The 141,913-nt window shown below is 30.4% G+C and overlaps 12 protein-coding genes across 17 annotated transcripts; 4 read left to right on the top strand and 8 right to left on the bottom strand.

Moving 5' to 3' along the window:
• Window positions 1-1,592: 1,592 nt before the first annotated feature.
• Window positions 1,593-2,715, bottom strand: LOC124945790 (AT-hook motif nuclear-localized protein 28-like). Its single transcript, XM_047486286.1, has one exon. It carries the CDS (start codon window positions 2,584-2,586, stop codon window positions 1,732-1,734), a length of 855 nt encoding a protein of 284 aa, XP_047342242.1. The 5' UTR covers window positions 2,587-2,715; the 3' UTR covers window positions 1,593-1,731.
• Window positions 2,716-16,842: 14,127 nt separating this feature from the next.
• On the bottom strand, window positions 16,843-19,390 carry LOC124945821 (dentin sialophosphoprotein-like). The gene is made up of 2 exons (XM_047486322.1): window positions 17,213-19,390; window positions 16,843-17,105 (listed from the first exon to the last, which is right to left on the bottom strand). Coding segments are annotated over exons 1-2 (2,085 nt in total). The 5' UTR covers window positions 19,297-19,390; the 3' UTR covers window positions 16,843-17,104.
• A 2,546-nt stretch (window positions 19,391-21,936) lies between these two features.
• Window positions 21,937-35,966, top strand: LOC124944723 (probable ubiquitin-like-specific protease 2B). 3 transcript variants are annotated; one of them, XM_047485063.1, is made up of 18 exons: window positions 21,937-22,079; window positions 22,168-22,290; window positions 23,282-23,601; window positions 23,692-23,779; window positions 23,885-23,931; window positions 24,362-24,550; window positions 24,636-24,711; window positions 27,546-27,648; window positions 28,398-28,463; window positions 28,568-28,699; window positions 29,086-29,286; window positions 29,379-29,434; window positions 29,520-29,613; window positions 30,489-30,579; window positions 32,114-32,233; window positions 33,215-33,577; window positions 34,413-34,671; window positions 34,774-35,966. In XM_047485063.1, exons 2-18 carry the CDS (start codon window positions 22,197-22,199, stop codon window positions 35,529-35,531), a joined length of 3,057 nt encoding a protein of 1,018 aa, XP_047341019.1. In that variant the 5' UTR covers window positions 21,937-22,079; window positions 22,168-22,196; the 3' UTR covers window positions 35,532-35,966. The 3 variants fall into 3 exon arrangements, with proteins under 3 accessions (XP_047341019.1, XP_047341018.1, XP_047341017.1); XM_047485062.1 differs by having other exon boundaries at window positions 34,416-35,966; XM_047485061.1 differs by having other exon boundaries at window positions 34,413-35,966.
• Window positions 35,967-36,640: 674 nt separating this feature from the next.
• On the top strand, window positions 36,641-38,395 carry LOC124910318 (DNA replication complex GINS protein PSF1-like). 2 transcript variants are annotated; one of them, XM_047450948.1, is made up of 7 exons: window positions 36,641-36,797; window positions 37,068-37,180; window positions 37,267-37,334; window positions 37,424-37,537; window positions 37,626-37,788; window positions 37,892-38,038; window positions 38,130-38,395. In XM_047450948.1, the coding sequence occupies exons 2-7, from the start codon at window positions 37,103-37,105 to the stop codon at window positions 38,154-38,156; spliced, it is 597 nt and encodes a 198-aa protein (XP_047306904.1). In that variant the 5' UTR covers window positions 36,641-36,797; window positions 37,068-37,102; the 3' UTR covers window positions 38,157-38,395. The 2 variants fall into 2 exon arrangements, with proteins under 2 accessions (XP_047306904.1, XP_047306905.1); XM_047450949.1 differs by having other exon boundaries at window positions 36,653-36,797; window positions 37,071-37,180.
• A 5,993-nt stretch (window positions 38,396-44,388) lies between these two features.
• On the bottom strand, window positions 44,389-45,689 carry LOC124910537. 2 transcript variants are annotated; one of them, XM_047451199.1, is made up of 3 exons: window positions 45,491-45,689; window positions 44,623-45,030; window positions 44,389-44,518 (listed from the first exon to the last, which is right to left on the bottom strand). In XM_047451199.1, the coding sequence occupies exons 2-3, from the start codon at window positions 45,023-45,025 to the stop codon at window positions 44,469-44,471; spliced, it is 453 nt and encodes a 150-aa protein (XP_047307155.1). In that variant the 5' UTR covers window positions 45,026-45,030; window positions 45,491-45,689; the 3' UTR covers window positions 44,389-44,468. The 2 variants fall into 2 exon arrangements, with proteins under 2 accessions (XP_047307155.1, XP_047307154.1); XM_047451198.1 differs by having other exon boundaries at window positions 44,623-45,043; window positions 45,491-45,688.
• Window positions 45,690-52,223: 6,534 nt separating this feature from the next.
• On the top strand, window positions 52,224-56,660 carry LOC124944387 (GATA transcription factor 25-like). The gene is made up of 6 exons (XM_047484634.1): window positions 52,224-52,585; window positions 52,794-52,883; window positions 52,963-53,096; window positions 53,471-53,578; window positions 53,781-53,886; window positions 56,149-56,660. Exons 1-6 carry the CDS (start codon window positions 52,325-52,327, stop codon window positions 56,230-56,232), a joined length of 783 nt encoding a protein of 260 aa, XP_047340590.1. The 5' UTR covers window positions 52,224-52,324; the 3' UTR covers window positions 56,233-56,660.
• A 1,529-nt stretch (window positions 56,661-58,189) lies between these two features.
• Window positions 58,190-86,435, bottom strand: LOC124910754 (protein SABRE). The gene is made up of 24 exons (XM_047451433.1): window positions 85,986-86,435; window positions 84,862-84,973; window positions 82,713-82,958; window positions 81,872-82,137; window positions 79,505-79,709; window positions 78,461-78,631; window positions 78,263-78,340; window positions 77,527-77,778; window positions 73,804-75,891; window positions 70,846-72,637; window positions 70,280-70,380; window positions 68,807-69,151; window positions 68,552-68,670; window positions 65,973-66,219; window positions 64,832-65,056; window positions 64,374-64,513; window positions 63,448-63,520; window positions 62,142-62,243; window positions 61,888-62,055; window positions 60,956-61,270; window positions 60,691-60,858; window positions 58,971-59,355; window positions 58,623-58,757; window positions 58,190-58,549 (listed from the first exon to the last, which is right to left on the bottom strand). Exons 1-23 carry the CDS (start codon window positions 86,054-86,056, stop codon window positions 58,645-58,647), a joined length of 7,782 nt encoding a protein of 2,593 aa, XP_047307389.1. The 5' UTR covers window positions 86,057-86,435; the 3' UTR covers window positions 58,190-58,549; window positions 58,623-58,644.
• A 1,677-nt stretch (window positions 86,436-88,112) lies between these two features.
• LOC124945549 (protein CLT2, chloroplastic-like) lies at window positions 88,113-92,179 on the bottom strand. Its single transcript, XM_047486003.1, has 10 exons — window positions 91,541-92,179; window positions 90,064-90,209; window positions 89,951-89,988; window positions 89,666-89,781; window positions 89,117-89,216; window positions 89,006-89,041; window positions 88,870-88,920; window positions 88,659-88,794; window positions 88,451-88,576; window positions 88,113-88,362 (listed from the first exon to the last, which is right to left on the bottom strand). The coding sequence occupies exons 1-10, from the start codon at window positions 91,966-91,968 to the stop codon at window positions 88,211-88,213; spliced, it is 1,329 nt and encodes a 442-aa protein (XP_047341959.1). The 5' UTR covers window positions 91,969-92,179; the 3' UTR covers window positions 88,113-88,210.
• A 1,471-nt stretch (window positions 92,180-93,650) lies between these two features.
• LOC124944417 (E3 ubiquitin-protein ligase UPL2-like) lies at window positions 93,651-108,939 on the bottom strand. Its single transcript, XM_047484665.1, has 17 exons — window positions 108,709-108,939; window positions 108,403-108,526; window positions 106,701-106,796; window positions 106,416-106,622; window positions 99,760-106,258; window positions 98,613-99,655; window positions 98,226-98,525; window positions 97,933-98,137; window positions 97,455-97,723; window positions 97,077-97,375; window positions 95,414-96,515; window positions 95,182-95,328; window positions 94,868-94,948; window positions 94,549-94,774; window positions 94,304-94,443; window positions 94,036-94,142; window positions 93,651-93,942 (listed from the first exon to the last, which is right to left on the bottom strand). The coding sequence occupies exons 2-17, from the start codon at window positions 108,496-108,498 to the stop codon at window positions 93,840-93,842; spliced, it is 10,920 nt and encodes a 3,639-aa protein (XP_047340621.1). The 5' UTR covers window positions 108,499-108,526; window positions 108,709-108,939; the 3' UTR covers window positions 93,651-93,839.
• Window positions 108,940-113,292: 4,353 nt separating this feature from the next.
• On the bottom strand, window positions 113,293-115,737 carry LOC124945192 (transcription initiation factor IIA subunit 2). Of its 2 annotated transcripts, none has more exons than XM_047485582.1 (4): window positions 115,663-115,737; window positions 115,229-115,375; window positions 115,088-115,138; window positions 113,293-113,698 (listed from the first exon to the last, which is right to left on the bottom strand). In XM_047485582.1, the coding sequence occupies exons 2-4, from the start codon at window positions 115,355-115,357 to the stop codon at window positions 113,558-113,560; spliced, it is 321 nt and encodes a 106-aa protein (XP_047341538.1). In that variant the 5' UTR covers window positions 115,358-115,375; window positions 115,663-115,737; the 3' UTR covers window positions 113,293-113,557. The 2 variants fall into 2 exon arrangements, with proteins under 2 accessions (XP_047341538.1, XP_047341539.1); XM_047485583.1 differs by having other exon boundaries at window positions 115,667-115,726.
• A 2,525-nt stretch (window positions 115,738-118,262) lies between these two features.
• LOC124910025 (aldehyde oxidase GLOX-like) lies at window positions 118,263-119,891 on the bottom strand. Its single transcript, XM_047450649.1, has one exon. The coding sequence runs from the start codon at window positions 119,889-119,891 to the stop codon at window positions 118,269-118,271; it is 1,623 nt and encodes a 540-aa protein (XP_047306605.1). The 3' UTR covers window positions 118,263-118,268.
• Window positions 119,892-132,688: 12,797 nt separating this feature from the next.
• LOC124910024 (aspartic proteinase CDR1-like) lies at window positions 132,689-133,768 on the top strand. Its single transcript, XM_047450648.1, has one exon. It carries the CDS (start codon window positions 132,689-132,691, stop codon window positions 133,766-133,768), a length of 1,080 nt encoding a protein of 359 aa, XP_047306604.1.
• The last annotated feature ends 8,145 nt before the right edge of the window (window positions 133,769-141,913 follow it).

Genomic DNA, 141,913 nt, shown 5'->3' with positions numbered 1-141,913 from the left:
TTATTAAACCTATTAATATTTGATACATCAAATACATTATATATAAGTTCCGATATAGAGTATTGATGAAATATAACACTGATTTTTTTTTTTAAATTAATCTAAAAAACCAACTCAATAATATTTACTATCACCTTAGTATATATTAATTGATACTTTTAACAATAACCCACCGTTCAAGTCATAAAAGTTAAAACATCTTCAAGTTTAAAGTTAAGTTATATCAAACTATGAGATTAGTGTTCTAAGATCATCTCCAACCCACCTGCAAACTCATCTCTATAATAGATTTTAGCCTTTCAACCCACTTCCAAACTCAACTGCATTTTGAGTTTTTCTGCAAATTCTCTCTTCTCCAAATCCAAATTTGTAGAGATACTGTTCACATACTCAAAAGTTTCAAAATTTTCTTTTCAGTCCTTTTAGTTTGTTTTTAATTAATTTGCATAATATATTTATATTTTAATTTGTTTACATATTTTATTAATTTATATTTTAATTTATTTATATTTTAATTTATTTATATTGTAATTTATTTATATATTTAATTTATGATAATTTTAATTTATTTATATAATTAACTTATATTTAAATTTGTTTATATTTATAATTTAATTTTATGTGTGGAAAGTATGGTTTAATAAGCTTTGTTTTGTTGTATTTTTGTTTTTTGTTTGTGAAATGTAATTTGTGTTTATTTAATAATATTTAATTTGTTTTATGCATTTATAATTAGAATTTAAAAGTAATTAATAAGTTGTTGTAAAGTTATGTGTTTAATTTGTAATTTTAGATAAATATATAGGTAATATTGAAAAAATTAAAAATTATTATAAAAAGGAATATTCTGAAAATATTCTTTTGAGTTGGAGATGAATTACTTTTTCATGGAATGTTTACGTATTTTGGGTTTGAGAATAGTTATTTGGGTTGAAAATGGCCTAAACCATTTTTTATTTTAAGTATCTACTTGCTTATCGTTCCAATTAACATCATTATTACCACTAAAAAGCACGACCATTTAATGAATCATCATTAATATTGAACATCAACAAAAGACCATTGAGAGCCTCTTTGTCTAAATAACATATTTTGACCGTTTTATGTAAATAAATTATTTAAAATAGATTTCTGTAACGTCAAACAATCTGTAAAAAGGGTTCGAACCAGAACCCAAAACCCCATTCATACTTTGAATCTCTCACGGATAAAGAGCTCTCTCTCTCTCCTCTATCTACTGTCTGTCAGTCAGGCAGGCACGCTGCTTTATCTGATCAAAGAAAGACGTCGTGAATGGAATTCGATGGATGATAGATATACACTCTCTCTCTCTCTCTCTCCTCTATCTACTGCCAGACAAAATAGGGTCAAGCTTTATTATCTGAAGGTAAGAAAGAGTGAGGAAGGCGCCGTGGATCTGTTTCTTTGCAGGACCAATAAAGCAGCCATGCCAGCACCTTCCCATTTCGTCCATACCTTTATCAAAACTAGCTATTTCTCGTCCAAAACCAAACACCCAGTTCTATCTCAACTCAACCACCAGTTCTTGAATGACTATCACAAAATATCCTTAATTACTCAAAAGAAGATGATGATGACCCAAGAACCATTTTTATGTTAATAAAACTCAAAAAGATGTCAAATTTAAGCCATAGTGCTCTGTTCCGAAAACAACTAAACTGAAACAACATTTATATAGAGATAAAAGAAAGAAAAAAGATTTGAAATTTATCAGTAATGGGGCGGAGGAGGAGGAGGCTGTCTGGCGGCGGCGGTTCCCCAAATCACATCCGAACCCATATGCGATCCATAAACAGACAACCCATCTTCTCCACCACCAGAAACCGCCGACTGCGACTGCCCATCATTTCCAGATCCTCCAGAATCTCTAACATCTTGATCCATCGGCAACCTCTGAAAAACCGGATTATTAAACGAAGCAGCAATTAGGTAAACCGTCCCCGCAGCTAAAAGTGGGCCTACAACTATCCCCCCTACAATCTGCCCCTGTGGACCACCCAAAGAGATCGTGAAACATCCATTAGCCGTCGACGTCGGAGGGACCATCGAACCTGCCGTCACCGGCAAAATCGTGGACGAAAGAGAAAGTATGTCGAATCGGCCGTGGAAAGTCACGGTGGCGCCGGGAGTAGTAGAAGGTTGCCGGAGAGTAACATTGATAACTGCCCCTGAACCGGAAAAGATACATAGACCAGTATTCCTTTTCCGACAGAACCGGGTTACTGATTCGACTATGTCGTTTCCTCCTGATAGCTCGAGGATGTATGGACTCATAGACGGTTCGGGTTCCCGGGTTATAATAACGGGTGGTTTTTGTCTGTTCTTTGATCCTGGTGGTCGGCCACGTGGACGTCGGACGACTTCTATGGTGGCGCCGTCGCCTAGTAAGGCTGTAACAGGACTACGGCGACTGTCCTGTTCTTCAGAAGCCTGGTATGGGTTTGGATTTGGATTTGGGTTCGGGTTTGGATGAAATTTGTGTGTTTGATGAAGCTTGGAGAACATGATGCTGTTTGGATGTTGATGATGCTGATGATCTTTGTCTTGTAAATATTCTCCCTTCATAACTAGAAATGAATGAATAATTTTGTGATAAATAGGTAGAATGTTTATTATATATATAATATTTGATTGGTGGTGGTTGATTTGGTTTGGTTTCGATTTGGGAAATATGAACCTTGAGAGAGAAAGAGAGGAAATGTTTTATCTTTCCATATATAGACCAGAAACAGAGAAAGGAGAACACATAAATTGACCTCTTAACTTCACCAGACATTCACTTTGACCGATCGAATTACTCATTTTTAACTTAACCACGACCGATGGTGTCGGTGATTTTTGTTTTTTACTTTTATGTAACCGCAGCTGAAATTTAAAATCATAATAGGTAGCACCTATAATTTGACTATTGGACAATTGGTTGATTTCATTTATGACTTTTTTATGGTGTAATGATGTATTTCTTTTTACCTTGGGCAGTATTATTTGGGAGTTTATTTTTGTTTGAGATGTTAATAATATTTTTTTAATCAATAAATTAAAGTATGGTAATATTTTATCCTAAATATAACCCAACAAAAATAACAAGGCACTAGTTAAAAAGAAATATATTTATGACATTCAAAAATCAAACCAATTGTCCAAATAGTCAAATGATATGGGAAGTTGTGATGTTTTAAAATTTTAATGGGGATTATATTAATTTTTTTAAATAGAAAAATATAGATGAAGATAAGATTGAAACAATAAGAAGATAATATAGTTGAGTTCTAGAAATATAATCCCACTCAAGATTTATTATGAATGTAATATCTATAAAAAAAATAAAGTTGAAGGGTGTAAATGAAGTTTGAGAATGAGTAATTTGAACGGTGGAGAGAAAAGACGGTAGCCGGTGAATGAACTTGGAAAGCAAGTAAGTAAAAGAGTAATCTAGAGAGAGCCAGCCAGCTAGCCAGCTAGCCAGCCAGCCAGTCGGCAGCCGCTGTTTGGGAGGTCCAATGGGTTTGGGGCTCCACCAACCTTGTGGGCTAAGTCAGACAAAGCCGAAAGGCAGGCAGGCAGGTATAGGAGAGAGCAAACTTCTTTTTCTCTTACACTCTTTTTTTTTTTCAAACAAATTTCAACGGTTTGTTGATTCAATATCCCTGAAATCGCTAGAAAAAAATCAAATGTAAAATATATAATGATGAGTAATATTTTATAAGTTGATAACAAATTTAAAGAATATTTGTTAGTAAACTATAAAGATATTAACTATTATTAAAAATAAAAAAAAAATAATTTCAAACTATTTTTATTGTGATGTTGATTAAAAGAAAATCATAGAAGGGTGCAGTTTGCATGTACATTTCGGTCAATAAATCAATCAAATCAAACCGTTTACCCCTACCTCTCTACCGCGGAGTGATTTTTTGTGATAACCGAAGGTTGTTTTATTTATTTCTTTTTTTTTAAGAAGGTTTAAAAATAATAATTTAAAAACAATGGATTTTGTTTTATAATTTTATATTAATTTGAAGTCAGTATAAATATCATAGTTAAAGCAAAAAAATAAAACAGAACATGTGTCACAAAGGAGGACCAAACACCATACAATGAAACAAACAAAATCACATATTAATATTATTATTATTATTATTTTTATTTAGAGGTTCAAATTCACTATCTTGTATGATTGAGTTACCGTGTCTTCTAAGTTCTATATAATATAAGTCATTATTTTGTACTAGTAAAATACCCTACGTTGTACGGGAAAAAATATAAATGAAGTTTTTATATGATATTTAATTCAATAGGTTTATATATAATGAAAGAAAATATATATACATATATGAACGTACAATATTTTAATTTTTTTTATAAACGAACTTATATAACTAAATATTCTTATATAAATATAAACATGAACTTACACTATTTTAATTTCTTTATTAATTTTATAAATTTTGTTTTTTTTAATGTTAAAAACTGAAATTTTTTAATGTAAATTTAGTGGTGTTCTGCAAAATGTGTTCATAACAATCATTAAGAGATACTAAATCGTTGGAATAAGCTAAATTTAACATCTTCAACAAAAACGGTGTTACCCTCATTTACACCAAGTTTAAACAAAGACTTTTATACCCACCTGCTTCTAAGATGTGCTGAAGTCTTCTTTTTAAATCTATGTAATTGTAATGAAAAGTGATCAGTTATGTTTACATGTTGTGTAGATGAAAGTTAAGATTTTATTTCCATTTAGGCCATCTGGTCCATTAGAGTCATTCCATGTCATCTCCATCTGCAAAATGTGTTTTCATAACTCAATCATTAAAAAGATACAAAATCGTTGGAATAAGAAAAACATAAATTTAACCTCTCCAACAAAAACGGTGTCACCTCCTTTACACCAAAATTTAGACAGAGACTTATATACTCTACATACTTTCAATACGTGCTGAAATCTGATACAACTAAAATCATTTCATTACACACTCTTCACAATTAACTACATTATAAATGTCACTTTATTCTCGTCACTATATTTAACCTAATACATTTCTCTCTTGTATCAAAATCTTCTTTCTGAATCGATGCAACTATAATGAAAAGTGGTCAGTTATACAATTATCAATTCAAGTTTAGTAATGAAAAGAGAATCCAACATAAAAAATAAAGGGTTTATGTTTTGTATCATCATCACAACCAAAAATAAGTTTATAGGTACATTCATAAACACTTTTTCATTATACTTCTGAAAAAAATTAATAAATTTATGGATACAAAAAGATGTATTTGACTGAGATATGAAAATAGAAACCTCCCACTCTGAAAGAGAGTAATATTTGAAAACAAATTTGTATCTAAACATTAATATGAATCTTCAAATATTCTAGAGACATTAAGATTTCTTTAAAAAAAAGGTAAGACCTTGATTTATATTGTTTCTCTTTGAGCCAATATGAGTTTATAAGTTGCATATATCACTTCTAAGGTACCATTTCCCGTGACAACACTCATACAAAAACATTTAATACCACATCCTTCAAAATTTCCTCGAATGATACCCATTTTTCATGTGTTTATGGATGATCCATTTTGTTATAAACTACCAAACATGTTTCTGAATCTATGTAACTGAAATGAAAATTTGTCAGTTATATAATTATCAATTCATATTTAGTAATGAAAAGAGAATCTAACATAAAAAAAAATAAAGAATTTATGCTTTGTATCATCATCACAAACAAAAATATGTTTATAGGTTCATTTATAAATACGTCTGCAATATACTTCTGAAAAACTGCTAATAAATTTATAAATACAGAAAGATGTCCCTAGTTGAGATACAATGAAAATTGAGACATTCCACTCTAAAAGAGAGCAATATTTGGAAACAATTTTGTATCTAAACATTAATATAAGATTTTAAATATTCTAGAGATATTAAGATTTCTTTTAAATAAAGGGTAAGAACTTTATTTATACTGTCTTCTCTTTGAGCCAGTATGAGTTCATAAGCTGCAGGTATCACTTTGTGGGTACCCTTTTCAGTGGCAGCACTAATACAAAAAACATATAATGTCACGTCCTTTAATATTTTCCTTGAATGATGCCCATTTCTCATATCTTTTTGGAAGATCAACTTATTTATAATCTACCCAACATGGTTTTTCAGAAAACTCTAGAATAAACAATTATATTTCAAGCCAAACTAAATCATATTCGTATTCTGGCTGTTCAGATGAACCATCAATAACTTGTACCTGGTTTTCATAATGGTTATAAATAAGCAGTAGCACAGTATGATGACATTAATGAATATATAGTTTCATTTTACCAAAACAAAACATCTTTCTGTGTGACTAAGAAATTCACGGATTAAACTAAAACCTTGGTGAGCTCCCTCGAGTAAACCAGACAAATCTGTGACAACCATTGTTATGTCATAATCGAATTAAACAACGCCTAGAGTTGGAAGTAAAGTGGTGAATTTTTATATAATCTCATAATTAACCCTAGATTCAATTATAAAAAAAGTTTAAAATTGGCTCAAACTTTAAGCAATTAGGAAAATAAATTTATTTAGACAACTTTTAAAAATCAAAAGTTGAGAAAATGGTGGAAGGTGCACTCTCCTCTGAATATTATATAAAAGTTTTATTTATTAAAGGAGATGAGAAAGTAAGAACCTCTCTTTGTCATTTCGTCGAACACTTGGTATCCTACAACTATCACATCACTCCTCTGATACTTCTCATCTCTCCTCTTCCTCGTCGTCTTCATCGCCATCGTCGTCTCATCATCTACGATGCCTACAACAGAACAATTTTCTAGTAGGTCGTCTATCAAAAAGTGTAACTGAATAAAAGATCAATCGAAACTCAGAAAAATCAATGTGTACCTTAAGGATACCTGTAGTTACAGCGTGGAATGTTAGTAGAAAACGACGCGATGAACGTCACATCCTCATGTGCATTAATCTCATCTTCTCGCACAATTTGCTTCTGCATTACTTGTTTATCTAAAAAATTATGGATTGAGTTAAACATTAAAAATAATTGTAGCCCCGCGAAATCTATCAAATAATAAAATATAAATTAATTATTAAAGTTATAAAAGAAAAAAAAAATATTAATTAGGAAGAAAAAATTAATATATATAAAAACGGGAAAGAAAGAGAAATTGGTAATTATGAAATAAGTGTTAAATTAGTAATTATTATAAGAGAAAATTTGAGAATTATTATTATTATTAGGTATATTATATATATAAGATAATAGAGAGAAAAAATTAGGAAAGTAAATTAATATATATAAATTTTAGGTGAGAGAAATGTTATTTGTTTTTAAAATACTTAATTTTTAAATAAATTAAAATATATATAATTTTTTTTTTATTAAAAAAATATAAAATTTATTTGTGTGAAAATATAAAAAAAAGTTATATTTATATAAAATTATTGATAAATGAGAATTATTATTATTATTATTATTATGTATATTATAAATATTTTTACATAGAAATAAATAGATATTTAATATTAAATGTAAAATTATTAATAAGGTAATATATATTTTATGTAATTTGTGTGGAAAATAATATATTTATATGAGAGAGAAAATAAAATAAAAATAAAATAAAAAAGATAAATTAATAATTATGGTAAGAGAAATAAATTAGTATTGATATGGGTGCAAACATCAAGCCATTAAGTGCATTTCTAGAATATTCCATAATGCAGTCTATGCAATCTGTGCTCAAGGGACTTGTGCACAGATACGAGGGACCGTGTGGGAATGTTTCATGGAAGAGGTTGAAGAGTATCAGGTCAAGGTCGAACCACCACGACTAAGGTGGGGAAGTATGTCACGGCCCGTTAGAGTCACGACCTAATCCAGGGGATGTCGAGGCTCATTAAAGTCCTGGCCTAATAGTGCGCTAATCTTCTTAGCCCTTAGCCCAAGAGGAGAGGCCCAGTTGCCTACGTATATATATATATGAGAGAGAAAATAAAAAATAATATTAATTAGGAAGAAAAAAAAATATATATATAGTAATTATGAAATAAGAGTTAAATTAGTAATTATTATAAGAGATAATTTGAGAATTATTATTAGTAGGTATATATTTATTCTTAAATTATATGGGAAAAATATAAATAATTTTTTTATAAAATATTTAATTTAATAAAAGAGAATATATTTATATGAAAGAGAAAATATATAATATAAATATATAATTAATTATTAATAATTGTTTCATAATATAAGTAAATTTTATGAAAATAAATAAATATGTAAACGATCAAATTCCTGAAAAAAATATAATAATTATTAATTTATCTCTCGTTTTGTAATTATTAATTTCTTTTTCTATCAATTTTTTTTCATAAGACAATATGAAAAATATATATATAAATGAGAATAGAGAAAGTAAAAAAAAACAATTAATTATTAAAGATACAAACTTAAAGTGTGTCTTTCCCAAATTTATATATATTATTTTTTTTTCCTAATTAATATTTTTATATATATATATATAAATTTAGTAACTCTAATAATTAATTTATATTTTATTTTCGATTTTATTATATATATATATATAATTAATTTTATCATTAATTTTATAATAATTAAAAAAATTATATTGTTTTACAAATAAATTTTATATTTATTTAAAAAATAAAATTAAAAATTATTTAAAAAATAAAATTTTAAAAACCAATATTAAATATCACCTACCTCAGTTCATATATGCTTACACATTTCTACACATTTTATAAGAATTTCTCTCTCTACTATCATAATTACCTATGCATAATTACTAATTTATTTCTTTTACTATAATTATTAATTTAACTTTCCTAATTAAATTTTATTTTATTTTATTAATTTTTCTTTCTTAATTATATTTTTTATTATTTCATCTCTTATATATATTATTTTTATTCATTAATTTTATATAAACTTATATTTAATATTAAATATTTATTTATTTTTTTATATAAATATTTATGATATAATAATAATAATATATATAATAATAATATATATATATATATATATAATAAAGTTTAATATGATTGATTAAACTCACATTAAAATTACAAATTTCTCCATCTTAAATATTAAATATTTAAATATTAAATATTCATCCCTCTTTCATATTAATAATATATCTTTCCTAATTAATTTTCTTTTTATTTTCTTTCTCATCCTATATATATATTTCATAACTTTAATAATTAATTAATTTTTTATTTTCTTCTTATAATAAGCTTATGTGAACTGTGTGTTGAGAAAGTGGATGTCACCCTACATTTATTTTCGTCCTAATATATTATAATATATTATACATATGAAAAGAGAGATAAAATACACAAATTAATTATGAGAGATAAATTATATATATATATACATAATAAATATGAGGAGAAAATAAATATATATATTTTAACTATTTTTTTAAAAATTAGTTTAATAAATATGGAGACTGATAATTAAAAAAAAAAAAAAAAGACTTTTCATTAATTGAAAAAGTGATAAAATAAAAATAAATTAATTATTAGCTATACAAAATTAATTAATTATATATATAAATGAGAGAGAAAATAAAAACTAAAATTAATTAGGAAATATATTATAGATAAATTAGTAATTATAGATAAATTAGTAATTATGGAAATATAATTATGATAGGAGAGAGAAACTCATATAAAATTAGGAAAATAATAATTATATTAAGGAAGAGAAATATATATATATTATGAAATAAATGTATATATATATATTAGGAGAGAGAAAATAATTAAATTAAGAAAGAGAAATGACTTATTTGTGAATAATTGTGAAGAGAGGTGTTGTCCACTTAGTCTAAAGAGGGAGTGAAATCTTCAAATCCATCAGCTCCAGTTCGAAATTGGTAAGAGGTTAGATTTAACACAAAAGGTTAGAAATTGGCAACTGTCAAGGGTTAGATTAGAGCATCTCCAGCGCATGACCTGTGCCCGCATGGGACAGCGTAGAAAAGGGCAGGTCATTGGTTTTTTTCATTTTTTGCATTGTAGATAAAAGCAAAAAGAGGGCAGTGCCCTCTATGCCGGTCATGCCCTCCTCTGACTTTTTCATCATTATATAATATAATATATTATATAATATAGGAATATTAGTTATATATTTAATTATAATATTTTTTCCTACTATTTTTAAGTAACATTATAATAACATTAAATAAATATATATTCTAAAGTTTTACTATAAGATAGGAATATTAATTATATATTAAATTATAATAATATTAATTATATATTTAATTATAAAAATATTATAATATTTTATTATAATATAGAAATATTAATTATATATTCTCAAATTTTCCTATAATATATATTCTCAAATTTATTCCTAATTGCTTTTAATATTATAATATATTTTAAATTATAAAAATATTTTATATTTTATATTATAATTAATATGTTTTAAGGGTGAAATTTTAAATTCTCTTATAATATATATAATACAGGAATATTACTTATATATTTATATTAACACGTGAGTTTAAAATCTCAAATTTTCCTATAATATAGGAATATTAGTTATAATATTCCTATATTATAAATTAGTTATTTATTTAAAATATTATAAATAAAATTTATTATTTAGATAAGAGGGCGGGCGGAAGCATTGGAGTGTTTTGGTCAAGTACAATGTGTGCCCGCTTTCTACTGATGTGGAATATTAATTTCACAAAATAAGAGGGCAGAGGCAGAGGTCTTGTGCGCTGCTGATGCTCTTAAACACAAAAGGCCAATGAGACCATCCTCCATTAACATTGCATCCCCTTTAACAATAAAAGATAAATAGTTTAGGGTTCCTAAAATATATGCTGTTTATTTTTTTAAAAAAAGAGAAGGAATAGAAAGTTTACCACATGTCGAGGAGAGTGAAATTGTCTCAAAATCCTCAACGTTGAAGCTGTCACTTCACTCAGGGTCTGCGGATCAAAGATCACCCATCTAGTACATGATAATGATAGTGTCTCCCCAGTCCAAAATCCAGTCCAAAATCCTAAGTAAAAAATGAATAGATAAGAAACCGAAAAATAAAAAAGGAACATGTGAGAGAAAGAAAAGTTCACAAATATTTATATTGTTTTTCTCTTATTTATGTTTAATTCACATTAATTTATCATTTATTAAATTTAACGTTTTTCTCTTATTTATTTCTAATTTTTTATTTATTAGATTGAACGTTTTTTATATTAATATAAAATAATAAAAATAATAATTAGGAAAGAGAAATTAGTAAAATAAAATAAAATAAAAATGAATTAGTAAAGATAAATTAATAATTATGGTAATTATGATGAGATAGAAACGGTTATAAAATGTTAAAAAAATATAATAAGTGTACCGTGAGTTGTGGTGAGAGCGTGAATGTCACCCTACATTTATTCTCGTCATAATATATTATATATACGAATAAAGATAAAATACACAAATTAATTATGAGACATAAATTATATATATATATATATATATATATAATAAATATGAGGAGAAAATAAATATATATATTTTAACTATTTTTTTTAAATTTAATTTAATAAATATGAAGACTAATAATTTAAAAAAGATTTTTCATTACTATAATAATTTAAACTTAATATATAAATAAAAAAGTGATAAAATAAAAAATAAATTAATTATAAGCTATACAAAATTAATTAATTATATATATATAATGAGAGAGAAAATAAAAACAGAAATTAATTAAAAACCTACATTTATTCTCGTCATAATATATTATATATACGAATAAAGATAAAATACACAAATTAATTATGAGACATAAATTATATATATATATATATAATAAATATGAGGAGAAAATAAATATATATATTTTAACTATTTTTTTTAAATTTAATTTAATAAATATGAAGACTAATAATTTAAAAAAGATTTTTCATTACTATAATAATTTAAACTTAATATATAAATAAAAAAGTGATAAAATAAAAAATAAATTAATTATAAGCTATACAAAATTAATTAATTATATATATATATAATGAGAGAGAAAATAAAAACAGAAATTAATTAAAAAATATATTATAGATAAGTTAATAATTATAGAAATATAATTATGATAGGAGAGAGAAACTTATATAATTATGAAATACATGTATATATATATTAGGAGAGATAAAATAATTAAATTAAGAAAGATAAATAACTTGATTTGTGGATTATTGTGGAGAGAGCGTGTTGTGCACCTCCAACATTTTAAATTAAGCGTCATTAATTATATATATATATATATATATATATATATATATATATATATATATAATAAATATGAGGAGAAAATAAATATATATATTTTAACTATTTTTTTAAATTTAATTTAATAAATATGAAGACTAATAATTTAAAAAAGATTTTTCATTACTATAATAATTTAAACTTAATATATAAATAAAAAAGTGATAAAATAAAAAATAAATTAATTATAAGCTATACAAAATTAATTAATTATATATATATAATGATTGAGAAAAAATAAAAACAGAAATTAATTAAAAACCTACATTTATTCTCGTCATAATATATTATATATACGAATAAAGATAAAATACACAAATTAATTATGAGACATAAATTATATATATATATATATATATATATAATAAATATGAGGAGAAAATAAATATATATATTTTAACTATTTTTTTTAAATTTAATTTAATAAATATGAAGACTAATAATTTAAAAAAGATTTTACATTACTATAATAATTTAAACTTAATATATAAATAAAAAAAAGATAAAATAAAAAATAAATTAATTATAAGCTATACAAAATTAATTAATTATATATATATAATGAGAGAGAAAATAAAAACAGAAATTAATTAAAAAATATATTATAGATAAGTTAGTAATTATAGAAATATAATTATGATAGGAGAGAGAAACTCATATAATTATGAAATACATGTATATATATATTAGGAGAGAGAAAATAATTAAATTAAGAAAGATAAATAACTTGATTTGTGGATTATTGTGGAGAGAGCGTGTTGTGCACCTCCAACATTTTAAATTAAACTTAATATATAAATAAAAAAGTGATAAAATAAAAAATAAATTAATTATAAGCTATACAAAATTAATTAATTATATATATATATAATGAGAGAGAAAATAAAAACAGAAATTAATTAAAAACCTACATTTATTCTCGTCATAATATATTATATATACGAATAAAGATAAAATACACAAATTAATTATGAGACATAAATTATATATATATAATAAATATGAGGAGAAAATAAATATATATATTTTAACTATTTTTTTTAAATTTAATTTAATAAATATGAAGACTAATAATTTAAAAAAGATTTTTTATTACTATAATAATTTAAACTTAATATATAAATAAAAAAGTGATAAAATAAAAAATAAATTAATTATAATCTATACAAAATTAATTAATTATATATATATAATGAGAGAGAAAATAAAAACAGAAATTAATTAAAAAATATATTATAGATAAGTTAATAATTATAGAAATATAATTATGATAGGAGAGAGAAACTCATATAATTATGAAATACATGTATATATATATTAGGAGAGAGAAAATAATTAAATTAAGAAAGATAAATAACTTGATTTGTGGATTATTGTGGAGAGAGCGTGTTGTGCACCTCCAACATTTTAAATTAAGCGTCATTAGTTTTATATATATATATATATATATATATATATATATATATATATATATATATAATAAATATGAGGAGAAAATAAATATATATATTTTAACTATTTTTTTTAAATTTAATTTAATAAATATGAAGACTAATAATTTAAAAAAGATTTTTCATTACTATAATAATTTAAACTTAATATATAAATAAAAAAGTGATAAAATAAAAAATAAATTAATTATAAGCTATACAAAATTAATTAATTATATATATATAATGAGAGAAAATAAAAACAGAAATTAATTAAAAACCTACATTTATTCTCGTCATAATATATTATATATACGAATAAAGATAAAATACACAAATTAATTATGAGACATAAATTATATATATATATATATAATAAATATGAGGAGAAAATAAATATATATATTTTAACTATTTTTTTTAAATTTAATTTAATAAATATGAAGACTAATAATTTAAAAAAGATTTTTCATTACTATAATAATTTAAACTTAATATATAAATAAAAAAGTGATAAAATAAAAATAAATTAATTATAAGCTATACAAAATTAATTAATTATATATATATAATGAGAGAGAAAATAAAAACAGAAATTAATTAAAAAATATATTATAGATAAGTTAGTAATTATAGAAATATAATTATGATAGGAGAGAAAAACTCATATAATTATGAAATACATGTATATATATATTAGGAGAGAGAAAATAATTAAATTAAGAAAGATAAATAACTTGATTTGTGGATTATTGTGGAGAGAGCGTGTTGTGCACCTCCAACATTTTAAATTAAGCGTCATTAGTTATATATAGATTATAACTTCAACTTTTAATTGTAGTTAAGCGATTAACTAACTATTTATAGGAAAGAAATTAGTTGATATCTTAATCAATTGTTATTTTGATATGTTCTATTTTTTTTTTTTAGAATAATTTGAATAGATATTTAATAAACAGAAAATTAAAAAAAAATAAAATAAAATTCTAAAACCACAAAATTACAAATTTTCACACATTTTTCATTACCATACCCTTTTGGCTTTTGATGATTGTCGGGATGCACGGTGGTCCAATTAATATACATAAATGGCCATGTTTGTTTTTATTTGCATGACATGATATTTGGTTAGAGGGTAAATCTATATTCTTTTATTTTATTTTATTTATAAAAAAAATCAATATTATTTTATAATAATAATAACAAGCCACATTCATCTATTTACCTTTGTTTTTTTTGATAACTTCACACCCATGTACATTCCAGAAATTTTGACTAACGGGACAGATTTATGTAGATCTCTGATAGGCTGAAGCTCAATCCCAACAAAATAATAATAATAATTTTTTTATTGTTTAAATTTGATAATATTCCTTAATTTGTTACAAAAGTTCAATATAATTCAAGGTTAGCTTATTTAATTAAAATAAGTGTATAGTTTATTTCAGTCGACTAGTTTATTTGTATACATGAATATATAACCAAATGCAACCATTCTATATTTTGTGAAAATCCGTTCTATTGATTTTGTCGAATTTATTGTTCGCAAAAAATTAAGGTAATTAAATAATAAGAATATAACCAAAACTTATTTATTTATTTTTTATAAAAGTAACACTAATAATAAAAGATCATATATATATATATATATACGAAACAGTAAAACTGTATAAATGATGTAAATAAATAAAATTATCTTATAATTTTATTATTATTATTATTTATTTTTTAACTCATTAAAGTAGTTTAAGTGACAAAAAAAAAAATCTTTCGACTAAAAGTTTAGGGGTTCATGCTATCATCATATATTTAAAAATATATATTATTATTTAATTCTTACATATATTTTTGTAGTTGAACCTCTTAGAGTTACTCTTTTGACACTTATAAATTAATTATAACTTGCAACTTAAATTAGGTATAATTTTAATTGGTTTTAATAAAAATCACAAGGGTTGGTTCAATTTCTTTACACCCATCTTGTTTGATTTGGGATAAAAATTATATTTTTATTATATATTAATACTCTTAAAATGTTTTTACCAAATAACTTAACCTAAATCCAATAAGAATTTTGTTTTAATCAGATTTATATTTCTGTATGAGTAATTTAATATAAAACATGTTAATAATATTGTAAAATGGGTCGGATAAAATATATAATTTCACATAAACTAGACGAGGTCAATGGGATGTAGATCCCCATGGTAATGGTATGAATTTAATAATCCTATCCATGTAAGTTTGTCTTTGTTTTATATTAAAGTCAAATACCTATTGAGATAATAAATATGTGTTATTTATTATGCTATTTTATATTGTTATTATTATGGCTGCGCTGCCTACACATTGGTTTCTTTAAAATATTTGTCAAGTCTATTTTAGTCCTCAAATTCAAATGAAAAAGAAAACTAATAAATTTGTATATAAATAAGTTTAATTTATCAAATATATATAACAAAAAAGTTATAAATAATAATATTTTAAAATGGAACTAGGGTAATGGGACAATAGGACCACAACACATCTCTTCCCATGTAAAAGTTCAGAATGACATAAAAATGAAACAAAATATGTTGTTTATAAATAAATAGCAAAAAAATGTGACCAAAATTGATGTATATTATGATTTAAAAACATAATGGTAATTTGATCCATTTTTAAAAATTTGTAAAGGAAAACTAGCTTTTGATAACAAAAAGAACTTTTATCCTTAAATTGAATAATCAAGTCAAATATTCTTATAAAAGATTTTAGGGGAAAAAAATAATCTCTCTAAATCTTGTTTGGATGAGAATCTAATCTGAATAGAATCTTAAGAAAATAACATGCTCATCCTAACATTACATTTCACATTACTATGTCATTATATATTGAACTTTTGTGTTTACAAACAAAAATAAACATTGAAGCTTAGGGAAGACACCAACAAGACAACAATATTGTTCACTTTATGAAACATATTATAGAGATAAGAGGCATTTGGGTCATGATAGCTACAAAATTGAAAGTTATAATCTGCAAAATTGTCATTTTCCCAAAAAAATTGCATTGAAAAGTGGCTAAAATTACAAGCTTTGTCAATAACCCATCAATATTGATTGATTGATCTCTTCTTCATGAATGCTAAGTAACATTTAAGAATTAGTTCAAATGCAAAACAAATAAACAAAACTTCTATAGCTAGCCTAGCCTTCTTTAATTTTCTCTTATAAAAAATAAATGACATCCATTTCTTTACAATCTTCTACTCAAATTGTGAAAGTGAAAGATCGAATGAATACCTGGTTCTTCTTCTATGTACCGTGTGTCATCAATGGTCGCAGTTTGTTCTTCTTGTTGTTCTTCAGTCATAAGAGAAGAGGAAAGTGAAGTTTCAGTCTCAAAAATGATAACACTTTCCATCAATAATCATATACCAAAGCAATTTAGTGATGAATACCATACTTACCAGTGTTTAACTACAGTAATTGAATCACCATCGTTGTTCTTCTGTCCTTCGTCTGAAGGCTGCATCGCCTTTGATGATGCATCATCCACCTCTAAGCTTCGGTTACCTGAATCAGATTCTCCATTGTCCATTGTGGTTGAGTCGGAAGAATTGGCGAAAAGACTTCGTTGAACTGAATTTGGGCTTGAATCGTAAACAGGCTTTTCCTTATGCTGATTTGCATCTTCATCCCCAGTCCTAATTTCCTCCAATGTTTTTGGTGAATGGTCTCTTTCATCCAACATTTTTTCAGTTTGTTCAGGATGATGATTTCTGTTGTTGTCGTCCTCTGTTTGATAGCGTTCCCCAGCATCCTCGCTCAATGACGATGAAGACGATGATGATGATTCGATATCATGACCAACACTTTGTAAAGGATGGTGTTCTGAATCAGAATTGCAGAGAATGTTAGGCTCCTCTGATAAATCTTCTTCTTCATTGTGTTTCTTATCTTCCTCTTGATCATCATCACTCACAGACGAAGTAGAGTTAGAACTAGCTTTAGATTCGCTCGGCTCACTTGCGTTTCTTGGAATTGAAGAATAACTTGTTGTCCCTTCCAAACCCAACTGATATTGAAAATAGTAAGGTCTGAAAATCGCATCAAACTTCTCTTGTCTGGAAAGTGCAAATACTGATGGCCCCATGTTGAAACTTTCATGTCTTCTGAAAGAGGAGGCAGGAGCAGCAGAAGAAGAAGATGAAGATGACTCCTTTGGTTGAGAAGGCTTGACTGCTTGTTGTTGTTGATGTTGAATGCTTTCGCGTTTCTCTTCGTTTAGGTCAAATTGAATGTCGAAAGGGTTTTGTCTCGGTATCATTAAGGAAGGAGCTGATCCAGGAATGAGAGGCAGACCGAATGATTCGTCAAATGGAAGATCAAATGGGTTAAGTCTCTTTGTGGAGATGTGTGCAACACTAGAGGGAAGATCACTACTTTCTAAATCTATTAGGTTTCTTTCAGAAATCTTCCTGTGCGCCCTTCTTCTAGCAATTAGGTGTTCCAAACGCTGGTTCCTTTCTAGCTCTGAACTTCCTAAATTCAGGAGATTCTTATGATCGTCCTCTGTCCATGTGATTACAGACTTCATTGCATCTTCTTTCCCACTCTCTTCTCCTTCATCTTCGTCGTCATCATCATCATCATCACCACCTTCATCGTCTGATTCCTTTGCACTATCACCGTTGTTCTGAGACGGTTCAGAGGCAGAATCATCATCATCATCATCATCGTCATCAGTTACATGTACAGGTTGAGGAGCATCTTCATCTAAAAGAGGATGTAACTCATCAAGCATTGGCATGATATCTGCCATTGATGGATCTGGTATGGAACTCTCAGCGCTATCAGACTCAGTATCTGAAACCACTTCATCTTCATCAGACTCCTCTCCTTGTGAAGCTGACGAATCAGCAATATCCGCCAATCGCGTATCAATTGATTCCACAGGTGACCTATCTTTACCTGTTTCGTCATCATCTTCATCAACCACTTCCTGTATCAACGAATAATGATTTCCTATACCTTTCTTACTATCGATCTTATCTTCATCAATTCCTCTTTTCACCATAAATCCCGACACTTTCACCTCCTCAATCGGCCGCTTATCCGATTGAATCTCCCTCGCTAAAACGGTTGAAATTCCGTCTTCTTTCTCCATTTCACTTTCCGTATCTACTTCTGAATAATTCGTTTCCTCCATATACTTCCCCGTGAATCTCCCAACTGCAGCTGCAGTTTTCACAGGCTCAACCTTACGCGTTATCGTTTGTTCCATCTTCGCAACATGAGGTACGTTAGGTTGGCCATATATCAAAAGGATTCCGAGCAGAATACCGGTGGAAATGAGAACAGGAGAAGCAGAAAGGAAAAGGAAAAACAAATAAGGAAATGATCTGTACATGTAAAGCATGAAAGTCATCATAACCACCATGAATGGATGATTGCAAACTGATCTGTAACATATTCTCGATGAGAAGACGATGGATTTCCATAGTTTAGGCCTAATGTTCCTCATCGAAACAGATAGGTTTTGAAATTTCATCAATGCAGATCGAATTACAGGAAACCTTCAAATCCAAAACACAGAATTACAGGATATTGAAAATGCAACAAGATGAATGAAAGTCAAGAAAAGATCGGGCTAGGGCAAAAATTGGAAATAAAACTGAAATATTTTATATTTATACTCTTCACAAAAATAAATTAAAATATTATTTTAACAAATAAATTAATTAATATTTATATCCAAAATAAAAATATAATATTCTTCTTCATCTTCTGAATTGTATATATTATTTAAGAGAAATAAATTTTGAGTGTTACAATCTATCTAAAATACCCAATAGTTTAGAGGTAGTTGATGAAACAATAAAATTTTCATTAATTTGATGGTGATAAATTGTTGATATCAATTAGCTTGTATGATAAATAAAAAATACTATAATTAATAAAGTTGGCAATGACATTTAAAAAATAATAAAAATTGAAGGTTAAATGACATTATTGACCTACAACTAACCCTGAGATGATAATTTATTGATAAAAACCCCCCAATTAAAAAAACATTATTACTATGGATAAATATTAATTAAAATAAAACTATGATATCAAGGATTATTAGAAAATATGTTAATAAGTATATTAGAGCACTACATTAGGCATAAAAAGATTATGACTTTGTGTGTTATAAAAATATATATAAAAGAAAAAGAAAGTAATTTTGACCGAAGATTAGGTATGACAATGATGCGGTTCGAGGCGGAGAATGCATTTACCATCTCCGTCCTGTTTGGTTTCGTTCGGTTTTAAAGAATTCCCGCGGAGCACAGATAATAAAATATTTTTAAAAAATAAAAAATTATAAAATAAAATTATATAAACAATTTTTTTAATATAATATATATTTTAATATATTAAAATTTTATATTATTATAAGAAAATAAACTTACCACTCTTATACACTATAATGAATAAATAAATGTATTAGTGATTTAATTTATTTAATTATATTTATAGTGTTAGGGACGGAATCAAGGTATGATCGGGGCGGGGGATACAAATACCATCCCTGTTCGGTTTCAGAGAAAAATTGTCCCGAACGGGACAATTTAGTTCGGTTTTTGCGGGGCGATTTCAATTTGTCATTCTTACCGAATATGACAATGGTTACCTACAGATATTTTCGGGAAAATTAGAATGTGGTCAAAGAGATTAAGCACATATCCTGCAAACACACTTAACCATTTAATCAGACGCAGAATTTGTCGCTTGACAGACTCGAACTCATAACTTTTTAAAGAGACTGTAAATATTCACCTCTTGTTGTCTTAAGGGTCTAGGGATAAGAAGAGGGGAAAGTTATCCGATTGGATTGGAGTCGGGATAAGTGTGACAAATTCAATATCAATAACTAACTAACTATGTTAATATTAAAAAATATATTTATTTAATTTTGTTGTTAATGATATGACTTTTCAAATTTTTAATCATTATAATTATTATAATAAATATATATCATTTATTATATTTTATCTCCACTTCAAATCATTTAAAATATTTATCTTTTATAATATATTTATTTTTACATTTTTTAATAATAAAATGTTGTTTATCTCTTTTTAACTTTTTTTAATCTTTAGTATTATTTTTTTAGTTTTTTTAACTTTTATTCTCTTTAGTTTTTTTTCTTCTAATTTTAATAACAATAAAACATAAATATATAAATAAGTAATGTTTGTTTTTATATTATTAAATTTAAAATTATTTATAATTTAATAAAGTTATATTTAATAATTTCTAACCTCTAAAATTTTATAACTATTTAATTAGGTAATGTGGTGATACACGTTGAATCATTAATGGTAAGATAAAAGAGATACTCATCGAAATCTAGTAGTAAAATAAAGACTATCCGATAGATAGGTCCACTATCATCAATAATTTTGATGCAATATTAAAATTTAGAAAAAAATAATACTTTATTCAATAGTATATAAAATGAATATATTATGTCTAAATTATAGATATTAAATTATGTATAAAAAAAATTAATATAATAATTTATTAAGATAATATAACATTATTAATAATATTATATATTACTGTTAGTAATATGTATTATATACATTTTTTTATAAATATACTTTAACATTTTAATAGAATTAATAAAAATATAGCTAAATGAGATAAAGAGCCTTGGAGAGTAGAGAAAATTAATAAATAATTTTAGCATTGTTATCTTACTTTAATATAATGTGAATCAAATATGAAATATAAGGTAAAAAATCACTTTAAAATAATTTAATTTAAAAGTAACAAGGGGCTTCCCATCGGGGGAGTTACACCCGGGGAATACGAAAGCATTCAAGTATAAAGTGATATTTTGTAGCTACACCAATTCAATTAATTTCAATACTTATAAATTTGATAGTAATTTAATCTATATTTAACATAAAAAATATTTTTAAAATAGATAATTTTTTTTTTGATGAAAATAAATATAAAAATATTTTTTCTCCAATTTTGTATAGAAAACTTTCCCCAAATTTATATACAAAGACAAACAAAAATTATATTATATATATTTTTTTCAATTATATATATTTTATTTTATTTTATTTTACAAAAATAAAAATAAAAATTGGTTCGTCTACTTTTCTTGCTTGAAAAGGGTTTTCCTTGATTCATTAGATAGAACCTCCACCTAAACTACTACTATAAATCAAATTGAATGATCAAGTCTTCCTTTGTCAAAATCGTTGAATTCTGTTCTTCTCTTTCTAATCTAGCTACTCGATCGAAGTTATTCTCTAAGCTGGAATCCAGGTGACAAGATTATCAATGTCTGTAAAACCCTAATTTTGACCTTTTATCCGGTCGTTTGATCTTCTTGTCTCGGCCGATATCTATGTAGAAACTCACAGAAAGGTGTCTGCTACAAACATGGAAGCATTCGAGTTTGCGGAGGAAGATGAAAGGACTGAATGCGTTTCCGCCAATTTGACCCTCAAGTACGATAAAAGCAGTACTCCTAATCGTAAGTTATCCATCTTATCTGCTGATATGTATGACTCTCTTTGATCTCTTTTATTGGAATCATTGTTAATTGTCGTTGAAGATTTGTTATTGGACTTATGCGCAAAAATTTACTTCAGTTTTATAGTTATTATTGTGTGTTCGGATTTTATTTTCCATGTTTCGTGTGATCAATCAATTTTGGATACTGCTTCGTGAACTATATTCATGGTCTTTATACTCTATGAGTTAAGTTTACAGTGATGGTTTTGTGTTATGCACTATCATGATCCATTGCCTGTAATGATGGCCTATGGGTTAAGTTTCTTGGTTTCTACATCGTAGGAATATGATATTAGATCGAGGGTAATAATACAAATTGCAAAACCACAACCTTTGATCCTGTAACTTCATTTAAACGAAAGTATGTTTCTTGTTTCGAAACAAGATGCCACAAGTAGGTCATTGATAATGCATCTAACTTTGCATTGGTTTAATAGGATAAGGTTCTGAAAATTTGTAGTGGTGTAACCTAGGAGATAAATTTGCAGATAGAACCTGTATGTTTTAGGCTTGGGATACTGAAGGATCACATTGATCAGTTGGTTCAGTTTTAGGGTGGTTTAAAAGATGTTTTGCACATTCCAAGGAAAAGCAGATGAAAGAGAAAGGTTGCACCTTGCCAAAGAGCAAGACTATCATGATAGTTGCTAGTTAAGACCTAATAAAACCATCATTTATGAATTTTGCAGCCTCTTTGTGACAGAAGATGATATTATATTTTTCTCTCATTTCTTTCCCGTGCAATTAATACTAATCCATATTCACCATGCATCATTTTATGTTACTCCGAATACAACTTATACTTCATTTAGATTGATGTAATAGCCACGTACAGTTTTCATGAGAATGATATTATGGAATTAAGATTGTCAAAAAAGTGTGAACATCATTCATCTACCCATATTTTAAAAGTCAACTTCTTACCACCCTTATCGTTGCATTCGTTGCAGCTGCCTACGAACCCAATATTCAGTTGAAAGAAATTGGCTGTCCACAGGGTTCTGACAAAGATGATGTAATTCATGATCAACATGATCATAATATCTCTTGTAGTGTTCCTAGCATAGACGACTCTGCTTCCAATGCCATCTACAGATTTGATGACGCCAGTTTGTTCAGTCCAACTTGTGATATACAACAACCTCAGTTCTTTGCAAATAGCCTTATGCAAGGAAATATCTATCAATCTGAAGCAACAACTTTGATCCCTCAAGTAACTTCAGCTAATGAGAGACAATCAAATTGGACCTCTCACCAGTCTTCATCTTGTGTATAATGACCTTCCACTGATTCTTTTATCAACTCATGGATTTCATTATGCATCATTATCATGTAGATGCATAAAATGTTTGATTTGCAGGATGATTCAGTTGATGAAATGTCGGATGATGATATAAACATGGATGAGAATACTAAGTCAGTTGCAGATGTCTCGGAAGATGGTCAAGGTTCCAATCTCAATCTTTGTTTGCCTAATACAGTGTCCCATATGTTATGTTTCTCATACATGAGCAGTACCTTATTCCCATCATAAAATTTATTTTTCATTGCAGTTGTGGATGGTTCAATCTACAATCGTTTCTCCATCAATTGGAAGATGGTATAGATTCTTATTGTGATATCTTGTTTCATGGTCCATTATTTCCAATACTGTTCCCCATTCCATTCTTATTGTGAGATGGGATTTTGGATTAGGTTATTCTTTTTTTAGTGTATATTTTCAATCAGTTCTGTTGACTAGTGAATACTCTGTTTGTTCAAATAAGAAGGCTCACATATTATAAAAAAAGAATTGCTTTTCCATCATTATACTAGAAGCTCAACCTATTTTCAGATTTGCTATGTGATTTATGCTTGCACATCTGACTATTCATTGAGATGATTTGCTGGGAAGTTCATATGTTGTATTATCAACATTAAATGTTGTCTTTTTATTTCTGAAATTAGATCAATCAACTATTTCTACCTTTTGTATTTTTTTCTCATGGAATTTCCTTGGTAGAGCTTTGATGACTGCTTGGTGGTGGTAGGGTGACAGGAATACTGCAGTTGTGCATCCCGATTTTGTTGTTTATCATGGTAGACATCGTGCAGATGCTATGTTAATTTTCTCGGCTACATGCATAGAGTTGAAGACTTCTGCAGCCTATGGACATGAAGAAGCAATTAGATGGGAAATAACTGACATAGTTGATATGAAGATTCATTTTGCTGATAGGGTAAATATTTGCCTTCTATTATTATTTTGATTACTTTGTTTTTTTCTGTTAACCCCACCCATAAACTCTTTCCTTTTGTGTTCAGCTTGAGATAGTGATGATAAAGCTCCATATGATATCTAAAGATGCAAATCAAGCTGATAACGAGCATCAAACCCCAGGTAATATCTACAAATTTCTTTGGGACTCATTTGGTTGTACTACTTTTACTTCCTCAATCTTTCTCCATTAGCTGCATTTGGTTATTACATCCAAAAGGTGGTGTTCCATGTTTCTAGCCACAGTTACTTTTCATGTTTCTTGTTCTTGCTAATATCAGGCCTTCTTTGGCTAATTAAATTTTATATTTAATCAAAAATTACTTATATGAAACACGCTAGCTTAATTTGTAATTTGATTTATTAGAAAGCTATGGTTCAAAATTACCTATTATTTAGGCATATTATTTTTATCTTCAGATTTATTTAATATTTTAACTTCACAAATATTGCTTCAAAATCAACATAATGCAAAATCTTTTCCGAAACAAACAATCCCGTGTTAGAAATGTTGTAATGACAATTAGGAAATTGTCTTTAAGCTGTTTCATGAATCAAGGCCCATGAGCTTATCAGAATATAACTACTTTTTGTTTTTTTTCTTTCTTCACCCTCTCTTGTTTTCTGCAATCTGTTTAGGAACGTTTCTTGCGTTCCACTATTGATTTCAGTAAAAAATTGACATTTTTTTCAAAAAAATGAATCAAGGCCCATCACGGCCATTAACTCTTGCCATCCTGGTCAACGACCTGTGTGACCACTGTTTTGCTGCAGCCATACCTTTCCGGCCCGGGTGGCACGGCCTGTTTGACCACCTCTATATAAAACCTTTGATAAATTTTCATTCAATAAATATTAAGTTGTAACTTTGATATGTTTTTTTACTAGTGAAACTTTAAACTGGACAGGTAACTACTATCTTGTTAATTTGGAGGAAATAAATACTATCATAATAACAAATTAAAATAGATAACTATAATTAAATATCATAACCCTAATACTATTAATTCGTTGATCACATGTCATTTTGTGATTGGACCCTTTAGAACCTTAGTCTCACTTCCGTGTCAATACTCCCTCCTTAGAAGACACTCAACCTCTCTAAGTGTTAAGAAAAACACCATCTTCCTAGATCAAAGACAATTCTAAAAATGTCCTTTGTTTTTGTACATTGTTTTGAATCTCCAAGAATACAAGATGAACTGAAAAAATGGAGCTTTGTCAACAATTTTCTCCAACATATTTGAAATATCAATATATTGCTCCTCAACACAATTACACAAAAGAACTAGGGTGCTCTTTTGACGGCATTCCACGTGAGTTGGTGAGAACTCTTAACATGTTGTACTAGTCAACTAAGATAATTAGAAGTCTCGTGCACAACTGTAACGATTCCAACAAACATCTCAATATATTAATTGGAATAGGGTCTGTTTGTATCCCCAAGTGCTCTCTTGTGGATAATACGGGAATCTGGAGTCAACAAGTCATTTGAGCTTCTTCAACTATGGTGTCCTCTTTTGCCATCTTTTCAAGATTCACTCTCATTTCTTTAGTAACTTGATTTTGTCCAATAGTTGTCGCAAGCTACCAAGAATAATATGTCTAGGTGAAAGATCATCATGATAATAAATAATATTAAGTTGTAGATGTTTTTTTATACTAGTCTAACCCTAAATTGGAAAGGAAACTTATATACTACTAATTTAGAGCAAAAATACTTTCCTAATAAATTAGAAAGATAACTACCATTATAAATTGGAATGATAAATACTATCCTAATATAAATAACATTAATTAAATATAATAACCTTAATACTATTAATTCGCCAGTCACATGCTGTCGCGTGACTGGCCTTTCGAACCATAGTCTCCTTTCCATATCAATACTTCCCTCCTCAAAAAATATTCGATTTTGAAATAAACAACATCTTCCTCTATCGAAGACAATTCTGAAAAGCTCTTCGATTTTGTGCATTGTTGTGCGGAAAAAGTAAGACGAATTAGTTAAAATTTCTAGTCAATCTCCAATAGTACAAACTGAATTTTAAAAAAATGGAGCTTTGTGAACAAATTTCTTCAACATATTAGAAATATCAATATATTGCTGCTGGACACAATTTAGCACCAAAGAATTTGGTTTCTTTTGAATGCTTGCCATGTGAACTGGTGAGAAACTCTTGAAGATGTAGTTGTCAGCAACTATAGTGACTCTAACAAACGTCAATAATAACAATTGGAATAAGGTCTGTTTGTATCTCTAAGTGCTCGTCTTGTGGAATGATACGAGAATCTAGAGCCAACAATTTATTTGATTCAACACATACATCTTCAACTATGGCCTCCTCTTCTGCCATCTTGTCAAGATTGACTCTTATTTCTTTAGTATCAATTATCAAACTTGATTGCGTCCTTGCTCCAAGTTACCAAGAATAGTATGTATATGTGAAAGATGATGATGATAATAAATAATAATAAGTTGTAGATACTTTTTTAGACTAGTCTAACCCTAAATTGGAAAGGTAACTAATTTAGAGCAAAAAAAATACTTTCCTAATAAGTTAGAAATATACCTACCATTATAAATTGGAAAGATAAATACTATCTTAATAACAAATTAAAATAAATGACACTAATTAAATATAATAAACCTAATATTATTAAGTAGCCGACCACATGTCGTCGTGTGATTAGCCATTTGAAACCTTCCTCTTCTTCTAAGAGTTAGTCTTGATATATTTTTCTGAGCATCATATCATCCCTAGACAAAGCAAATTTTTGACATAAATGGTTTCCAAGGTCACAATAGTTTGAATAAATGGTCCATCAAATTTTATTGGGTGTAAATTGGTTCGATTTCATCTTGGATTTTACTTATTTGTGCTCACATGGACTTCATGATTGTGATTTTCTTTAAACGTTAGTCTCTTTCCTTTTGTTATTTTCAACTCCCCCAGGCATCGAGGAGATAATATTTGCTGTAGATGACTCAAAGTGGCATAAGAAGCAGGAAGAGATAGCATCCTTGGATGATAAATACAAAGATCTACTGCATTTTGTGTATGTGCCGGTTTCTGAAAGCTAAATGGTCTACCATTACGTTATTTCCTTCCTTACTATGTATTTATCTATTTTGGTTACGTATGTTTGGGTTTCTATAATTTCTAAAGGAATGTGGTACTGGAAAAATATTTATTTCCTAAGTCCAATGTGGAATTGGAAACCTGGATAGTGCAAATTTCCAGCTCGCCACAAGGACAATCATATAACCTTAAAATCACATAATTAAACAAATGAAATTAAGAATTTTGCAGCACTAACCAAATGCCTATAGTGATACTTTTGTCTTCTGGTATGAGCTGGCTGTGGATGGCAATGCAAAGATCCATCATTATAATTTTTCCATGTCCTATGCATGTCAATTTCACCCAACATCATGTTGTCTCACATGCTTCTTTTTTCACTTGTTGTGAAGAATCCGTTATTAGATAGATGTTCTTCTTGCACCAGCCCTAAGAAAATGAAGTAGGGAAAAGTAAAAGCATCTGCAGCGGGCTTCAAGTGTTTTCATAATCTGGGCATGATACTCATAGACTTGGCAAATTTTTAATTCTGAAAAAAGGGTTATCATGTAAAATAAGCCATGATTCACTTTAGAGAGGATGCACCGCTGATTTATATATATATTTGAACTGACAGTAATAGTAATGTATTTGTTTTATCATCTAATTTTGTTTTTGATAATGCTACAACATATAATGATGTTTTAGCTTTTCAATCATCTAACATAAACTTTTGATTTGTCAAAGAAATGATGGAGAGCCATTAATAGGTGGAAGTTTTGCATATGATCCTAAGAAGAATTATTTTCCTAGGTAAGCAAACACAAATTTCTGTTCTGTTAAAGATATTCAGTGTTGTCCTTTGCTGTTTCCGTGCATCATTCTTCTACTTATGGTATGCTCTGGCTATGTCGCAGTTTTGACTCTCCGTTTCAAGAAGTTATTTATCCAAAGGGAGAACCTGATGCTGTTTCTGTTAGTAAGAGAGATTTTGATCTTCTACAACCAGATATATTTGTAAATGATACAATCATTGACTTCTATATCAAGTACGTAGCTTTTTTCATGTTTATCCATATGGCACATAGTTTTCTTGTCCTGGAGAAAAAAGTAACTCTTGATTGCATAACTAATTGGTAATGCATTTATTTCCTGGATGGTTTCTTTTAACTAATTGGTAATGCATTTCCTGGAAGGTTTCTTTTAACTTATTGTCAGTTGAGTAAGATTGGTTATATTATTTACTTTTTCTTCAACTAAAAAACTTCTCTTCTCTCTTCCCATTTGCATAATCTCACTGTAAGTTGGACTTTATTGGATTTATCTAACTTTAGCTGTGCTTTCTGTTTCAGCAGTTATATGTGAATACACCACTTTTGTTTTGTGAGATCTGAATGTGAATTAATTCTTCATTTCTCATGTTGATTGATGTTAGGTATGTGAAGAATAAGATCCAACCTGGACAGAGACATAGGTTCCACTTTTTCAATAGTTTCTTCTTCCGAAAGTTGATTGACCTAGACAAGGATCCAGCCAGTGCTTTTAAAAGTGCTGCTGCATTTCAGCGTGTTCGCAAATGGACTAGAAAAGTGAATATTTTTGAGAAGGATTATATCTTTATTCCCATAAACTTCAGGTGAGAAATTGGTTAAAGTAACTGTGGAATAATTTATTATTATGTTCTTAGAATTAACAATTACTTGTTTTTTCACATGTTTTTGTTCTTAGTTACCACTGGAGCTTAATTATTATTTGTCATCCTGGTGATGTGGTTAAGTCTCAAGGCAAGTTCTCATTGCAGCGTGAAAAATCTCTTATTTATTTCCATGGAAAATTTGTAGTCACATTGTTGTTTTCCTTGTGTTTCAGAAAAAGATGCCGAAAACTGTCAAAGACTACCATGCATATTGCATATGGATTCAATGAAAGGAACTCATAATGGGCTAAAAAACATTGTTCAAAGGTGCGCCTTTCTGCTGCAAGTCTTTTTTTCTCCCTACATTTATCCTTCTAAGCTCCCTTTTTGGTCCAACATTGTGGGACTAGTATCTAGAAATTTTGCAGAATAGAATATTAATGAATTGACCTTATTTAATTTCCCTTCTTATCCTCCAATTGAGTATGCTACATGAAAAACTACAAATTTCGGAAAAGGAAGGATATGAAGTTGATGTTATAATTGTCTCATTGAGAATAGACCTGATAGCGGAACTATATTATGCACTCTCTTTTTGAACACTTCTCATTGTTCTTCTGCCATAGAGTAGATCTAATCAGATTTTTTCCTTCGAGTTTAGTGGGAATACAGCTGGCAAGTTAGAGTATTGACAGTTGAACAAAACCATATTAGAGAAACTTTTTTATACTGTTCCATAGATGATGATGAACTTCACACCATGCTTCATGTCGATTGGTATCAAACCATGAATTCATCATTGAATTCCCATCTGATACACTTTATGTATGAAAAACATTTTCTTAATCCCAAGCTATAACTTTTTTCGTTTACTTTAAAACTATAAATGTGAACTAAATAGACTTTCATAATTAGGAGATTTTCTATACAAGGTGTTCAATTGCCAAGGAAACTCAATTAAGGGAAAGTCTTAATTATTCAACTCTCTCTCTCTTTTATTTTTGATTTTTGGAAACGATATTTGTTGGAAATTTCTTCCTTAGCCTCCTATATATTAATTACATCTTCTATTTAAAGATGACATGTTTTATTGCTTTTATATGTTTCCGGTAATCTGTAGGAGCCAACAATGATGTATATTTTCCCTTTTCTGTTATGTAATGGCAATGCCACAACTTGGCTTTTTTGATTCTTGGTTGTAGTTATCTGTGGGAGGAATGGAAAGAGAGACAAAAGGAATCATCTGAGGACATTTCTAGTAAATTCTTGAATTTGAGATTTGTCCCACTTGAGGTTAGTAGACATGCTAACATAATTGCTCATTTTTCTTTTAGTTTGTGATGCAACCTAATACTCAGGCATAAATGTTACCTGAACTTGATACGTTTTACTTGGTTTGCTCTTCTTTGGACACAATAGAAGATACATCCCTTTGGCTAACACTTTGGTGACATAAGTTTATTTTATCCTATTATCTCTTCAAGTGCTTCTTGTGTAAAACTACCATTATTTGGCAAATTGCTTCTTCTAATGCTTTTATTTTATTTTTGCATATGAAAACATCTATAGTAATCAACTGGTGTGATGTTCAACTTAAATACTTGTATACATCCATATCTACAACAAACCGGTTTTAGTGGAAACCAACAGCTTTCAAATAGGATACATCTTGCGTTAAAAGTTGTGTCAACTACTGTATTGACTTCATTTTGATCTAGGCCATGTTCTTTAAGATCAGTATTGCAGCTTTTATTCTCTTATGATTTGACAATAGTTTCATTTTAGGTCAATTCAATCTTCAGATGTGATGACTAGATGCTAAAGTTTTTTGTATCTAACTGATGCATATTTTCTTTGGAAAGAAAAGTTAGGAGACGTCAATATAGGTCTCGACAGTTGAGTATCTGCAAGCAATGTAATTATTTTATACAACCTATACTATTATATTAAATGAAGAGGTATTTTGATGTGTTTGCTCTATAAGGGCTTACAATTTTCCTTCCAATTGGTGGTTTTAGGGTGGACTATGTCTACTACTATTACTATAGATAATGAGGACATGCTTTCTTTCTTCCCTGAGAGGAACTAGTTAGTTCAGAAGTCCTAGGAAAAAAACTATATTGATGGGCTTAAAAGCAAAGATCCCTCCCCGTCCACACTTCAACACCACTAAATCTCTGCAAAATGAACATATGAAATGTTCCAGATTTTTGATATGTTGGACTGAGCGATACATTTAACCTATTTGGAAGCAAATAAAATGCTTGATTTGCTACTGATTCTGGTTTTAATTTGACATAAAGCTCTCACATGCATATGTTCAAAAGAAGTGTTAGTTCAATTTTATGATCGCACATATGCACATACTCCATAAAGTAGGAGAGTAACTAGAGACGAATGAACATATTTAAGTACGACTTTTCTCTTGTGATTCATAACTGAAACCATACTTTTGGTATGTGGCTGAGATTTGTTTGGCTGGCATTGCATTTCATTTTAGGTTAACAAGTTATCTTAGAAGTGTTCTATAAATGCAATTGATATATGTTAGACATGCAAATAATCTTATTCCTGGTTCTCTAGTTAAAAATAAAACACAAGTGTATCTACCGGCCATAAAAAAGAATAAATGACTGAACATTTCACTTGTCACATCTATTTGATTATAAAAGTAGTAATGACAACTACAAAATCATACTACCATTAGTATGAAAACAAGCAAATATTTTAGCAATTATTTTATCGATGTCCTTGAATGGTTGAAGTTGGATTGCAAACTTTCTTTCTCTTATCTGATGACTTAGATGTCTTATTTTGTGATATGTAGGTACCACAGCAGCAAAATTCATTTGATTGTGGGTTGTTCTTGCTGCATTATGCTGAGTGCTTTGTGGATGATGCTCCTGATAGCTTTAACCCTTTCAGAATAACAAAACTTTCCAACTTTGTAAGTGAATCATACATCTCAGCTAGTATTGAGTTATCTCTTTCTTGATATGGTCTTTTTTTTTTGTCAACTTTAGGTATTTATTAGACACCCAAGGCCTTGTTTGATGTGGGTTATTTGAGATTAACTTCAAATAATTTACTATCTAATCAACTATGTACTTGACAATTACATCATTCAAATCATCAATCAAAATAACATATATTCTTTTCTTTTTTAAAGTTATTTCTTCATTATATATTTATACCACTAATGTCTTTTTACCTAAATAACTTGATTTTCAATAACCTACATCAAGCAAAGTTATTTGGAAATAACCATTTGGTTATTCAAATAATAACCCTAGGAGCTCGTTTGATCTTGGATTTTATCCAAAAAAACCTTGTTTGATAAAAAAATGGGTTATTTGATTTGTGTAAGATAAATTATTAAAATGTCCTTTTGTATTTAAATTTAATAAAAGTAGAGTAAAAGTCTTTTGATATTTTTATTGATAAATTAAGTGATTTGATGATTAGAAAGATAGTGATGTGATAGAGAGAATTTATAAAACCCTAAAATAACTCAAAATGACTCAAGATCAAACAAGGCCCAAAATTCATCCTAGGTACTTCTGGTGATGGAGAAAAAAATATCACAGTATAAGGGAAGGGCATTGTAGTCAGTTTACTCAAAAGTTAGTTCATTTGATTCAAAAAGCAATAAAGTGGCAGCCATATTGTGTAGAGTCCAACAATAAAAAATGCACATGAAAAAAAATATATATGTGAGGGAGTTATTGATTCCTGCCTAATTTAGCTCTGATATTCTCGTTGTAGTCAGAAAAAAAACATTTATTTAGTTATTTTTAATCACTTGCCATTTGATTGATACTCTCTATCTTGATATTTTATTGTTGGTTATCTGTGATAATGAATAACTTTTTGGCGCTTTGTATGTTAGATTGTTCTTATGTTTCACATCATACTATCATCTTTTCAGCTAAATATGGACTGGTTTCCTCCAGTTGAGGCTTCTCTTAAGCGTGGTTCAATCCAGCGTCTTATTCATGACATGCTTAAGGTGGAAACCTCTGAAACTAATAATGGATCTACAAATGGTGATGCATTTCCCTTAGAGTTGAACTGCCAGGGGAACGTGTCAAGTTGTCCTAAAGATCTGGGGATCGAGATCACTTTATTACCAGAGAGGACGACCCAGTGTGGTATTGGTGATTCAGGTCTTGTTCTAAGGGAGCTTCTTGTGACAGAAAATGCCACAACATCATATGTTAAGGGTAACTCTCCAATTTTTGACCAAGAAGCATCCACTGGTGGGTTTATTAGCCCTGTTCAAATAAATGAGGTATTTTCAACTCCTACGAATGAATATAGTCCTGCACTTTATCTAATGAACATTAGGTGAATACTGAATACTCTGCTAGCATAGCTGACTTGTGTGAGATTGAATCCCCATTTGAAAACACTTATTGTTTTTGTTTGTGTATCTGGATACGTTTCCATATACAGAAAAAATTGGAAACTAAATTTAGTCCGAGACACAATACGGATCCATATACAAAAACAACAAGTGTTTCAAAATGGGGCGATCTCATTTATTTCATGGTCCGGGTATTTTATGTATGGATGTTACTTCAGATAAAACTGCTCACCAAATTTTAGAATAGCTTAAAAGATTCAATTGAATACTCACAAATGTAGTTCTCTAATTTTCACTGTTTAAACCTAATTCTCTACTAACACAAGAGAACACTGACTGCATTCACTATCTATATTTTTTCTGATATGATATAGAAAATCTAAGTTCAGTCACGGTCGGAGTGTTGTAACTCCAATTGCTGCTTCCCAATATGCTTAATACCTTTCCATTATACATGAATTGGACTTTGTTTGATGAAGGGTTATTTGGATTTAACTCCCTTATTTCATCATCAATTAAATCATTCAGATCATAGACTAAAATATCCTTACTATTTTTTATAACATTTTAAAAAATTTAATACAAAAGATATTTGAATCATTTGACCTAAATAACCTCAAATAATCAAACTTTTTTTTATCAAAAAGGGTATTTTTTCAACAACAATTTTCTTTCGTTTTTTTCCTTAAAAGAGAAGTTACAGATCTTGGATATTCCCTAGATAAATTATAACTATTCCTTTGCATGTTTTTTTTCCTAGCAGCCAGATGTTGGAGCCAATGAACATTTTTTCTGTACATCATTAAATGGAAACGACGTTAAGTTATCTATGGTTCTCCCAGAAGAGCCATGCTTCTTGTCCTTCCCTTCAAGACAGTTGGACTCTAATGACTTATTGGTCCAGGCTGAGAGTCATAGTTTGGCATTAGAGCAAATTGATAAACCAAATTCATCAAATCACTCCACCATTCCCAATGATACATTACAAATTGCGGCTCCTAATTATGGGGAACAAATAGGTAATAATAATGTTGTTGGTTGTTTCACCTCTTTCTCAAATGACCCATTTGGATGGTCTTATGGGGTTGGAAAATCCACTTTTGATGATTATTCTATATTAGAACCAGATGGAAACCAAACTGCCAATGGAAGTACAACAACAGCAGAAGAATCACTATATAACTTAGACCATTCTGCTTATTTGGGTTCGAACGAGAAGTTAGCCCACAAAACAAATGTATATGAGCCGATGTTTGAATTAATTACAGTGGATCCCGTTGAGAACAACAACAGTACTATCATCCCGGTTCAGGAAATGAATAAGTTGCAAGATGGGGAGAATTCAACTATCATCCCGGTTCAGGAAATGAATAAGTTGCAAGATGGGGAGAATTCAACTATCATCCCGGTTCAGGAAATGAACAAGTTGCAAGATGGGGAGAATTCAACTATCATCCCGGTTCAGGAAATGAATAAGTTGCAAGATGGGGAGAATTCAACTATCATCCCGGTTCAGGAAATGAACAAGTTGCAAGATGGGGAGAATTCAACTATCATCCCGGTTCAGGAAATGAACAAGTTGCAAGATGGGGAGAATTCAACTATCATCCCGGTTCAGGAAATGAACAAGTTGCAAGATGGGGAGAATTCAACTATCATCCCGGTTCAGGAAATGAACAAGTTGCAAGATGGGGAGAATTCAACTCTACCATCCAAAAGGACTGCCGATGATTCAATGGTGGAACATAGCGAAATTAGTGCTGGTGGAGAAGCGTTGTTGGAATTTATTAGCATCAAACCTGAAGCCAAAAGATTACGTCTTACGCCTCATTTGCATGAGGATAACTGCACAGATGATATTGCAAGTGAACTTGTTTGAATTAGTCCGGGATTTTATTTTTAGTTTTGTGCAGGTTGATTTGTTCAAATGGTTCGGGTTTGCCTGGATTGTGTGATGTGACATGATAGGACAGGTAGGTGAATTGATGATGCGTCGTAGACAACAATTGTAGTCTTTCTTTGATTAGTGGTGCCTGTCTGTCTGTCTATTTGTCTGCCGAGGCACAAAACCTCTCCTTGTTGAAGTTGAATATTTAGGAAAGTGTAGAAGAAGAAGAAGAAGAGAAGAAACCAACAATATTGTTAGATATACTATTATTTACTCTTCAAAAACTGAAGAAATAATCTCAATGGGTTCTTTTGGACTTAGCTTTTTAGTTTTCTATCAGTTTAATGGATGGTGGTTAATTGTAACTGATGATGATCATCTGAATTTATTTTACTGTGTTAATAGATTTGGATCAGTTTTTATTTCTTCTGTTTGTTTAAGTTAAAAGTTTGTATTCCTTTCATAGTTTCATTTTTGTAAGAGTGTGTATTTTGTTTGACATAAGGTAAAATAGGTCAAGTTTGTATTGATATGGTTCTCGACAAAGAACAAGAACAGGTCACCCTTGTTAGTAATGCTAATTGCATGCTAAGTACATTATCTTTCTTAACTTGTTTTGTTCCACGAAATGGGATTCGAACTTCGAATTGGGCCAATGAGACTCGAATCAAGGTTGTTTTTTAAAATTGTAGGACCAATGAGACTCGAATCAAGTTTGTTTTTTAAAATCGTTTTACATATGTAAACTGATAAAATCTAGATTTTAGTAAGAGTTTATTTAAAACTTATTTTAGTTATTAAATAAAAAATTAATAAACTCTAAAAATATTTAACAATTTATAATTCTTCTCTTACAACTAACCTATATAAACTTATCATATACTGAAATCTTTTGCCTAAAATTATATTTAATTTTTTTTTATTAAATTAATTATATATATAAATTAAAATAGAAAAGTTATTTATTAAATTTTAAAAAAATATTATTTTTTTCATATTAAAATAATAAATAACTAATAAAATTCAGAATAATTAATATGTGAACCTGATATTTAAATTTTAAAAACCCTAATTATTCATCTTTCTATTTTCTTTCTCTCTTTATTCATAGACATTTTTCTGAAATCTTACTCACTCTCAATAGTCTTCTTCTTCATAGAACTTCTCTTCGATCCATTCACATTAAAGACATTCACAAGACTTCCTTACTCCCGTTTATAGATTCACGGACCAAAGATCGGGAAAGAAATCTTTAAGGTAAAATCGTCCGATTATACTGATTTTACCGCCTTTATCGATTTCAGTGAGTTAAATCGCGAGCCGCCTTTTGTTCAGTTAAACACTTGGAATGTTTTCAAAATGTGTGCTTTCTGTTTTCTCATTTTGCGATGATGAATGTACCGTGGTTTGTTTGGAGTTAAATTAGTTCTATTTTGATCCATCTGTGCTTGAAATAATACTCCACGTTTACGTTTTGGTTCTATAACGTATGAATTATGATGCGTATGTTTGATTGTAATATCGCAGCAGCTCTAGCATAAAACACATTATACTATTAAGATATGTACGCCAAGAATGCTGGGGAGTTGGTGAAAGAACTTTCGATCAGTGAACCAGGGCAGCAGTTATCTGTATTCAATGTATGACGAGTTCTCTTAATTCAACCATAAGGAAGTTCATTCATCCTCTAATTTATTTATGTTTTTTCTTCTGTTTGTTTGAATAGGCAAATCTATTTTCTCAAGTAACTAAAGAATGTGATTTTCATTTTCATCAGCTTCAATCCTTGTTAAGGTGGTACCAATTACTTTATCAAGAGTTTTTCACTATTTTGATTTTGTTCTTATGACTGACAAGAGTGTTAATTATGTGTTCGTTCATAGCAAAGTTCAAGAAGAAACCTCGAGCAACCAAACAACTAAAAATCCCCATCACTATGGTGCTCTTATTCATCACCTTTCTTTGGTTCGCAACAAGCGTTGTCTCTTGTCCTACGTGTAAAAATTGCATATGACCTGCTTTGTTTTCATTCTTACTCACCACCCAGATGATGTTAATGGTTCTCAAATATGCCTTGGATCTCAGGTATAATCGTGCAGAAACAATCAGAAATCTGGATTGGATGATTGAGCCTCCGCTTCCTGAACAAATTCAGGAGAAGCTAAGCAGCTTTGAGAAAGACTATTCCAAGAAACACTCTGCAGCTATCAGATCTTACATGTCTGACCTTGATCTTGATTTGGCTGTGGTAGGTATATAGCTTTTCTCTGTACAGTATATACATTTTAATTTTACTAGCCTCATTAGAAAGAATTATATAGTAACTTTGTTCTTGCTTGGTATGTTGAAAGGATATGGTGCCACCTAAGGATCCTTATCTTAAGGTAAAAGTGTTAGACGATATTGGAAGTGTGGCTCTGAGTGATCAAATAACGAATCTTGCTAAGCATTCGATTCTGTTTCTAAGAAGGACTGATGCCGAAACATACATATCTCAGGTTCAATTAGTGTTTTCATATACTTAGTTGAAAGAACACTTGTATGAATGAGTTAAAGCTGCCGATTTCATTGTTTTCTTCATTATGATAGGGATTGATGGAAGAGCTTACAAGCTGAGTGAGTGAGTGAACCTTTACGAGGTATTTCAGTGAGAAAAATCATAATTATGCGTTATTTTAATGGTGAAAAAAAAAATGTAATTCTTCAGGTTATTGAGCAATGTTGGCAGCATGTTCTTCATGCTTTCTAGTACTCAAAGGCCCTAGTTAGTTTGTATGTTGATGAACCCTAAAACTCTAATTACTTGTTTTTGTAAATTTGACTATTTGATTTAGTAATACATCAGGTTCATTTCAGATTGCAGCATCAGAAGACTATTAGATTTTATTTACTATGTAATTAAAATAAATTTGGTTCATTTAGTCTCATATTTTATTATATAAACTAGGTTATTTTTCTAAGTGGTACAGGTCAACACAGATTTAATAAAAGAATTAAGGGTAAATAAATAATGTTGAGTTAATTTCAAATTAAGATAAAAGGTAAGTGTAGGTTAGTTACATTGTAAATTAATATACATGTATAAATCATTGAACATTTTTAGGGTTAAAATTTTAGATAATATATTAAAAAACAATTCTTATGAATAGAATAAATAAATAATAATGATAGTTAATAAAGAATTAGAAGATAATAATTATATGAATAAATTTTAGATAAAAATATTTTAGTTGTTGACCTAAAATATATTATAATTTAGTATATTAAAAACAAATAAATGCATAGGAAAAAAAATCACTTAATATATATTTGTACAACTATCTCATTTAAATCATATTTGTATAGCTCTCTCACTTCAATTGTATAAATTAATAAAAGATCATTTAAACATACCAATTATAAAAAATAGGTTCATTTAAAAGTAGATATTAACCATAAGTTCCTGGGTTTGAACCCGTGAGGCGTTAAGTTTTGCGTCGGGTTAAATGGTTAAGTGTTTACGGGCTACATACTTAATCTGTTGTCCCTTTTTTTTATCCATTTTTTAGCCTAGCGACAATAAGATATTAATACTAACCCCAAATAGCAATTAAGCCGTTTATATATTATATTATTGAGTTTGACGGAGCAAAAATCATACACTTTTTTTTTCTATTGGTGGTGGGAAAATAAGCTTAGATTAATATTTTTTTTTTCTAAGAAGAAATTTGAAAGAGAAAATGTGAATGAAATGATTTGATACAATTTGATTAACGAAATTTATTTTTTCAACCAATCACTCAATGTCACGATAATTCTCTTATATTTTCTCCAAAACTTCTCTCCAATATCATGTCTCTATATATTTAATTAATAAATTTATTTGAAAATAGTGCTTAAATATTATCATATATGTCTAATTATTTTTAAAAACATCGTCTTATAAATAACTATTAAGTTTAAAATAAAAATGTTTTTCATTAGGTTAGGTGAAATAAAAATAATAAAATATTATAATCGAAATTTTTAAATAGGTTGAGTTAGGTCCAGTTTTTCGGTCAACTTATCAATTCATAACCATTGGATACTTTATTTAATAAGAATAAAATATCTCTAGTTATTTATATATCAAAATATCTTAAATTAAATTATTTTTCAAAACAAAGTTCTCTTTGTAGCAACAAAATAGATTTTATGTTAAATTTTAATTAATTAATTAGTTCTCTTGTTTTTGTTAACATTTGAGCTTATTTATATTTAATTAGTGATAATTATTATCATGCCTAAAAATAAAGAGATGGTTTTAAGGTCTACAAATTATGAAATTGTATTAAACTTTAAAATTAAAGTCTTAAGTTGAATTTATTTTTAAAAATGATTAATCAAAGTTTTGTCATTACTCATTATAATAAGTAAATGTTATCAATATTTTAACAAATCATAATAAACAAAGAAAATAATATTTTTTTACAATCGATTGAAATTAGTGTTATGACGTGTCCTATTGACCAAAATATTCTTTGCCGCGTGTTGTATATACATATAATGTTTAATATCATATATATATATATATATATATATTAGGTGATTCATTGATAACTATAAATAAAAATAATTACCTTGATTTCGTTTACCAACTAAAACATTATTTTATTTTACATGTATATAATATATATATATATATATATATAGTGTTGTCTAAATAGAGATCTTACATCTCAACATTATGAAAAATGATATTTCCTTACAAAATTTTTAAAATAAAAAATGCTAGCAAGCAAACCAAAGCTTGAGTTTTTTATTATTCTTTATATGATCCTAAATATCAAGAGAGAATTATCTTATTGGGTGAATTGAGATTTCTAAATATTTTCTATTAAACTTTACAATTTGGACTTCTCGTTAAAATTATATAAAAACAAATATTAACGATTTTAAACGCCGTTAACTTATTATTTAAATAAATTTTATAAATAAATAAATAAAAGAGAATGTTACTAATTTAATTATCGAAGCGAATTTAGGGTTTTAACTTCCGATTCTCTGAAATTCGATTTATACCTTCGCTGAAATTCGGTAGATAAATTAGTTGCATAAATATATATATATTTTTATAAATGTCACATAAATGATAAATTAATGGTGTTTAAAACCGTTAAGATAAAATATCGTCCTGAAACAAATCGTAAAATTTGAAAAAATCTACGATCTTAATTTGACCTCTAATAAGATTCCCAAAATTTGTAACAATTAAAATATTTATAAATGAGTGTGTCGGTAATCTGGATGCGAGAAGTTAATATAAGATCTAGTTCGCCGGTTTGGTATTTAAAGTCAACTTGAGGATTGACATATGTTAGGGTTTACTAATAACTCTATATTCTTACACCTTTAATTACTTATATTCTTATTATTATAAATTCTTGTTTTTCAGGTATATTATCAAATTATTTATGAAATTTTCAAAATTAGGACAATTACTTTTTGGTTATCCAAATTTTAATTAAATATTTAAAATTTATTATCTTTCAAACTATTCCAAAATAAAATGTAATATTAACCTGTTTAATTTATTTTAATTATAATTTTTTTTATAGTAGTTTTGAGTCCATATTACTAAGAGTCAACCTAATCAAATTCAAGATAAATGTTTGAATAACATTATTAATGACACTTTAAACCCTGGAATAATCAAGATTCTTTTAATGTTAAACTTTGTTATGCCTTACAAGACACTAAGTTAAGAACTTAAATTTTATTATGTCTTAAAAGATACTAAGTCGGGAATTTATTATCCTTTACATGCATTGTGGAGCACCAAAACATAATCTAAAGTGTCGTTTTTTGGATGGTGTGCTATTCATGGGGGCATTCTTACCGATGATCAACTTAGTACTAAATAGATTATTTCGATTAGCCGATGTCATTTGTATTTAAAGTGCGAGGAGAATGCGCCATGTACATCCTCCTTCACTATGACTACGTGAGACCTATTTGTAATTTACTCTGGCCTTCTTCTTTGAAGGCTACGTGGGTTGTCAAAGACAGTACGCGATCATTTGGGAGGTTTGGACAAGTTTGTGTAATAAAAGTGATTTAATTTGTTGGTCATTAATTAGTGGATTGAAAGAAATTAAAGAATATTCCAAAAAAAAAATTAACACCAATTTTAAGGAGATTCATAGTGGCAAATTTACTCAAGTTAAGCGAGTTGCATAATTGATCTCTTGATAGGATGATGGTGGACATTAGCTGGAGAGTTACTATTTAATATAATTTGTTTTTATACCTTTAGTTTTTTTTGTCATGTTTTTTTTTTTGTGTATTTTTTTTTTGAGTCTGGTTTGTGTTTTTTTTTCTTTGTCGCCTTTGTTTAAATAAAATGAAAAACAATTACAGAATCATTGTCGAATGTAATACAATATTTCTGTAAGGGTCTAATGAGAGTTTTAACTTACAAATCTTCCAATAGTCCATTAATACAAACCTAAAGTTTAAGTTACCAATTCTTATTCAACACTTCTCCTAAAATTAATAACTTGTTTTCTAGCTTTTAATAACTAAATTATTTTTCTTTTGATATGATTTATTAACAGGTTGAAGTAACCAATCAAAAATTATTTTTTTTATTACAGATTAAGAACTACAAAAATAAAAAATTATATATCAACTCTTCTTAATTTCAACCCAAACTTAACTCGTAGAGACGACAATGAATATTTTAATCTCCTTGTACCGAAATATTCATCCTCGAATCCAAATTTTATTTAATTATCGATTTCGTCCCTAACCCGACGGTACTCATTTATCCAATTAAAATGTGAATTTATATGTTTTATTAAAAATAATTGTAAAGTAAAATTGAAAAATAACTAAATAATAATAATTTTAAAACTAGTAATAACAAAATAAAAAAATGGAAGCATTCCTATATAAATATGTTGAAGGGTGAGAAAGAAAAATATTATTTTAGTATTAAAAAAAGAAATTTATGTAAAATATGGTTAAAAGTAAAATAGATGATCTAATTATTATGACAAGGTAATGATCACATTAATATATATATATATTTTAATATTAATATAATTCTATATTTATGTAATTCCTGTCATCCATACTTATTCTCTCGTCTCTAAGAAATTATAAAATTATATTTTTAAAATTTTTATAAAATTACATTTTTTAAAATAATAAAATTTAAAATATTTTTATAATTTAAAATATATTATAATATTAAAAACATAAACAAAAATATATTAATTTATTTAAAATATATATTTATTAATTAAATATATAACTAATATTCATATACTATAGAAAATTTGAGAATTTAAACTTTAAAAATGAAAAAAAAATAGAGGCATTTTTATTATATTATATAATAATTAATGAAGTCAGAGTCTCTGACTTTATTAATTCCCTTATTTTTTCTCATATTTAAGGACTCTAAATTCTCAAAATTTTTATATAAGAATATTAGTTATATATTTAATTAATAAATATATATTTTAAATAAATTAATATATTTTATATTTTATTATTTTTAAATATGTAATTTTATAATAATTTTAAAAATTAATTTTATAATACTTAAAATATTATCAAATAAAAATAATAGAAAATAGAAAACCCTAAGCTAAGCCCTAAAACCCATATTTTCTAATATAGCTTTTTCAACCCTAAGCTTTTTATTAGATTCAATAATTCATTTTCAAGCTAATTTTCTAAGGCCATCTCCAACCCAAATACCTATTCTCAAACCCAAAATGCAGTAAACATCCCATCAAACAGTAATTCATCTCCAACCTAAAAACCCAAACTCAAACTCAAAAGAATATTCTCAGAATATTCCTTTTCATAATAATTTTTAATTTTTTCAATATTATCTATATATTTATCTAAAATTACAAATTTAACCCATAACTTTACAACAACTTATTAATTACTTTTAAATTCTAATTATAAATCAATTATTTATATAACTGCATTAAACAAATTAAACATTATTAAATAAACACAAATTACATTTCACAAACAAAAAAAAAATACAACAAAACAAATCTTTTGGATTATTGTACTTTTTCGGTTGTTCTACGTGTTTTATTTTATTAAAATTGTTTTTATTATTTATTATTTTTTTATCAATATTGTTTATTATTATAAATTTATAATACTTAAAAAATATAAAATATAAATATAAACAAATTTAAATATAAGTTAATCATATAAACAAATTAAAATTATCATGAATTAAACATATAAATAAATTAAAATATAAATAAATTAAAATATAAATAAATTATATAAATAAATTAAAATATAAATAAATAAAATAGGTATACAAATTAAAATATAAATAAGTTATGTAAATTAATTAAAAACAAACTAAAAGGACTAAAATGAAAATTTTGAAAACTTTTGAGTATGTGAATAGTGTCCCTGCAAATTTGGGTATGGAGGAGAGAGAATTTGCAGGAAAACTCAAAATGCAGTTGAGTTTGCAGGTGGGTTGGAGGGCTAAAACCTATTTTGGAGATGGGTTTGCAGGTGGGTTGAAGATGATCTAACAAACAAACTACTGAATTAAGAATTTCTTTTACAAAATTTACATATTCATTAACTATCAAATTGTACATCTTTGTAGCCAAATTTGATTCCAAAATCTCTATCAATAATCAATCTGAAATTGTATTTACAAAAAATACAATTAATTATAAAAGGTCATATTTACATATCACACTAAATTTATTTTTCATTTTTCTTTTTCAATTTTTTTTAAAATTTTTTCTGTCATTTTGTTCTTCTCTATAATCCACCTAAATAATTAATTAACCTAAACCCAAAATAAATATTTTTTTTTTTTTTTTTGGCAATTCTGTAATTAACCTTCTTCTTCTTCTTCCCCACCCATTTGAAGCAGAGTTGCAGAACCTACCATGAACGCCATTGTCAACTCTTCTGAAGATAAGATATCCATTTTTCCATATACGAGTTTCCTTCTGCAATCAAAGAAAATGTTGCTAGATAAGAGAGAGATTTTCAAATAAATTCTGCAAAAGATAAGAGTTTTAATGAGATAGATCGATCGATGATTGTTAATTACCTGTTGAAGATTGGTTTCCTCCTCCATGAATGTTCATGTATCCACGTCCATAACAAGGAACCAACACTGCAAAACTATTCTCCGAATCAACTTCGCCTTGAAATTCCGATCCGTGTTGCTCCAACCATCCGATCGACCAATCCAAATCATCCGATTCACAACAATCAGATTGAACCTGAACCAGAACGTATTCCTTATCGATTTCTCCTTCTTCTTCTTCTTCATCGCCACTTCTCCATTTTCTTCCCTTCATATTCCTCCGATTAGAAGACGATGATGAATCTGATTGAATATTTGATGTAGATGGTGATGATGAAGAAGAAGAAACCGTCTTAGAGATCTTAGGCTCTTTATGTTTCCCACTCCATAACCACCTAGAAAGGTGTGTTAATGCTACAGCCATTTAACCTAAAATTAAACCCTAAATCATCACAAACGACAATTAAAACTTTCTATCAGAATTCAGAACAGAAATTAAACAACAATCTTCTTCACAAATCAAAATCAAATCAAATCAATACAAAAACAGATGATTACAAACATCATAACAAAAAACTCTCGCAAATCCTCACTGGAAACAGCGCGGATTTTCATTTACCAAAAATTGAACAATGATCTTCTTCACAAATCAAATCAATACAAAAACAGATCGATTACAAACATCAGAACAAAAAACTCTCGCAAATCCTCACTGGAAACAGCGCGGATTTTCATTTACCAAAAATAGATCGAATCAGAAACTGAACAATTCACCGTCATATATCAATCCACACACAAAACAGATCAGCTAATCAAGTCACTCAACGAATTCATCCATACAGGAACATAAATGCGTATAATAATCAGCTCAAATCGATGATAAGTTTACCTTCTTTTCTCTCTTTGAAGCTTGATCGAATATCAGGAAACGATCCAAATTGAATAGAGTTCGAATTCCTAGATTACAGTTTAAATAAGAACTGGATTTCCGTAATCGAATCAAGCTGTTGCAGAGAAGAATCCGCTTAGAGAAAACTGAGTCAATAAGGAGGGAAGAGTTTTCTTGTACGTTGGAAATCGTGTATTACTCTATCTCTCTCTATATATAATTTATATAATAAATAATAAGTATATTCCTAATTTTTGGGTGGGAAATTCTGCAATAAAAAAGGGAAACTGTTTAATTTTTATAGAATCTACTTGAGAATAAATTATTATATTATATTTATGCAAATAAATATAATATATATAAAATAAAATAATACTTAAATTGGATTTTGATTAGTTAGGATGAGAGAATGTTGAGGTGGCGGGCGGCCTCTGTTTGGAGGAAATTTAGCTTTGTGTGCGGAACAAGCCAAGTTTAATTTATATTTTTTTTAATAATTGTTTTGGAATTAAAAGATTCTAATCTGACTTAATCCAACTCTAATTCATATTTTTAATGTTAATTATTTGTGGCCGTCCACGTTTTAAGTTTGTAAATTGATTATTAAAACTAATTTTTATATACTTCAAAGTTTTGACCGAATATTTTTACTGTTATGTTTCAAATTACATTTACAGAGAATTAGATGTTTATTTTCTTCATTATATTTATTTTTCAATCGAGTTCAATTTATAAATAAAACTATTAAAATATATTTACTTAAAAAGTACCCCATTATCAGATTAAATTGTTTTAAGATTACAAAAGTTGAATAAAATAAAAATTAATTTTATTAAATAATAAATAAATTTAAAATTAATAAAATTACTTACCTATATACTTATATGACTTATATTGTAAATGATGAAGAATATAATATTTACTTAGAATTTGTTCAGCTCATTTGTCGTGTTCTAAGTATACCAGGTTTTTCTTTCCAATAAAAATTACAATGAAAATTGAAGAAAAAAAATAAAAATAATATTTTATTATTAAAAGAAAAGTTGAAGATAAAGAGTAATAAAGAGAAATATATTTTTTTTAAATATTAAAAATATAAAATTGTAGTGAAGTGTAGATAATAGTAAAGATAAAGAGTAATAAAGATAAATAACTTTTTTTTAAAAATATTAAAAGAATAAAATTAGAGTGAAGTGTAGATAAGAGTAATAAAGAAAAATAACTTTTTTTAGAAATATTAAAAAATAAAATTGGAGTGAAAGATAAGAACAAAAATAAATAATGTATTTATGATGATATTTGTTAATATAATTTAAAATGTCGTATTAAATTTTAATAATAAAAATTATTTTATTTTAATAATAATATAGTCTGGTATTGAGTTTGAATTTCGCATTCTCCTTATTTTTGACCCATATTCGATAAGATACCTTCTCCCTTGACTATGAACGGCAAATGAGTCGAGTCGAGCTTTCGACAATGCTATAAATTTAAAAATTTTCAAGCTTGAATTCAAACAAAAAAAAAAATTATTTTCAAAATAAAATATCAATGTTTCATTCATATTCAAACATGATATTAAAAACATAATATGGTTACAAAATGTTTCTTTTTTACCGTATTCTTTCTTTTTCTTTTCTCCATTTTTTTTAATAGGTTATATTTTTAATCTTTTCTCATATTAGTACAAATAATTAATTTTAGCATAAGATTCATTAAAAATAAAATTGTAGATCAAATTATTATAACTTGATTTTTCTTTATTTGAATGAATATAAATTACTTTTTGTTAGGTGTGATTTAATATCAATTTATTAGTTCTTATTTTTTTATTTAGTATGATATTTTATAATTTTAGTGCTTTTTGTTTAATTAATTTTAGTATAAAATAATATTTTTTTTATATAAAAATTAAATATAAAAATATATTGACATAAATTAATAATTATCAAAATTAGTTTTATTCAAATAAACACATTTTTTTAATTAAATTCAAATAAACATATTAAAATTTATAATATAAACAAATCAAATTACATTGATAATAATTAATAAATATATATATATAAAGAGAATAAAAAATGAAATAGAAAACTTATTATTATTATTTTTTTATTTTAATTAATTATTTCTCTTTTTTCTTATTTATTTATATATATATATATATATATATATATTGAATTAATTTATTTATTTATATATTTTTTAAATAAATAATAATAAGAAAAAAATAAAAATAATAATAATAAAGTTTATAAATATATAAAAATTAAATATAAAAATTATTAATTACAATAAAAATAAAATAGTATGATTCCTCTGCCTAAACCAAATACTATAATTATTAATGTCTAAACTAAATACTACACATTTATTAATTTTATTTCTATTTTTATTCTTTAATTTGAATCATACTTATTCTACACCTCTATTAATATTATTCCTATTCTAATTCCTTTATTTGAACCAATTGTCATTAAGTCCATCTCCATCAAATTGTAAGTAAACTCAAATTAAATATAGGACTCCATACACAAACCCATTTTTTAGTTCTCATACAAATATATATATATATATATATATATATATATATATATATATATATATTTCTACTGTTCAAAATTATTTTATTTTTAAATGTAATTTGGTCCTTCAGCTTTGTAATTTTAACATTATATATAATATATATATATATATATTTAGTTTTTATATGTTTAATTATATATATATATATATTTTTTTTATTAATATATGTTTACCTTTCATAAATTTATAATAATAAATATAAATGATAAAAATATAAAACTTAAAATAATAATAATAATTATATTCACGAGATACTTTCTTAATAATTATTGTATTATTGTATTTTTCTAAATAGTTTAGTGTAATTTGTGTTTATTTAATGATGTTTAATTTGAATTTTTTAATAAATTTTATTTTTAATTTTTTTTATCGGTATAGTGTAATTTGCAATTATTTAATGATAGTTAATTTGTTTTTCTGTGTATATAAATTATTGATTTATAATTAATTTTATCATAAGATTCTCTAATAGATGCGAGTTTAAAAAATATTAAAGTTCAAGTTGTAAAATTGATATATATATATTATTGAAAAAATTAAAAAAAATTGTTTAAAAATAAATATTCTCAGAATAATTTTTTAATTTAAAAATAGTTTTTAAGTTGTAAATGAATTACTACATCAAAATGGTTTGAGATATAATAATGAGAATTGTGATTTAGTGATATAATTTTTGAAGAAAATTATTTATATTTATATTAAATTTTATATTTTAATATTAAAATAAAAAAAATATATATTATATATTATATGAGCTCGATCGAACAAATATTTTATAAACTTGAATATTAAACAAGTCGAATCGAACTCGTATCGACCATCGAATACTCACATGTATCACCATATCAGTTACCTATTGTCATCACTAGCCATGACAACGAAAATAAAACATATAATTATTTTTTATTAATTATTTAATTGCGAAATTTATCTTATCATCCTGAGTGTCTCATGTTAAAAACAAATAATATTATAAATAATTTGTCAAAATTATTCAAAGTAATAAGAAAAAAAAATACTTAAAAGAAAATAAAAAAATATTTAAATGTGTTAAATAAATCAAAGGAGTTAAAATTCAACCTAAGCAAGACAAGAATAAGCAATAAGATAAAGCAATTAAACTCTTATAATAAGTAATAAAGGAGCCTAAACTCAAAATAAAAAGGTGAGTTTTTAACTTTTTATTATGAACCATGTTCTTGCAGAAAACAAAAAGCAAAAAAGATGATTCAATCTGGAAAGAAAAAGTCCAAATTCTCATGATTATGATACCCAAAAGAGGTAAATTTACTGTACTAGTAATTTATTTTTCCACTCATTCTCATGATGTGCTTACTTTCTCCTTCTCCTTAACCATCATTTCTGATTCTGTGCATAAAATATCATCATTAACAGTAGCAGCAGCTTCATCTTCTTTCTGGAGTAAAATAAATTACCATGATATAACATTATGACTGCAATAATTACATGTGATAGCTCCCCAGATGCCTTTTTGCAAATCTTCTTGGAACTCATTGAGACCCTATTAACCCAAATTCTATAATATATATTTGAGCACAATCAAGAATTCAATGTGAGGGTATAAGTCCTCAAGGGTTAGGTTTTGAAAGACTAGGATGTTCCATATTGAGTTGTAAAGACTGGTTAATGGATACCCTGAAAATGAATCTCTCAAATGAGATATTCCCCTCATTGAAGAATACTACTGCCACTCTTTCCACCAAGCCCTGGCAAATCAGAAAACCATTTTCCAGCTTTTGTGTAAAGAGTAAACACTAACTTACTGCATTATGGACCAACATGTAAAGTGATTCTTAAACATAGTGTAATCTTGGTTATCATTGTCAATTATTCACATAATTCACCTTAAACATGAACAAGACCAAACAAAATGGCTACAATGGAAAAAAAAACAAAAACTTAAGTAACTGTATTTATTACCTTCAGGATATAAGAAAGGAGACCATTGACAGCAGAATGAATGTATTCTCTAAGTTCTGAGCCCTATGAACCACACCATTCATATATCATCGCATCTCAAATCCACCTTCAAGCAACAAATAAAATCAAATGAAACTATTCATATAAAAGCTTAAATGTAACAATGCTCATTACATCTGGATATGTGCTAAATTAGAGGCCCAGCTAGAGAACATAAGTTAACAACCTAGAATGCAGTAACAGGTAGTACTGTTTTCTTATTTGGAATTCAAAGCTTAGTTAACAAATTAAGACAATCTAAGCAGATGGAGAAAAGCAGTTCTAGTAAAAATCATAGATAGTCATGTCTCTATCTAAGTATCTATGACTCAAAGTGGTCATCTGGAGGATAAATTCCTTTAAGATGGACGTTGGAAATGATGGTAACCTGAACCTCCACGAATTCCACCAGAACAACAGAGAAAATGACAGTATATCTTGTGGAGACTGTCTTCTCTATGAAACATAGCATTGGAAGTCTCTGTTGAAGTATTCTTTACAAGTTCATAACAATCGTGCTTTTCTGCCTCAACTTAAACCATTTCTTGAAGAAGATAGATAATCCTAATATGCATAGTTTGGAAATCCGATCCGATCATCAATTCGGTGAAGGACTGGCTCACTGAGTTACTAGTTCAACCAGTGGGTCAACTGATTTTAATATAATAATAAAATAAATACAAAAATAGTAAGAATTTGATGTTGTATTAGAGACTTAATAATCACTATATATGAAGTGTAAACCTCAAAATAATTATTATACAAAATATGAATCACAAAATAAGTCAAATTTTGATAGGAAGATTATGACAATAACTTAAAAAAAATGAAATAAAAGAGATTTAACTAAATTATGCAAGGAACAAAATTTCAAATCAAAATACAACCTCTAATTTTTAAATAACTATGTTTTTATCTAGAGAAAAAGTTATGTTTAAATTATGACTTACAATGTCATATTAAATTATTTTTTAGTATGCTAAAAACGAAATAAGCTATAATTCAGGTAGAAGATTGAAGTGAATGAAGGAATTTGTCATTCTCAATGTCTAGAACTAGAAATCGATAATTTATCCATTTGAAACTAAAAATAAATAATCAAATAGGAACAAAAAAACGAGAGAAGAACTGATACAATGATAAATGAGAAAGAAAAGAAGTGATTTTTTTTTTATAAAAAAATAGGATAAACTCTATGGGTTAACCTGAACTGTCGGATTTCTGGTCCAACTGACGGGTTGACCAGGTTTAACAAGGTAGATTGCATTTCTGATTTTTCATTCACCCAGCCCAATTTGGGCACCGATTCATCGGGTTTGTTGGTCCAACTAACCGGCTAGGTCAAGTTTCGAAACTATGCTAATTAGGAGATGTCTGTAGAATAGTGCAAGGAAGATAAAAAAAACTAACACCAAACCATTTAATTTAAATAATACAGAAAAAACAATTTATATATTATTTTATTTCATTTTATTAAAAATATCATAAGATATTATTATAAAAAAATAATGTAAATATCATGAGATAATAAAATATTTAATTATGATATATTATATAAAAAAATTCTTAATATATATTAAATATATTAGTATAATTGTTAAAAAATAAATAATTAATTAATTAATAATTAAAATTGGGGGCAATGAAAAAAAATGAAGTTGAAAATTTAAATAATGAATAAAATTGATATTTCATGTAAATGTTTTCTTATAATAGTATCATTTTACAAAATTTTCAAATAGAAAAAGATAATTTTGAATGTCATTTAAAATATTATATATAAATTTTTCCACTACTAGATTGGTTTATACTATTTTATCACTTATTTTAATTATATTATAATTTTAATTTTTATAAATTAATCGCACTATTTAACCTCTAAAATTAATATAATTTTTTTCATTTTATAAATAACTCTGTATTATTTAAAATTAATTTGATATAAATTAATTAGAATTACCCAATTATTTTATTTTTAAATCGACGAAAATGAATGAAAGTACGTGCCAACCATATTACAAAAACACCCCTTTCATATTCCCCATTGGAATAGTTTCTTGAATTGAAATTAAGGGTAGATTTCGTAAATAATACTATCTAAAACCATCTCCAAATCACCGCTATAAGTACTACTTGACGCACAGACAAACATTCAACACTTGTCCTCTAAACATTTAAAAAAAAAAAAACTGAATTCAAGTAATTAGGGTTTAGGTTTTGGTGATGATCTAAAGGCGTTTGATTCAATTTCAAAAGTTGAGACTAACAATGTATGGTCAAGATGAATCTTTGGAAGTGCCCGACCAATACGCCGAACCCGAAGCAGGCGACCAAGCACCAGTTGTCGAAGATTCCATCAACGACCGTCAAGATTCGTACGAAGCTCACCAACTTGACGGCGCCGTCATCTCAGATGTGTATGCTAATGATGACTCGGATTTGGCTATACAGCCTACAGGTTGCTCGAATCAACTCACCCTCTCCTTTCGTGGTCAGGTTTATGTTTTCGACGATGTCACAGACAGTAAGGTATAATCAGGATGAATCTCCACTTTCTTTTCATGTTTCTACATATTTATCGAAGTAGCAAAGATGAAACAACTTAAAAGCGAAGCCTTTGCTTTATTTTACTATTTTTTTCAGCAACTAGAATCTTGTTTCAGATATAGTACATTGCAATTTTTAGGCTTAAATATGTAGATGTTTATGCAGTTCTTTGTTTGTCTATAATTTGTAGGTTCAATCGGTGTTTTTACTTCTTGGAGCTTCAGAAGTTTCTTCTACTACACAAAACGCTGACTTAGGGTATTCTAATTCGAATCACAGGGTATTTCTTCTACTTTGTTAGTTATCATCTTTGCAATTTGCTTATTTGGAGTATGAGAATATCCTTTACTGTTCTGAAGGGTCCTACGGAAACTTCGATGAGATGCAGTCAACCTCATAGAGTTGCCTCATTGATGAGGTTTCGTCAGAAAAGGAAAGAACGATGCTTTGATAAGAAGATTAGATATGATGTTCGTCAAGAAGTTGCCTTAAGGTACATGTGATGTCTAGTGTTCATATATAATACTGTTTTTTTGATATTTAAACTCTTGGAACTGTTGAAATTTTTTGTCAATGTGAATTTGTGTGCAATGTGAAATTAAAATTAGGCTATGATATACTGTATACTATCATGTGTTTCAATAAAAGAAAAGCCTTTTTGCTTTTGTTTTGTGGACTTTTTTGGAGTTAAAAGAATATCCTATGTATGATAGGGCAGATTATCTAGTATTTTGGAGGAAACACCTGCAAATTGTATAACCTCATACTTATTAATATGCATGCATTTTGGAGGGTTTAAGTTTCATCATTTTTGTTTGTTTAAGTACTGTGCTTAGTTTCTCAATTCTGTGATTTCCCATGACCCAGGATGGAAAGGAAGAAGGGACAGTTCTCTTCTTCGAAGAAGGCTAAAGTATCTGGTAGCTCCAATAGTGCTGAAGAGTCTGGACAAGATGATAAACCATCTGAAAATTTGTCAGTTTCTTCTCCTTTTTAGAGTTCTGTTTGGTAGTTGCTGACAGTTATGTCAGTATATTAAGTATCTGTTCTTGTTTTATTGTAATATTTCATTTCGCCTCCACAATGAATGTTTCTTAACATATTTCACCACCAAAATGAAGCAATTTTTTAAGTGGAAATATTTTTCATTCTATTTGCTGTATCTTATATTTCTCAGATGCTCTCACTGTGGCACAAGTTCTAAGTCCACTCCTATGATGCGAAGGGGACCAGATGGTCCTAGGACGCTTTGTAATGCATGCGGACTCTTTTGGGCAAGCAAGGTATGGGTTAATTTGTTAGCAACTCATTTTCCCTTCTACTTTAGAGCTTAGTATATGCATAAAGCATGTGTGGAATATCAATCTAGGGTCAATTTTATCCTCAATTACAAGAAAATTATATTTATCCTCAATTATAAGAAAATTATATTTATCCTTTTTTCTTAATTCCATTTCTTAAATAGATAGAATATTTAGTATGATCAATTAAAGTATTTGAAGTTCCCTAAGGCTATGTTTGATTTTGGCGGAGTTAGAATTGGGTGTTTTTTTTAAGCTTCAATCCCATCATTTCCTTCGGAATTGTAATTTTAACATTTCTTCAAACATAAGAATTGAATTGTACTGATTGCAATTCTTATAAAATTGCAGTTCTTATAAAATTGCAATTCTAATTCTAATGTACACATCCAAACATAACATTATATCCAATTCTTCCTTAACTAGTCCTTTAATTAGTATTTTGTGTGCCTATTTTAAGGCATATTTTCAATATAATTCATTCAAAAATAATAAAAGTAGATATGTTTTTCTCTAATCTCTCTCTGTCCAATTCTTATAAAATTGGAATTATAATTATAATTCCAATTCCAATTCCAATTATACACATCCAAACATAGCATTATATCCATTCCTTCCTTAACCAGTTCCTTAGTGTTTTGTTTGTCTATTTTAAGGAAAATTTTCATTACGTAATTCATTCAAAAATAATAAAAGTAAACAAATATGTTTTTCCCTAATCTCTCTCTGTCTCTTGAAATCTCAAATTTCTAAATGGTAATAAGCATTAGATTACAATCTGAGAGTCATCTGATTTCTTTGCCAATGCTGCGTAGTCACTTGTGGAGGGCTTCACATGCACATTTCTCTCACAGGTGTCTCATAAACCGTTATTTCACACTCATCAACTCATTGCCCCTCGTGGATTATGGAAAACATATACCCGTGTAGCTTGAGAGGAGTGTGGACAATCATTCTAGGGGATACTATCCCTAGCTATAGGAAAATTATATGTTTCCCTTATTTCCTAATTTCTTTCCTTCACTAGATAAAAATATTTGGTATGATCCATTATGATAGTTAGAGATTCACAGATTCACTAATATTCCCTAATTAGTGTTTTCCGTATGAAATGCATTACTCTTCATTATGAAATTCATTGCCGTTTTTTTTTTCTCTAATCTCATATTCCCGTAGCATAACATAAGGATATATTTTTGTTGGAAAAGGTTTTATTAAAAACAAAGAACGCGATAGCATATAGGGGGTGGGGAAAGCAAGACACAAATACAGAAAAAACAATAAGTTACATTCTATTAAAGATAAAAAATTCTTATCCCATTCAAGTCCTTCCGAATGGGAAAGCAAATGAGTGCGTGAAGAAGAAAGCCCTTGATTATTTCAATGCCGAACCTTGAAATATTTTGTTATTATTTTCTTTCTAAATTGTCCGCCACATGATGAGAGAGATGAACTTCAAATTCATTGATCCCAAAAATCGTTAACTTTGAACTGCATGCCCTAGTGAAAATTGAGGATAGTCTGCAGGAGGGACCACATATCCCTGGCCATATCACAGTGGAGGAGGGGTATGTTCAATCGTTTCTTCACTCTTCATGCAAATGCAACACCTACTGGCTAGGTGAAACCGTATTTTTAAGCTTCATAGATGTCTGAATGCCCCATAGATTTCCTCCCTGGCAAAGAATATGGATTTTAGATTTCCACACTTCCTTGTAAGGAATCCGTATGGTGATGATGGCATTATTCCAAAGGCTCCTGTTATCTTGAGTAAATCTCCACCACCATCTGCAAATGAGGGATGTGTTGAAGAGGGAGAGGTCCTTTATCCCGAGCCCACCATCAATAAGCCTTGTAATATCCCACCTTACCAAATGAGAGACTTGCTATTTTTGTGTTTCCTCAAGAAAATTTCTCATGACAAAATCCATTATGTTGGCTGCTGACACGACTAGTTCTTTCTTGCTGAAAACTACAATATTGTTATCGTGATGGAACTGTGGGAAGGCATAGGGCACAGTTGGAAACACATTTTTTTTCTTCTCAAATATCTCGTATAGACGTAGATTTATAGGGGCTTCTCATCTGAATCTCGATTCATATAAAAAACCAGAAGTTTCCAAATGTGGCCATAGTTCTATAGTAGTTTGTTCATGAAAATTTCTTAGAACATCAGGCTGGTGTAATAATTACACTTTAGACAATTTTATTGTATATTGACTTTCCTTGTATCTGAAATTGCAGGGATACATGAGAGATCTTTCGAAGCGAATAATACATGATAACACTCTCAAACCAAATGAACAGGCAAATTCACCAGCAATGTAATTCAAGGTTTGGCAATTGGCAATCGATTCGAGTCTCATCCAATTTGTTCTTTTATAGTTATAATTACTGGACTTTCTTTCCATAACCGGTGACAACACCATTCTAGAGTAGCCATAGAAAGTTAAATCGGTGCTGGATGTAGAGTTTGATCAAGCATAGCAGGGAGACAATGTGCCAATCCTTCTCCCGGTTCTTTGAAAAACGATTAGGGTCTGACTTGAAACTCTCGGTCTCCCACATATCAGTGTGATGACTGAAGAAGAAATCCCAAAAAGTATTCTTACTGTACTAACTGTATAGATTACTTTTATTTTCTTCTTCATTATTGATGATGGGAGTATACTTTCATTGCTGTTACTATTTCTATTTGGTGAAATTTTAATATTTGATCATTGAAATATTTGGATAACTAGTTTCAGTGTTCTTCATTTTTTATGTTCTTTGAGTCTTCTTCTTCCCAAGGTCTTGTTTTTGGAGAGTCATGTGCATTGATTTTGGCCTAAAATCTCAGGTCAATATTTTATTTGTCAAATTTAAATATAAAAAAGATTTTTCCTTTTTTAATTTTATTTTCTGTAAGTTTTTTTTTTCTGGATTGGTTTAATTAATTTATGGATCAGTTTTTTTATTTTATTTTGTATAAAGAGTATTTTATTAGATCATCATACCATTTTTTTTGATTAAGTATTTAACTTATTTTTTAAAATAAGTTTTTGACAAAAAAATGACAATATTGTTTCTTCTAAAAATGAACCAAGTTATTCACCTTAAAAGTTAATATGTGAACTAACTTAAAATTTAACCAATTTTGTTTTTATTAAAAAAAAATGGGTTGATTCAATTTTTATAATTTAATCCAACCTGAACTGTTTGGTTAATGGATTAAATGTTCTAATATAGCTTGTATAAAATTTACAGAAATAAGATTCTTAAATAATAAATAGATAAAATTAGCTTAACTTATTAGTTATTGTAAGATTAATTTAACATTGGGAATATTGTTTGGATCCTTGTTTTTAAAACAATTTTACATTATCTTTTATTTTTTTTTATTTGGTTTCTTGGACTTTATATTGTCAAATATATATTTATTTTAATTATTAAATTTTATTTGAAAATAGTGTACATATTTCTTGTCTACAAAACATGTTATAAATAAATATCAAGTATAAAAATAAAATTGCTTTTTATTAGTCGGTTGAGTTTTATTTGTAACCATATTCAATATGTTACATCAAATATTGATTTTTGCAGTTTGAATTTTTTTCTATTAAACTTATCTAACTAACTAATCATATTTTTCAAATAAAGTTGTGATCTTAGCAGACAAACAAAATTTAGTACAACTGCAAATTTGAAAGTTTATATAAGAACTTAGTACAATTTGATGATCGTAATATTTGAAATTAATATCTAATAATTCTGAAAAATAATCAATCATAAAGAGCTAAATTTCACTCTACAAACAATAGATATTCATTAATTTTATTCAAAACCATTATAGAGAGAGCCTTTATTTTAGCATTTTCAAAGTTCATTTTAGTTTTAATTTCTAACTGAATTCGAGCTGTTTGAACGTCTCAATTAGGGTTTTCACTTATGTGATGATTTCTAACCATTATAGATGTTTTTGACTAAATTCAGAAAGTGGAACTATGATTGTATTAATATTTTTCTTAAAAAAATTTGTACTATTTCAAATAAACTTTCAAATTTACAAGTTTACAGATAATAAATAATTTTAAATAAACACTAGATTTTGAATACTCTAACCTTTCTCTAAGCTAAAAACAGCTTCAACAAGAAACAATAATAAAAAATATATATATGCAATTTTGTTACCAAAATCAAACATGATAACCCTATTGCCATTGTTCATCCTAATCTTAGTTCCATACAGATTTTTCAAATCACATATTCTAATCTCATCAGCCAAGACAAAAAGAAGAGGAAAATCTGAAGACAAAAATTAAGTAATTTATTTTTGTATGAAAATATTAAGAGAATATCTGCTGTTCTGATGTTGTTTCCGGCTATGGAGATATATATCTGACCAAATCATGTTATATAATAAACTCTTTGACAAACCATAATAGTTAAGATTGCAGATCATCGTCATCATTTTCATCGCCGGTAAAGAGTACAATTCTCAAGTGAAATGAAAAAGGGATGCTGCTGCTGCTGCTGCTGCTAGTTACACAGGGAAAAAACTAATCATGATTATTTCTTTGATTTTAGTTTACTTGCTGTGACAGCTCCCATTTATACACAAAAGAGGATGATCATATCTCCATTTAAACTTTGCCAATAAGCGGGTCTGTCAGTGGGTAAGTATGAATCAATCATCAAGAAGGACCCAACCAAAATACAACCCATTTGAAATAATATACCATTTAATGTTAACATCTTCTTCTACTCACGAAAATCTTCGTATGGAGAAGATCCACCAGAAGAGCCGCTTTCGAATGGTGTAGTCTCCCTTGGTGATGATGGGGATTCCATCTGTTGCTGGGGATTAATTAGACCTGAAACAAAATATCTGTTAGTAACTATTTTAATTATCCAAATTCTCCCATCCTTTGAAAAGATCTGTTTTTGAGTTAAAAAATGAATATATGCAAATAGCATAGTGTTTTCATTTCTTCAAATTCGAAATTAACTGATACTGTAAACAATTTCAGATGAATGGAAAATGTAGAAATTCATGGGGGGAGGGAGAGGAAAGGTGAAGGAGAAACCTTTTGATCCCCTAGAACGGAACTTCTTTGTGTGTCGTCTAAGGAGTTTCTTAGCCTTAGTTATAGTTAGTTGCCTCGCAAAAGGAGGGAGCTCATTTTCACTTTCGCTGCAATCCCCATTGAAATCATTCTCTGCCTCACCCCTCATGGTACGAAGAACAAATGCCTTGGCTCTTCGACGTTGGGAATTGAAAAGGCCCTTTATGGATGTGACAAATCCATCCCCAGCTCCATCATCCATACGCTTAGAAAAAGATAATGGGTACTGACCAGATTTATCTGCCGAACCTCCATCGCTGTCACCACTGAGAATAAGATCACTATCTGGAACACCAGCTGCGCTTGTGTCCTTTTGGCTTGTTGCTTTGTCCTTGAACTTCTTACCCTGCACAGAGAGTTAGAATATACTTATGATACAGCAAAACATGTACGCAGAACCATAGTAACCGGGTGTGTGCCAAAATTGAAAATTAAGTGTTAGAATGTTTAATATTGAATTTTAAGTGTCATATTAGTTAAGTGTCTTAAAAATAAAGACTGAATAAACCAAATGAAAATATAAGATATGTAAATTAATTTGATAAAATGTTAGAGCAAATGTCGGAAAAATACAAAATGACTATTTACCCTTACAGTAACATAATTTAAATTACCAGTTAAGTGATTCATAGCTTACCAGCTATAAAGTCTAGCTTAATTTGAGCTGAATGTAAATATTAAGTGACTTTAGATAACAATTTTAAAATGGACTTAATTCAAATAAGCACTCAATTATTTAGATTAAGTGATAAGTTATGTTATCAAACCATCACAGCCATCTCAGGCAGATTGTGTTTGATAAATCTGAGAATTAAGTATTGAATGTAAAATAATGAACTTTAAGTGCAAGTTAAATCTCTAAACAATAAATACTCAATAAACCAAATGAAACATCTAAACTTTAAGTACATGATAATGCAAAGTTAATTTGATGAAATGTGAAATTAATGTCAATAGAGTAGTTAAGGACGATTTTACCCTTATAATGACGTAATTTAATTAACTTTTAGGGTTAAAGTTGTTTTTGGACGCTTACAATTATCTTACCGAATTAAGCCAAAATTTCCAACTTAAATTTTTTAACTTAATTTGAGTCTGAGTCTAAATAAATAAGTGAATTCTAACTACAATTATGAAATAAACTATTCAAATAAGCACTTAAATAATTTAAATAATTAAGTGATCCTAAGATGAACGAATTATATCCATTAGTGTTTAATCATGTTTTCTACAAAGTACTTAATAAGAAACTCTATAATAATCTCCCAAAAGGTCAAACTAGTTGAAAATGGCTACAAAGTTTTCTGCAGAAGATTATTATAGAGTTTTTGATTGAACAAAGGTTACTGTCTTCTGTCCACAATGTGGGGTGTTATTGTTAACATCTGTATATGCATGTCTATTTCAGTCCATGAAAAAACTTTATTTGTGTGTGCAATAACAACATTGTTTTTGTATCTGGATCCTTCCAAATACAAAAACGATAGGAAATTAAACTTAGTCAGATAGATTAAAAAATTATTTTTGTTTCTGTATCTGGAAACGTATTTAGATACATAAACAGAAACAATAAATGTTTTCAAATGGAATTGGAGGAGAATAAAGAGATCACATCTTAACAAAAACAATCACATCTTTACTTATCGAAGAGAAGGATTGAAGATGAAAAATAAAGTTTCACCTGCATTCCTGTGACCGACTTTAGGACTCCCCAAATGACGTGCTTCTTGACTCGTGAGAACAACCGCCTCCAAGTTCCAGTAAAATCGACACGGTGAAACGTATCCATGAGCAACCTTAGCTCGGTAAAAGACAATGGTGGTCCTTCATATGTGACTAATAGTTCAACCTAATTGATTGTGGAGAGCAGACAATGCATTTAAAATGAACATTCACAAAAAAAAGAAAACATTAATAAAATTTCAGTTGCTGCCAATGATACAGACCTGACTTATTTTGATATTGTGAAACTCCCGCATCTTTCGAGGTCTAGACCTTTTATCATCTTGTTGTTTTCCTAATTTCTTTTCTTCATGGGATGAACGACCTGATTTAATAGCTTTGATATCTTTTGATCTATTTCTAGTGGCTTCATCTTGATGTTCAATACCAGTAGATCCACTTGTCAAACACGTGCTTGTTGAAAGAACCTGTATTGCTAGTTCATTGGGCAATGATTCTGCAACATTCTCTTCCCATGTTCTATCAAAAGAGGATGTTCGTCTCATCCCTGAGTTTGTACTAGGGATTACCTTTGTGGCCTGCATGGATTAAGTAAAGATGTAAGGTCTGTTTTGTTATGGAATTTGTCAATTTGATATAAAAAAAACAGAAAAAAAAAATCTACATTTGGCTGAAAATTGTTATCATTCAATTTTTTCGGACCACAATCCAAAAATCTGGCACAAATTGAGGCCCATTCTTCCAAAAGTTCCAAGTCCAAAAATATGTGATATTCCTAATTACCTTCTGGTCATTACTCCCCAACTCTCTTATAGTTATGGTAATATGGTAACATGCAAACATAAAGTGGATAAAAAAGTTGACAAAAATTGTATAACAAATATAGTTTCATCTAATTCAATCACACTTTCATACCGAATGCAAAACAATCACTTTCACTTTTTAGTGTGATGATTTTCCAATGTGATTGTGACAAAATACCAGTTTCCAAATAGACTCAATTGTATCTCTCATTAAACCTGTCCAGGATTTGAAAATTGCACAAACCCTAAAACTCAAGCATATGAGGAGAATATAGAGATCACCTCTAACTAATCACTCTCACACACTTCTCAAACCTGTGCATTTGTATTCCTTAACATCGTATCTTTATTACTTTAATGTTTTGAAAAAAGTACAAGTTTATTGAACTCACCTGGGAAGAATCTGCCTGACAAGAAGATTGACTGCTACCACCAGAAGGGTTTGACCTGGAAGAAACCTCCAATTCCTTTAATGGATTACTTAATGCAGACCCTTCATGCATAGATAAGCCTTTCTTCATACGTTTTGTACCAGCAGTAGTTGAAACTTTCCACACTTCCTATTGATAAACCATGTATGGGGGAGGATTGGATTAGCTTCAATACACAGTGAAACACTAATAGAGGAGTTCATAAAACAACTTACTTGTCGCCTTTGAGAATCTTGTTCTTCTTCAGGGAAGAAATAACCCCATATCATATGGTACAAGTTTTCAGTCAAATGTATTTTTAAAGGATAGATGTCCACCTGTACCGTGAAATTGTTTCTTGTTAAATGTTCATAGATGTGAGTACATACCAATTTTTCTCATGCATATAATAGATTCAAAATTACAAAAACTTCCAGGACACACAATTTACTGTAAAGAAGCAATCAGAGTAACAATTTTGACAGCAGAAGCAGAATCACATGCTGGTGCAATCTTGTACGTGTACATTTATAATCAAATTACTGTGACAAGAAACGAATCCTATTACTTCTTTTGATTGCAATATTGACACATGAAGTGATATCAAGTTCAAGGAGACAAATTCCAGTATTTGCACAATTTTCTCAATGCTGCTTACGATCACCCTCTCCTGCTTTCCACAAGTTGGATATTTTGGTTTGTTGGCACTAAAGGAGGAAGCTAGCACATCACACTGCTATGACCCTCACTTCAATCAAGGTGTTTTTAGTGAGAATGGAACATGAGACCTCAGCCTCCTAGTTCAAAACTCTTACCACTTGAGCTACCGTCTGTTCAGTGTCTTTCTTAATAAATTTCTTGGCACTGTTCAAACAATGGTAGACAACATTATGGCTTAGCATCTAAAATTGAGGAATTATTAAAATGTCATCTATTCAGTCACCCAAAAACTTTCTTTACATTTTTCGGCACATGAAACTCAAAACTGATCAAGCAACCTTGATGCTAAACGACAACAATTCTCAGTGAAAACCATTCAGCGACCATGATAAGAAATATCTATTATATGGTTCAATAGTCTAGGAATTCAGTTATCAATGAGGAAAAAGCAGTTTCAGAGATTTTCAAGCTATATACTGAAAATTTGTTATGTAATTATCTTGACTGCTTACAAAGGCATAGTCAACATATTGAACAATTCGACCAACAAAGGCAATCGTCATAAATAATATTCTGCAGACTAGCATGCGGTAGGGAGACCTTACATTTCATATGTTCTGTGAGTACTGTTACCTAAGAGGGTATCAACCCAGTAATAGGTCTCACTTTTTTACTATCCTATTGTTAGGTTGAAGTTCATAATGAAGATACCCTGTAATATTCTTGGCATGAAAAAGTCTTAGTAAGTTTTGAGATATAATTAATCACAACATAGGTGCAAACAGTGTCTCAGGGTGCCTCTGTAAACCACAAAAGACCATGCATATCCTTTAGGGCTGACAATCAATTTCTGATCTTTCCAGGAACAGGTAAATAAAGAACCTGGAAATTCTCAATAGGACAGTTCCCATCTTTTGGTGCTCCCTGCTTTGCATCGACCCGTAGCATTACTTTTCTGCAGAGAAAGAGAAGTGGATATGGTCTGTGAACTTTCTTATCTGATGAAGTAAATGATAAAGAAGCGAGCCAAACAATGATAAGAGTAAGGGAGTCTGCAGAACAAAATGAAACCCTGAAACAGTATGAGCAGAGGGCCTAGAGAAAGTACAACATTGCTTTGATGTATGGAAGACATTACCTCAACTATAGCCAAATGTGTAAGCAAAATAAATGCACCAAAGCTTTGCATAAGGATATTGAAAATTTTGTAAGACAAACAAATTTCCTTAGGGATCGATCTGTTCCATAGAAGGTATTAAAAGTCAATTCATTTTTGGTGAGAATGAGATCTAGGTATACAAGGAATCCGAGCCTAAGCCAGTAAGGAGGAACAATATTTGTCTGTGTGGCATACGGTTCAAATCTTCAGGTGCCCCAAAATTCTAATAGAATATCCAAATTGTTTCATATTAGAAAAATATTTTTCCTTATTCAAGTTTTGCAAATCCCTTCTCTTTAATAAAAAAAAAGTCATTTTGAACCTTATCAGGGGATTTTTAAATTCATATTGAGTCACTTACTCAGCATGTTTACGCAGAATGAAATCTCACACATTGACACTCACATGTCAAACACAATGCTACTAATTGTTGAAGTCGTAAGCAAATGAAAGAGCGAAGATGGAAACCATATGCTATTTCTGGCAACGTTTATTAAATTGACCATTTTCTAGAAAAAGAAAGAAAAGGGTACTATATGAAGCAGTGACAGAAAAGGTTGATAACCAATGGACTTAGCAAGTGATAACTATAACAGAAAATGACTTAAGATACCATCAAAATCAGTAAGTAGCATGGACAGAAACATACTTTCCCCATTCAGGAGGAGGATTCCATGGAGATAGGATCATATCGAACTTGGCATTATGCGAGCAATTTCTTGCAACAAAATACTTTGTTGTAAACCGAGCAACACCAAAATCATTGTAGTCCCTATCGAAATCATATATCTGGTGCAGGCACAAAAATATATCAGAAGGCGATTTAAAGGAGGAATGGATATTTAAAGAAGAAGAAAGAGGACGAATCAGGGATGTGAAATGGAAGCTAACATGGATATCAGTATATCAGAAGTCTTGTTGAATGAAATATAATTTCTCGTAAGGATCTTTTGGTTGCATATAGGGGGGGCTATTAAACAATGAAGCTTCAATCCACCCAATGCAAAGTTCCAAAATATTACTAACACATCTATATATTGTCAAACTAGACCTAATATTAGATATATAGATCAGTTAAAATATTACTTATAGTGTCCTCAAACTCACCATGTCATTAATCTCAGCTTCAGCAAAAGTTTTTCCATCTGCAAGCAGACTCCAAACCACTTTGTTAATTTGCATAGAGATACGCATAGCACAGGAAGGAGTTTTGTTCTTTTCCTTTTCCATGAGTCTTAGCTGAGCTGCTTTTTGCAAAGCCACTCTTAGTGAAGCAGACGCAGCCTTTCTCAATTTTTTTGCATTACCAACTTCATTTTTCAATCTCTGAATCTGCAGAATAAATAAGAGTTCTCAAAGTAGGGTTTTTCTTACCATACAGACTATAGGTGAGTGCATGAATGGAAACATGTTCATAACAGTACAGAGTACTACTTTTCCTCGAATAAATGGAAAATGTAAAGCTCGAATTGTTTGAAGTATATATAGCATCATTGACCATTTAAACAAAAAAACATGAGGTGCACATGCAAAATCCAGAGGATAATTTTAGATAGAGAAAAGATCAGACTTTGTTAGCATTTTGTGATGCCAAATCTATTGAAACTGCTATATCGGGTTCGACACTCAACTTATTGAAAACAGCTCCTTTGTTGTGGAAGAGAAAGGTTGGTAACATTTGACCTCATACTTGTCCATACCCCATCCTCATCACCTAATTTTTCTAGTAAATTAACACATTTCCAAAAAAGAACCAAACTATCATAGATCTAATATAAGATCCTTTCGATCCAATTTCTCAGTAAGTTCTAGCAAATAGAATTTGTCATGTAATAAGGGGTTGTTCCATCCATCGCTCTTTTTTCCCCAGAAATAAATCATTGCCTTGGCATTGAATAAAATAAAGTCCCCGAGTAGATTTATCCTCAGCAAAAGGAATTCCCGTTCAGGTAGGAAATTCTCAACCACATAAACATATTTATGATTACACAGCTGAGTCTGCTTCCCATACAGTGCACACAGAATTAAAGAAGTATACACAATTAATCATGACAAAATAAAGGGCCATAAACTATATTCCTGGGAGAGGAATATAATGATGCAATGACAAGCAGCCAAAACTTGACAGTGAACTGGAAGGGTGTTTTGGAAACGATTTAGTGAAAACCAACATAAAATAATAGTAGATAAAAGATGAAAATGAATGTATAACCAAAAAGTAGTAGCTAGCTTCAAAGTAGCAACTCACCAGAGTGGACCGCCTGCCATCTATGATCCATATATCAGCATCTGTTTCTAGATTCTTATGACCAGAAGAATCATCACTGGACAACATCTTGATGTCACAAAGAAGGAGATTACGTTCTCTCTCTTTATGTTCAAGATTGATTCTTGCAAGCTCCACCTCTTCAACACCATCAGGGACCACCTCATCTGCTTCCTCCTCTACATCTTCATCATCTTCAGCAGGATATGACAAACTACCTTTTCGTGGCCTAAGTAAATAAAACTAATCAAATCATTCTGTCCAGTGAGAAAATGGTTGTAATAAAGATACTAATTTTAATAACCCACTCTATTAGGGTACCGACAAATTGCAATCATTTAAGAAAGTATGCTGCAAATGAAGTTGCATGATAGTATGTAATATAAAAAACAAGAATCTAGAGCAAGCATATAAGAAGAAAATCACTGAGTGAAATACCAGTAGAAACATAGAGCAGAACAGAATGCTACAGCTAAACAAATTGGGAAAACTTTACACGCACCAAAATTATAAGCACAAAAGAAGTTCTAAAAACTTCAATCAAAGTCCGGATTTATGAGCTCAAAAACATCATGTTAGGAGGTTCAAATTTCTTAGGAACAACTAGGACTAAATAGCTAGAGCTCAACATCTGGGAGTTTCAAACCCATTGTTGCTATTTTGAATATAAATCATATGTGGTCTCAATCCAAAAAAACATTATTCCCTTAATGAGCCGTTTTGGTATGAATACCTCTGTTTGATTTGGAATCAAGCCCACCAGGTCTCCATGATTTCAAGAACTTTTCAACTTTTTATCCAAATGAAACAGTGATCTCAAACAACCACAATTCTACCAAATGAAAATAAATGTTTCAGAAAATAAACAAAGTCCAAAGATCAAGAAATGTTTACAACTTTTTATCCAAATAAAACTCATGTCTCACATGACGTTTATCTACCAAATGAAAATAAATCTATTCCAGAAAATAATTGACGAATTCTACTTAGAATCACTTTCCAACTGAGATCAATATGTCGCATCGATGCCAATATGAGCACAATACATAACACAACTAAAAAACCAAAATGGGAAAATCCCATTGATCTTCTAATGATGCAAAATAATTAAGAAAACCTGAAAACATAGTGAAAATCATATGTGGCTATTGAGTTCAATCTTGAGCGAAATCCATAAACATGAGCGCTCCAGAGTTATTCAACTATATGTTTGGACATCACCAGTTTCAATATTTAGCAATGAAACCCTTTTTTTCTTTCTTTGAAAAAAAATCTTAGCTATGAAACAAATATTACTAAGGAAATATGTTTAAACTTTCCCTCCAGCTACTAGCGTTATCGCCATAATATTTGTTTTTGCAATGTTAGGCACAGAACTTGTGGACTATCAGAATGGAAGATCATCCCTCTTGGACAATATGGAAAGAGCAGAACATAAGGACATTTCAAGAAAGCAAGTGGGGGAAAGAGAGGATCAAGGGCTTCACTCCACACTTTCGCTTCAATCAAGAAAGGAGGAATCTGCACACGATGAGATTTTTTTAGCTGATTGGAATCTGACTTTTCCCTTTCATACCTGTCTTTTTGTTTCTCTTCCTGTCTTTGATTGTAAAATGAACGCACTTCGTGTTCACAAACTCTTTATTTTATAAATTTGACCATCTTTAAAAACAAACAAAGTGTAACTATGAGAAATAATCTACAAAAGGAAGGACATTTGTTCTTCTCAAATTTATTGTCTTCATGATAAACTGTAAAATCCAGTTGAATTATAATTCCAATTGTTTATTTTAATTGATCAAACAAACAATGAAATTGGAGCCACCAATTCTATTTCCACCCTAACCAAACATAGCCTAAGGGAAAATGGAGACTCCTACCATAATTGCCTCACATATCTCATTCATATCTTTGCTAGCATAGGACTTGTCCAAGAGCAACAACCACGTTGGTCCCTTCCACTTCTTCCTCTTGAATCTGTCTCTCAGCAACCGTGGATTCATAAATCGTGATGGATTCATTGACGAGGGAGAGCTAGGTTCAATCAACCTAAGATCAAGCTCAAACACCTGCCTGACTCTCAACAACCGAAGACGAAACTCACACACCCATCATCTCTCTCTAGAGCTTGCAATAAGCTCTTGAAGATGGAAATGGGGAAAAAGAGGGAAGGGGTCCACTAGAAAAATGGAGAAAATATGGTACAAAATTATTTGGCAGGTTGTTGGAGAAAAGAGAGGATGCTATGAAATTCTTCTATATATATTTTTAGAAGTACATGTAAAAAAGCAAAAAGAAATTAAAATGTATCATAATAAAAGAGCTGAAAAATACAGGGCGTTAGGAGTTAAAATGGAAAGAATGAGCAAGTTGGCGAAAACAAAGTTAAGGTAAAAAAAAGGAGCTAGCACTGATAGTTCTACTTAAAAATTGAGAATATTTCCTATTACTAATGGTTCATATACCAGAAAACAATGCAACTATCTTAACCAGAATCGAAAAATCCCTTAAAATCTGTTATTGATGCAAACAATTAAGAAAAATCCTGAAACACAACTTACTTGGGAAGTCTAGCAAAGAGAAGATTTGTCAGCACATCTAGCATAACTTGAAATTGACGAGACGTCATTGTTGCTGTAATATTACGAGAATTGAATGTCAATTCTTTTAACGGTTTCCTCTGCAGAAGAATAAATTTAACCTCAGAACCTTAGTATCACAGGAAGAAACTTCTAGTCGAAGGTAAGACCAAGATGAATGTATCAATTGGTTGAGGTAATAGCAATGAGTCAATGACTAAATCAAGCATCACCAACCTTAACATCTGTAGGTCCCCTTTTATGTCTTGTATAACGGAAGTACATATCACAAGGCATGAAAACTCTTTCCAGCAAAGCACCTGTCCGTTTCACTTTGGGGGAGCTCCTGCGGATTTTTGGGAGCCACTGTAGTCCAGCCCCAGGGTCAACATCTGTTGGAGCAACATGAGCTTGTACATGCTCCAACATAACTGAGAACTCCATTCGGTTCCACGCCATTTCAGGCTGACTTTCTGGCACATTTCCAGTACCAAGTGCTTGTTCATTTGATTCATATCCCACATGAGAATGAAATGAACGTGCCAAGACACGACCACTGACAGCAGCAAGCAGAAATCTACCCTGTAGATAAACAAGAGACCAAATAAAAACATAAGTACCAAATGGAAACAAATAGAAGTTACCACATCCATTGTAACTACTCTACACTATAGTCCAGTTGTAACACAAGTTATTGATTTCTACATTGTCTTAGAATAGAACTCCTACAAGAAAATGTCATCCATCAACATAGAAGTATTTGTCAGGAGTTAGCAACAAAATAGTACCAAATTACTCCTTGCTCTGACATGAAACTCCATTTTTATTAGGAGAGAAGAAACAAATGCATGAGATTACATATTAACCATGCAAATTCTTCTACATTTGGCCGCAAATAGAGATCGACAACATCGTCAACTTGATGTCATACACGTCTTTATTAATGGAGAATGGAAGAAATATATATGGAAATACCACCGGGAGTTACAACTCAACCTAGTGAAGTAGGCCGACTTCTAAAATCTATGCACGAGTCAAACAATCTTCGAGAGCATGGTTCGGAAAATTCACCACATCTGTGACCAAATACTGATACTCAAAGCGCCAAGTTGATTGCACTATGTTTGTGAAAATCTCATGGAAAAGAAGTTCATTATTTTGATTGTATACGTTGATCACCGGCTAAAATGAAATTGAAATCGCAAGATTGAAAAAGCTCATTATCGAAGAATTAGATACCAAGGATCTCAGACCTCTCAAATTCTTCCTCGACACGGAATTGAGTCAACCCAAGCAAGGAATATATTAATCTCAAGACAATCCATACAAAAATTTGAATTGGGAATCTGTTAAGAGAAATCAATAAGTTCGGATGCAAGTCTGATACCAAAGGAATTACAGTCAGAAGGCATGGTATTAGTAACTAACCAACTTAACTTCAGAATGTAGACTTAGAGATCAACATGTTTCTAGCAGTGTGTAGTTCCAGTGAATGAAAAATATTTAATCCATGTTTGATATAGCTTTAAACATAAGTCCATATCTTGTGGAAATTCAAACTGCTTAAGATCATTTAGAGAACAAGGAAACTGCAATTTACCAGGACAATTGTGGAAAGTTTAAAAGAATATGGCACACAATATATCCATTATTGACTTAAGAAGGCCGGAAAGGCATCACAAGTACCATTCTCTGTTATCCACAACTTACATTGGCTTCTTCTGAGTGAAGGTTGAATTGGGGTTCTATAATGTTAACCATGAAATGACGAGTTCCCTCTTCCTCAGGAACATTAGTCTTTCCATTCCTTGCTGATCATAAAACAACAACAAATGTAACTACCTGAGATCCTCATAATAGAAATTAGGTATACTGGAAAGGAAATAAATTATAGTGATTAGATAATATGACAATATAGAAATATTATAAATCGTTACACTGCTTAAAAGTCCTATTATGTCATATCAGTACATAATTACATATACATGCATGCATTCATCAGCCAAAACATTTTCAGTTATATGACTAACTCCTTATCATATTTATTTAATAAAGCAATAGCTCATCAATCAATAATTCACTCAACCTTTTAATGCTATTTTGCACATGCAAATGCTGTGCGTGCCTCTGCTATTTTTTTTAAAGCTAGGAAGTTTCTATTATGACATAATAGACATGAGACGATCATATTAGGATGGTCCTTTTCTAGACGGATGCTCTAATATATACTCGTGGTCCAATTATAAAAGGCAATGAGTTTTCTTTCTTATGATCACCTGGAACTATTTCTGAATCTGTTTTAATAGGAGAAACGGCATCTTGGTGGCTTGAAGGTGACTTTGACCTCTCATCTTGAGATCTTTCAGGACTGTTATGGTTGTGCTCAAGTAACTTCCTCTGCGCATACTGCCGAGAAGGGGAAGGCTTTGGAGCTTCAAATGCCTTGGATATCCCACCAACCCAAGACCAAACAGCATCTCTATTCTCAATTGTCCATAGCAGCTTCAGGCCGTAAACAAAGATTCTCTGACAATTGTCAGCTATTACTACATTATAGCCATCATCGTCACTAGGGTCAGATTGTGTGTGTTCATCACTGTCACTCCCATTTTCAAACTCAGATCTGACATACGTCATTTCGGTATTTCTTCTGCCAGCTTCTTGCCATGCTAGTAACCTTGCAGGGTCTGCTTTGGGGGATTGCCGTCTGATTGTGAAATAATCCGAGGACAACAAAAATCCATCATCACGGTGCTTCTCTGTACCACCATTTACAGGGCTGTGCTTATCACTACCAACTCTGTCCATTGACGGAGACTTTGAAGCCCTCCTCTTACTCATTTGAATTACTTTTGCAACACTCATGCAATCTTCTCTGTCCAGATATGCCTTGGGTGTATGAAGATCAAGACCGCGGTAAACAAGATCAAGTGGATCACGCTTACATTCAAATGTAAACTTTTGCTTACCTCGACTGTAGAAAAGTTCATATTTCAGTTTTGCCATCTTAAACTTTAGCCCCTTAGCAGGATCTTCATCATCCAAGGGCATATGTCTTATACAAGACGGAGTTGAATCGATACGGAACATAAATTGAGTCATCACCTTATCCAATGACAGATTGCCTGATCTGGCAAATCTCTGAATTCCAAAACGAGGCCATCGAGAAAATGTTCGCAACTTGTAAGGAGGAAGGTAATTCATGTTCCAGAACTTTATTAGCCACGCTAGATCATGAGCACCTACTGAAAGTATTGGTGAATCAAGTGCAAGATTATCAGATTTTGACACAGGACTAGACCTAGATGCATCAAGAACAACTTCTTCACCAACTGAGGTGGCTTTCAAATAAGACGGTCTAAGTGAGAAATCCCACCGCAATGACAGAGATGTTGATCTAAAAGGATCAAGAACTTTTTCGCGAGGTTTGCCTTCACTTGGTAGTGCAAACAAATAATGATTCATCGGAGTTCCAGAATCACACTCCCATCCCATTATCACTTCAAGTGTAAAGGATGGAGCTTGCAAGATAGGACCAAACTCACCAATTGGAACCTTTAAGCTAGAGTTCTTCAATAAAGTCTCCAAACTACTCCCAAAAATCTTAAAGTTCATTGAAGAAACATAAATACGACCATCTGACTGATTGATTTCCATATGGTCAGCGACAAGTTCAAGTTTGTCACGTGTTTCATATGGATCAGGTGTAGCAAGGATGTTCCATCTTGTCTCTGACATAAACATACTAATATTCCCATGAATATAGCTCCTCATATCATCCCACCAAGGCAGGCTTTTTTCTTTCTTTGGTGGCTGAATATCTGGAGCATTCGGATTCCTTATGCTCAGATTTGCTCTGCGAAGTGCTACCGTAAAAGCATAGCTGATATCAGCAAAAGTAGGCTCAAAGCCCACACCAAATGAAAATTCTGCCTTCTGAAAATGTAAGGGCAAATCTGAATATGTTTTGATGGGCGGAGTGGTGCCACTGGCTGAACGAAGCATGAAGACCTTTCTCCACCTCCCAATGAAGACATTCTGGTGAATTTGGGGCTGGAAGCATGTTGCCTGCAAGTAAGCAGTTCTGAAGTGATGATTATTGATAAGATAATATAGGATGAGATATTAATCCCAACAAAGTAACAATTGTTGAAATTTCGCATACAAGAGATAATATTGACTGTTATAATGAAGAGTAACCAGAAGATCATGCAATTTCATAGATTAACTTACCAATATATCTTATTATATGTGAAATATCATGTAAAACAGTGTTCAAGAAAATTGGGAAGAAAGGTGATATCCATATTTAGTTGGCATTTCTAACATACAGGGATTATGGACTAGGGAATAACTCAAATAGTTTGAATAAATTAATGCAAAAGGAAAATCATTAAGGCGCAATACTGACAACCTTAACTGAGTCTTGGATATTAAACGACAATAAAGCCGTTTATCTGTATAAGCTTGGAAGATCGAGAAGAAATAATTTCATCTGGTTGTGTCCCAAAGTTCAAGCAGTTTTTTAAAAATGTTTATGATCATTGACTAGAGTGATTGTAATAGAGTTTAAGCTCACCAAATAGTAAACCAGAAAGCAGGCAGACAGATGTTTAGAACTGGAAACTGAACAACACTTAAAAGTAAATTGAAACTGAAACCTTAGCTACTAGTACTGGTAACTTTGAAGATCACAGTTTTTAGTGCTCATCTACATATGGAGAGAGATGATTAATATTTCATCAGTTTGAATAGTTCAAGAAAGAAAGTGATGCTTAACACCACTATATGTTTGCATGATTGCATCAAATCAACAGGACTGCAGATAGGTCATTGTCTGCATAAGCTTTTAAGCTCACATACAAAAAGTAAGATGATTCATTCAGCAGAGTAATGTTTTTATCACCTTCTTTGTGTCAGAAAGCTTTTACTATGGCTGTAGAGAGTAAAATGCACTTAATATCCCTTCATTTAAATATTTCTGAACAATAATGTTCTTAAAGTCAAAAGAAGTATCCCTATTCCCTTGCACACCAAGAAGATGATGTGGATAGATCAAATAAGGATGATAGGTATGTTTGCATGGTAATATAGTCGCATTTCGCGACAATTCGAATATATGCAAGCATTAACTTTTAAAAGATATAAGGATGATAGGCACATATTGGAAAGGAGAGTACTGGAAATACGGAGCTTAGTTAGAAGGAGAATAAAAAGCAATTTTGTAGTTTGACCTGCTGAGCTAGCACAACACGGCCTTCACATGTCCCAGAAGTTCCAGAAAAAAGAGGGTTTGCATAATTTCTCAGCTGTACAACAAGTGTGCCTACGCGCAGAAGAATGTTACTCCCATAAAGTCGTGAAAATGGTATGTTGCATTCTCTACTGACAGGATCAAGCTTCTGTATAGCCTCTATCATCCCAGCATCACCACCTTCAATTTTTGTCAAGGTTAAATCTAAATCTGTTGCCAAGATGGAAAGAAGAGAATTCCTGTTAATGCTGGGCTTAAAGCCAGACTGAAATCCTGTCTTATAAGCACCGGAACCTTCTGATGGCATGAGACTTTTACATGCCCGGTAATAGGACTGGAAGGATTGCTTGTAAATATCCTCTCGGACTCTTTGAAGGGCTAAGACATCATGAGTGTTAATTTCCTCCCCCTTGTAAACAAATTTAGCTTCAGGAATTGGATTATTTACTTCTGAGGTTTCAGGAGGTTCAACAACTCTGGAGAGAAGGTCATCCAGAAATTTCAATCTGACAGCTGATTCACAAGCTTCAATTTTCATCAGATGATAGTGTTCATCCAGCCAACCCTGAAATGGTTCTTCCTCTATCTCAGCAGATATCTTGCGGATGCAAAATCTAACAGATCCGAATTTTGTTGAACTAGCTTTTTTAAGTTTTGCACTTTCTTTCTTAATAGGGAAAAGGAGCTTTGTTTTAGCTGCAGTAACAAGCTTCAATGCTCTCAACATTTCTTCAATGGAGTCATCAATTGCACGCAACTGCAATCTGTACGGCATGCAAATATGGACATCTAGTCCTTGTATAACCCAGTCCTTTGTAGTGACGGACTCTGATTTTGAATTGGAAGTTCCAGTAACATTTGGAATGCAGGAAATTTGCATCCGACTACTCTTAAATACCCTTGCTTCATTGAAAGCAAGTATGAGTCCTTCAAGGAGAACTCCTATAGATGCATTCTCGGAAAATATTGATTGAACCTGAAGTGTGGCTTCAACCCCATCCCCAACCGCGGCTGATATATTCAGCATTTCAATATCAATAGCAAAGAGAGAATCCCTTTTCTTTCGTTGTTTCTCATTTTGTGCAGGTTCCTTCAAACCTACTTCCTGCTTGTAACCACTCATGAGGGTATTATCCACGAGTTTTTTATCAGTTTCCCGATCGTTATGTTGATGCACGAGTAACTTTATTTGCAGCATAAGTTCGAAAAGAGCTATATGAATATCAGGCTCCCACCTGACCGAAATATCTGTAGCACTGAAAAGAGAGCAAATTGCAACCTCTTTGAGGCCACCAGATCGACGTACAAGCTTCGCATTCTGCATATCAAACAATTGTACTTTTGTACCGGGCTTCTTATCTTCCAAATATTCCTGATAGATAAATTTGGCTCTTTCTAGCTCAGTCTGCATGGACTGTTTCTCCTTGTTCATAGTGAAACTGAAATGGAATATGTCAAGAGACGTAGTATACTTTAAGTGCTTGCATCCATCTAGAACTGTGGGCATTATGGTTGCATTACGTGGTGTCCCGTCAGCTGAAACACTTACTATGACTCGACCACCTTGAGAACCATAGTTTACTCGTTTGGGATCAGAAATAACTGTATTATCCAGTTCAATATTTCCATTATAGTTGACAGAGCACCTTTCCAGATTAAATTTTATAAATTGAATCCCCTTCTTCCCTGATGGTTTTAATGATTTTCCTGGATTCTGAGATGATTTTCTACTTGAAGCAGGTCCCTTCAGTAGAGACTTCAAGGATAAGCCCGTAGTAACAAGAGATTCAACACGCTTAAAGGTCAAGTGAACCCCCATACCAGTCACATCAACAGAAAGAACCAATTTACTTTTAGAACCATCCTCAATTGATTCCATATCTTTTCTGCCCAAGTCCAGGCCAATTTTTGCAATATGCAGTAAGGAACCTTTGTTGGTTTCCACCCCAAACAAGCTTTCTTGATATTCATCAGCCATGAGTAAATTCAATTCACCAAGTTCCATGTGCGTTGAAACACCTGTACTTGATATATTATTAGCATAAACGTGGGATGATTGCAAGCAACCCTGCATCAGAAAGCAAAGAGAACTTACATTATCATCAAAACAAAAGAAAACCCAAGAGAGATAATTAGCCGATTCGGCCAGATTCTGTAGCTGCAACTGGTTGCTGATTTTTTACTCGCAATATATAAACTATCTATACTGCTTGATTCTCAAATTAAAAAAATTAAAGCTATCACATGTGTTAACACAAAACTCACTCAGTATAATCACAGCTCTAATTGCTGCTTGAACAGGCTAATATTGTGGATTATATGTTGTGGATCTGGAACCATGATCAGAATAGAGAAACATAAGACCCCTATCCAATAAAGATGATAAGTGGACATACTTTTGTTATCTTTATTATTTTATGCAAGCCATACTTTCTCTACATATGAAGGCACTTAGGAATCATTCACACAACACCAAAAGGCAGTTGCACATTTATACTATTTGGCGAGATATGAAAACATGATATTCAAGATTAAATGGCATTTATCCCACATTTTAGTTGTAGTTAACCATGCCAGTGATGGGCAGCATGTCAACAAGTCTAGTCTGGAGAACCAGAAGACCAAATGCAGGTCAGGAAAATATAAAAATATGTAATTGCTCAAGATTTCACACCTCAAGACTCCTGGATTTCCTTAAAGGCTGATGCAGCTCTGATTGATAGTTAAGCTACATATAAAATTGTAGTAATTTGAAGAGAAATTGGATTTTATATTTTTTGAATGATTTCAACTATTACCAAGGAGGCTAATATATATATTTTTTAAAGTAGGCTAATATTTATAGGAAAAATAAGATGGAAGTAAAAAATGGGAAAATATTTTCCTAGGTAGATATTTTGGAAATATCTCCCAACCACTTCCTTGGAAAGGCAAAAAGGCATTGGAATGGGCAAAGTTTGATAATTCCACAAAAACAAATATAACCTAAAATTGAACTGTTACAGATTACAATACAACATCCCAAAGGTTTCAATATCCACATCAATGTCCTTCCTCCAACTTCTCACTACCATAATTATTGTGTTTATATACTAAAACTGGCAGGATAATGTTGCTCTTATTCTATCAAGTAGCCAAATTGGTTTGCACTCTTCATCAATCTCTTTAAGCTATCCACATTCAGCTCCTTTTGGAAAAGATGGAGCTTTCATAATATAAAAAGACCATGGTTATATTAAGTAGATTTGATGATTTCATATCATAAAAAGTGAAAATTTATGAACTAATAGCTAAAATCTGGAAGCAGGAATTCGAGACTTGTATTCCTTCTAGAAGTAAATATAAAGTTGTCCTTATGTGGCATTTGATATCTAAATACCAAAACATTCAAAAATAAATTAGGTTGGGCTATAAATGCTATTCACTGAAATTAAACATATCACTTTGAAAGATTATTAAACATTTCCCTATTATCTATCAAAATCCAAAAGGATCGGAATTTGGCCTAAAATACTCTATTGATTACAGGCAGAGTTCAAGTTTCCGTTGTAGGCATGACAATTAAAACAACAACAAAAGAAGTGGTAATCTTTCATCAAGGAGCATATTCTATTTGCTGAAGGTAATAATTCTTCAAAGTTTTCCTAGTTCTACTAATAAGTACAAATGTAATCACCAATGAGAGAATAGACAGAAAACATACATGGTACACTGGTGACCCACTCAGATTATATAATGCAATTGTCATCTCCGGAGCTGAGACATAACAAGTCCACATGAATGCTTTAAGATCAGTTGAATTCTTCCTCTTTGAATAGTATGTCCCCTCTTGAAGTACCATTTCCTGATTTTTTGAGGATCTTAGATGTATCAATGGCTTCACTCTGCTCAAAATAAGGTTACACTGAGTACCCCCAAGCGTAACATCAACTTCTGATCTGATAGGCAAACCAGGCTGAAAAAAAAAGTTGTTAAGGAGTGAACAACATAAAGAATGAAGGGCCACTTTGTCATTGGAATTACAATTCTATACAATTCCATACTTCACTCACTGAAATTATAATTCTATACAATTACATACTTCACTCACTGGAATTACAATTCTAGTGGTTTTTTCAAACATAGGATTTTAAATATATCCAATTATAATTTAAAAAATGGAATTGGAATTTCAATTCTAATTCTACCTATCAATGTAAACAAACATAGCGAGGAATTCATTAAAAGAAGTTTCTTAATAACCAAATGCATAACAAAGTAGAAAATGAAACTGATATCTTGAAGAGCAATGAAAGTCAATATGTGGGTGGGAAGCCTAAACCTTGAAGAACAATGAAATAACAGATCAAGTTCAGCCACTCACTAACCTGATAAACAGTACATCTCAGTGAGGTAAAACTTAAGACTTAAGTTTTCATGCTTATAGCAAAGTAGATTACCTCAAAAGGAATGTAAGCCAAACAGAAAACATGAAGCTTCAAAATCTCCAGAAAAGAAATGCCATCTTCTCTGATAATCTGCAATTTGATAGCAAATGGTCATTGAAAAGAAGCATCAGCAAGCACACAATTAGCCAATAGTGACACTTAAGACAAGCCAAATACATTCTAAATTAAGCTTATAAGTTATGACCTTACATGAATCTCACTAAAATCCATATGAATATCAAGGCGTGTGTTCTCACCCCCATCTTCAACAGACTTCGATTTGGTGCTCCTCACTTGAATACCCATTATATTATTTTCAAGAGCAAGATCGCATCCCCTAATTATGCACTTTACAGCCAAGTTGGGCATACTGAAGGAGAGCTATTGAAAAAATGAAAAAAGGATGTGAGAGACTATGATTAGAAATCTAATATTTACCTCTTGGAATTGAGAAGAAAAGCAAAAACAATTCTCATTCTGAATAGAAAGGAATCATTTAGTCAGTACTACTACTTGGGAGAGAACTTGCCATGCACATTCAATTCAATTACAGTAAGTGCAACATAAATCTGTTGATACAGTTGAACCATTTGCAAGCTGATATCAAGATGAATTGAGAGCAAATGGTTCAACTGTATCAACAGCAACTGGAAGACATAAATTGCTCTCAAATCATCTTGGAATCAACAGCTACTGAAAGACGTGTTGGCATAAACATTAGTAGTATTCTATACCAATTTAAAAGCATGGTTCTCCATACTAAGTTTTGGGAACCTGAGAAGGGTAAAGCGATTGGGAGAAAGGAAAAACTGAGAGAAAACAAATAGAACTGCAAATGCAACAATAAATGGATAAAAACAGTCAGACGTTTATGAATACATTAACATCTATGACAAAAGCCCCTCAATAACCAGTACAGGTGACAGGATGCCATGATATTTATAAAAGCACCTCAATAACTATGCCTCAATCCGAAAAAGAGGGGCTTGTACGGGATGAGATTTTTTCGATCTTATTGGCATTTAAAATTCTTATGTTGTTTTCTTATTTATGTTTTGTTTTTTCCTTCCCTTTTTCCGATCTTTTGCGTTCTTTTTAATAAAAGTTGACCTTTTAAAAAAGAACTATGATATTTATTTTTTACACTGTTATGCAGTGAACAGTCAACATTGCTTAGGCCAAAAACACAATTAACAGGGTGTTTAATAGTAAAAGGAGAAGGCACCTGCTACAATCTGGAAATCAATTACTGACCTTCTCGGGAATCAAAGAAGTATACTTCATTATTGGTGAACCCAGGCTTTTTGTATTGCTAGAATTTGAATTGGAATCGAGAACTTCAGTATCATTAGGAAAGGGATCCAATGAACTCTTCTTTTTAGAAAAGAGTTCCTCATTTAAGTTTAACACAACTTCCCCACTTGTTATGTCCATGTTCCTAATTACAATTCCAGATTCCCTACAACCAAAAAGAGCACAGAAAAATCAAGATACATGAATCATCTATTGATGTTCAAATATGTTACAATACATTTCCCATATTTACCTTTCAAATATTAAGGTATAAAAACAATGAGAATAATTCTCAGACATCTCCCTCCTAGTTGACTCTCACATAAGAAATGCTGAAAATATTGAAATGACAAGTCTCTGCCTATCACAAAATGCTAAGGCTTCTGTTATGATGGGAAGCAATAGCAGAGGATGAACAAAAGAGAAGACTAGCAAAACTACTATTGAAGATATGAATCATATCCTACTTTGGCACAGAAATCCAACATACTCCAACCCTATATTACGTAATAACTAACAATTTTAAAATTGAATTTTTGCCTATGTATTACTCATCAAACTATTTTCAAGATCTCCAAAAACAATGTCTTTAAACATGTGAAAGTCAACATAGAACCAAGAAATTTGACAAATACATAATATTAATCAAATGCAAAAGATTTATTTGTTTTTTGCTAAAACAGGGGAATAATAGTGATAATACATGGAAATCCTAACTCTATTTTACTATACAAAGATGAAAAATATTATTCAATAAAAGAATGTGTCTTCCATGTTCTAACCCTTGCTGAGAAAACATCAAAATTCTAACTACTCGGATTAGTTAGCAGTTAGCACCATTTTCAACAAGATAATCTGGCCACATTGTTAAAACACCCCGTAGATGCTCCAACTGGAGGTTGATGCTTTTGGCACAAATCAATAACCATATTGAGTTTCAAACACAGTTTTTTTGAATCATTTTCTCAAATTCTTCAAGTATCTGAGCACAAGCTTAAATAAAAATAACTACCTTATGCTAACTCGTATCTTTTTTAAATGCAAGCTTCCCATTACATAGTCCTCTCAGTTGGGGTTATTTAGTTCAAATTTTAACATTTATTTATGCTAACTCGTAAATTGTTTTGATGCTGTTTTAATTTATTTACTTATGCAAAAAAAGAAGAAGATATCATCTCACAAATGAGAGAAATTCTCGAGAAAATCAACTAACTCTTCCGTTTGCATTGTTGATGGTTCCACATCTAAGTTCTTGGAAATAGGATCTGCAAAAGTAACTAAGGATTTTGATGTTTCATTTTTCCTTCTTGTTTAGTACCTAGATTGTAATCTAATATCTATCAGAGAGACTAATCAAGACCTTAATGTGTTGCAAAATTCTACCCACAGTTGAGTGAGTTTCAGTATCTGGAATTAGAGAGATGATCCGCAATGTTTATTTGGTGTCCGGATTTTACATCTTCATTCTGGTAATGCAGTTTGACATATCTTGGGTCAATCATTAATCAAGACCATAAATGTGTTGCAAAATTCTACCAACAGTTGAGTGAGTTTCAGTATCTGGAATCAGAGAGATGATCCACAATGTTGATTTGGTGTCCAGATTTTACATCTTCATACTGGCAATGCAGTTTGACATATCTTGGGTCATTCATTGATCAATTGAATTTCAAATGTATGTACCATGAACCCTAATAATGGCTTTGATACCTTGAATATGAATTTGGAGAATATTCAAATGTAATTCATATTCTTTCACGGACAATGTCATAAATATATTGTTACAAGAATCAAAATGTGGAAGGATACACAGAATCTCTTAGTTTACATTATTACTAATTTCGTTTGAAGAAGTAATAGTGTTTTGTGATGAATTTTATTCATGGGTCATGCTCTTAAATACACAATACACGACAATTCTAGGATAGAAACCCTTTCATAGAATAATGGGATAATTACTTCTAGGATAATTATCTTTTAACTTATAGATAAAGATTAAAATGATAATTATCTTTTACATTAAATAATAGAATAATCCTAATATTTCTAATTTATCCGGGATATACTTTAGCATCTTTGATAATCGTGATCAGGTCATCCTTTATCTTATAATGTATTCCTTAACAAGCTTATATGAATTAAGGTATATTTGGAAGTTCACTTTATTACACAAAAACCATATAAAAGTAACTTAGACGTGATTTTCCTACAATAGCAAGTTGAGTTTTAGAGAAATTGACAATTTCTAGGTAAATTGCATACCGAGTAAAAGATAATATCTCAAGTTACCAAATGAGGTTATAAGAGAAAGGGAAGCACAATACATACCTATTATGACCAAAGTCACATGACAATGAAAATTCTTCACAGAAGAAAGGAGACAAGGTCTTCCCAGTTGGGACGACTGATGCCTGACTGGTGGACATGTATCCTTCATATTTAAAGCTGGAGGATTGGTCAATACTAACACGTTGATCACCCAAGTGAATAATGATTGGCAGAATAAATAATTTAACTGACAAATCTTGCTGGGAGACATCATCTTTGGATATGTTAATCCCTAGTTCTTTGACTTCTACAGTAGCTTTGGAGGTCTGCAGCAGGTTTTGACAAAAAAAAATATATACAGCTATCAACTGCTAATCAGCTAATATATTCAAAAATATTTAAGTGTGAGTAAGACCAATATGTCCAGATCAATGAGCAATGTGCATTTCTATAAGGTAATGCTAATAAAACCCTTCTTAAAGCCCAAATGCATCAATTATCTAAAGTTCCAGGCTTTATGGAGAATCTGAAAATTGTTGTTCAAGACAGATCTCAGATGACCTAATAAACCAAATAAGTGGAAAATTACATGAAAGAAACAAGAGTTGGACCTAAGTAAAACAATTCCCTGTGACATGTCCAACAGGAAAGAGAAATAAATGAAAACAAGCTATGCATGTTCTCTCCAGACATACAAGTTTAGAACAATTTACTCATGTGAAGCAAACCCTAAAACTAATCTCATATGAGAAAAAGATGCAGAATAATACCATCAACCTACATCAAAGCAATGCAAGATTATTCAATCAGTGGGCACACATCAGAACCAGTAAGTATTAACATAATAACATGGAAGAAAATGAACCATCAAATTTTATAAACTTCACCAAGCATTGTTTACCTTCACCAACAATTCTGTTACAGAAAAGGACAAAAACCTTGCCACATTAACCACAACCATCCACTTTCCTCTGCCTGAACCTGAAGAACGGGATCTTCGAGATCTGGTTTTCAGAGAGCTTTTAGTTGAAGATCTCATAACTACCTCCAAATCACTTATCAACACTTGTAGTTTGGGGTCAAGTTTGACCAGTGATTGCCTAAAGCTGAGTTTAATTTCACCAACAGATACAGATTCAACAGCACCCTGTGAATGGAAGAAATTCTAATCATATGAAATCATTCTCAAAAACAGAACTGACATATAAAAAGTGCAGAGGTGACTATATGGACTTTAAACAAATTTACAAAGTTAAGTAGCAAACCAAATAAAACAACCTGGAAAGAAAGACATATTTCGCAATAGCTTGACTACATGGCACAAATGTAAATACCAATTAATTGACTGTTAAGCATGGATATTTGAAGACAAAACAAAGATCAAAGATGATGTAATGGCCCCGAGAAGAAACAAGGACTTTTGCATAAATAAGTTTTTCTTAAAAAATGTCCATTTTCCATTAGAAAAAGGGAACGCAATAAGCGTTCAGAAAATACAAAATGGGGGAGAAACAAAAACAGAAAAGTTAGATATCAATACGATCAAAATATTCGCGTCTCGTGAAAAACCCTCTTTTCATAATCGATGCAAATGAATAAAGCCTTTGATTCTATCAAAGTCGGTAGATTTTCCATCAAATGTTATTTTATTTCTTTCTTTCAAGATCGTCCACCACATGATTAGAGGGATGTACTTTTGGTCGTTGATGATGCTGCTTTCAGATTCTCATCCAATCCATTGATCCCAAAAATTGGAGACTTTGAACGACATAAAACCCGATGAAAGTTGAGAATATTATGCAGAAGAGACCACATGTCCCTAGCAAGGTCGAAACGAAGGAGGACGTGGGAAATGGTCTCCTCGTTTTTCGTGCAGAGACAACACCTACTAGCCATGTGATTAAGTTATTCAATAACCCTTTTTTTTTCTCTTCAATGAGGAGTGGGGAAAGGCTCTTTCTTCCCAAAAAATCAAGTAGCTCGCACAAGACATTGATCAGACCACTGTCAATTACGCTTTCTTGCGGTTCCAGCGCTCAATCTAAATCACATTTCCGATTTCACAACTCACTCCTCGAAGACCCGATCTTTGTTGAGGCGATTTACAAATGGTGGACAGAGCACCCCTGCTGAAGGAAGACTTTGTTTCTGTCTATCTTTAAAATTAAGGAAACTGAAATCATTTTCCAGGAATGGAGAAAAACAAATTTTGGGTCTTAAATATCTCATTTCATCCGTTAATACTCAATTCGATGAGTTAGATAGAGCCGAGGAGAAAAGGAAACTAACGAAAGCAGAAACCGCTAATAAGTTTGAACTCTTTGACAGGCGAATTATTTGTACAAATGGGAAGAGAAAAATATTAAGCAAAAATCAAGATGTTTATGGCTAATGGACAGGGATTCTAGCACAAGATTTTTCCATAATTTTGCGAAAGCCCGAATGAGATATAATCAAATTTCTATCCTGAAAATCGATGGCCAAGATATCGAGGACCCGAGCTCCATTAGCAATGCCATCCTTTCATACTACAAGGAGCTTCTTAGCGAGACTAGCCAAGGAAGACTCACTCTTGACGGCATCTGTTTTTGACGAGATTTTCATCGAAGAACAAGCTATCAGCGAAGCGGATTTTCATCGAAGAAAATAGTTTCAGATACTTGAATGATACAAAAATAATGGACATTTACATCAGTACTAATTTTAAGAGTTACTCGTTGCATGTCTTAGTTCACTTAATATGCATCAGGCCAATTGGTAAGAAAATTAAATGAGGAAACTTACAAATCTGAGCCATAGTTAGAAGAAGATAACTACCCTAGGTGAAACGTGATAAAGTGAAGAACACAAGGCATAATGTTTGTCTCAAACTCTCATCTTAATGTTTTGCATAGATCAACTATATCAATATGCAATGCCTCGGGTGGTTAACAAAAATATTTCAAAGAATGCTAATCAACTAAAAATAAATAGAAATAAATATTTAGTAGGAACTTTTTTCTATTCTTTTAAAAGGATAGAAAAATAATCCAAACAAAAAAAAAGCAAACCTTTTTGAACTTCACAGATACATCCCTTAAACATTTCCATCCACCAACCCGGAATTGAACGGAAGCTCCCAAGATCCGGCTTAGGATCCAAGCTAATAACTGGGAAGCAAACCTGAAAATGAAGTTTGAAGTAAAGAAAAATAATACGAGTCACAATCAAGTCTAAAAATTACCATCTAGGATCATAGGAACAAGAATGATGAAGTGCAAATATCCATGATTTACAAAACTAATATCAAGAAATGAGAAGACATATTTGCAGTGATGAACGCAGTGATAGTTCTTGAGTGATCTTAAACACATAATAACATTTATCTGGTATTGAGCATGTGGCGTTTAACAAGCTACTATTTAGGTATGCCATTTTTTCAACCAAGGTAAAAACTCAAAAGGTCATCACCAGAATGTAGTCTCCAACAATGGCCTATCATGCATAAGCTTCTCCCATAACTTCCTCAGTTTGAATGCAATATATGTCTGTTGAGATTTGATGTGTATGAAAGAGTTGAAGAAAATAAGTGGAATGTGCAATCCTTCATGAGCATTAGAGTTCTTCTTCTTTTTATTCCAAATTGTTCATGACTTAAAGATCAAAGACACCTCTAGTTGTTACAAGTGTTAAACTAGATGCTTTTGATTTGATCTACTTCATTGTGTTTTGGGTAGACTCCCCATACTTGATCATTATTGTTCTATGAACCTCGTTGTAAAAACAAGCTCAACAATCCAAGACTTGTCTATTAGAAACATTTCATTTCATGTCGTGCCAGACCAGTATGTAGGTCTTGGCTGTTAGGCAGGAAACAAACTTAAGCTAGGTGTTGGAAGCTAGTATGAAGTGGTAATGGTGATAACAGAAAAAATCATGGCACATATTGATGTATCAACTGTAACTTTTTACATGTTTATCCTCATTATCAAGCACCAAAAAGTATTTCAAGTGAATACATACTTCATATAGATCAAAAAGATTAGTAAATAGCGGATCACGTTATCAAAAAACTGTAAACTAAATGGGGGTTTGATAGCACCTAATAAACACTGAAAGAAGACAAATTCAACAAATGGGTTCATGATCAACATCAATGTTCATTTCTAGAGTTAATAAAAAAAAAAGGACTTACATGAAAAACAGCCATAGAATGATGGAGATAAAGAGAAATCCAAAAAGGAAGCTGACTGGAGATGCAGACATTTCGAAGGGAAATTGGGTAAGTCGGTGATACTCCCTTCTTCTACACTCGATGCATCACTCAGAGTCAACAATTCGAGTAAAATGCAGTCGATGGGCATTTCTTCATATCAACTAGCTGCTAATCATCTCGGTGCATAAGCAATTCAGAAAAAACAAATCTTCACATGACCCAGAAAGGAAACGGAATTCCCAAGATGGATGGATGAAGTGGTCGTCGAGGCTTAAAGATCAAAAGTAACGCACACGATTCTCGCTAGTGACTGAAGAATGATGTTCGACCCAATAAATATATATATATATATATGTGTATATAATGAATGCTCTTCTGGGAGTTCAATACACGCACAGAAAGAGAACGACCATCTTTGATCGGAATTTGGAAGGGTGTTTCGGATCCGGTGCGGGTGGGTGTACAAACAAGTACGTGTTTCTTTGTTTTATTGTTTTCAAAGAAGGTCGAATAGACCCTTCAACTTATAAACAATTGTATAAAACTTTCTAACTCTTTATTGAAATTCATTCCTTCTGACCTTCTTTCTTTTTTAAGATAAAACTTTTTATTAATAAAGATAAAATATTTCAATTAACCTGAGGAGTATTCGTATTACAGAAATTTCATAAAGCAAATTAAATTTCTGTAATTCGAAATAATCTCACCATAGAATTGTTTTCTTTTTCAAACCAAATTTTATTCTATTTAATTAAAAATAAATTATTATTTAAACAAACAACAAAGAAAACATACAAATATATATAAAAAAATAATAAAAAAACAAAAGCTATTTTTAAACCTTGTTTTGGGTGGCAACAAAGGCAAATACAATTTTATGTTTTCTTTTTAAAGAAGGAATTTAAGCTTACTATTTTTATTTTAACAATTATATAATTAATTCAAATGTAAAACATTTTATATTTTCATTACATCTACAATTAATAAATTTGATATTTTTAATTATTTTTTAAATCTAATTTTAAATATTACTTATCAATATAATCAAATTATTTAATTCATTAACTAAAATACTAAAATATTATCTATTTTTATAAATATTTTATCATTATATATTAATAATTTTTAAATTTTTCAACAAAAAAAAACTCATATCATAAATAAAAATTCTCTAACTATCAAGCTATTGGTCATGTTTAGAAGAAAAAAAATTATTTATAGATTTTAAATATCAAGCGATTTGTTTTGTTTTAATTCTGGGCGGATATGTTGTCTCACCATATGTTTCAATTCATGTCTTATTCTTCAAAATCCTTTTAAATTATTCTATCTTAATAAAAAAGTTTTTTTCCTGAATTATAACCTATAATACAGTTAATTTGGACTGATTATTGACGTTATCAACCTGAGCCGGGCCAGATCCTTTGCGACCAAAATCCCATATGCCCTAGAGGATTAAAATTGTAATATTTTTTAATCATTACATCTCTTTTGTGACGGGCACATGGGAGACAAAGGGATTTTGGTCGCTGAGACTCTCTAACTCGGGTATGAGTCAATGTACTCGTATCATTTTCTCAATTCTTTTTTTTTCGGTTTTATTTTTCTTATATTTAAATAATTTTTTCTTATTATTTATTCTCCATCTAAATAAATAAACTCTTAAAAAAATCATAATTAAATTTGAACTAAAAAAAGTTGATAACTTATATTAAAAATATTGTTCTCCTAAAATATATCATCTAGTTATTAATTTTAAAAAATAATAATTTCAAATCTAACTTAATTATAAATATTTTCATAATACATTTATTAAAGTTGTGGTAGTCAAAAGTCAACATCTCCAATATTAAAGTATCTTTAAACATGACCAAATGTGATTAATTTAATTGAAAGTAACAAGTAGGTAGGATTAAATTAACAAGTAAAGTAAGAATATGGACAAATGCTTTTGCGGGCGGGATTGACAAATTTTGGTGGGCTCGATGTCCTGCGGTTGTTAATACTTAATACAACTACAAAGAGAGGACAGGACAAGACTGTGTACTAGAAAGTCTTTTGTCTCTTATGCTCATGTGAAGACAACAACCAAATTACCTAGTTTCATTGTGTAAACATTTAAAATTTTATTTATAAATATTTATTCTCATTACATATATTTTAATAACAATAACAACACCAATATGAAGAAGAAAAACTATCTATTACACAATTTCCTTTTTGGTCCTTTGAGGAGCATTGTATAGAAGAAGACCACCCACAAGTATCGCACATCCTAGGAAGAAGAATTCACCCAGCCTTACTCCTTGAGGAAGATAAGGTAATGGACATGAAAGAATGAACACCGAAAGTGGTACTGCCAAAGTTAAAACCAAAACTAAAATGAGCATTGGACCAATTAAAATGACAGTTTCAATGTATGTATGTGAAAGAGAGGAAAAAACCTGATGTATTTGCTGCAAGAGAAAAGACGAGAGCAGATGAGACCTTTACTAGATTCAGCAATGATATGTTGTACACAATATTCGTGATTATGTAAAGAATGGGTAACAGGGGAGCTCCATTACAACCTACCAAGAACTCCATTGCATTATGTTTTTAATGGAGCTAATAGTGAATGGAGAAACTAAAACAACAAATGAACCAACATACCACCACCCATTGAAGAAGAAACTCCTCCTACATTCACAAGGCAGCCAGCACCGCTCTTGATATATGAGAGGAATTGGGAAAATGGCACGCCGTTGAAGTTTGCAAGTAAAGGAAGCAAGAGGAGTACAAATAGAGCCTAAAACAATTTACAAAAATACTATTAATGTAACAAGATCAATAATTGGAAGTAAGAAACAAACACAAATTTCACCTGGAAAGTGGAACCAAAGGTGTTGACAACAAAAATGTCAAGATTCTTCCCCTGCAAACATGGAGAAGTGGGGGGAAACTTTTAGAAAACAAAATTTATACAACACCAAGGACATACCATTAACCATGTTGCATACCTTAAGGCGAGTAGCTGAATCGATAAATATAGATTCCTACACATAAGGCGATTAAAATATCAATACAATATTTATAAATAACATCGTTGAAGAGTAACTTGGCATACATACCTTAAGAACAGCTGAACCAGCTTGACAACCACTTGCACAAATTGCTAGCAATGGCCACATTATCCCAATTCCAGATAACATATTACCAGTGTTTCGACCACTGTAGTAAGTATCATCAGGAGATTAGATAGATATTATTGTTCAAAAACAGGGTTATTAGCTAGAGCAAAAGAAGTTGTGTTGAGATTTCATTTTATTTGTCTTTGTTGGTGCTCTTTCAGATACAAAGGTCATTGGAAAAGGTAAAAAAAATTATTTTGAGTAATAAAGCATAAGGTAAAATTTAGCCATTGTGAAGTTGCATTTGTAGATTCCCACTAGGATTGACCTAATTGATATAACACTCAATTTATCTCATAGAACATCTATAATCATCTCTAGCTAAAGCCCTCTCACACTGGACTTGAAAGTGTAAAATTAGGTATAAGCTCCAAATTACCCCCTTATCCCATCATCAACATCAAATAATCCAATTTTTCATCAAACAATATTTTTTTTAATAACCCTACATCTAATGCTCCAAACACAATGAGTAAGAAATAAATATACCTTCCAACTGCCACAAGTATACCAGCAGCTACAATACAGCAGGCAACAAGTTTATTCCATGAGTACCTTCTCCCTAGAAGCAGGGCAGAGAAACCCAATTGCCACAATAAGAATGCCTGCAACATAGAGCAGAGCAAATATTCAAGATTACAACCAGATTTAGCTTGCATCCATCTAATGAAAAGAAACGAATTTGGAATGTATCAAAAAAGAAAAGAAAAAACAGAGAGGCGTCAGTTGTTTTGTTTCAGGCTGTCATGTGACATATAACATGATGACAGTTACCTGATTCAAGATAGGTATAGCCGGTCCTGGGAGCATCACTGCAAAAGATATAAGATTAGCAAGAGAAGATCACATGTTGAAACCAAAACCTACATAAAAAGTAGTCTATTTACCTCCACAAGACATCCTAGCAAGAACTCCAAGAGCTTCTAGTAGTCCAACCAACATGAACTTCCTTTTTGGAATGGCTAGCATGTCATCTGTTACAATCCCTGCTCGATATCTCATGAATAGTATAGTAGCATAAACTGCAACATAACTGTATGCACAAAATCAGAATAAGAATGCTCTGCTTCCTCCTATAGAGGGAAGATTTATTGGATAGGAATTATAATTGTTTTGTTTGAGTCTAATCTATATTTATATACAATAATATTTAATGGGATGTCAACCGCGGGCAGATCAGAACAGGGAATGCATTTATCATTTCGTCCGCCCCGTTCTACTTTGGAGATTATTTTTTACTACAATTCACACTCTATTCAGTTTCGGGAATTTCCCGTAAGACACCGTTTATATCATATATTAAAAAAAAAAATTAAAATGTTTGAATGATAAAATTATATAAAAAAATGTTTTTATATAATATATTGTAATATATTGAAAATTAATATTATTATAAAAAAAATTATAACTATTATAAAATATAAAAAATAAATAAATATATTGATGATGTTATTTATTTAATTATGTTTATTAGTAATTAGAAGTATATAGATAAAAAAAGAGGAAATAATCCGATAGAGTCGGGTTTGGGGACACAAATATCATTCTCGCCGGATAAACTAGCGGTCAAACAAAAAAAAAATTGTCCAAAATAAGAAAATTTGAATCGAAAACGTCAAAACTAATTATAATTGTCATCATTAATTGAAAAACCAACCTATTTTTATAAGAATATATGGGCAAGTTACCGATCATATAGGAGTTAAATTGGAAAATAATAAAAATGACATATGTATGTATGTTTGGAACTTTGCACCTTGAATTATTAGTAAAAGCTATTTCAACCTCTATTTTAATTTATAAGAATCTACCATTCAAAATCACATGATATTTAATATTTTTCTAAAATTGATTAAAATCCATATTATTTATTTACCAAGCAAACTCTAAACCCCTTTACCATAACTCAAGCAATGTTAAGCAATATCCAATAGTTCGTCTTAATTAATAGGCTCCAACTTTTCATTAGTCATACTTTTGTGACAATGAAAAACACTATAATGTGTATACAAAACAAAATTATGACTCATTTTTCAGAATTAGATAAAATGAGTGAAGAAAAAAATAATCCAAAAACAATCATTCATCAATAGATCAAGATGGAATCAAGACCAATTAGGGCCTCCTTTTTCCACAACAGTTTTGAAGATGGCTTAGTTAACAAATTTAATTCCAAAGAATTATACCTAATAAAATGTGAAAACCCCTAAAAAACAGGGGAAGATCCAGATTCAATTCACTTTTGATTATGTTGCACCTAATATTAGTTATTAAACAAGCAATTGAGAAATATGGCAAGTGAGATCTGAAGCGAAACAAAGAATTTAACAATTACGTAATCAGAAGAAACAATCAGAAATATACCCGAAAGTGTGAACCTGGGCAAGAATGGAAGGGTAATGCTTCATTGGAACGAGAGCAAGCTTATAAAGCACACGATTCGCGACAGCTAACAACACAGTAATTGTGAAGCTAATCAGAACTACTTTAGTGCTTGATGAGGTTTCAGATCTCGAGGAGGAGGAGGAGGAGGAGGCTGCAGAAGCCTGGACAGAGAATTTCGTCCGATTGGGATGCGAATAGAGTTGAATTCCATTTCTTCTCGTGACGATTTGATCTTCTTCAAAACCGCCATTGATCTGATGTGTACGAGAAAAATGAAGAGTGAGTGGGTTAATTTTTAGCGGCATTGTCGTGAGAGATGAGCGTCGTGATCCATTTGTGTTGAATAGACGAATGTTGAGTAACTTGGTGTGGAGATTCTGAGAAGCTAACATAGACGAGCATGCCATTAGATACAGGCAAGCAAGTAAGCAAGCAGGTAGAGAAAGAAATTAAATCAGCAGCAAAGCAAGATAGAAGAGAAGAAGAAGAAGAAGAAGAAGAAGAAGAAGAAGAGGGAATTTGAAGAAATGAAGATGAAAGAGACCGTCGGATGAAGCCGTGGTGGAAACAGAGGAAGAGAGAGAAAGTGAAAGTGAAATTGAAGAAGTGAGGATAATAGTGAAGACCGACGGTTGAACCCGCCGATTCCCCCAACGGACTTTGCAAATGGGGCGGGCGTGAACAACGCCAAAAATGAGTGAGGATTTAATTATCAAATTATCATCTCAAGTTTTTTTTATAATGATCAAATAAGTATTTATGCTTTTAGAGTTAATAATAATTAAACAAAACTCTTTAAGACACTAAATATCACATAGTTAAAAGTCTTAATTGAAGTAGAGGTAAATATTATAAAAACAAATAATAATTAAATGAAACAAATTGTGTTTGTTTAGATTCATAAACACAAAATTAATGTCAACTAATAATAAATATAATTTATTAGTTTTTTAAAATTACATGTATGATTTGTCCTATTTTTGAAATATATATTTTATTTTAATTTAAGAAGTTAATACATTTTATAAATATTAAACATATTTAGACACAATTATTTTCACTTTAATTAGCTTAGTTATCATATATATTATTTATTTTATTTTATAAATTTAGAAAACTCAGTACATTTATTGTAAATATGCACATCTCAATTTATTGTATTTTTTTATATTCAATTTATATTAAAGTTTCCATTTTCATGATTGAAAATATGCTATTAAATGACCTCTAGGGCTACCCGGCTCAATGAGGATGTGTGTGTTTTTTTTTTTTTTTTTTTTTTTTTTTTTAATTTTACCTGATTTTTATCCAATATATCAATTCAACCATATAATCAATCTCTTTATTTTTTAAAATATTAAAATTATTCTTTTATTAATATAAATTAATTATTAAATAAAAATGTAGAAAGAAAGAGTAATTTATTGAAAAAGTAATTTGATAAAAAACAACTAAAAACCAATTTTTTTTATAGTTCTAACCGAGCCCACAGCTAGCTAATGTCTGATTTTGTCATAAAGTCTCAACCAAACGAATCCCTAGTTAATGTCATAAAGTCTCAACCAAACGAGCTCGCTAGTTAATGTCTGATTTTGTCATAAAGACTAAGAACAATATCAATTCAAAATTAACTAAGAATTGAAAATCACTATCATATTTGAAAAAATTGGTGCAACTTAAGTAACTTAGTCCTTTATATCTCATTATGAACTATGTAAAGAGTTTAAGGACGTATTTAACTATTTTCTCAATCTTCACGTGGATAAAACGAATTAAATTATTCAGAAATTATAAAATCAAAGCATATCTTATCAGATACAGATCTAACCACTTTCTTACGTCAGACTTGATTGTACGATTGCATATAAGACATCTGATCAAAAATAACTATAAAAAATAACTCTATCACGTGTAGCTGCTGCTAGCCAGAATGATTGATTTTGATTTTAAATAAACATAATAATAATCAAACTTCAATTTAAGAAACAATTTTCAAATAATAAGTTTCATGCTTTCATTTATATGGAAAAATTTGATTACTAATCAGTGTATCTTGAGCTGTAATAGTAATAATAATAATAAACCAAGGTTGAAAAAGGAAATACCATAACAAAATGCAATGGGGACTGACTGTACAGTATATTGACATGGTTAATATAATAAGCTCAAAACGCAAAACCAAATTTTTACTTCTCTAAAATCATGCAAAGTTGTTTAATAAAAAAAAAAAAAAAAAACATTCTTCATTATCCACATGACTCAATTAGAACCACCCTTGTTAACCGAATCCAAACCCTTCGTTACCTTCATGGATGGCAAGTAACATCCTCTCTTCTAGGTGCTGTTTCGATGGATATTCCGGCAAATCCAACTGGTTGAAGCTGCGAGAATTTATTAACAAAAAATTTAAGTTAAATAATAAATAGCCAATAACACAAAGATCAACCAAAAAACCAGTTCAAAAGAATTATTACCATGTATGAGCCGACGGCAAGTGGCCTGCACTTCCATACGCCTTGTGAATTTGAAACTTTTGGCACCCAGAAATTCCCTGCAGTGCGCTGAATCCTTCTAAAGGAACCTGACAATATATATATAACCATTTCAATTCAAGGTTCTTATAACCATGTTCCTAACAATGGTATTTTAGTCGTTTAACAAAAACAATCCACTTTTCCATATCGTATGTAGGAGATAGAAATGATGAATGTTATGAATTTAAAAGACAAATAATACACATACCTTTGAGGTACCAGTAACAAACTGTAAAAGCCGAGCCTTATCTTCTTTGCTAAAAGCTTGGGCAACCTCCCAAAACCATTGAATCACGGGAGAGGCAGCACTGTAACCAGAATATTCTGTATTTGCTCTCATATCATCCACTGACAATACACATTAAAAAAAAAGTCAAAACTGTCAGTTCCATAACAAGCACCGGGGAGGGACTACTAAATGCCAAATTATAGATTGGAACTTCAAGAACTTACAATCTATGTCAGGAAGTCCGCTTATCAGTAGTTCGAGTTCCTTGTCATTGAAAATAGATATTAAATCCGGGGATATTAATTCGTTGAATCCTTCCAAAAATGCATTTATCTGAGGGCGGATAGCAGTTGTTAACCGATGCTCGGCTACCAGATCAACATATTTATGTTTGTTTTCTTCGGTTACTCGAATATTGCGTCCCTCTGGGATTAATTCATAGTCGGTTACCTGGACAAGAAGAAGAATAACATTTAAGATAACCGCCACAAAATTGTGAGTATCACACAGAAAACCACAGCTAATTTATTAAAGAGTCCTTACTTCTGTCTTCTCATACAGAATTAACTTCTCTTCATCAGCATCAATGCTAAATGTCAGATCCAGGACATCCGTTATATCATTCTGCAGAAGCAAAGACAATTTGTGAATTTCTTTTATGAATTTCCTCTTGATGTGTGTATATGTCTGGCTTTTATTTTTTTAATTGTTTAGACCAGGGTTTTGTTTTCCCTGAAGGAGGCTAGCACAACATCCCACTGCTATGACCCCCAAAACTCAATCAATGAGTTTTCAGGGGAATCAAACCTAGATCTTAGTCTCTTAGTTCAAGGCTCGTTTAACCATTTCCAACATACCTCGAGCATCCACTTCAGATTTTTGAAGTAATCGGGATCTATAGCTTCTATATCATGATAAGTCACTTTGACCCCAAGGATGTGCTTGTAGAAGGATCGGGTGAAATGAACATCAAGTAGTTGTCCATCAAAAAGTGCTTTCCCAACCTAATAAACATTGTAGAGAAAAATGAGGATAGAATCAAGGGGGGAAAACAGAAAAAGAAATCTATATATATGAAAATGTACTCACAACTCGTCCAACAAACTTGAAGTAAGAGAGATGTTCTGTTTGGTAAACAGAGTTGGGATTGGGTTGAAATGTTGAATCATTACCAACCGTTGTGAACAATAGAGCTCCCTTGTCAAAAATAACCCTAGACAACAGTTGATACCATTCCCTGGTGAGTCCTCCAGCATCAATGCCCTCCTCTCCTTGGAAATGAACAGTTAACCTCCCCTTCAAGTCTTGTGTCGATCTCATTCTCAACTGGTTATACGAATCTTCAAGGATGTAAGCCCGTCTGACTGAAATTCTTAGAGGACTGTGATGGTGGTCGTGCTGATGTTTTATCTTTGATCTAAAGTGAGCACGCTTGTTGTCAAAATCAATAAAACGTGGAACCTTCAGAAACAGTGAGAAAGACTTCTCAAGCAAGCCAGGATTTTGTCTAACAAATGCATTCAACAGCTTTCTATGCTTTTCAGAGAACCTTACAAAAGCAACATGTTTTTCATCATTTTTGGTTGGCAGCACCAAACTCTTCTGCTGGTTAGCAGAAGTGCTGGCTTCATCAATGTCCGCTACTGCAGTGTCTTGCCCTACACCTGGCGGCTCAGGATGCAACTTCTCACACACAACAAAGAAGGACTCTATGTATGGTAAAATGTTTTGAGTGCCAGCAGGAAGAGGCGGTGTCACACCAGCAGCTTTATGCATAGATTTGCTTGATGATTCAGACGGTGAATCTGAATAGCTTTCGATAGTGCTTATACAATTACTAAGCTGCAGCCACAAGGGCTCCAATGCTGCACTAATTTCATGCACAACACTCAGAGCAGCAGAATATTCTTTCTCTGATAAGTGATGACCAACTTTCTCTTTCTCATTAATTGCAGTAACAAGAGAGCTCAATGCCTGCAGGACCCTAAGGATAGTTGCACCATCAGACGATGTACTACTCAGCAATGCCTTCTCAGTTTCTTTGAACGTGTTCAATTCACTCATTGAAGCCTTGCTCAGATCATGCACAGAGTGTGCCAATTCAGTAATAAGAAGATGACAATGAGATGGAGCCTTGGCAACTAACTTCTTAAGGAACTCTGCTGCTGTGGAATAAGCGTTATCTGACAAGCTGCAAATAACAAGAGGCGGGTCAATATAAAGAAAAACTACAATATTAACTGGAAGTCAAACAAATGACTGCCAGTTACAAAATGCGGGGATTATCTGAAGAGAAATGCAATGAGGAAATTTAAGGACTTCGCAATAGATTAACCTAGAAAGAGAATATTTTGCAACCTAGAAAGACTAACCTCTTAAGGCTTGTGGTTGGTTACCACCAATTACCAACTAAGATATACTGGCTCTAATTGTGCTTTTATAGTCAGTACAAGCAGACAAGTGGAAAAGATATTCATTATCATTTGTCAAAATTCATAATACCCACTTCATGCCTGTCAACATAGATGTCGTTCTCTTTTCATCTCATTTTTATTAGAAGTTAGTACCTCTGTCTAGTTATTTATTTCTCAACACTTATTGAATGTGTTTTGGCTCCAAAAGAAATCCTTAAACAACTTGTTTACAACCAATTAAGAATATGTCCAAGACCACAAGCATATCAGAGATCAATATCTGGGAAGCAATGTAGGAAAAGGAAATAAAAGTGAGAGGATGGAAAGAGGAATAATACCCTTCCCGTGCAAGAAGTGAGCACAACAATCGAAGTTCTGCCTGTGGTAGGTTAAGAAGTACTTCCTCGGTATCAGATTCTGCAATGCTACTGGTGGATGGCTTTAAGGAATTATCAACCTTGGATGAGGAAGCTGGTACAATGTCAGACCCAGAAGTTAGGGCTGTTGCTCCAGTATTTATATCAGCACCTGATGTGAGGATCTGCGGAACTTGTTCAGATGCAGATACCCCAGATTCGACAGATAAACTAGATTTATTGTGAGCATTATCAATGATGACATCCAATAAATTTAGAAGCTGCATTGAATAAAGAAGAAAAAAATCAGTTCACAGCTAGATCATTCAGTTCAATACCAATTTTGCACAACTAATTTACCTGCTCAAGATGTGCTATACTTCTCAAATAAAGTGGCTGATTTAAAAGACTTAACAACAGAGCAATTGCATAAGATCCAAGTTGATGGCTTGGCCGTTCCACATTATCATCTTCAGTAATCATGACAGCCTTGCCACGTGCTTTTTCGGAGTCTAGAGAAAGTGGTGCGGGTAGCTTGAACTGAAGCAAAATGTTGGCAACATAAGGGTGATTGCGAGCCAAATACGTTAGAGTCTCCAGAACACGCCGGGATACCAAAGGAGGCACACCTACGAAGTGGGAAAACACAAATCAAACAGGTGCATTCTTAAGTTTATGCATTTGTGATCACATAACAAAATTGAACTGTGCCTGCCTAACTGACTGGAGACAAGACTGAAGAATGTACTAGGAAATGGGATAGGAGGCACCAGCAAACTAGTACAAACATTGACCTATAATTGAATAAAAGATGGGAGTATTTAATAAAGTAATATACCATCGAAGGACTGAGGACGAGAATACATCACATGACTCTGGCAAGCATAGAGCCTGTAAGATGGTTCAGAATGAGCCATGTAGTTGACAGACTTCTTTGTATCAAGCATCAATAAATCCATCAAAATCTTCACAAGATCTGTCCTTGTTTCAATATGTGCACATAAATTTAAGAGAAGCCTCTGCAATTGACCTTTATAAAGAGGCTGCACAGAGAATTCAGTTAACAGAATATATCAAAGGAATTAAACAAAATAAATAATAAATTAAACAAATTAGAACCTAATATATTACCTGAACAACACGAAGCAGTCGAATCATGGACCTTAAAGCTTCTGTATCTACTAAAGGAGCTCCTTCAGCTTCAACCGGCTTACTACCTGTAGCCCTACGTGCAACGATGCCACCAGTTCTATCTAAGCCAGATCCCACTCCTTCTCCACGACGAGAAGACTCGCCTCTACGACTCCTGGGATACATCCCAAAGAGTGTTCTGTTATAGCGATTTGCAAACCTCTCACGTAACATGTTTGCTTCAGCCACTAAAGCAGGTGTAAGGTTGGCCAGAATATCATGAGAGGATGTTAAAAGAACCTGAAAAAAAGATACAACTATAGGTATTATTACGGGACAAAAAGGCAGGACATAAAAAGGTTGTCATACTTGGGGAGGCCAACATACCTCTTCTCTAAGCTCTGAAGGGAAGGTGGCTATGATGGAGACAGTATCCATTTCAACGGGTTGACCTTCCAGCTCTTGTGATTGATGCAGCCTTTGAACACGTTGTTGAGCAAGAACTTCTTCTCGGATGTCAGGTGGAAGAGCTGCAAGAAACTCCGGATCAATATCTCCATTGTTTTGGGTTTCTGAACTAGCAGTAGGTTGTGCCGCTTGACCCTGTTGAGCAGAAATTACTTCAGCACGCAACTCATCTGGAAGAGCATCTAAGAATGCAGGGTCAATTGATCCAGAATCACCATCCGCATTCACCTGCTGCTCCTGGGCATGTCCGCTTTGACCAGCTACAAGATCAGGATTTGCAGAAACTTCAGTAACATTATTTATTGGTGCATCTCCTCCCCTTACAGGAGCAGAACCTCCAAATGATGCATTCATTCTTCTAGCCCGTGGATCAGCTTGACCTTGCCTTTCGCCAGCATCATCGTGCCCATCAGCACTTCCAATTTCAACATCCAGACTCCTAAGACTCTCTCCTAGTGTAGCACCACTGCCACTACTTTCTTGGCTCACTGCTTCAACATCCCTCACAATAGCATCAGTTTGTTCAAATTGCATTTCAGCTGGCAGCGACTCTGCACGTGAAGTTTCAGCTACCTGTATCATATTAGCATTGGAACTGTCTGTAGCAACAAGAGGAGAGCCATTATTATTTTCCCTGCTGTCAGCATTTTCACCAGGAATTTCAGGCAGCACCGCAGCAGGTACTTGCACCTGGCTGCCTTCTATTTTATTTTGAGATTCCCCTGGCACAGTATTCTGGTCAGCCTGTTTCTCTGGATCTGGACGTTTTAGATGAGAAACAAGCAAATCTTCGAGCCCTTGAGGAACTGAATTTGACCCACCGGATTGCAGGATATCATCTGCCCAAAAGTTGAACCTGTGGCCATGACGCCCATTCCTTAGGGACCTGAAAACAGCATCTAGTTGTGATGAAGAAGCGCTCTCCAAACTCCTATCAGGGAGGATAGCGCTCCGCGCATTTGCTGAAATCAAAAGTTATGAGGTAGAAATGGTGGTCAGTTTGAGAAAAAACTGATATTTGTCCAAAAAGAATAAAAGGGGAGCAAATAAGCTGCATAAAAACTACCTGGTTGTCTCAGAGAAGATGCATGAAATTGTGATGAATCCACCAAAAGTGGATGGATTGATGGAGCAGCATTGTCACTTGTTCTTCCTAAAAGGTTGTAGATTGAAGTAGTGCGTCCTTGACGTCTTGAACCAAAAACCTCAACTGGCATCACATGAAGAGTTTCATTGCCGAAGCCATGATCTCTACCCAAAACCTCAATATGGTCAAAAACATTTATCCCATTAAAGCCTTCCTCCAATCGAAGTACAACTCCTTCTTCATCCTCTTCATCCTCGTCTTCTTCCTCCATTACTTCATCAAACTCGTCTTCCTCGTCAATTTCATGCTCATCTAGGTCAGTGTCAGCATGTGGGAGGTGGTGATGAACTTCATCTTCATCTATATCATTATGTTCCTCCTCGCCATCATCATCATCTTCATCTACATCATCACCATCATCCCCTGACATATCCTCATCATCATCTTCATCACCAATATTCGCTTGGTCATGTGGTTGGATCTCAAATCTGATCCCTACAGAATCAAGACCATTTTCAAGACCCCTTGTATCTTCAGAAGATTCATGCATATAGTCATCTTCAGCAGCAGGAACAAAACTCCCATCTAAATCTTGATCATGTTCCATATCGTCGGTAACTGCCTCTGATCCACCATAAGTTGGTGTAGCATTGAAACTTTCCATATGATCGATGGATGCAGAAACTTCCTGATGTTGAGCAGTTGCTTGTCTAGACTGGGAAGCATCACCATTATTGTCTGTTTGCCCATCTTGACTGAGATCATTTGACTTTGTAGAATGGTCAGTCTTATCAGGATTAGATTCAACAGCATGAACATGTTCCTTGGTCACTAACTCTAGTACTTTAACAAGCCCAGTGACAACTTTAGGTGACTCTGCATGATCAAGATCCAACACTTCGAGGATTCTAGTCAAAGACTTCACCAAACCCACATCTATAAAGGTAGCAGAAGCTTCTGCTGAGATGTGTGAACCAGTGGGTGAACGGGCAGCAACTACATCATTGAGTAGATCAACCAAGGCAGGAATTTCACTTCCAGCTGGCCTAAAACCAACTGAAGACTCTACAAAATCAATAAAAGCAATGTTAATATCTGCAAATATTCTCCTTCTTGCCTCTGTTGACCGAACACATGATGCAACTAAAAACTGATTAGCCCTGCTAGCCAGCTTGTGCTTCCAATCTGTGTCTGTTTTCTTTTCTTTTTTCAAACTTCTAGAGAAGGGTATGAACCTGTGAAGAATATGACTAAATATTCCACCACCACCAGAATTACTGCCAGGAACTCGATGAGGAGGATCTTGGAGATTGCTTGCTTCAGTATCTTTACGCAGAAGAACATATATGGAAGAATTATACATCAAGAGAATCTCTGTTAAAAGCTTCAAAATGAATACAATTTTTGCCAAGGAAGTTGAGTTTTCTTGATTACTGGATTGATCCTGATCAGATGAAGTGGCAATGGCTTTTCCTTTTCCTTTGAAGCAAGTTGTATCAATATCCATTTCTGAAGAGGATGTATCCTTGTTGGAGTGATCATCTTTTATAGGAGGAAAATACACAACAACTGAATCCAACAGAAGCTCAATCACTGTCACAAAATTTTGAGGTGGTTTTTTGTGAAATTTCATGCTCTTCAGAACTGAATCGGAAAGTTTGTTCAGTGAATTACCAGGACCCCCCTTAGCATCTATATTTTGCAATTTGCCTTTCTCTAGTCCTTTGTCCTTTTCCTTCTCTTTTACTTTATCCTTGTCACGATCTTTCAGCAGGACTACGTATGGCCTTTCACCAACCATCTCTACTTGGCACACAGTCTGAGCAGCTTGCAAAAACACAACAGGATCCCGAGAGATAACAGAAGTTAAATTTAGGAGGAAGTTGCGGGGAGTAAGCCTTCCATTGGATTGGCGATTAGAGGCTGTAACAATGCTATGCCTTATTTCAGATTCCATGGCTTGCTGAAGGGTCTGGGGATCTTCCAGAATATGACGAATTATAGATGCAGCAATACTGTCAAATCCCACAAACAAACTACTTGTTGGCAAAGAAAGCAACAAAGACAAACCTCCATTATCAAGGAAACTAACAGCAACAGAATGAGTCCTAGTTAGAGTGCAACAAAGCTGCAAAGCTGCATGCATTGTTTCGGAAGGAAGCAGAATCTTCATACAACCACAGGCAATCTCAATCAGTCTCTTCTTTTCCTGCACACTTATGTTGTTTGGAGATGATCCCAAAGCAGACTGCAATTTGTTCTGTTTATCCTCATCAATAGTTATAGAGACCTTATTGACAGTAACATCATCTTTCTTCAACAGCTCTGCAACATCAGCACTCACCTTTTGATCCACTTGCAATAGCCTATCAACAGCAAGAAAAGCAGGGGTAACCCATTTTGGCACTTGGGATTCACATGAGGAAACCCATTGTGAGAGCAAATCTGAAGCAATCTTCACGAGGCCACTCTTCAAGGCAACTTCTCGAGCCCCGGTATCTTCATGAAGTAAGAGAGCTAGAACGTGAAAAAGGGCATATTGCATATTATTGTTTGCACAGCCAGAGCTGCAAACCTGTTCCACCAGAAAAGAAACAACATTTGAACGGTATTGACCATCATTTTGGGAGCATATCATTATAAGAAGGTCCCGAACTGGAAAAGCTAAAGTGTCCTTCATTTTCAGAAGCTCAATGCATGTTGATAACAACTCTTCCACGGGTGGTGGTTGGACAATTTCTTCTTCAACAAACTGACTGCTCTCATTACTAACATCTTCCTTAGTTTCGGATGCAGAGTTTCCAAGAGACATAGCAAGAGCACGGGCAAGTTCATCCTCCTCCTGGGATTCCTCGGGATGTGAAAACAACCATTCCATTGCTAGCTCTACACTGTTAGCCCCAATTTGTCTGAGAGCTTCCTCGGCTCTGGACCTGGAAAATCCCATTTCCTCGATAGTTGAAATAGTTGATTCATTTGGAGGAGGACCCACTGTACGAGCCCCAGGGACACCTGTAACCTTTTTCATTTCAACACCAGAATAGATATGTCGGATCATAGAAACCATTGTTGCAATGAAATCGTAGCTGCATTCTGTAAACTGTGGATGAGTCCAAACTGGAAGAACAGCTTTGAGCACCATGGACTGGAGTATCTTCACAAATGTTTCGGCATCACGTGGAAATGGAACATCTCCATTTACAAGAGGCTGTGTAAGCAAGTTCTTTGTAAAAGGAGATAAAATAAACGAAGAAGTGACCAGGTGATCCATAAGTTTACCGTAACTAGCCAAAGAACCATAGATCCATGAACAATCAGTTTCATCTTTTCCATTTACCTTTACACTCCCATCATCAGTCTCCATGGGAGAAGCAGGTGCTCTGTTAACTGCAAAAAGCAATTGACTGGTGGCCTCAAATGTAGTCAAAACAGACTGCACCACACCACGGCCGTATAAACAATTCACCAGCACAGGGTTGCACGAATCTGGCTTGTCCAGCAATATCGCATCCACAAAATCAACAACCTTACCAAAGTAACGACACTTTGTGGATACAGAAACCTCTTGTCCTGAAGAACTTGTATGACCCCCAAAGTTCATATGGTCGAGCACAATTGTTGCCATGGTAGAAGCCACGGATTTTGAAGGAGGTGATATACTCACCATATCATCTCGTCGACGAGATGGAAGGAGCATTACCTTCCCCAATTCTTGGCACAAGTGCATGATCTGAAATGGAAGAGACTTCAACATATCACAACATGAAGAGTGGTAAGATCGTTGTTTGTCATCTTCCCTTTGAACATTGGCCTCACTGCTATTTCCAGACCCAGATGATTGCTGGTGACTAGTCTCGAGCTGCATGGTTGAAGTGCTATTAATGTTCTGTCTGCGCTGAAGACCAGAAGCATGACCAAGATCACGGTATGGATTAATAAGATCAAAAAATTCAAAACTCCACCCAGACATCCTTCTCCTGAGTAATGGATCAAGAAACTGCCTGAATGAGTTAAATCTTTGTTCCTCGGTGTCATTTGTGCTCAAGTCTGATTGTCTGGACTCAATAGCAGATCCAGTTCCATCATTCTCCATCTCAACCTTGGCATCCTCGAGCAAAGCAATCTGCCATAAAACTTCACGGTGAAGGCGTCCAATATCTTCCAGCACATCCTGACTTTCATTTCCAAACTCCGCAAGCAAGGCAGTAACCCAACGGTTATCTTTTGAGGCAGCAAGTAGAAGAAGAAATTCCACTAGAAAGAGTGAAGAGAAAATTCCATCATCAGGAGTTGCCCTTGGGTCTAGCAGGAAGGTTCCTGAAGCCAAATTAAGAGCAGCAGTAGCCTTCTTTAGATGATCTCTAAGAGAGGAACAGAAAGCACGAGCTAAAGGCGCAGAATGATGTTGAGTAAACCCCTTGAAAACCATTGTGCTATGTAAAGCAATAGACATTCCTTCAGATGACTGTACAATACTTGGCCTCAATAAAAGCTTCAGTAAAGCGTCAATTCCAGACTTCTCCACAAATAACCGACAAGTTTCAGCATTTTCTATTGTCCTATGCACAAGGACCATAACATGGAAGACACAAAGTTGGATAAACCGATCATTTTTTATCCCATTTGCAGTTGAATCTCCTGCACTGACTAAACAGCAAGGAGCACTATTTTCCTTGTCCTCAGAATCCATTTCCATTGCAGTATTGCTGTCTACTTTACCAGGCGTATCAATTGGAGAATCACCAATGGAAGCGATTTTGTTGACGATTTCAATGATCAGATCAACACCAGTGCCCCTTAAGGAAGATACATGCCGCAGCAGCTCCTCCACAGCATTTGCCAGAGGGACAATACCTTCGTTCAGAGCAACTACGTACTTCTTCACTGAGAAAATGTCAACCAGGAAACGCAGTGCAGAGGTTTCTTTGACAGCTTCTAAACCTTTGGCATTAAGACAAATTGCACCAATACCATTGGGAACACATGTAAGCGCCTTGGAAGAAGGGAGAATTCCAGAAGCTACTGATGATAAGAAGGCATCAGGAAGACCAAGTTCGAGCAGAGAAGGGAAACACGTGGGGTCTTTGTGAATGATTTCACTCATGACAGTTACGGCTGAGGAATATATTTCACCTCCAAACTTGTCCATATTTGCAAAAATCAGAGACAAAGTAACAGGTAATGAAGCATCATGAGCATTCTGCGACCTAGTTGCGTTTGCTGGGGTATAAGTGGCAGAGCCAAGTGCTTTCAGTATAACCCTAATAAGTCTTTTCTGAGCATACGGCTGCTCATCTCCGGACCTTGAAGATTCACCAATGTCATTTTTTCCAGCAATGTTAATAACCCTCTGCACCTCAACTTGCAGTCTATTAGTTAACATCTCAACCCCACCCAAATCTTTGAAAAGTGTCACTGCTGTATTACTGTAATCCATGAGCTTCTGCAGCGTCTTCACAGCAAGGCAAACAAGATGAATATGTGCAGCATCGGAATCCTCTAGAAGAGGTAAGAACGTGGGAACCATCCCTGATCCCCTCACAATGCTTCCAGAAGAGGAAGAAGATATAACATGGAGCATGTAGAAATTAAGAAGAGCTTCAACAAATGCAATTGATGATGGATCATTAGAACTGCTCAATAAAAATATTGCCCTTTGTAGCACATTCAATAGAATCATACGATTCCCCCCAGCAAAACTAATGCTTGATCCACTCAGAATCCGTGCACGTTCATGAGATGATGAATATGCAGCCAATTGGGCCCCCAAAGCATGCATTGCAAGTGTCCTAACTACTCCAGGAACCGTTTCTTCAGACCTCACAAGTCTGATTAATTCGTTTGTATATTCTGGCTCGTTGGCAAAAAAGGAAACCAGTTCATCATGAGCATCACTTGATTGCACAAGCACGATAAATGAAAGAAGGCAAACCCGAGTGTACAGCCTGCATACTCTTGGTGAACGGAATGCACGAGCATATCTGATTCTTGTTAACAATGAAAATCTATGCTCAGGAGCTACGTTGTTCTCCTGAACACACCGCCTCATGAGAGACAGGTCATCATCCTTCTGCAAATGGACATCTGTCATATGTATAACATTCAAATTGGGTGATTTTGGGCCATCACTAGTTTCCCCAGTCCCATTGGAATTGGCATCATGAAATTCAAAGTAAAGTGTTGATCCCAACCGATATTGAGGTCTATCACCATCATCGGATATATCTGATGGAAATAAGCTTAGCCCTTCATCTGGGGTCTTCTCATTAGCCACTACACATGAATATAAACCCAAGCCCTCTTCTTTGCTTCCCCAACCTTGTGCCAAGGACAGAAGACAGCTGTTCACCAGACCACATCCAACTAACTTTCCACTGACATGCAGCTTTGAAGGACTTATTTTAACCAAGGCAGAAAGTGTTTCCAGAGATGCTATGAGTATATCGGGGTCTGTAGAAGCAAGCAGTAGCTTGAAATACTGAAAAAGGGAAAAACAAGTCTTAGAAGGAAACAGAAGTGGACATATATACATACAACTATAGAATGGAAAAGGAAAAACTTGGTAAAAAGATATGGTTATCTAATAATGAATCCACACATAAAAATACTATTAGGACAAGCAACTCCAACATTACCTCTATGCTACTAAAAGAGCTCTTATTATGGGAATTCTCTAGAATTATTTGCATCACTCGTAAAATTTGCAGAACATCTTGTTTAGGAAACGGACTATCATCTTCCACAGTATTATCTGACAATATGAGGTCACTTCTACATGATAAGTATATCTTGAAATATGTCTCGAAATGCAAAAACAAAGGTCTCCAATGATGAAAGTTCCCCTGAAATACAATAACAAAAAGTGAGTAACTGTGCCAAAGATACTAAATATAGCAACCTGTAAATGATGAATTTACAACCTTTCCATACTCCCACCGAAATCCAGAAAGTGGTATTGCTATATCTTGCGGTGGACATTGAATGACTTTGTCAATGAATGCTTTTATTTTAGGAGGCTGCAAAAATGAATAATTAGTGAAAAACGCAGAAACAATGTCATTGTGAAAAAAGTGCAGATTGTTCTACCACAACTCAGATAAAGAATGAGTACAGTGAAAAGCTAGTCCACTTAGTCTATATTCTTATATTTGTTCTTGAATGTTAAACAAAAAGTTTGAAGACTTTTATCCTTTAACTACACTCTTTTGAAACACCTTCATTTCTAGATGTTTCACTATCAATCTAACTGTAGTGAACTAAACCCTGGAAAAAAAATATAACATAGTGCATACATATTTAGTTGTGCTCTGGAAAAAAAATATTAACATAGCATATAAGCCATAGTTACCATATAATTGTGGGAAGTTAAAAAGTAGTAAATCAAATCATTGGAGACATAGGGCATCAGATGGGCAGATATAGAGATGTTCCATCTTTCTAAATGCTGAATTCTTTTCTAACCAAAGGAAGCTTAGTGTCCAACATTATTCATGGCTGTACTCTTTTTTTTAAGCATGCTGAGTATAAATATATCAAAACAGTTGATGACCTGAGGGAAGTTCTACAAAAAATCATTACTCAGTCAACCAAAACAGGACAAACATCAGAAGTTTTTAATTTACTAATACAACTGGCAGTTTGGTCAAAGACATCTAATGGGCAGTTTAATTGACTATTTTAATTCTTATGGAAATGAATTTGGATAACATAATTGCCTCATTTATAGGTAACAGGAAAACAATTTCCTGGAAAAATTCAGAACTGGAGGTTGCAGCATTATCATCTAATAAATATGTGCAGCCTATATGATCCAAATAAGTGGACAAAATGAGGCTCATTCATCTGTCCCGCAGAGATAGGTACATGCATTCTGTCCTTGCATGTTAAAATACTTCCTAGCCCTAACACATTACAAGATGCAACAATCATTTCTTAAAGTCCATGTAATACAAAAATTCCTGCAAAATTTTATGGAATAACATCACCAGGGATATATTTTTGACAAGGTCAACTAATAAACTATTTTTGGAAGACAAATGTATATATTAGAAACTGCTAAATGAGTGAATCCCTGCATAAAAGTCGAATCCACATCCAAATTTCTTGTTTAATTGTACAGTTCTTTAGCTTCAAGACATGCATATGTACCCTTCTTAAGTATTTGTGATTAATTCATGAGTATTTGCAGTAGTTAGTAGAGAGTACTTGGGAGATATTATACAATAAATACCAGCAGACTCTAAAAAATGACCATCACAAAGAGTACTAATCAATCATGGTAGAATATCCCAACTAGAACATGATGGGCAGTGAAATCTGTTGATTAATACAACTCTTATGCATCTTGAAACCAATTTTCTTAGGTAATTTTTCATCTTTTAACCTTCCACTTGAAAATTAGGGTTCCACCACCAAGAACATCATGTCCACTTACTTTCAACATTTGAAAAAACTAACAAGAACCAAACCTAACAAGAACATTCTCAACTCAATTAATCGGTCCTCTTGTACAGGCAGCAGCAGCAGCAGCATATAGATTCACAATTGGATATATTTATACGAATCAAATACAACATATGAAAGTGCCAGTAAAATACTAAAGGTATTCATAACACAACTTACAGTCTCGGAATCGAGTTTAACAGAAGGGCCGATAGTCCCTTCGCTAGCAAGCAGTTGACGCAACCTTGACGGCAAACTCGCCCTTAAGGTCGCCATATCTCTCCTAGTTATCTACCGGCGATACCTGAGAATATGAGTTTACAATAGATGATAAGCGATTGGAGTGATGGAAAAACAAATCAAAAATCAAGGTCACGAGTTGACAAAAACTTTTTAGGGTTTTACAATAGATGATAAGCGATTAAAGAGATCGGATAGATAGGTATAACATAAAAGACGATTAACGAAACGGAGATAAACACTTACTTGGAGAGAAGACAGTTTTGAAGATTCAAACACATCCGGAGTTGCAGATATGCCAAGAGAGAAGAATACGTATGTAAGGAATAGAAAAGGATGAAGACGAAACCCCAAAGCTTTGGGAGAGAGATGAAAGAGAGAGAGAAAGGAAAGAAAGAAAATATGTCCCTTCACTGTGTGTATCTGTTTAACCCTCGAGATGAAGAAGAAGGTGCTTTTTATATATGAGAGAGAGGGAGCTGACACATCAAAGTCCCTTCCGCTACAGCGTATAATACATATAGGTCTCCACAAAGCTAAAGGCGGTTTTACAATTTGACCCTCATTTTCTTCTTCTTTTTTTCTATTTTACCCTACATTTCTTTCCCCTTTTCATTCTTACAAAACTTCATATTGGCCCTTGTTGGATTTCTATACAAGAAATCAAAAACAATTACACATATAATATGGTTATGGTAAAATAAATGTGGTGGATGTGGTAAGGTGAATTTGGAATTTTTTATTTTTTATTTTTTATTTTTTTTTGATAAACACTTGTAAATAAGATTACGAAAATCAGTAATAACATTAAAAAATAATAATTTATAAAATTTATAAAATTTATACTCGAGTAAATTATAAGTTTGAGAGGGTGTTCAAAGTCGAGATAGTCCTCACTAAACCGGTAGCGTATTAAAAAAAATGTGTCATTTAATTTAATGTGTAATGACTAAACTTGGATTGGATAATTACTCAAGATGATTTTATCCAAATATTATTTGGTAGGGCTGTGCATAAAAACTAGAAAACCGATAACCGAACTGAATCAATAGCTTATCAATTTCATTTTACTAGTTTATCGGTTAAACAGTTTTAACGATTCTGGTTAATTGGTTAAATTGTTCGGTTTACAGTTGAACTATTTTTTCTACCGATTTAACCGGTAATAAATGAATTATATGTTTATATTTTTATAATTTATATTAATTCTTTTTGTAAATATTAGATATATTATAAATAATATTTATTTTAAAATTTTAAATTATAATTATAATTTTATTTTTAAAATATAGCTATTAATTTAGAAATGTAGACTTTTAAAATATATTATATTGTTATAATAATATAATATATTTTTAAATATATCTATAAAATATATTATAATATACTATACTATAACAATAATATAATATATTATAACATACAAAAAAAAATAAAAAAAAAATTGAAGAATAACATAATAGAACGGTACAAATAAGAATTTAAAAAAAATCATTTAATAAATTTAATACTTAATTTATAAAATTGAATTATTGATTCTCGGTTAAATTCAGTTAACCCACCGAAGTAATAGAACCACCGCTAAAACCGATACCAATATTGGTCGGTTAACTAATTTATAAAACAAGAGGTAAAATCGGATTTAACTAGGATTAATAAGATAAAACTAGGATTCACAATTTTGGACACGATCCGGACCGAACACAAAAATAAAGTTAGGGTCATGTATTTTTTTGTTCGGGTAAGAATCAGGTCGAACTGTTTAACCTAATTAATAAACATGTTAAAATCGGGTCGACCTGATATGACCCAAAGTAGACCTGATAACTCGTTTACAAGTTTCTTTTATTGAGTTTTGTGTTATTCTTTCTTATTAATTCACTCATTTTTTTTATAAACGGATTTGTGGTTTAACTTCATTTTTATTTTGTATTGATGTCATTTTAATTTGAAATAGAGATATGTGAATTAATTGCATCGGGTTTGATTCGAGTTAAGTTAGGTAAATCGGGTCAAACGTGTCAGGTTCAAGTCAATCACAAATAAACACGTCAGGTTCAGGTCATAAATTCTATCTGAATTATTAAATAGATTATGTTTATGTTAGAATCGTTCAACTCGTTAACCTGTCAACATGAACCCGCTATCCTAAAACTTACCTAGATTGTCACCCCTAATTAAAACATAAAACTTACCTAGATTGTCACCCCTAATTAAAACAGTAATTGAGTTGATGAAATTAGATCCAGGAAATGATGGTAGATTATTAATATGTTAAAAATTATTAATAATAAATAATAATATTTATTTATGAAATAAAATAATATATAATGTTTAATTGTGAAATTAAGATTTTAAAAAGGTTATTTATTTATTTATAAAATAAAATAATATATAATTTAAAATTTTAATTATGGAATTAAGATTTAAAAAATATATATTATGTATTTAGTAAATAATATAATATATAATAAAGGTTAATCAAGTAATATGTTGCTATTTTTGAAAAATATTTCTCCTTAAATATTTTATAGCAAAACTTTCCATATAAGTTTGATAGAAAACAAAGGAAAAAGAAACAATATAAAATACATAGAAAAATAACTAAGATCAATAATTGAGAATGTGATCTCTTTCTTAAAGTAATTGTGAGGTATAAGAATAATATTTTATTTTAAAGTAGGGTAAGATACGAGAACCATTCGTCTTTTCAACAAATTTTAATAGTCGAAGGCAAGATATTCTAATCGAACTCGTGTGAACTAACTAGAAGAACTCTTATCTTCATTGATATCAATTGGTCTGACCCGATTCACGCATCAATAACAAATATTCTTATATGAACAATACAACAATGATCTTATCTTTTCTAAAAAAAATAATGATCATATCAATTAAACATAGAATCAATTAAACATAGAGATCCTAGAATTAACTATTAAGAATTATATGAAATTATGCTTAAAATACTTAAAAAGTAATGCTTCTGGTTTTTCTTTAAGGCTTCTCTTTACTTTTATTTTGAGTTTTTCTTATTAATAGTTTGTTTTGGTTTTAAATTGTGTTAATTTATGTAAGTTATAACTTGCTCTATAACTGGTTTATTTTTCAAAGAAAATTGCGAGTTTTGCTATTATTTGTCATTTTTCTTCAAATTATTGATATATATTTTGAAACACTCCTTCCATTTATACTTTTAAATAGATATTGTAAATCAAAATTTGTCAAATATCAAATGACAATGGGCAACAAATTAATTTATGATATGTAATGATGTAGTCGAGATGTTTTGAGTGAGGAGTTATAAGTGGTTGAAAAAATATTATTTGATGTATTAATTATGTTAATTTAAATTGTATCTCACACACTAATTATATAAAAAATGAAATGTTAACACATAACATAATAACAAACTTAATTTATCAATTTGTTTTTGAAAGTTAGGTAGCCTATTCTACATTAATGTCTCTCGATTCAATTTATAATCTGAGACATTTAATATCTTAAAAATCTTATTTAGGAAAGCCATAAATAAGTCCACAAAACCAACCAAACACTTTGAAAAATGTTAGAATGCAAGAATCAATCAAATATTGTGTACATATTTAATGGTCAGTCTTCAGTAATATATGTAATCATTTAAACACCTAGATTATGCATCTAAATTTACACTATTTTGTTCTATCTAAAAAATAAAAATCAATCTAGAAGATAATATGTATAATAGCTTACAAAAATTATGTATCACAGCAAAAAAAAAATTGATTTGAGATATACATGATTTTAACTCGACTTTACACAACAAGAAAACAACAGATATACCGGGATTTCTTGTTACTTAACCCTCTGAGGCAAAGCATATGAAAATGTTTGGTAACAGGAGATCCCAACTGCCTTGTTCGAGTTAGAAACATTTGGGAAAACCTGAGTTTTTAACTAAACATGCATATTTTAATGACTCGTTTTCTATATGGACTTAGGACTAGATGTTTGTAAAGGAAAAATAAATAAATAATAATAGTAGATTTGACGAAATAGCTGATGCAATTTTCCAGATGAATACCTTTTATCCTTTGTTTATTTGGCATTGTCTGGATGGAATTGTCAAATTGAAAGAATCATTATTCAAAAAGGTATATTTTTGTCAATTATTTCTTAAATATTTTACATAAAAGAAAAATAAAATTAATCCCTAAATTTATTTCTTTTCGCAACTTTAGAAAAACAATTATATTTAAAATTTTAAAGTATAATGAGTTTTGTGATCAAAAGTGATAAAGTTATACATAAAAAAAAAATATCACATGTTCAATCCTTATTTAAAACTTGCTTTTAAGTTAAAGTGGGAAGGACATGTAAAAAATAAAGGGTTTTAAATTCTTATTATATGTTAGAAGACAATAAGAGCAATGTTGCAATGAAAATAAAACTATATAGGCCCCAAATTAGATGATTGGTAATTTTTGGAAGCAAACCACCCAAATTCCTGGTAAAGCAGTAGAGTATATTCCTTGATGCCATTCACAATTTGTGACTTTTCCTCTTCAACAAGTAAGGACTCTTAAGTCTAATCTCTCAACCCATATCATACGTATCCAAGTAAGATTAGATTCTCACTAAGAACTTTATGATTTAAATAGTTCATGACAAAGGGGTCATATTAACCTCACCAGGGAAATGAACCTGGGTCACAAAATAATAATAATAATGTTTAACATTTCAATCAACTATAAGAATTAAGAATACATCTTTTTAAGTGGGAAAACACATAAGCCAAGGTAAATTACCACATCAATGTGTTAAGATCTAATTTGGAATCAATCATAGCGGTTAGGAATATTTGCAGGGGTTTCTTCATAAGGTAAAAAAATTCAGTACATTGCAAATAGTAATTTAAAGAGGAAGGAAGGAAGTTGGAAAAGCATTTGGGAAGGTACTTGAGAGTAGTCTAAACAATATTATCAGATTTGTTTACAGGGAAACAGAAGTTTCATTCAATTACCTGCAGCTGCACAAACAACCTAATTTGGAAGAAGGAATTCAAACATTTCTTTCTCTAATAAGCTGCTGCTGCTGCTTCTTTTAGTGAAGCATCTCATTGTGTGAGAAGTTTAGAGTCGCATGCCACAATCTTCACTCGTCCTACATTCTCTTGACATTCCTCATTCTTGAATAACGCATCTTGCAAGATGAATGTCCAGACATTGTCGCAGAATCTATAGGTGTGAAGATGTCCCTATAGGTCAAATATTTGGGGAAAAGAGGTTAAATGGTTTTAAACAGTTTTTTGGCACTGTGCTGCTATTACACGATGCAGCCACAACTGTAGTCATTATTTTCATAAAGCGGGAGCAAGAACAAGCATGAGGGACAAATACAGAGTATGTAGCAAACAAGTGGAGAACATAACTGTATACAATCATGGTGAGACCCTACAAAAAACATTATTGCACTAGAAGAGTCAGACTCATTCAAGTTCAACAGTCACTGAAAGGGTGTTTTGGTTATTTGAGACTAATTCCAAAATAACCGACTATCCAATCAACAATCTATTCATAATTCAAATCATCAACCAAAATACCCTCTAGAAATTATTATATATTTATACCATAATGTCTAACCTACATCAAACAAGGTTATTCAGAAATAACCACTTGGTTATGAATATAAGCCTAAATTAAACAAGGCCTAAGAGTTATTACTTGACCAAATGACAAAAATATTTAAATCTAAGTAAAAGAAACATGATATTTGATTGGGTACCAAGAATGCACCATGTTATAGCTTCACCAGTCATACTTGCTTTTCCATATAAAAATTGTCCAGTGCTTAAGACTTGATTTTGTGATTAACATTACTCCATACAAACTTGTGTTTCTCCGAACACTTGATACATTTGACCAATCTATTATTGAATCACTCACTTAAAACACGTAGTTAATATGCATGGTAAGCTTATTAGACAATAATTTAGCTACAAAAGGGAAAATTCGACTGAGAAATAGATGAATTCCTGAACAGATGATAGATAATATGAACTACACAAACACCCAGTTCTCCAAGAGATCACAACAGGGTCAAGGTTTAAGTTCCTTGTATATGGATTCTAGCTATCTTGACTTTTGAAGTAGAATGGCCACTAAAACAAGAAAGATTGATTTGCTCATTAAGGTTGGTCAATTTTAAGTTGGTGGAAGAGAGATTGACACCAAATCCACCTTTCAGCACAGAGTACAAAGTTGGAGCACAATCACAGATTAGACACTAGTGCAGCCAAAATAGCTCAAGGAAACTATTGGACAACTCTTTCATCCTAAAGCTTGTCCATTATCTGAACCAAAGACTGTAGGGGAAAATGAAGATCACACACATTTAAAAAATACGATGCATATTAGGAAGTATTTGGTAGAGACCCCCCAGTCAATACTCCTCAAGACTCAAACTTTTGGCAAGAACATTCAGTTGCATAAAAGACTCTCGAGAGATAAGCTAGCATCTATTGTAAGCACATCAATGCAATTGAAAGAGAAAGAAGTGTGCATGCGTCTGAGAGAGTTTCCTCCTCTTAACAGAGAACCTACATTCTTATATAGCTTCAGTAAAACTAAAAGCCAAATCATTTTACCTTTATAGAGACTTTGCTCTTGACTTGATTATCCAAAGCATCAGTCATAGACTGCAATCCACCAAAGGAGGAGTCACAAAAACAAACATATAAGTGCATTCCTACTCATATAGATACAACCAAAAACACATGTCTCTATACCTTGTCGAACTGAACAAGGACTTGAATGGCGAGCTCTGGGCTAAGAACCCCATTCGAGACCATCTCATCCAAAGTCTCGGTCAAACACATTCCAATAGTAGACCGACGGTACAGCTCAAACGTTGCCATCTCTAATCTCGTTAAGATCTGAATAACATAGAAAGGATCTGAATCAGATTCAACTCACAAACTGACAAACCAAACCAAACCAAACCAAACCAAACCAAAACTTTCAATATATTTTCATCTATTATCTGAATTCCGCCACAAACACACCAACATATCATATTGCGATAACAAATTCGTAAAAGAATAAACACAACAGATGAATTCGATCTAGATATCCATGATATGCAATTACTTGTAACGATAAAGAAGGGTTTCAGAGATTAAAAAATATGAATAATTGAGGTTTAGAGAGAAGAATTAGATACTTGCGAAGAACTGTGAGCTCTGTTCTCGCGTTCCGAGAGCTCAGAGCGAAAATGAGAGGGAGCAAGAATGCTGCTTTTATACCCTAATTTTTGTTGCCGTGACCTTATATAGGCGACCACCAAAAAGGAGATCTGTAAGGACGCAAATACCCTCCTCAGTCTATTTTAATATAATTAACTAATTAAGGGTAAAATATCAAAGCGTACCTAGAATATAATGACATATTTCAAAAACATTGCTAAACTTTATGTCCCAAATTTATTTCATATTTTTTAACTATGTAAAACAAAATTGAATAAAATAAACCAATAATAACTATGAAAGTAAAAATAATTTTAGCTACAATTACACTCTATTTAAATTCGTAATATATACCTACTAATCAGTTTAAATAATAAGAAATTGGTCTTAAAATAACTAAAGTCATTCAATTTCAGTTGATTGTCAATTTTGATATTATTAAAGTTATTTGAAAATTAGTATTTTTTTCACAAATATTTTTTTTAAAAATTGATAGAGTGTGAGTGATTTTATTTTTTATTTGATATAAAAAGGTATTGAATTAGATAACTTAATAAAGTATTTTTAATGTGTTAAAATTAATTTTTAAGTTCAATTCTTTTAAGTTGAAGAGTCATGTTTATGTGAATATTATTAAGTGGAGAGTTGGATGTAAAAATGATTTTTTTTTATATCAAACTTTCATCTAATATTTTTGCAAGGAATATGATTAATTTTATTTTTTACAAAAATAAATATTTTAAATTTTTTTGGGTCAAATTATTCAATGAGACTCTTTATTTGGAGTTAATTGAAATTTCAGATATCTTATTTCAAATCTCATAATTTTGGACTCAGAGTTGTTAAAATTATACCAAATGAGTTTTTATTCTTATGAAGAGGCATGACATTTATAAAAAAAATAATAAAAGATTCATGTCACTAATTTGACTACTAAATTTAAAAAATCGGTAGTCAAAATTATTACTTCACTCAAATTCAATATGACATGAATATTTAATTGTGTTTTAAGTTTGAAAACGTTGAAGACAAATTTTGATTTGGTATAATTTTAATAATAAACAAAGAACGAGAGATTCAAAATCACTGTTAACCTCTGCTAAAAGTCCTATGCTTTGTTTGGATTAGAATTTTTTTTAAAACTTAGAACGAGAAAAAAATAATGATCGCTGATAATTTTAAAAAATAATTATTATTTTTGATAAAAAGACTTAAAAAGTATATATATATATATTAAAAAATAATTATTTAAAATAGAAGATATTTTAATATTTTGATTAATGATTTAAGTGATATAATAGGTAGGAGGTGAGTGAAATAATGTTTAATTTTGTTTGAATTATTTAAAAAATTTAAATTCGAATAGTATTTTAATTTGATAATTTGATTAGTTTTATTTATTTATTTTATAAAAAAATCCCACATTATATTATGTATTATATTATGTATTGCCTATTTGAGTTGAGATGATGTTGGATGTCCCACAGAAAGTTGGGCTTGATGATGCGGTGGCCCATGAAGCGGTGGTCAATGAATAATCAAATGCCCTCTTCCCGTAAAGCTGCCACGTACTAAGTAAACGTGGCATTTATCCTTGTAAACACGTTCTACTGAAAATATACAGTAGAAAAACACATATAGCTTATGTTTATAATGAATAAAATCAATTGATTACTTGAATTAAATTGATCAAAGAGAAAGAGATGGATGAGGAGCTCCGATCATCTTCCATACCAGCAACAAACTCCAGCAATGACGAGGCGGAGGCGGTGCAAGTATCTCCGTTGAAGAGACACTGTATTTCTTTTGGAGTTTCGGTACAAGAAAAGTTTCGATATTTCAAGGCCACTTTAGTCGGTATTGTAAGTATAATTAATTGTCCAAATTTTAATTAAGACATATTTATAATATTTGTGACTACTCTAGGCAAAGAAGATGAGTGCTAGAAATGAGCAAGAAGCGACCGAAGCGGATCTTATAGCTTCGAAGATGCAAGTCGAAGCTGCCGATGAAGCTGAGAACGCGAAGAATAGACTTGTTCATAAATAATTAATCTTACAAACTCATGTAATTAAGAGGAATGAAACCATGTATATGTTTTGTCTTGCTCTTTTAAGACTCTTTTCACACTTGTGTTATGCCTTTCAAATATATTTATAGAATGTTTCTTTAAATATATTAAGTTCAATTGTCATGAACAAGTAGGATGTACAATTCGTTTAAATGATAGATATAATACTTAATTATATATAAATAATAATAATGTTATATAAGTATGTTTTTAAGATTTCAATGTAAATTTTCAGTTTTAATTATCTTGCTCTAAACATAGATGAATTAATATAAGATCTTTTATGTCAAAAATATACATATTCAAGCTTGCCTCAAGGATTTTAATTAAAATAATAATAATAATTACTAATTCAAATAATCATAACCAATAAAGCACAAAACACCATATTTCTTAATTAAAATCTAATCATTTTAATAAATAAGAAAAATATGCTATATTAATAAATATAATTAATTCATTACTCCATTGTTCAAATACTCTACACATACATATACTATAGATAAAAGGGTATCACTCTATATGGACCCAAATACCCTCACTTGGTACACTTTTATGAACCACAAACAATAGATAGTATCCGGGCGGGGCAAGTTTACTTGAATCCGGAGCCGATACCGTCAACAAATACATCGATGCCCCATTGTGTATAACTTTCCCGATATTTTTTAGCACTAGCAACCGTTGATTCATAGAGAATGAATGTGTGTTGAATGATGGCGCTACCATAGTCACCGAAACCAAAGCATCGAATATGGGTCCGGTTACTTTGAACCGAATGGAGATCGATTGCCCGTGTCGGAGTTTGATTTGGTTAACGGGCGAAATTATAGTTGGGCGGGTGGATGCAAACTGCGGGTCTAGATAAGACGGACTAAAAGCTTCTAGGCTTAATTCCGTGGGGAATAAAGTTGAAGTGAAATTATATTTCTCATGGGGATTACTACCCCCAACTACAACCCGACTATCACGTAGTAAAATTGCGGTTGAATGATACATTCTTGGTATGACACTCGGGTTTTGGATCTCGAATCTCGACCCGTATGGATTATCCGGGCGGTACGTAACCGGGTTGAGAACCGGACTCCTACCGAATTCCCAACCCGCTGACCCTTTTGATGCACCGTTAATTATCAAAACGTCAGCGTTCGGTAGTAACACCATATCACCCATTAGCCTTGCAAGCGGCATTGTTTCCATGACCCACATTGGATTTGGATCGGTTATTCGGATCCTGGCACATGTGTTCAATGCGACGCCAAATTGCCCTTTTATGGCGCTTGTATATGACCCGCGTCTAGCCCCCCCGCATATTAAAACTTCGGCTTGAGCCGAGTTCTTGATCGGAAGTAGAACTGCGGATCCTGTACTCGGGTAACACCGCGGGTCCCCACCCGGGATTTGCGGGTAATTCTTTACCACAACCCGTTTAGTGTAATCAAACAGGATGGCCCGATTGTTTGCGAAAATGAATAGATTACCGTCCACGTTAAGAAACACAAACGGGTATAGATTGTTTTCTTCCTTCGGGTCATTGGTTTGGACCAAGAAGGGCAAATTGTAAGCTGAAGAACTGGAGGGTGTTTTCGGGTAAAACTCGTAATTAAACTGGCGTCTGCCGCCGATGATGATCTGTCTGCCATCTGGAAGAATATGATTGGTGGAATACCATCTTCTGTTAATGAGCTCCGTCGAGGTTTCCGTCCAGTCGCAGTTCAGACACGGTCTGATTGTTCTCACGGCGTGATCACCATCGTTGAAACCCCCGGTCTGCACCAAACGACCGTCCGACATCAAAGAACCGGATGAACACCAGACATCCGTCATGACATATAACGGTCTGACGGAGTTCGTTACGACGTCGTACTCGACGGAATGAGCTGTGCAGTCCACTTTCAACGCCTTGTCTTTCCAATCACGGCGGCAATTTCCATTTGGAAGGGAAATATTCGACTTGCCAAAATCGGTCCGGTCAAGTATTACGATTCGGTCATTTGGAAGTAGCTGCATGTGCATTGCGGTTATGCCGACGCTAGACTGGAGTAAATCCCACCGCCCCCATCCGCCGCCGTCCACGGATTCGATAATCCCAGCGAGGACGGCGACGAAAAAGATGATCCATAAATTGAACTTCATTAATAAAATTATGATAAATTGAAGAATAAAAAAACAAAGGTGTTACAAATCTACTTATTCACGAGAGTGCGGTTTGAGAATAAATAAATACTATATTTTATAACCCGTGAATATTTACAGCTAATGAGTAATTGGGCAGGGGCGAAAATGGTAACAATATAACTAATTTACAAATATAGTAAATTAAAACTTAAGATGATAACTTCATTCACAATTAGTAAAATTATCTGTACTCCTCTAGGCTCTACCATATATATATATAAACTCATAAACGCGTATTTAAATTCTCAACAATATTATTTAATTAAAATCAATTTATATTTTTTCATTAATATAAGGATATAAATCATTTAATTTTAATTAAATGAGGTGATATATTAGCTAGTATTGATTGTTTATATATATAGTTTCCTTAATAGGCATGCATGCATGCATATAATTAATTACATTTAGCTAGCAACCCATCACAGGTATAATATATTTATTCTTAAAGTAGAAAAATGAATCAAATAATTAATCTTTTTGCTCCTTCCTTGTATAGTAACTATTTAATACGTTTTTAATTAAATTACTCGTTTAATTTCACTAAATAATTGCATTCAACATCAAGAGTGATCATGATATTATAGCTTTCTTGGTGAATATCATCACAATCACAATATCTCAAGTATATATACTTTATGAAACCATTAAATAATATTATTTAGTACTTACAAAAAAAATTGTTTTAAGTGATCAATATTGCATGTTTTTATTATAAGTAACTTCTTGATACATTTCATGTTTAGGTAATTATTTAATATTTTTATAATTTAAAGAAGAAAAAAACATAACCTCTACTGAATGGTTATAATATTCTAAAAATAAATACTTATAAATAAATCACATCTAACTTAATTTTGCTTGCTCCTCCATTTTATTTTAATTATCTGTTAATGAAAATAATTATTATAAACTTCTTTTTAATTTTTTTAAGGAAATTAGCAAGATTGATACGCCACAATTATGCCATCAACTTTAAATTAATGCGTAATAAGAACTGAAGCTAACATCTTTAATCTTTTTAATAAATTGATATAAATAAAAAATATTTGAGATGATATTATTATAAAATTTCAAAACAATAATTTGAAATATCACATTCAAGATTTATTAGTATTCATGGAATTGATTTATTAAGAAATAACTTATAAAAGGTTTAAAATGAATTGTGATTCATAAGTTTTGTAATTTAAACTTAAATATTGGAAATAAATACACTTGTGCAATAATCAATTTGTTTGAAGGAGAGTCTCACCAACCATCCAACTTTGGATACAATTTCAAAATTGTAAGGCTTCTTTATCATCATACATTTTATTAGTTTCCTAAAAATATCATATAATTAAATCAAAGAATAATCAAACAGAGAAAAAGTCGAATATTATCAAGGAGATCAAGGACCACTTTGATAGAGCAACCAACCAACTTTCACTTCACATCATTATGGCCTAATTTAATTTGGATTAGGTCTCAATCCTTATGAAAAGAAGATGATAATGAGAAGTTATGTTTATTTAAGGCATCCATTCACATTAATCACAATTGTTGTTCTTCTTTGGCCAATGTTCATTGTGATTTTTTTTTTTAAAATCATGCAACTAATAGATCGTTACGTTACGTTACGTAATTCAACCATTGTACGTGTTTTTTCAATTTTACACTTTATCAACCATTGTATATTTGTAGGTGTTATTCATGTTTACACTTTATATCATTGTACCTTTATTTATCATATAATTAAGGAGGATTCAAGAAATTGGAGCGAGTTTGAAAAAAATTAGATTGAATCTTAAGAAAATCAGAGAAAAATTATGAACAAAATGAGGGAATGAATACTAATTTTTTTTTTTTTTTTAAATTAGAGGATCAATCAATATATATTTATTTTTTCTTCATTTGTTTGGACATCTGATAAGTTTGTGTTCATATTCCTGGTCACATAATAATAATTATTTTTATAAAAAATAAAAAAATAATAATTAAAATAATACAATAATGTTTTATGAGTTGAAAAACACTTTTTTCCAACAAAGGTATATAATAATATAAGTTAAAATTTAATGATGAAATTAAATATGTATTTTATTCAGGTTCAATTACCATTTAGCATTGAGAATGATTTAGCTTACTCAATATATTAAACCATGATCATAAAATTAGAAATAAAAATAAAATTGTATTTTATTTTAAAATGATAATGTCCAATTTGTGATAAAGAGCAGTTTTGATATGCATTTTTTTTTCCATGTAAATCATAATCCGGAAAAACTTATCAATAACCAAAAATAGACAATAATCTAATTCATAATCCAATAAATTACTATATAATCTGATACAAGATCCAAAAAAAAATCTTATACAAAACCGAAAGAAAAAATAATACTATTAATTTAAAAAAATAATAATAATCATGATAAAAATAACAAATTTCAAAATAGCCAAATAATTTATTAATTAAGTACCTAAATATGTTAGTAGGACTGTTTTTGCCCTTTAGTTTGACACGTGACCTTTATTTTAACCAATGGATACAAAACTACAAATTGGCAAGGAAATCAATTATTTCAAAAAACTAGACTTAATTTAAATATTTGATAACCACATATCCTCCTAACTCAATTATTCTAACTCAATTAGTTGTTTTAAAATGACAAAACACAATCACATATTCCTCCATAAATAGTAAAACAATTTTTTTTTTTTTATGTTTTTATTTTATTAACCTGCCACAAAGTCAAGACCAACTCTTCCCACTTAATATGTTTTATTTTCAAAACCAACATACGACTAACTTAATATGTTCTAAGTATCTCGATATGTATCTTTCTATTGTCGGGATCAAATAGTTTAAGGTGTTATTATATATAAACCAAAATACAAAATAGTTAATTTAATTTCATACATGGGATCAAAACTAAATAAAACTCCAAATAATGGAATGGAAATTTCATTTATATATATGGGATAACATCAAGACCTTATGGCTCGAGTTTAAACAATCTGATGAATCTCAAAGGAAACTTGAAACTAGGTTATTTCCATTGTGATAAATGTATATATATCCTCAATCTGTGAATTGGAAAGATAGAAATAAATCATAACTTGTAATGGAAATATGATCAATGGCCTGCAAGCTTACCTACCATTAATAACTTTATGCATTGATTTAAATAACATGATCAAATCTTTTTCAACTTTTAAGAAAATTGGATTAAATGGACAGTTTGGAAACTGTGTATGGAAAGTGCTTATTGCTTTAAGAAGTAGTTTTTATAGAAAATTGCAGAATTCAAGGAAGAAGATGTGTTACCAACCTATGGTCCTACCCAGCTGTTGCAGCAATTTTACCATCTGGACGAATTGAGGATCCAGCTATGCCGGGTCCATCCAAAGTGTTCTCTTTCTTAACTACACAGGATCCCTATCGCAAAAATCAGAATCTCTACTATCTTTCCTAGTTTTCGAGTGAACAATTAATTATGTGGCAACTCATAAAAGTTAAAAGTACAAAAGAAATCGAAAAACCCAAATATCCGTGTTACAGATTGTTTCTACTAAAATCAAGAAAAGCTCTAAGAACACCTCCGACCATCAATGACGATTTTTTTTCAGGCTTTCTCAAGCTCTCATTTCAGTTCTAAAGTGCTTAGGGAGTTCATCCTTACAAATACAATGATCCTAGATCTTAATTTATAGCCTAAGATGCTTAATTTTCGAATTTGAAGTTATCCGTCCGATTTTTTATTTGAATTCGACACTCCTAATACGCTCCTCTTATTTCTAAAAGATTAGTGATCATATATGATATATCCATTTTTTTTCTCGTTACCCCCTTTTTTCGAGGATGACTTTAAAACATTTTAAATAATTTTACATTCAAAGGCCCTGTATTTAAAGCGGTTCGTACACTAAAGTTGGTCTGAGTCTCATGTCTTACCCTACTCTTGTGGCTCCTGTGGTGGAAGACGAGAAATTTTTATGTTAAACTCGACCCGGATACTATTATTAGAAAAATAAATGTTTAGTTATCGAGGCAAGCTATGTTAGAGAACCTCTTGATTTATATTTCTCTAGCATAAAGTAAAAGATGATGAGAAGATCACTCTCTTAGGAGGGATGATGTCTATAAAGTTGAATGAAGAACCGAAAATAAAGTTGTACACGATTGAAACCACTCAGATTGATAACTAGAATCTTACATTTTTTTATATCTTTGCTTTTATATTTTTATTGTGAGAGGAAACAATTGTTTACCTAATTAAATTAGAAAATAAAACATGAAAACTTTAATCTTTATAGTTAATCCTTAATTAACTTTTCTGTTGAATCTAAGTGAGATTGATATTTTAAAGGTAAGTTGTCATAGGTATTTTTTAATTTTTTTCGATTAAATACAAACTCAAGATAAGAGAGTCGCCACCAATTTTTTATTTTTTAAATTAGGAAATATAATTTAAGCGTATGAACCGTTGATAAAAAAACCTAATGCGGAACCGATTCCTTTTTAGTTTTAGTGCCCTGTTTATTAGCTAGCAATCTTCATTCAACCAAGCAGACAATGAAAAAAGAAAAGAGACACAAGCTTTATCATGGAAAACCCTTTAACAAGAGTAAAAAACCACGGGACCCTTAGGCCGCTTAAATCATCCACTATAATATCGTTTATAATGGATAATACAAGGTTCTTACAAAATAAGGTTTATAATCAGAAAAATTACGTAAACCTTTAAGAACTATACAGAGAAAGAAGTGAAATGTTTGTCTAATTTAACTTCCTATATACAACAGTTTCATCGATCTCGAATGTTCGTCAGACTCAAATTCTGGGATACAACAGTTTCACTGGTCTTGAAATGTTGGTCTGATTTGACTTCCTAGATACAACTATTTCATCCATGGGATAAAAAGACAACATAATTCAAAAAAAATGAAATAAGATCCATTAACTTTTATATTGTAAATGTTGTAAATGACTCTCAAAAATCATTTAATGTCTAATCACAACATTTTCATGATATTAGTTTTTTTTTATCTTTATAGTTGAGTATTTTAACATTATAAAAAATATTATTTTTATAATAACTAATAATATTAATTTTATAACTTAATCTTTTACACAAAAAATATTAGGATTAACTTGCGTTTTTCTTCTTCTTTTATTTGAAAACATTTTAAGCGATCATCAACTATTTATTTGTTTTTTTTTCGATAATATTTTGCAATGACTATCTTGTTGCATTATTATTCAAAATAATTCTAGTAAATAAAATTTGGCAGACATGAATATCTTGTCAATTTTATTAGTCAATAAACTACATTGCGATAGGAGTTATTACAATTAATATATATAAATATATTTTTTGAATATTTAAATATTTATATAATTATATTGCATTAAAATATATTGTATTATAATATTAAAATAATATTAATATATATACATATAATTAGATTAGATTTATTATTTATTACTATATTCCTATATTTTTGAAATAATATTTTTTTAAAAGAAAAGATATTTAATAAATTTTAAATAAATCAAATAATAAAGATTTTAAATTTCATACATTTTATTTCTTATATTTTCACATTTTCTATGAGTAGTTGATGTGGGCTAAATAATTAATTCATTTTTTATTTTACAATTCTACAACCAAACCAATTATTATAAAAAATAAATAAATATATATTTGGGGTGAGTCGGTACGGTATACCTTAATTTTTATTCATACCTTATACATTACTTAAAGTTTCGGCATAGATAAAATTCATATCTTTACATTATCTTAATTTTGGTATACCTTGTTTTCGATATACCTTAATTTTGGTACAGTATTGATAATATACCTTTGATACCTAAAAAAATATTAACTTATACAAAAAAAAACAATTCAACTAAAAATAAATCAAACACCATATCTGCAACTTTTTTTTTTTTATCAGGAACCTTGTACTTCGGTTGTGCTTCATGTAATAAGTCATGTTATACATTATTAAAATAAAAATTTATTTATTTAACTTCACATGTTAAAACAGTTAGATATAAAAAAATGTGACCACATGATTAAGCATATAGCCTATAAATACACTTAATTATTTGACGAGACGTAAATTATGTTTATTCATGTTAACTCTAAGTTTGTGTAACTAAATTTAGTTTTAACAAATATAGAGATTTGAAAGGGAGCGTGATCGGCATAGACGACACGACACGATCGACACGATAGGCACAAGCGACACGATACGATCGCCACGATGGCACGATAGACACAGACATAAAGACACGATCGACACAATATTGTCATACGCTATAAGTCATTAAATTGGCGCCATAATCACTATTAATCAAAGTAAGCGCGATCGGTACAAGCGTCATGATCACACGATCGGCACGGGCAACACGATAAACACATGCGGTACGACACGATTGTCACGAGTGACCCGTTATTGTCTTGCGCGCGTCGTTCATTAAGTGTCGCTAGTCTATGGTTTCTTGTGCATTTGTAAGCGCCGCTGAAGAGCACTTATCATTTGCTAGAATTAGCATTGAGGTGCATCCTAAAAGCACACTACCGAAAAGTACAACAATAGTAAATAGAAAAGGAAAATTTTCTGTCATGGAAATCACTTATGAGTGGAGGCCAAACATATGCTCTTTCTGCAATACATTTCAACATACAAACCAAAAATGTGATTTGGCTAAGGAAGAAGATCAAGAAGTTTATAAAGATGAGAAAGTTAAGATGCAGGAAAATGAAACAAATGTGCCTATAATCAAAGAAGAAAATGTGGTTAATGAATATGAAACAAAATATAAAGAAAATCATGTATAAGAAGAAATCAGTACGAAGAAGGAAGTGAAATCTCAACCTAATCATGTTGAAGAGATAGTTAATGAATCACAATCAAATCAAGTTGAAGTGGTTGCTGATGAAAACAGAGAGAGATATACCCAGACTAATTAAAAAGAAGAAAATAAATCCAAGGTTGATACAGAGAAATCCAAAGTTGTCGAGGATTCTAAAACTGTAGCTAAAAAAAATGAAGACAATGATAAAAAAATTTAAGTTGAGAACAATAAGGTGAAGAGCCCGAAAGTTCTGAAAAATAATTTTGTATCAAATCAGAATGGGTTTATATAAAGAAATAAATCAAAATAAGAATAGACAGTATTTATCAACCTCTTCAGTTCATCCTGTTTCATTGCAAGAGGAAGGGGAAGAGGAAAGACAATGGTAAGAAGACGACGACCAGTTGATACAACAAGTTAGTATGAAAATAAAAATTCTGATTGGAATAATTAGAATTTGATACAGTTTATAATCTTTGTTTCTAATATGTGTTTGTATGTTTAATTGCTACTAATCAGGTTATTTATGATCGTTTGATTGTTATCTTTTAATCATAGATAGTGTTTGTTTAGATTTAATTTTTGACTTTTCAATTTTTGAGATTTTAATAAAATTGTTTTAACTATTTAAAAAAATATATATATAATTTAAACATTGGCTTGTCTATAAGAATGTTGAATTCTTAACAAATGTCTATATAAATAGTAGTCATATTAAATTAATTTTTTTGTATAAACGGTATATACCGATATCGTATCGAAATCAAGAACGATTTTCCAACCGAATTTTCTCATACTTTTACTTTTATTAGTTAGTTATCAATTTTATTTTATATATAATATGTATTTAAAAAAATAATAAAACTAAAATACATATAGAGAAATAAAATTAAAGAAAAAAATAAATTGAAAAGTATAATAGAAGAAATCCGAAGGATTTAGGAAATATTTTAGATTTGTTTGAATTAAAATATAATATATAAAATAAAATGTTGACTCTTTTCTAAATGAATTGAGGAGGAAGACTAAATAAATTAATTTGTAATTCATTTTAAATCTTTAGATAATTCATATGTCTAAATAATTATTTTTTCATTTATTATATGATGATCGAACAATTTATATTTTTAATTTAATGAAATATATGACATTTAATTTAATGAAATATATGTGGAAGAAATGTTTATTTGAAAAAACAAATCAGATATTTAAAATTATTTAAGGTGTAACTTCAAACTTTGAAAAATTTCAAAACAGAGCACAAAAAATATATTTTAAACTATCTTTTTATTTATTATAAAAAATATATTTAAAAAAAGAATAAAAGAAAAAAATTATAAAATTAACTGGTAAAATTTGATTTAAGACTAAAACTTTTTAAATATAAAATTAATAATAGTACAAAGTCATTTTAAAGTAAAATCTAATTTAAAATTAACAAAAATATTACTGTAATAAAATAATATTTTTAATAATAGATTAAAAATAATTTAAATTTCAATGTATTTATCAAAACAATATTTATTTTATTTGTAGCACTTTATTTTATTAATAATAGTTTTTAAAAAATTTATTTTTGGATCTAATATATGATATTATTTAAAAATATTATATTATTATTAATTTAATTTAATTTACAAAAATTTAGTTTAAAATTAACAAAAAAAAAAAAAATATTACTATAATCTTTAGAACAACAAATTTTACCATAACCTTAATTTTCTATCATTATAAAATTTAAGATATATTTATTGAATTAAAATTGTGGTGCATCCTATAAACATTATCAAAAAGAAACAATTAATAGACAGAAAAAGAAATTTTTATCATGAAAATCACTTATGAGTGGAGGCCAGACATATACTATTTCTGCAATACCTTCCAACATGCAAGCCAAAATGTGATTTGGATAAGGAAGAAGATCAGGAAAATTTATAAATGAAACAGAGGTGTTTATAATCAAAGAGCAAAATGTGGCTAATAAACATGAAACAAAAGATAAAGAAAATTATTTACAAGAAGAAATCAATAAGATTAAGGAGGTATAACCTCGAAATAATCATGTTGAAGAGATAGTTAAGGAATCGCAATCAAATCAAGTTGAAGTGGTTGCTGATGAAAATAGAGAAAACGATACTCAAACTGATCAAGAGCAAGAAGAGAATTCTACGGTTGATACAGAAAAATTCAAAATTGCTGAGGATTTCAAATCTGAAACTGAAAGAAATAAAAACAATGATCTAGAAATTCAAGTTTAGAACAATAATGTGAAGAGCTCAGAAGTCCTGAAAACAATTCATTTTTATCAAATCAAAACGTGTTCAAATAAAGAAAGAAAACAAAATGAGAATAGACAGTAATCATCAACCTCTTTAGTTCACCTCCCTATCATTGCAAAAGGAAGGACAAGGGAAGAGAAAGACAATCAATTTAAAATTCTGATTGGGATAATTATGATTTGATATAGTTTAATTATAATTTTTGTTTGTAAACTCTTTATAGGTTTGATTGTTACTAATTAGGTTCTTTAAAGTTGTTTGATTGTCATCTTTTAATCATAGTTAAAGTTTGTCTATCTTTGATTCTTTATCCTCTTATTTTTGAGATTTTAATAAAATAGTTTTAACCAATTTTCTAATAAAAAAATTAGTTTTAACATTGGGTTTGTCTTTACTAATGTTGAATTCTTAAAAAAAATATTTTATTTTATAATGAGTGCATTTAATTTTTAGTTTTATTTATATAGTAACCATACTGGATTAATATATATTATTTTTTAAGTTAATATATTTTTTCGATATAAATCAATAACGGTAGATGTATGAATTTTTTTATACTTAATTTTTCCCATACTTTTATTAATTACTTATTTATTTTATATTATATTATATATAATATATATTTAAAAAAATAATAAAAGTAAAATAAATATAGTGAAATGAAAATAAAGAAAAAAATTTGAAAAGCATATAGAAGAAATCCAAAGATTTAGGAAATATTTAGATTAGTTTGAATTAAAATATAATATATAAAATAAAATGTTGACTTTTTTTTTCTGAATAATTAAAGATGAAGATGAGTTTCATTTGCATCTAGGAGTAAACTTTGGATCCACCTTCAGCGGTAAACAAAAGTTCGATGTAATTGATTTTTTTTACCTGTCTTTCAGATTCGGATTAATAGAGTTCAAATAAATTAATTTGTAATAATAAATTCATTTTAGATCTTTAGATAATTCATATGTCAAAATAATGTTTTTTCATTTGTTATAGGATCCAATTTTGAATCCAACAATTAATATTTTTAAATTAATGAAATATATGACATTTAATAATTATTTTAAAATATATATCATGTTAAAGTATGTGAAAAAATATGTTTATTTGAAAAATAAATCAGATAATTAAATTTATTTAAGGTCTAATTTCAAACTTTGAAAATTTTAAAATAGATCACAAAACATATATTTTAAACTACCTTTCTATTTATTTTACAAAATATATTTAAAAAATATATAAGAGAATAAAAGAATAAATTTATAAATTCATTGTCAAAATTTGATTTAAGACTAAAACTTTTTAAATATAAAATAATAAAATTGCTAATAGTACAAACTCATTTCTAAAATCTAATTTAGAATCAACAAAAATATTACTATAATATATAATATTTAAGATAACAAATTTTACACTAACCTTAATTTTCCATTCTCTATAAATTTTAAGATATATTTAAATAATTAGCATTGAGGTGCATCCTAAAAACTATGTCAAAAAGTAGTAGACAAAAAAGAAATATATTTTCATGAAAATCACTTATGAGTGGAGAATAGACATATACTATTTCTGTAATATCTTCCAACATGCAAGCCCAAAATGTGATTTGGCTAAGAAGAAGATCAAAAATTTTATAACAGTCAAAAAGTAAAGATGCAGGTAAATGAAACAGATGTGCCTATAATCAAAGAGCAAAATGTGGTTAATGAACATGAAATAAAAGATAAAAAAAATTATGTACAAGAATAAATCAATAAGATTAAGGAGGTGTAACCTCAAACTAATCATGTTGAAGAGATATTTAAGGAATCACAGTCAAATTGAAGTGGTTGCTGATGAAAATAGAGAGAATGATACTCAGACTGATCAAGAACAAAAGAGAATTCTACGGTTGATACAGAGAAAACCAAAATTGTTGAGGATTCCAAAGCTGAAACTGAAAAAAAAAATAAAGACAATGATTTAGAAATTTAAGTTAAGAACAACAATGTGAAGAGTCCGGAAGTCCTAAAAATAATTCATTTTTATTAAATCAGAACGGGTTCATATAAAGAAAAAAATCAAAATGAGAATAGACAGTATTCATCAACCTTTTTAGTTCACCTCCCTTTCATTGTAAGAGAAAGGACAAGGAGAAGAGGAAGACAATCAATTGATACAATAAGTTGATATGAAAATAAAAATCCTTATTGGGATAATTAGGATTTGATATGTTTATAATCTCTGTTAGTAATTTCTTTGTATGTTTGATTGTTATTAATTAGGTTCTTTAAGGTTCTTTAAGGTTGTTTGATTGTTATCTTTTAATCATTTTTAGGGTTTGTCTAGCTTTGATTCTTTATCCTCTCACTTTTGAGATTTTAATAAAATGGTTTTAACATTGGTTTGTCTTTAATAATGTTGAATTCTTAAAAATAATATTTTATTTGATGATTGTATTTAATTTTTAATTTTATTTATACAGTAACTATACTGAATTAATATATATATTTTTTAAGTTAATATATTTTTGGGTATAAATCAAAACGATAAATATATTAATTTTTCTCTACTTATTTACATTAGTTAGTTATCTATTTTATATTATATATAATATATATTTAAAAAATTAATAAAAGTAAAATAAGTATAGTGAAATAAAAATAAAGAAAAAAAATTGAAAAGCATAATAGAAGAAATCTGAAGGATTTAGGAAATATTTAGATTAGATTGAATTAAAATATAATATATAAAATAACATGTTGAGTTTTTTTCTAAATGAATTACAGACGAAGAGAAGTTTAGTTCGATGTAATTAACTTTCTACTTGTTTCACCGGACGAATAGAGTTCAAATAAATTAATTTGTTTCACCGGATGAATAGAGTTCAAATAAATTAATTTGTAATAGTAAATTTATTTTAGATCTTTAGATAATTCATATGTCTAAATAATGTTTTTTTTTATTTATTATAAGATGATCGAATTTTGAATCAACAATTTATATTTTTAATTTAATGAAATATATGATACTTAATAATTATTTTGAAATATTTATCATGTTAAAGTATGTGAAAAAATATGTTTATTTGAAAAAAACAAATCAGATAATTAAAATTATTTAAGGTCTATTTTCAAACTTTGAAAATTTTAAAATAGAGTAAAAAAAAATATATTTTAAACTATCTTTCTATTTATTATACAAAAATATATTTAAAAAATATATAAAAGAATAAATTTATAAAATTAATTGTTAAAATTTGATTTAAGACTAAAACTTTTTAAATATAAAATAATAAAATTACTAATAGTACAAACTCATTTCAAAATAAAATCTAATTTAAAATTAACAAAAATATTACTGTAATATTTAGTACAACAAATTTTATCATAATCTTAATTTTGCATCGTTTATAAATTTTAAGATATATTTGTAATTCAATATCTCATCTCTACCATTTTAAGATGACAACCATTTCATTATATCATGCAACAATCATATTATTTTGTTTTATGTTCCAAATTTCACAATCTCATAATACAACCATTTCAAGATCGATAAGATTTTCTACCACTCTCATCTACCGAGATTCGTTAAAATCAACGTCGTATAACCAATATGTGAACGGAACTGACGTTTTGGCAAGAACCATGAGTCACTCTAGGTCCCGCTTGTCTTATTTGAAATCCATTCTAAAACTCCCAAACAACCACGCGGCGGAAACTACTGCCATAAGATTGACAATTACGATGGTTCCTTCAGCTTACCTTATGGAGATTTACATTGGCACACCGCCTTTCAAGCAGATGATGGAATTGGATACCGGCTCTGACATGTCATGGACTCAATGCCACCCATGTGTGAATTGTTTCGACCAAAATCAACCCATATTTAGTTCCAATCAGTCATCGTCGTATGATCAAGTATTGAAATGTTATTCAAGTGATTGTTTCAAATTAGGACGCCATCGTGATTGTACTCGAACCAATGAAAAATGTAAATATCGTATAATTTATTCTAACAAAGATAGCAGCAAAGGGGAACTAGCCAAGGAAACTTATACAGTTGGCGGCACTTCCATCCAAAACATACTTCACGGGTGTGGGCATAACAATATAGGGGAATTTGAGGCGGAGAGCAGCGGTATGATTGGGCTTGGAGATTCGCCTATCTCATTCTTTGGTCAGATTCGAAATTCCATTGGTGGAATGTTTTCATATTGTCTAGTACCTGAGTTCGGTTCAAACCGAAATGCAAGGAGCAGGATCAGCTTCGGAAATAATGAGATCGTGTTTGGGCGTGGAATGATGTCCACCACGTTGTTTAGGAGGAATGCATACTATTTTCTCAAATTGGAATCAATCAGCGTAGGTCGATATAGAAGAATTCAAATGATAACACAATCGATAACACAACCTGGGAACATCTTAATTGACGCAGGCACTACTCTAAACTATTTGCCATTGGTCGTGTTAGAAAATTTGAAAGATGCACTAATACAAGAGATTGGTAAAAGACCATTAAATGTTCCAGATGATTTTTGCTATGAAATTAACACCAATATTCCTACTATCACCTTCCATTTTGCTGATGGCGCAAACTTAGCTTTGTCGAAGATTAACATTTTTACTACAAACGGAAATATGTTGTGTCTGGCAATAAAAGAAGACGACGAAGACGACATGGTCATCTACCCATATTTGGAAACATCTCACAAACGAACTTCTTGATTATATATAATATTCCTGGGGAAAAGGTCTATTTCAAACCAACTGATTGTTCAAGGCATATTTTAACAACTTAGAGTTGAAGGACTCCAATATGATCCAATAATAAGATCAATTTTCTATCTTTTATTTATTTAAATTAATATTACAAACTATTAAAATAATAATTTGCGTTACAATATTAAAATACGTCAATAATATAACCATAAAAAATTAACATCACGACAAAAATGTTTGACTAACATGCATCAAATGAAAAGTCATTTAAAATATTTAAAATAAAATAAAAAATAGTCATTTTATAAACACTTGATTTTTACCACTCATTTTTATAATTTAAAATTGAACTCATTATTACACAGTATTAAAAATAAATAATTTATTTGAAAACAATGTTATACTTTGATATGATAGAGTTTTCGAAGATTAACTCCATCAATGTTGAAATTAATTAAAATACGAACATTTTGAATAAAATCAAAATAAGTAAAATTAGAAGAAAAAAAATATACATATATATAAAATAAATAAGACAAGGTGGCAAAATAGGGATTTTTTTTATTTTTTTTATATTTTGTATTTGTACAAGTCAGCTTTAGATTGTCATCTTTTAATTATAACTAGAGTTTGTCTAGTTTTGATTTTTGACTCTCTCATTTATGAAATTTTATTGAAATGAATTTAATCGTTTTTAAAAAAAAAATGTTACCATATTTTCATATGATTAGAGCGTAATGACCTCATTGAGAGGCTGTAGGAAGAAAACAAAAAAAAAAATTTGAAGGTAAATCTTGTTAGAACTCTTCAAATGGGTGGACTTCAGAAGCTCAATTCATACAAATAATTCTTGAAACCTTATTGGTTTGGTTTATGACGGTCAAAATTAAGAGTTTATGTAAAATTAGACTCGGTAACGTATAAAGATAAATATACCTTAAATCAGTAAAAAATAAAGGAAGAATTTATCTCTCTAACTGAAGAATTTATCATGTTCTTCTATTTTCAATTGATCATTGTAGTCTTTTTAGCCTCATCACCACTTCCTATCATTCTTTCAGCTGTCAACTCATCCTCAAATAGTCCATCCAGATACTGCTTTTACTCTCAATCTCAATTTCATGTATCTAACTATTTGTATATCATTTGAATGACTAGTAGTTAGTATGTTATTGTTAATATTAGGATATTAAATTTGATGTTCATTCTTGAAATTCTTAAGCTATATAACATTATTTCTTCTTATGCTTGTACTTATTTGTGGTAATCTATGAGCAGTTTTCTTCCCTTTTCTAATATCCTTGTACAAATCTGACTTAGACTTATCATTTGTTTTTATTGTTTCAATCACATATTATGAAAAAAAGAATTTAGCCATTAGGCCATCTACAAACAAGACATACCCAAGGCCTTGTTCTCTTTGGGTTTTTTAAAAAACCTATCCCAAATCAATTTTTCAATCAATCATTTCTCAACAATCACATCACTCATTTCATTAACCAAAATATTAAAATACCCTCTATTTTAAATTATTATTTTTTATTTTATTCATATATATCAATACCCTTTTACCAAAAATAATCATCACCTCCTCAAAATCATCACCAATCATTACATTTTTATCTCTCTAGGTTTTTTTAAAAACCCCAATCCGAACAAGGCCCAAGTGCATCACCATTTTTTTCTCCATAACACAGCGGCAAAATGTTTACTCCCTCTATGCGTATTATCTATTCATTTCTAAAATAAATTATAATTTTTTAAATAAGCCCTTGAAATATATAGACTCTTTAATTTAAATATTAAACTTATTTATATAAATTATTTGAAATATTTTATTTGCTCTTTTAATTTTTAATTTTAAGATAAAAAATTATAATATTTTATAAATGTATAAATAATTATTAAATTGTATTATATTTGAAATTTAATTTAATTTTTATTTAATTATATATTTTTGTGTTATATTTTATAACTTAAATTTTAATATAATATATTTGTTTATTTAAATATATTATTGAATTATTTTATTGTGTATAAATTATTGATATATAATTAATTTTATTTTAATTTTATTAAAGAAATGAGAAAAGATTGAATTAAATATATAAGGTTGATAAATATATAGATAATATTAATAAGGTTAAAAAGTTAGAGTAAAAAATAAAAATTTTAAGAATATATTTTTAGTAAATAAATTTTTTATTAGAGATATAATTAGTGTTTGATGGGATATTTACTGTGTTGAGTTTGAAAATAAATTGATAGAATAGAAAGGGTTTTATAAATTAAGTCAAGGTTCTCTGACAAAAATGTTGTGACACGTTATCACTTTTTTTTTAATCATTACATGAACCCTTTATGACAAACACAAATATATTTTGATCACAGAGTATCCTGTCTCATAAATTTGCTTATAAACTCATATTACATTTCTTATTTTCTTATCTATGATACATATTTTATTTCCCTTTTGGGAGAAATAAATTCAACATTGTTTTACTGCTATGGGTAGCTTGAAAGATCATCATTCCGTAATTATCTCAAAATTTTGAAAATATATCTAGATCCCACATTAATAAATGAAAATAAATCACTTACAAATTTACTATCCATATCTGAAGGATTTAGGAAAATATATTTATATATATATATATAGGTGTTGCCCTTTGTTCTAATTGAATTAAATGAATTAATCTTGAATATTATATTTATTTTTAAATTTATTATATGATGTTTGAATTTGAATCTTTATATTTTTATAATGAAGTATATGATATTTAATAATTATTTAACAAAAATATATCATGTTAAATTATGTAGAAAAATACTTATTTAAAAAATAAATCAGATAATTAAAATTATTTATAATTTGTGTTTTATTTTAAAAATTTTTAAAATTTTTAAAATAGAACACAAACATTATATTCTAAAATATCTTTCTATTATTATTAATACTATATTTTAAAAAAAAGATAAAAAAATAAAATAATTTTTTTTATTAAATTAACATTTCAATTTTGACTAAAACTTTTTAAATATAAAATAATAAAATTACTAATTATCCAAATTAATTAATTCTTCAAATTATCTCAATTCCTTTTATATTTTTATAAAAAAAAATTCTCTATATATACTTTAAAAATTAAAAAAAATGATTTAAATATAACAATAAAACATGACATAAATGATTGAGTACATTAGAATACGCAAATCATAAAGATTAACTCCCTATTGACTTTTTTAAACTAATATTAAAAATCATTATAAAAATTATCATTTCTATGTAAAATTAACATATATACTGTATTGATGTAATAAAAGAGATTTTACTTTTACCTTAATTCCATCGTCTATAAATTTCAAGTTATATTTACAATTCAATATCTATCTCTACATTTAAAAAATGACGACCATTCTTTTATATCATGCAACAATCCTAGTCACTTATTTCATGTTCCAAATTTCACATTTTTATAATACAACTATTTCAAAATTAATAGGTTTTTCTACCGTTCTTGTCCACCGAGATTAATTAAAATCGATATCGTATAACCGGTATATCAACGGAATTGACCTTTTGGCAAGAACCATTAGTCAATCTAGGTCTCGTCTATCTTATTTGAAATCTATTATAAAACTCCCAAACAATTACACGACGAAAACTACTAACATCGACATCGTATAACCGGTATGTCAACTGAACTGACCTTTTGGCAAGAACCATTAGTCAATCTAGGTCTCGTTTATCTTATTTCAAATCTATTCTAAAACTCCCAAACAATCACACGACAACGAAAACTACTAACATTGAATCGACACTTACGGTGGGTCATTCAATTTACCTTATGGAGATTTACATTGGCACACCACCTGTCAAGCAGATGGTGAACTTGGACACCGGCTCCGACATGATATGGACTCAGTGCCACTCAGTGCCACCCATATTGTGAGAATTGTTTCGAACAAAATAAACCCTATAATTCTGAATGGTCATCATCCTATCAAGTATTGAGATGTTATTCGGATGAGTGTTTGAATCAATCCAATGAAACATGTAAATATGATTTATCATATTCATATATGATGACGTTGCAAGCAGCAAAGGGGAACTAGCCAAGGAAACCACGGTGTCTAAGAGGAACGATAGCGCACACTATTTTCTCACATTGGAATCAATCAACCTCGGATATACAACAATTCAAATAATAACACAATGATAAAATCATAATAGACACAGGCTCTACTCTAAACTATTGTTGGGTCTTTGGGTCCAGCCCAATTAGACATTCAATTAAACAAATAAAATCTAAGAATATTGTTCATTCTATCACTTCTAAAGAGAGAAGACATTCTGCAAAGAAGAGAAGAAATTGAGGAAAAAGAAAAGAATGAGATAGTAGATCTCTTACATTTTCACCTTTAGATTTCAATTTCTTATTGTCTTATATAGACTAGCTTGAGTCTAAATGAAATTGGTTTTATCTGTTTATATACCTCAACTGTTAGGTTTAAAGTTGAGAAGAAAATTTGTATCTGTTTCTTGTTTATAGTGAAATTTGTTGGTTGGCTCGTAGTTTTTTACCCTCCAGATTGAGAGAGTTTTCCACGTAAATCTGGTGTTGTTTTGTTTTGTGTTTGATCTTCTGTTTTAGATTTGGATAACTTATACATTTACCCATCTCACGTTACTAGATTACAGTATAAAAATAATCTTCATTTCAAAATTCCCAACAATTATTTCTCATCGGTTGTGTTAAAAATTTTGAAAGAAGCACTAATACAAGAGATTGGTACGTACAAGACCATTAAATGTTCCAGATGATTTTTGCTATGAAATTAACGCTTATATTCCTATTATCACCTTCCATTTTGCTGATGGCTCTAATTTAGCTTTGTCAAAGATGAACATTTTTACTGCATAACGGAAATTTGTTGTGTCTGAATATAAAAGAAGACAGATGATATACCTATATTTGGAAACCGGTCACAAATGGACTTCTTGATTATATATAATATTCTTGGGAGAAAGGTCTATTTCAAACCAACTGATTGTTCAAAGCATATTATAACAACATATAATTGAAAGGACTCCAATATGATCTAATTATAAGACCAATTTTCTCTCTTTTATTTATTTACAGCTCTTGTAATAGAATAAAATAAAGTCTCAAAGTTGGTTAATGTTCCAAAGCAATCTAATATAAAATTTTAATAATATATTAAATAAAATAAAAATTCTTAAATTTAGAAAATTAGAATGATACCATCGTCTACACTTATTTTAATTTAAAACTTTGTTGGTGATAATAAAATCACGTTGTTTTAATAGGTTAGGCAAGTCATTCATGTGATTATATTTTATATAAAATAAGAGTTATCATATTTTGATAAACAAGTATTTGTTTAGTTAATTACCTTCTAGTTTCAAAATTTTATATCAAAATTTTATAATGAAGAGCACAAAATATTTTAATATCTCATTTTCTATATTGTTCATTTAGAACAAATATTTTTTTCATAAAAATGACTTGTTGTCCAAAAGACTATCACTAACTTTCAAATTAGTTATACTAAAATATTAGTTTGATAAGAAAACTTCGTAAAAATGAATTATTAAAGAAGATGATTTACAAAGTTCATGAGCATATATGTCTAAGATAATTAGAAAAAAATATCTGCAAACATTATTTAAAGAGATTTTTAACTAACTTTAAAATTATATGTTATTTGTTTTATTTATTTTTACCCACAAATTAGTTTAATCATATCTTACATCTACATATTATAGTATTTAATATATATTTAACTAACTTTAAAGTATTTATTTTTAAATTTAAATATTATAAATGATATTTATCCTTATAAGTAAAATAAAATTTTATTTATAGATATTAATTATTAATAAAATAACATAATTAAATATAAATTAAAGAAATGTCTCGTTTATAAAATTATAAGATTAAATTGATTTTTAATAATTAAATAAAAGAACTAATTTAAAATGAAACTATATTTTCTCATAAAGAATCTCCCGTACTTTTAATTATATTATATAAAAAAGACTAATTCTCAATATTTTTTCTTAACTATAATTGTATACAAAATTATTTTAAAATAATCTTAAATCACTCTATAATTCTTAAAATTAATAACAAACTTTATCAAACAAAAACTAAACAATAATAATAAATAAAAATATATCCTAATAAATATCATATGTGTTTTAATATTTAGGTGTGGATTCTCATATAAAATTTTAAGAACTATAAAAACTTCACTACTATATTTAACTAACTTAATATATTAGTTTTAAAAAATAAATAATAACTCTACAACAACACATTTAATATAACAAATCAATGTCACAAATATTATTGGTAAGTTTTACAAACACGTTTTAAATAAGTGATATTTAAACTATTAGTTAAAATTCATACATGTTATATATTTAATATATTAGTTAATTTAAGTTTTTTAAATTAAAATAAATTAATTAATAATCATATTTCATTAATAATAATTAAATATACATATATAAATAAATAATATCAACAATAATATATATATATATATTGAATAATGATTTTCTAACCCAATAAATACATTAAAAAGTAGTTACATTTGTTTGGACACCACTAATATATAATAGATAGTTTAATAGATTAGGGCATTTTTTTTAAGAAAAGAAGTTTGAAATTTAGGTAGTTAACACCCCCAACTAGTTTGTCCCGGTCATTTGTGGCTTTAAATATTCTCTTGATTTTTTTAATACCTGAAAAACAACAAATAAATCAATATTAATATTTATTTTATTTATCTTATTTATTTTCACAAATAAATTAACATTAAATATATATATATATATATATATATATATATTAGCCTATTTATTTATTTGTTTTAATAACACATATAAAATAAAATTTTAATAATAGATTAAAAATAATTTAAATTTCAATGTATTTATCAAAACAATATTTATTTTATTTGTAGCACTTTATTTTATTAATAATAGTTTGTATAAAATTTATTTTTGGATCTAATATATGATATTATTTAAAAATATTATATTATTATTAATTTAATTTAATTTACAAAAATTTAGTTTAAAATTAACAAAAAAAAAAAAAAAAATATTACTATAATCTTTAGAACAACAAATTTTACCATAACCTTAATTTTCTATCATTATAAATTTTAAGATATATTTATTGAATTAAAATTGTGGTGCATCCTATAAACATTACCAAAAAGAAACAATTAATAGACAGAAAAAGAAATTTTTATCATGAAAATCACTTATGAATGGAGGCCAGACATATACTATTTCTGCAATATCTTCCAACATGCAAGCCCAAAATGTGATTTGGCTAAGGAAAAAGATCAGGAAAATTTATAAATGAAACAGAGGTGTTTATAATCAAAGAGCAAAATGTGGCTAATAAACATGAAACAAAAGATAAAGAAAATTATTTACAAGAAGAAATCAATAAGATTAAGGAGGTGTAACCTCAAAATAATCATGTTGAAGAGATAGTTAAGGAATCGCAATCAAATCAAGTTGAAGTGGTTGCTGATGAAAATAGAGAGAACGATACTCAAACTGATCAAGAGCAAGAAGAGAATTCTACGGTTGATACAGAAAAATTCAAAATTGCTGAGGATTTCAAATCTGAAACTGAAAGAAATAAAAACAATGATCTAGAAATTCAAGTTTAGAACAATAATGTGAAGAGCTCGGAAGTCCTGAAAACAATTCATTTTTATCAAATCAAAACGTGTTCAAATAAAGAAAGAAATCAAAATGAGAATAGACAGTAATCATCAACCTCTTTAGTTCACCTCCCTATCATTGCAAAAGGAAGGACAAGGGAAGAGAAAGACAATCAATTTAAAATTCTGATTGGGATAATTATGATTTGATATAGTTTAATTATAATTTTTGTTTGTAATCTCTTTATATGTTTGATTGTTACTAATTAGGTTCTTTAAAGTTGTTTGATTGTCATATTTTAATCATAGTTAAAGTTTGTCTATCTTGGATTCTTTATCCTTTTATTTTTGAGATTTTAATAAAATAGTTTTAACCATTTTTCTAATAAAAAAAATAATTTTAACATTGGGTTGTCTTTACTAATGTTGAATTCT

This window comes from Impatiens glandulifera, chromosome 7, assembly GCF_907164915.1.
Source record: "Impatiens glandulifera chromosome 7, dImpGla2.1, whole genome shotgun sequence".
Lineage (NCBI taxonomy): Eukaryota > Viridiplantae > Streptophyta > Magnoliopsida > Ericales > Balsaminaceae > Impatiens > Impatiens glandulifera.
This window is presented reverse-complemented; position numbering and strand designations above follow the sequence as displayed.

Coding starts and splice junctions, on each gene's coding strand:
- LOC124910318 (XM_047450948.1), top strand. CDS start 37,103: ATGTACGCCAAGAATGCTGGGGAGTTGGTGAAAGAACTTTCGATCAGT. Junction 37,335..37,423: donor CAGCTTCAATCCTTGTTAAG/GTGGTACCAATT, acceptor GTTCGTTCATAG/CAAAGTTCAAGAAGAAACCT. Junction 38,039..38,129: donor CCGAAACATACATATCTCAG/GTTCAATTAGTG, acceptor TCATTATGATAG/GGATTGATGGAAGAGCTTAC.
- LOC124910537 (XM_047451199.1), bottom strand. CDS start 45,025: ATGGCTGTAGCATTAACACACCTTTCTAGGTGGTTATGGAGTGGGAAA. Junction 44,519..44,622: donor AGGAAACCAATCTTCAACAG/GTAATTAACAAT, acceptor CTTTGATTGCAG/AAGGAAACTCGTATATGGAA.
- LOC124944723 (XM_047485061.1), top strand. CDS start 22,197: ATGGAAGCATTCGAGTTTGCGGAGGAAGATGAAAGGACTGAATGCGTT. Junction 24,551..24,635: donor AGATTCATTTTGCTGATAGG/GTAAATATTTGC, acceptor TTTTGTGTTCAG/CTTGAGATAGTGATGATAAA. Junction 32,234..33,214: donor TAACAAAACTTTCCAACTTT/GTAAGTGAATCA, acceptor TCATCTTTTCAG/CTAAATATGGACTGGTTTCC.
- LOC124945549 (XM_047486003.1), bottom strand. CDS start 91,968: ATGGCATGCTCGTCTATGTTAGCTTCTCAGAATCTCCACACCAAGTTA. Junction 88,795..88,869: donor CCTTTGGTTCCACTTTCCAG/GTGAAATTTGTG, acceptor AAATTGTTTTAG/GCTCTATTTGTACTCCTCTT. Junction 88,363..88,450: donor TCTTGCAGCAAATACATCAG/GTTTTTTCCTCT, acceptor TAACTTTGGCAG/TACCACTTTCGGTGTTCATT.
- LOC124944417 (XM_047484665.1), bottom strand. CDS start 108,498: ATGGCGACCTTAAGGGCGAGTTTGCCGTCAAGGTTGCGTCAACTGCTT. Junction 95,329..95,413: donor TCAAGTTTGTTGGACGAGTT/GTGAGTACATTT, acceptor AATGTTTATTAG/GTTGGGAAAGCACTTTTTGA. Junction 94,444..94,548: donor CGGACTTCCTGACATAGATT/GTAAGTTCTTGA, acceptor GTGTATTGTCAG/TGGATGATATGAGAGCAAAT.
- LOC124944387 (XM_047484634.1), top strand. CDS start 52,325: ATGTATGGTCAAGATGAATCTTTGGAAGTGCCCGACCAATACGCCGAA. Junction 52,884..52,962: donor ATTCTAATTCGAATCACAGG/GTATTTCTTCTA, acceptor ACTGTTCTGAAG/GGTCCTACGGAAACTTCGAT. Junction 53,579..53,780: donor GATAAACCATCTGAAAATTT/GTCAGTTTCTTC, acceptor TATATTTCTCAG/ATGCTCTCACTGTGGCACAA.
- LOC124945821 (XM_047486322.1), bottom strand. CDS start 19,296: ATGAAATTTCAAAACCTATCTGTTTCGATGAGGAACATTAGGCCTAAA.
- LOC124945192 (XM_047485582.1), bottom strand. CDS start 115,357: ATGGCAACGTTTGAGCTGTACCGTCGGTCTACTATTGGAATGTGTTTG. Junction 115,139..115,228: donor TCCTTGTTCAGTTCGACAAG/GTATAGAGACAT, acceptor GGTGGATTGCAG/TCTATGACTGATGCTTTGGA. Junction 113,699..115,087: donor AGAGCAAAGTCTCTATAAAG/GTAAAATGATTT, acceptor TTTGACCTATAG/GGACATCTTCACACCTATAG.
- LOC124910025 (XM_047450649.1), bottom strand. CDS start 119,891: ATGAAGTTCAATTTATGGATCATCTTTTTCGTCGCCGTCCTCGCTGGG.
- LOC124910754 (XM_047451433.1), bottom strand. CDS start 86,056: ATGTCTGCATCTCCAGTCAGCTTCCTTTTTGGATTTCTCTTTATCTCC. Junction 78,632..79,504: donor CTTCTTTGATTCCCGAGAAG/GTCAGTAATTGA, acceptor TTTTTTCAATAG/CTCTCCTTCAGTATGCCCAA. Junction 59,356..60,690: donor AGTCGGTCACAGGAATGCAG/GTGAAACTTTAT, acceptor CTCTCTGTGCAG/GGTAAGAAGTTCAAGGACAA.
- LOC124945790 (XM_047486286.1), bottom strand. CDS start 2,586: ATGAAGGGAGAATATTTACAAGACAAAGATCATCAGCATCATCAACAT.
- LOC124910024 (XM_047450648.1), top strand. CDS start 132,689: ATGAGTCACTCTAGGTCCCGCTTGTCTTATTTGAAATCCATTCTAAAA.